The following is a 142,474-nucleotide window of genomic DNA, read 5'->3' on the forward strand; positions in this document are numbered from 1 at the left end:
TCAAATGAGGCCATGGCCCATGGGGGGCCTTGTCAACTACAACCATTTTAGGCTTATGGGAAAAGAAAACAAATACCAACAAAAAAGTAGAAAGAATAATTTCAATAAGTAATATTTAATGAACCACTGAAGATCGAAAATGAAATTCTACCTACCAACTAGGGAACTGTTTGGTTGGATTGGGATGATTGCATATTGCTCCAGCTTAATGTGGCTGTCACTTATCATCAATAGGTGACTATGTGGAGCCTTAAAACTAGTATGAGTTAAGATTAAGGTACAATAATTGTATCAATGATGAACTTTAGTTTAGGGTTTGCACTATTGTAGACAAAGTTATATAGTAAGGAAAATTTTCAAGGTGAAAACATAACATTAGCTCAGATCATCTTTAGTCATTGTTGTCAAATCTCGATTGTTGAATTTAGATAATGTTATATCTAACAATCGAGATTTAACTGCACTGACTACACAGCTATGGAGGATTTAATCCAAAAACATTTTGTTTCTTTGAACTTTTAGAAGTGGTGTGGGGGAAAGATGTTACCACCTATTGGGAGCTGGGAGAAAGAGAAGCATATAAGATAAACTTTCATGATTCCTGTCTAAACACAATGAATCCTCTCTGATTTTCTGAAAAAACAAACAGGTCAACAATCATGCAATTCGTCCGCATTTCCTTTCATTTCATACAGCATCGCCAAATACTTTAAGGAATAAAAGTAGATTGAGGAGTGTACAGGACAAAATTTAAGATGGACATACAATACTTCGAAAAGCATATCTCACCACAGTCTGTTCATATGTACAAGCATGGCGAAAAATATGTGAAGTTATTACTAATGTATTCAAGCATCATCATCTATGAAAATATGATACAAGATTTCATGTATTGAAGTGTCTATGGAAATCTGATACAACAGTTCTTGTATTGAAGTATCTATACTCAGTCACAGATACAACCTTATTTTTCGCACCAGTCTATCCAAGGAAACACACATTCCACTACAATCATTCACATTATAGACAAGACAGAGATAATGAAATTGATGCAAATCATTACAGAACTGTAAAATAGAGCTATATATAATACAATCATAATCCAGTGTTGAAACATAACTCTCTGTACTATTACAATTGCATATCTCTTCTTCTCATACACAACTTCTACATAATGTTTAGGATACATAATTACAGCTCTATTAACTACTATCAAACTTATTACATTACTTACCTGCTTGTGTTTAATCACTTTTATTGTCTTATTGCTCAGACAAAGCGGAATACAACAGATAATTACAGCTTAAATTATTTATGGACAACCAAACACATAAAACAATCAATTGAATGTATGTAGCGCCAAAAAACTAAGAAAACTTGAGGATGAGCATAACTTCTCAATCATAAGATACAAGGAAAGGAATGACCATAGACATAAAGTCATTGTATGAAAGTGTAGCTGAACCCGAGTAACGCTTGTCCTTATCCTTAAATTTGTCGGTCAGACCCTGAAAGTGCAAAAAGTAATTAGCATGGTAAGAAATAAGTAAAACCAAAGGGGCAAGGGCAATACTTAGGTTTTTTTTTTTTTTTTTTGACAATGGGCAACACTTAAGTTGAAAATGTAAATTTCTACAAAGTTAAGTGAATAACTGTCGTTCCAAAATGCTTATGCCTGCCTATTTGCTTTTGCAAATTTATCGGATATAAAATTCCACCGTAATGTTTATTTCCCAGCACATATGCACGTGAAGATGGTTGCTCTTCCCCCCCCCCCCCCCCCGCCTATCTACTTGGAGATATCTCTTGGTAGTGCAAATCTTACCGGGAGATATCTTCCAGTAGTGCGTTTTCTAGTGTGAACAATTCAGGGGGAGGGGGGCGAAGAGCAACCATCGCACATAAATTGATGCATGTCCTTAGCTTCCAAAGCTTTGATATAATCAAAGACAATGCAACAGGATACAAAGCTTATGATGCATGTCCTTAGCGTTTCTTTTTCTGCCAAAATTAGGGTTGTTTGTTTCATTCATTCATTTCATCCGCCGTCGTGCTCCCTTTATGCTAGTATTTATCCTTTTATCTTATATTGTAATGAATTACTTATTAACTTAGTTGATTTTCTATTAGTTTAATTAAGGGTAATTGTAAGTGTTAGTTTAATTAAGGGTAATTGTAAGGAATTACTTATTAACTTAATTAATGTTTCCGTTAGTTTAATTATCCCTATTCTCTGCAGCAATCTTCTCTCAACTCTTAATTATCCCTATTTTCTGTTAGTTTAAAAATAGGAGGTAAGAATTTTAAGGAATTGTGAAGTTATAATTCAACCTGCTTAACTTCACAATCTTCTCTCAATGCAATATGCTAATATTTTTTTTAACATCAACTATGAGGTAAGAATTGTGAAGTTATAATTCAAACTATTAAAAAAAAAAAATAATGGCGGGCCGGCCCGCCAACTCGCCAATAAATGAGCGGACTTGAGTTGTTGAACTTGGACACCTAAGTTGGCCCGCCCCGCTCCGCTTTTGGGCGGGCTTAAACGGGACTGGCCTAAACGGGGCAGGCATGCCCACTTTGCCACCCCTAGGCACAAGTGGTAGATATTTGATCCCTTAACTATTTGGTCATTGGTTCGATTCCCGGTCGGTGTGTATGGAGAAGTATTTGTTGAGAGAAGTCAACCTGGATCTAATTAAGCTATTAAATCTAATTATCTTAATGAATCAACTCCAAATATACAATTCTCGAATCTAAGAAAACCAAATATACATTTTTGGAAACATAAGTCGGGTCTGTTTGGTAAATATAAGCTATCTTATAGCAAATGAGCTTAAAGCGAATAAGTTAGCTAATTGAAATTGTAGTGTTTCATAAAATTAACGGTTGAACTATCTCATAAGTATAAAATTACATAAAAAAATATGTTTAATTAGTGTGTAATTTTTTCAACTAAGACGATAAGGGTAAAATTGGAAGAAAAAACGATAAGCTATAAGCAACTTGAAATAACGGTTGAAAAATAAGCTACAAGCTAGTAAAAGCTATAAGTTTTTTTTAAAAATTGTTATCAAACAGAGCTTTTAGTTTATAAGGTAAAAGCTCTAAGTTAGCTTATTGGCATTCCCAAAGAGAGCTATAGTCAATATTTTAAAGTATAAGTAAATAAGTAATATCTATCTTTTTTTTAGTTTATTAACTAGTATTCCGAAAACGTATGATTGATTTGGAGGTAGATCTTGTAGTTCGGTTGAGAGAGCTTATGGAGTCGATGTTGTTCTCTTTCGCGGTTTGTTAGGCACAAATAGGCCTTGGAAGTGTGTGGGGTGTGTTGGTAGATGAACTTTCGGTAAAATTGTCCTACAATCTCTTAGTAGATGAACTTCGGTCCGATGAAGAGTTGGAGGAAGAGGTGGCGGTGGTTTTTGATCAAATTTGGGATAGTCTTGCGCCTTCTAAAGTAATTGCTTTTTCATGACAATTACTTTATGACTGGATCCCCACTAGAAGTAACCTTGAGGTTTGCGGTTTGTTAGGCATGCCTTGGGAGTGTGTGGGGTGTGTTGGTAGTGTGGTATCATCCATCCACCTCTTTATGCATTGTCTGAGTGCTATGATGGTGTGGTATGAGGTTTTTCGGTGGTTTGGCGTGGTGATTGTGATTCCCCCCATCTCTTTTTATGCTCTTTGAGGTTTTGAGAGGATCCGTGAGAACTACGAAGATTCGTCAAGGCTTCTTGTTGATATGGCATGCAACTCTTTGGTGTCTATGGAAGGCGAGGAATAACTCTATTTTTGCAAATGGTTCTTTTATCCCTACGGTTATTGTTGATGAAATCAAAGTTCTAAGTTGGAAATGGTGTTTAGCAACGACGAAATTGTCTCCTTGTATGTTTTACGAATGGACATGGGACCCCGAGGAATGTATACTTCATTGATTTCGGTGTGGTATTGTTGTTTGGGTGTTGTTGTGCTCTGTCTCGGCCTCCCTTTCTATGGGTTCGTTTTTGCACCTATGGGGAGTGGTTTTGTTTTTGCTTTCAATCTTAGCATTAGGTGGGGCGGTTTGTTTTGTATTGCTGTTAGCGGGGGCTTTTATTTTTAAGGGTGGAGCCTTGTCCTTCTGTTTTAAGGGGCATGGTGCTCTTTGTTGTAATGTGGTTTTCACATTTGTTTCATGTTTCCTACTACTACTCGAATATCTCTTGTATTGGAGGACGCCTTAATAAATTTTGCCGATTCAAAAAAAAAAAATAGTTACTTGTATACGATCCACGTCAACCTTAAATCCTTACATATTCGTAACACCTTTGCGGCCATTAAAGTCCTTAACAGCAACAAATTCTATTATTTATGAGTGTCGCTTGTATTCATCCCCCATCAATGACCAACAACTCATATCTAGGACTTTATAAAAATCTTGTAAAACAATATTAAGGTATATGAAATTCCTATCCAAAAATCTATCGGTTTACATTCTCGCACATTCACATTAACTTAAGCATCAAAGTATTTGTTATTACTTTTGTCAACAAAAAAAAAAATATTTGTGATTACTCCATCAATTTGAATTTTAACAGTTCTCTGCTCGTCTCCGGCCACTAATCCTAATCACTCTAAAATAATAAGATGAATTCTTCGGTACATATACATTTGCTAAGATGGATTATTTTGGTTGATTTACAAATATTATTTATTAAATTTTCTATATTAAATACCACTCCCTCCGTTCAACAAATTAAGAAAGTGTATTTTTGCACTCTGTTTTTCTATTATACCCTTATTTTAATTCACCAACAATATTTTTTTCCCACACACTTTATCTTTTCAATAAATTTAATATACTATTAGTATTATGTACCAAAAAAAATTATGTACCAAATTTTTTTTAAAAAAAAAACTTTATTTTCCAAATATATATTAAATCTTTTATGGTTTCAACAATTATTCCTAAATATTTGGAATTTACATGAGATATAATAGAAAACATATAACCTTAATTTATCAAAACCGACAAGTAAAAAAGAACGAAAGAAGTATCCGTGAACTAATCACAATCATCTACCTAAATTGTGACCGGTACATATATTGAAGTGTTCACCAAATAATAATACTAACAAATTTAGGAAGAAAAAAACAACTTGTCTCTTGCTCATCTCTACGTGGTGTGTAATGTTAATCTAAAAACATGAATGAATCCCCACACGCTACGACAGGGCAGCTTCATGTTTAGTCACGCGGTGGTCAATATTGGCATTCCATCGACATGGCAATCTTTATAATTACAGATTAATTAATTTCGTATAGATCTAATTATGATTTTTATGACTAATAGTAATTTAATGACTAATGATAATAATAATGATGTTTTCTCTCCCGACCCCAGTGATTTTTTTATATCCCCAATATTCCAATTTTGTCCTTGCAAAAAATTTCAGTTCGCAGAAACTGAATTTTTTCTAGTGCAATTTCAAAGTAGATTTCGGTTTTTATAAAGCGAAATTTGTTTTCAAGGCAAAAAAAAAACTTCGGTTTCCACAAACCGAAGTTTTTTGCAAAGGCAAAATTGGAAATTCAGGGGGTATAAAAGAAACACAAGGGGTCGGTAAAGAAAACATCATAATAATGCGCGGCTTGGCCCAATATTGACCCAAACTTTGAGCTTGGGCCGTTAGGCATCTTTTGTAACAAAAACAAAACTCGGACGGCCACGCACAATGAAATTTAACGTTCTACTGGTTTTTTCGCGTCATTCTCATTTCCAATTTTATGTTTCCGCTATTTAAGTAATAGATGTTATAAAAAAAATAAATTAAAAACATCGTTTGAAAGTAGCAGATCAACCGATGGTCAAGTCTCTTGCATCAATCAAATGTATGTCAAGCGGTCAATTTTAATTTTCCACCTGTGAGGCCAATATTACTATAAATAGACTCGTTGAGTTGGTGAGGTCTCACACATCTATTTACGTTCTTATGCTTCTTTCTTTTCTTTTTTAGTAAATTTAGTTTGTTTAGTTTTAGTTATTTTGTGTCTAAGCGATCACATAGTCCATCGTTGGCTACTCATACCGATCCTACATGTATTGTTTAGTCATCATGGTTGGGAATTTTACGGTATCGAAGATGATTTTTTATATCCAAATTGAGAACGGTATACCTAGTCGAAACCGAGGCCGCTCCAATGCAACTCTACCTCTCTAGAGTTAAAACCCAATCCACCAAGCTGAATTGGAGCTTGGCAAGAGGGACTTTCCCGAGCACAAATGAGATTGTTCTAATCTACTAAAACGATAATTTAACATATTTTAAATGAAATAACATACAACTTGACGCTATAAAATGATCTAGGTGGATTAATTATTTACATTTTATGAAATTGAAACCGCATTTTCCTAAGGAGGTTTTCTTGTAATTTCACATGTGTTGGTCATTTCTACATCATGATATTATATGACACATTATCGCACCACCATTTTAAATCCAAAAATATGAGTGAGAAACTAAAACCCAAAAATTTTAAAATAAAAGAATCAATTTCGTGAACAAATAAAAATAAAAAGATTAAAACTCTAATTAAACCTAAAACTTATTGAGTCAGTGCTCGATTTGGAGATGTGGAGTGAAAACTATCATTATTCATCCGAGTCCGTGCATAGTTAAATGTGTTGTCATAAACATCTCCACCTCTTTAGAATCACTCAAAACCATCATTGTTGATACAATCAAAATTGAGGAGAGTCTATGCATACCATGATACCAAATCTTAACTATCTTAATGTTTACTCTTCCTTGTTGGTATCTTAGTGTTTACTCTTATATATGACCCTTTAGTGCTTTCTATGTTTCCAAGACCCCAACAACTAGCAACTATGCCCCTTTGTCAAATGACAACATACCATTGGCAATGGCATGAATTAGGGATGCTGTAACTTTTTATGATTTGGATTTTTTTAGTACTTTTATAACAAAAAAACTTGATTTGTGAAGTTCGAGTTTACTCCACTTATTGTCTATTTATGAATGAAAGAGGAGGATTAACAAGATCTATTAATTAATGGACTCTAATTTATTAAAATGTGTCTTAACAATCAATGACTTTGACATCGTCAACGTTGCAGACTCGGTGACATGAGTATTCTGAGCATTCCAATTTCGTTATATTCGTAGATTTTATCACATTTGTAGGTATTTTGCTGTTGTATGTTACTAACGTGGATGTTGTGAATTTGTCCGCAGATTCATTCTTTATAGCTTTTAACAATTTTAAATTTATATTATTCGATGTATTCAATCAATTTGAATCAATGAATCTCATTTATAGTCAAAAAAAGAAACAGAATATGTTTACCACACCGGTCTTATAAAATATTGATGTATTTACCATTGTTTTTTTTTGTTAAGGTAACAAATACTTATGTTTGCTTTTAAGCATCAAATCATTTCAAATAGATTAAAAAAATTATAATAATTTCTTTTACACTAATAGTCAACTATAATAATCAAATCATTAAAAATGTTGACTTTAATTATAATTATTTTTAAAATTACATGAGTAGATGTGATTATTTTTTTGTCTAATAGTTTAGTGGCTAGAAATTCCATGTTAAAGGTAAATAAATGGAGTGTTCGGGGTTCAAACTTCGGCTCTGCATAATATATGCGATGTTCATACCAACTGAGTCAAGTTCATGGGAACTGAGTAGTTGTGATTTATCGATAATATAAATTTGTTTATATACTTAAAATTAATCTCTTATTATTATATCAACTATATCCTCATCTTAACGTAATTAAGTAGAAAAAATGAATTATCTAACGATAACAATATATAAATCAAAAAATATTTAATTCAAAACAAAAATATTAACTATATTTGTTAGTTTGCATGTCATTACCAAAAACAACATGGGGTGTGTGAATACTATGAACAGCTGTGGTATATAAGTACACAAATTTAATAAATGAATCATACTCCACTAGCATTAGTTTAGTTGAAGATGAGATTTACTTAATAGAGTTTTTTGCTAGTTGCACCCTTGAAAGTTTAGTTGAGGATGAGATTTAGTACTTCATAGATTTTTTTTGCTAGTTGCACCCCTGAATTATCTTGTTACACCCTGAATATATGTAAAATTTAATTATGATATCAAAACAGCCAATGCTGTTACAATTTTTTCTTTTTAAAATTAACACATAGGCAAATTCGTTTGACGTAACACAAATTAATATTATTTATCAAGTTGTTTATTGGTTAGACTTTAACGGTGTATGATCTAAATCAATGTTTGATGTCATTTAAATATAAATTTATTAATTATATAATTTGAATTATTTGTCGATATTTATCATTGTGCGGAACTTATGCTCCATATACACAAGGTATGTTTGATCTACGAAATATAAGTACCGAATAAAATAGTACAAAACAGAACAACACATGATAAAATTTAAGGTATTGGACAAATTTTGTCTTATACGATATTTAGTGGACACAAAATTATTTTTGTATTTTAGACAACTTGTTCAGAGGACAAAAAATTGTCCTACGGTTTAGTAGGGACAATAATTTCAGTTTTTGTCCGGTCTTTTAGCCCCCAATTTGTCCAATCCCAAGAACAATTTTTAAATCAAATATGGTGCAATTGAAATTGTCATGTCCGATACTTTATTTTTTAGCCGATCAAAACGCAGGAATCTCACCTCATACAAGAACAAAGTTAATCATAAATATCAGCCAGAATTTACCATGAAATTTATGTATAACCAACCTACTACTAACAAGAGAATCCACAAAAATAACCAACACCACGTTCATGGTCTTTCTGTCTTTAGTTCTACTCTTTCTTTTGTTTCCCTATCTTATGTTTTGTAGGTGTCATTCTTTGTTTCTTTCTCTCTCTCTCTCTCTCCACTATATCTAACACACAACACAACAATCTTCTTCATTATATTTACTTATTATTCAACTCTCCAAAACACGCAAGCAACCAATCAATACCTTAAAAAACTAACTTAATGATTCTCACGTCCCACACTTTTCTTCATTCCAACTCCACCTCAACACAATCTTCAATCCCAACTCTTACTATATTTCTCATTTCTTAAAATTAAATCACAATATCTTACATCATACCACTTTCTTAATTAAGAAAAAATCTCTTATTAAACTATAGTCTATACTTTCCTTTTATTTTTTATATTACAAGTAACTAACTAAACGCTTCTTTCATTGCCAACCATGACACAAGTTCTCCACTCTCCACCTCATTTTACTTCATCATCACCAACAACATCATCTTCAACTTCTTCAACTTCTTCTCCTCTTTCTTCTTTCTCTTGTCATGCCATTTTTCAACCTCCTTCACAACCTCATTTTCCACTTTTTGAACTTTTAGTTACTCTTTTTAGAAAATCATTATTTCCTTTCAAGAATAGTGGCAACAAGGAACTTTGTAATATGGACATTAGCTCTCCGACTAACGTGCGCCATGTTGCGCACGTTACTTTTGATAGGTTCAATGGTTTCTTGGGTTTGCCTGATGAGTTCGAACCCGATTTTCCCAGAAGGCCACCTAGTGCTAGGTATGTATAATACGAATTCGAGATAGAAAGAAAAAAAATAAAAATGAAATTTGTCTCTAATTTTGTGTCAAATGCGAGAGACGTCAAAATTGGAGACCAGTTTCATTTTTTTTTCATCTCTTATTTCTATTAATTATTCAATTTTTTTATAGTAGTGTATATAATTCATTGCTAAGAATTTATGATCTTCTTTACCATTTATATGTCATAATTTGGATTGAATTATTTGACAATATTACATTACTAAATGAATTATTAGTTTTGATTAATTTCAAGATAAAATTAGTTTTGAAATTTGAACTATGCTAAGATAAATATAAGCTAACTTTATTTGGATGCAACCTTTAATTTAATTTGTGATTGAATCTTTTTCATTGATCTAATATGTGTTTTTTGTTTTACATTTTTTCTCTTTTTTTGTTTGATTTTCACATGTAGTGCAACTGTTTTTGGAGTTTCAACAGAATCCATGCAGTTATCTTATGATTCAAGAGGGAACAGTGTGCCAACAATTCTGTTGTTAATGCAAAGGCATCTGTATGTTCAAGGAGGGTTGCAGGTTAATCACTTATATAATAAGCGCTTATGCTATAAGCACTTTTTCAATTTACAAACGACTAGTTCAAGCGTATCGCTTAGTTTTAAAGTTGAATTTGTACATGTAGGTTGAAGGGATTTTCAGAATTAATGCAGACAATAGTCAAGAGGAACATGTTAGGGACCAATTGAACTTAGGATTGGTTCCTGAAGACATTGATGTACATTGTTTAGCAGGACTAATTAAGGTATAAAATTGCTAAATGATTGCATTTAATTCATCTGTTCATGTTGATGTATTTGTTAATGTTTGTTTATGAATTGATCTGAATGGTGATATTGCAAAAAATAAATCTCTTTTGTGATTTGAATGATGAATAGTTTTGCTTGCAGTTTTTTTTTTTTTTTTTTTTACTTTTTTTAAAAGAATCTAAAACTGTTAAAAAAAATCATTTTATTATAGATCTGACTAAAAGTACAATCATGCATGCAGAGAATTTATTGATTGGATAAAGAAATTACCAATTTCAAACAGTTATATGTCTTCGTCTAATAAATGAGACAGACAAAACATCATTTTCTAGACACATTGGCTAATATATGTTATTGCCATGCAATATTTGGGAAGGTAACTCAGGAATTTGATATATTATGTCGTTACGAAGGGACATTTTTATTGACAAGTGTTAATATATGTTAGTCGTTATGTTAATATTTTCTCCTTCACCAGGGTTTGAACCCTATAGTTACGAATAGAGGGTATTACAATATCATATGTAAAGTCTTGTGATCTTGCTTAAAACAGAAGTCTTATGATCCTAATGTCATGCGTATTCGACAAGAATTGCATTATCACCATGCATTTTCATCGTTAATTTGGCTAAACAATTCTATAATTTTCTTGTTCATATTGATGCTTTTATACTATATATGTTATGATAATTTAGTTTGATATTCTTGTACCTTTCAAGGCTTGGTTTAGGGAACTTCCGACCGCCGTTCTGGATTCATTATCACAAGAGCAGGTAATGCAATGCCAAACTGAGGAAGACAGTATTGTACTAGTGAGGCATCTACCTCATACTGAAGCCGCGCTCTTGGACTGGGCCATCAATCTAATGGCAGATGTAGTCCAATACGAACATCTTAATAAGATGAATGCACGCAACATTGCCATGGTTTTCGCACCAAACATGACTCGGGTCTGTTCCAATTAATTGAGGTTTTTTTATAGTACTTGTTACCTTGAGGTTCAAGTTAATGACAGTATTTGGCTTTTATGATTGCAGATGGCCGATCCATTAACTGCGTTGATGTACGCAGTTCAAGTGATGAACTTTTTGAAGACACTTATATTAAGGACGCTACGAGAAAGAAAGGATTCAGTGGTTGAATTGAATCCTAGATTGAATTTTGAACCTTCTGATGAGAATGGACACCGTAGACTTTTCGAGTCGTGTCAGAAAGAAGATACTGCATCAGCAGCAGCAGCAGAATATGAAGAGGCTCAGGAAAATTTTGTTTCAGAAAAATCTGTCTTAGAATATTCACCTGAATCACTCGAAAAAAATTCCTCAACTGGAGAAGAATCTGCCAGTTTGATAAGCACTTCTGAGAATCAAATTTCGAATGAGGATTTGTATTGTGAGTTTCCACCGAAAAGAAACATGGGGAAGAATAACAAGTCTAGTCAATCAAGTAGTTCAAATGCTAGAAAAGGGTCTAAAAAGACAAGAAGCCAACAACCTGCGATCAATGGAAAAGCATCGGTCGAGAAAAAGGGAATGAGGACTTTGAGTAACACAGATACAAGATCCGACCGAGTCGAAGCTTGGCGCTGAAGAAAGCACAGAATTGTAAAACTTGATTATTTCACTTTGTGCCTTTGTAAGTTTGTCTAATGTCTGAGATTGAAAAATTCTAAGGAAAGTTTGCGAATTGATTCATTCCAGTATGTTTTCTATATTTCCTATGCTTGTTTAACTTATCTGTTTTTCAACAATAGCACTTTTATGATCACACTAACATTGTAATGAAATCTCATTCCCTCCTTCATAATTATTCCTTAATCACATATTCATCTGTCACTAGTAAGTTTGGCATGTTCTTACATAGCTAAGATAAGGTAATATGATATGCTGGGCTTATGAAGCACATACACAAACATGGATACCGGACATGACACGGACACTGACACGTCGATAATTTGAGAAAGTGACATAATTTAGTGTTGTAATCATAAGTGTCGGTGTCCGACACTGGGACACGGCTAATCTGAGGAGTGTCCGTGGTTCATAGATGCTAGGTGTATAATTTTGAGTGGCACCTTTTCTTCATGGACCATGATAGTGAAATTAAGACATTACAAACTTTAATGAAATAAAAAATATTGTATGATTGATTTTGGAGGCATCAAGGTCCACAAAAGTAGACCTACTGATGGAGGTGGTAGATATCAGAAGGATGGAAAACCACACAACTATGAAAATTTGTTGCCAGATAAAATGTTGAAAGATACACTCTCTAATCAAAACACCCCAATATGAGCCATTTGTTTTCTATATTAGGATAAGTGAGGACCAACCATCTTCCTAGAATGGACCGAAAATGTTATCGATCATTCGATTGAATCGAATATTCTTCCTGCTTTTTTCCAAGACATGATGATAAAATCATAAGTGGAAGTGGTAGAACTAAAAGCATTCATGCCTTAGTTCATGGTTTGTGGCAATTCTATTTTGAATCCTTATCTTAATGCATAAAGCAGAATATCTTTTGCTTTTAGTAACATCAAATTGATATTGATTCTAAATTTAATCTCAAAGACAAGTGCTATACTTAGAGCGCGTTAAACACTAATTGAAAAACAACTTATGAACATGTATAAGCTATTTACATAACTTCTAAATATTTACACAAGTGTTTATCATAAAATAAGATCAAATAAACTGTAAGTAAACAAATCCACTAGTCCATTGTCAGTTACCTATAAAACAAAGTGTAGAAAATGTAGACTGAATAATAGAGATTCATCTCAACTCTCAAGGACCCTTATATTATTCTGTGATAGTTGATGGCCTAATATGATCCTAAAAAAATGCATGATCTAACTTTTTTTTTTACCAATATACGAACTTGATACTGTGGTACCATATTTTCACAGACAAAGTATACATGCCATGTTGCATGCAGTATTGAATCTTGTGGAGCCACTTGGACAACTACAAGTGGAAGTGGTTAATTAAACGTGTGATTATGACTAATCATTGGAGAGAAGAGAATGGTGTGGCTATATCTATAGAGTTCGAATTGTCCGCATTCAACACATTGGTAGCAGTTACATCAAAATCGGACGGTCTACATTTCAATGCGAATTTTAGTTTATTTATTTTTTTAAAATACCAAGTTTGAAATCTAGACCGTTCGATTTTAATCTACTGCTACCGATATTCTGCACGCGTTGCAATCCGAATTCATATCTATACATGTACAAAATAGTTTTTTCCTTTCAACATCCGTGTACTCTGGACAGCACCATGACAAGATCACATCATTGCTTAAAATTTGTACATCACATACCAAAAAAGTTGTGGTCCTGTCCCTTAATGTCCTTCCTCAAAGGGAAATTGTAATTGGACAGCCATCTGTACAAGTATGCTCATGATTATTGTACCTTTCTTTTATGTATTTAGGTAGAAGATAGTAAGATTTTTTTGTCTGATGCAATTAGTTATTACACACAAGAACAAATCTTTCTTATAGAAAAATACCATGTCAACAAAGTCATTTACCTTGAACGTGGAATAAGGGCAACAACTTTCAGCTTGCATGCCCTTTTAATATAGGTGAGCTAACCTGCAAAAAGTCTATCTTAGATATTATAGTAAATTAAGATAACTCTCACTAGTAGAGGATTCGGTTACTCAATCGGGATGAGATAAGAGTTAAAGGAGTTAAATTCGGTTACTATGGAAATAGATGGGTGCGGTCACACAATCACGTTGTTGCAGATCAAGACCATCTGATATTGATCGAACAAGCCTTATTTTGAAATTACTTTTGGATTAGTTTTGCAAAGTTGGAATATGAATCGTTTGATTAAGATCAAATAGCAGAGATCGTGTGATCGTGTGAGTGCATGAATGTGAGATTGTCCTGACTTCTAGGAATCTGGTCTAGTTACTAATGACTTTTATGAGTATGGCCCCCAAATCCCAGTCAAGCATAGCATGGCCACTCATTTATAAGCCACAAAAAATCAAGATACAAAAAATCAGACCCTCTTACTACATATATAATAGTATCTTCCTCTTGGTTTTTTTCAACACATCAAATTTTTCATGTGTAGAACACTGTCTTACTAGCAAGCAAAGCCATGACAACCTGTGAAAGCCTGCAACACATCTTTGATAGCCTATTACCAGAAAAACCAACACTGCTTGAGTCCCTTTCATTTAACAAAATTAAACCAGTAAAATCCATAGAGTCTTCTTCCTGTACTGAGATATTTGGTGAACTTCATTTCAATGAATCATCATCACCATCTTCCCATGTTTCTATTTCACCATCGTCAACAGTGATAAACAACACATATCTAAACCAGAACAAAGATTCTGAGTCTTCTGATACAAGTCAAACTCCATCTTCAGCTTCTTTTTCAATCACTCCAACAACAAGCCATACTACCAACAAGCACAAAAGCAGTGACAGCTTTTCATGGTTGAATTCTGAAAGCCTACATCTTTGCACGGAGGGTCTTGGTTTTGAAAGTTCGGATGATGTTGAGGACTCGAAGAGTGGAAGGAACGAATATTGGGAAATTGATCAAAACGAGATACATGACGAACAACATTTATCTTCAAGAAATCATTCTTATGGAGAATGTAGGAGGTCAAGGGTTAATGAGTACCCTCCTCCCATTTCAAGAATAGGGAGGACAGGGAAGCCTTGGGTTTATTTCAGGTCTTATAGGGATGATGGAAGATTTGTTCTCGAAGAGGTAAGGATACCGACACAGGAGTTTTTGCGTGCTTATAGAGAGGATGGAAGGCTCAAGCTGCAGTTTGTTCACCCTCCTGATGATGAGTTCCTAGAAGATGTGGAAGAAGAAGAAGAGGAGGATATAGAAAACATAGATGATGAAGGAGAAGACATGGAAAAAGAAGATGAAGATTGTGTGACACATCATGCAAATGAAGAAAAAGAGATTGCTTGATGACCAAGTCACTAATTACTCAATTAAAGAAAGACAAAAATTAAATAATCAAGATATTTTCTTCCTAATGGAGTTACAAAAATAAGACTAAAATAACTTGATAAGCACTCTTTTTTATATATGTTGCCTTTAATTTTACTCTTCTCTGTTTATAGGTTCATAAGTTTTTGTTTTCTGTCTTCCAATATTTGTCCACTAAAGAGAAGATTACAATGTTTTATATAATGCACAATCTTGTTCAGTGGAACACTTATTATCCCTTGCAAATGAGTATTGTTGAAGGCATATGAACCCATGATTCTGTTTCATTTCATTTTTAAGAGATGAGCATGTGAAAGTTCACATGAGACATATGATAAAGGTAAGAGACAAGAACACACTTTTCTTATGTGTAACAGTTTGAGCTTATAAGTCCTATGTACACATTCTTTAATTTTGTTTTAAAAAGTCTAGCGGCGAAACACTCACATACTAAATACAGAAAAAAAAAAAGGGGTATTGGCATTGCAGGTTCATACCAATCAAGCTATAAGAACTATTAGTTTCAATTTTCAACCAAGTTTCTTGTGATTTATTTGTCATGAAATTTAGATATCTTAATAGTTTTATAAACATCCATTAAGATAATCTCAAAATTCATCATTGGCTAAAATTTTAAAATATAATAAATAATAATCAAACAGTGAGATCATACATGAAAGTGTTTAAATCAAACACACTTTATTCAATAGTGAGAATTGAATTTAAGTCCGCATTGACATCGAGTCATGCAACTCGCAAAGCACTTTATCTTTTCTTCAGAAAACAAGAATATAAAAAACCAATGGAAACTAGGACAAACTAGTCTAGAAATAAACCAGAATCGAGCAATAAGATTGCGAAAAGGATGCTACATGAGAAAAGGAAGCACCAAAATAAGAGCGCAATAAGATTGCGAAAAGGATGCTACATGAGAAAAGGAAGAACCAAAATAAGAGCAAGGAATGTGTATAAATGGTACTACAAAAACATCAAAATAGTTTGATCATTGATCTTTAATGTGCATATTTATTAAATTACACAAAATTTGCAGATGGTGTTTTGTGTTTTCCCATGTTCTTGCCTTCTTGAAAGGTGACAAATGCTCTGGAAGTTTGAAAAGGCTTAAACCATCCCAGGCATAATTATATGACAGTGAGAAAGTAAAATGTTTATATATCAACGAACAGGATTTTTGCCGTCTAATGTTAAAAGCACCTTATATAGATCTGGACGCCGATCACGGAATACCCCCCAACAATGTCTTGTGGATTTGATTTTGTCCAAATCAAATTCAGCAATAAGAACTGCTTCCTCTTTATCATCAGCAATTGAAACAATTTCTCCAGTAGGCCCTGGTTGTTGAAAAAAGGAAAGATAAGTTACGCTGCAGCTGAATCTTTTCAAGGGCATGAGGAAATGAAGGGGAATAATCAATTAAAATGGAAAATAAGTTGATATGAATAAATGTTGAAAAAGTGTCGGTTCAGGAGCATCATTTGTTTCCATTCTGGAAAGGATCGGTTCAGTCAAATTACCTGCTATGAAGGAGTTTCCGTAAAACTTTATCTCACTTTTTCCATGCTCAGTCTCAATTATCTCATTCCCTATCCTATTTGAAGCCACAAGAGGTACCTGCATTTCCGAAAATTAAATTTATCAGATATGTCCGAAAGTTTAAGCATTCATGCTTATGCAAGTGGTTAAGAACTTTTAAGAATCTTTAGATTATATGAGGCTCGGTAGCTAGTATTCAAAACCTACCAGATTGGCCCCAGCATGTCCTTGCATTACTCGTTTCCAATGGTCACGAGAGTCGATGCTGTGATCGTGAGGTTCAGATCCAATAGCAGTTGGATAAAATAAAATCTCAGCACCTTGAAGCACCATTGCTCGGGCTGCCTCCGGAAACCACTGATCCCAGCAAATAGCTGACATGAAAATTGAATAATTAGTTTTTTTTACAAAATGATTGGTAACTTCAATCCTCCCTTCTTTCAGCACAGCTTCCTAACTAGCAGAAACACGTGTTTTGATGCTATAACAAAGCGGAAGTCAAAATTGGGAAACATGGTTTTTAGAGTCATGATTTTTTCTGTCTTAGAAACATCGATATATTCACTCTAAATAATGGTTTGACTTTGACATATACTTTGTAGATATAGTGCTCGTTTGGATTGACTTATTCAAATTTACCGACTGACATAAATGCATGTGAGACTGTTTGGGAGAGCTTATAGAAACAGCTTATGAAATGTCCATAAGTTGTTTTTATCTTTCCACAAATTCTCCATGATGACTTGTGAAAACAGCTTACCGCTTTAATGAAAAAAGATTGACTTTATTTAATCTATTGATACAGAAATAACTTATACTTAAGCACTTATAATAAGTGCTTGTGTTGTCAATGGCATATGGGCGCCGCCATCAAATTTTTCGACTCCTATTTGATAAACTGACCATACTGGCCGACATGTGGCACCGCCATCCTTCGCAAAATTGGCCATGGCGGAAAGCCAAAAACCCGCCACCGATATCCACCATGGTTGATATTTGACAACACTGCTACTTATACTAATAAGCACTTAACTGAATTGTTTATCCAAACAAAGTCATAAGGAAAAATAATAGAATGGCAACAAAAGTTCTTACCGACTCCAATTTTTGCATATTTTGTCTCGAAAACCTGTTTGGAAAAAGTTTCAATGTTATACAATGTTCACCGATCATAAAAAAATTATAAAAAGCAGACGTCATTCAAAGCAGTAACGATCAATTAAGGCTATCTCAATTCTCAACACCCACCTTAAATCCAGTGTCGCCCGGATTAAAATAGAACTTTTCCTCATAACCTGTAGGGGAGATAATATAATTAGTTATGATGTACACATAGTAAATGACACATAAATAACCACAATATATTGCGTACCTGGTCCATCTGGAATATGAGATTTTCTATAAATTCCAAGATCTGTTCCATCAGCATCAACGATGGCTATTGAATTATAATGTGCATTGTTTGCCTCCTCAAAGAAGCTAACTGGTATGACTACACCCAATTCTTTTGCAAGTTTCTGCATCCTACATTATGCACATTGAAACAAGAAGATTCACTACAAAATAATGCACAAAAAAGACAAAAATCAATATCTATTGTTCTTCTGTCCCTAAAACAGCACCACAACAATGTTTCAAGTCCTCTGGTTGGCAAGGAAGCACCGAGTGAGAAGCAAATAACAGAAGCCGCATTTTCACTTCTTTTACCTCGTAATTGTAGGATGGTCCTTATAAGGCTTAGCTCTTTGAATGAAATCCTCTCTTTGTGCCTGACAGAAGTAATAACCTTCAAAGAGTTCCTGAAATTAGTCATGCATCATTACGATGATCCAAAAACACTGAAATAAGTTGGAAAAACACGGCTAGGGGCACCCAGGGTTTTAATATGCACACCTGAATGAGAACAATGTTTGCACCCTGCTTATGAGCAGCTCTAACAAGTCTGCATAAAAGAGCCATAAAGAGCCATAAGCATGATAAAACATTTGTATACATTTTATTTCCTATATTGATTAATCTGTAGATAGTCTCGTATTTCAAGAATTAGGAAATAAAAGATGCTGCTCAAAAAGTTTTAGTTAGAAACACAAACAGAACTTGCAAAACAAAATGTCTACCAAGAAACTCAGAATGAAGCTCTTGCATCAAGAACAAGAGCAGAATACTAGAAGCAAAAATAGTGTTGTGGGCAATGAAGAACATCCAAGATAGAAACATTAACTGATGATCCATAGCGAGTTCAGATAATGAATAGGACAACAAACCAACATACATGAACCAGTAATTTTGATTTGGGAATCAAAACATGGGAGCAGACCAAAGACTAAGAATTTTTTTGGATAAACCGCTCAATTAAGTGCTTATAGCATAAACACTTATCATATAAGTACTTACATATTAACTTAGGGTCTGTTTGGATTGACTTATTTTTGAGCATATGAAAAATAGCTTATGCAAATGAATAAAACTTTTATGTTACTTCATAAATTCTCACTGATAAAAATTGTATCTTCATAAGCTGTTTTTTCATAAACTACATTGACAGACTTATAATAATACATAAAAGCTTATTTATTTGCATAAGTTGTTTTGCATAAGCTCAAATATAAGTCAATCCAAACGGAACCTTAAACTATTATATAAGCTCACCGAAACAATCTCACAAGTGCTTATGTCCATAGATAAACTCAAATAAATCAATCCAAACTAAGAGAAATTTGCACAAACATAAAAGTTATTTCCCAAGCTGCAAACATTGATTTAGGCATTTAGCTACACTCTTGCATAATGGAAGTTAAGTTACCACAACAATTATATTCTAACGTTCATGTTTCTATTGAATATAAGCAATATTCAGATCATGCAAAAGCTAAAAATGAAAACTTTGAACCTGGGCAGGTCAAAAACTCACATAACCCTCATAACCAAGTTCATGATTTTAGAGTATAATTTAGGTTGCAAAGATTCACAATCGAAAATTAATGAAATTGAAAATATGGGTTTTGATTATAACAAAGAAAAGATTGAATTTTCAAGAAAAGTGGTATAAGAAGAAAACCTCTCGGCGGTGGCAACATTGGTTGAAACATCATCGGTGCAAGAAAACTGAAGAGCAGAAACAACAACTTTTCTACCCTTGTTGTCTTCCATGATTCGTTTAGGCTTAGAATTTGTTGTGAAGAGAGAATAGAAGTGTTACTGTTATATTCTTTCTCCCATATTCTTTCTTTGTGGGTAAATTTATTCTGTTCCACAAAAACAACACTTTATGCGTTGTGGGTGTCATAGCGTACAACATCTTACTTTTGCACGCTAATCCAGCAACTGCTACATGAGTTAATTTTTATTTTATTTTTTTTTTGGTAAATATGTTTTTTATATTGTAGTTTCTCATAATTTCGTTTTTAGTCCTTAAATAATTTTTTCGCACCTTTTAGTTGCTGAAGTTTTTTCAGCTAGTATTTTTACTACCTACTTTTAATCAAACTAATTTAAAAACTTGTGCATTCAGACGGATCTGTTGTTTTTTATTCGATATTTAAGTTTGTCAGTATATGTAGAAAATTTATTTAAAATTAAATATTTAAAAAATTGTTATATAATAGTGTTAAAATATAAGAGGAATTATTGTGTTAATTATTTCTTGTAAATTTTTTTATTTAATTTTTATGCTTAAGTAGTAAATAATGGTCCGTGTATATTTTTAATAAAAAATTAGAAATTTTATTAAGAAAATTTATGATAATTTAGTAAACTTTGTAGTAATATTGTTTATGTTTCATTTATAAAATAAACATTGTTTATGTTTCATTTTTTTATGAAAAATATTACTTATGTTTCTGTTTTTTTATAGAGTATTTTTTTTTATTTCTATATTTCTATTTTTATTTTTATGCGGCTTCTTCTTTTTTTTTTCTTTTTTTTTTTTTTACTAAACTTTCTATAATTTTTTTTTTATTTTTTTTCCTATTTTTATGTATAGATTGTTCTGTTTTTGTTCTTATCTATAATATGTTTTGTTCCTATATTTAAGCATATCATCTTTCTATATTTTTTTTATATACTATTTTTGTGGTTAAATTACAATGAAGTATATAAAACTAGCAACGTGGTTAAAAATAATAAGGATATAATAGTAACTTTGGTGGTAATCGATTTTTTAATATTTTAGTAATAGACTATTGTATACTTTCACATTTTTGAATGGTTTTTTGTATTAATGTTTATAATATTATTAGAACATCTTCGATAAAAATTTAGAATTTTTTAACATAAGATGGATTTTTTATGAATTTTTATGTGCAACAAACTAAAAAATTCATATTTAATTCATCTCTTGTTAAAAAAATTTAAATTTTTGTAAGAAAGATTCATATAATGTACTAAACATGACCGCAGAAAAAAACTTTAAATTTCGAATGATATGCACGAGTTCAATGAAAAGTAGGGACTAAAAACACTGACGAGAAAAAATTCAGGGACTAAAAAGTGCGAAAAAAATCTCCAGGGATTAAAAATGAAATTCTGGAAATCTATAGGGACAAAAAACATATTTAACCATATTTTTTTCAAGTAGTCTCGTGGATAAGTTGGATGACCGAGGTTCGAACACAATCTCCTGCTTATATAATGCAATATCTCTGCCAATTGAGTTAAGCTCACGGTACAATTCTTTATTTTATTTATTTGTAATATAATGAAGCATTTGAAACTAAAAAAATAAGTTCTAGCATGTTCTAAATGACATGAAATATTTCCTCCGGCCTTGATTATAAACAAATATTCATTTTTTAAATTCATTGAATTGCTAATGTATCCTGTCTATATTATAGACCTGATACATTATATCCGGTCTATATTATAGACCGGATACATTAGGAATTCAATGAATTTAAAAATAAATATTATAATAAATCTATTACCATATTTTTGTTTTTATAATAATTTTTCTTAAGAATGTTTTTATAATAAGTTATAATTAGTATATCATAATTCATTGAATCTAAAAAAAATAAATATTATAATAAATCTATTGCCACATTTTGTTTTTATAATAAATTATAATTAGTATATCATAATTATTTTCATTTTTATTTAGAAGATAAAAAAAATTAATAAATCTAACTTATTGATTAGTGATAAACATTTGTCCCGTAAATCATTTTCATAATAAACTATAATTTTGACCAACAAATAATTGTCCCTTATTATTTTTAAGTGTCAATTACAATTATTTGTTCTGTATTTTTTTAATATTTTATCAACGTCTAAATGCATTAAATCCTTATTAATTTAATAAATTTTTTATTTTTATTTTATTTTCTCGTTCTATAAAATTCGATGACCTGACCTTGTTCAATCATCACATTTTCAATTTAGCGGTACACAGCTGAAATCCAATCCTTCTGAAAACCAAAGCCAATTACATGCAAAAATGAAAACAATAATCGATTCACTTGATAATCTTCCAAACGATATCATTCAGAAAATTTTCAATATTTTATCGATAAAAAATGCAATTGTTGCATCAACTGTGTCTACAAGGTACAAAAGATCATGGCGTCATAGCCACTACTTGTTGTTTGGTAGGAATTTATATGTCCGATATGGTCAACAAAATTTGGCTTCAAAAGTTGACTATTTATTCAATTTGCACGAAAGTGACCAAATTAAAACGTTTAAATTACATATCAATCCCGTTGGGATCGATGTTTTGCTTAAGAGCTGGTTACAAACATGCACTCAAAAGGATCTAGAAGATCTTGAGTTGCATCTTTACCAATCTGGTTTCACAATTGAATTTTGTCCAAATTACAGTATGTTATATATCCGGCCCATCGGACCGTCTAATCTAATTTCGAGGTCAGTTCTGACATCAAGTGACTTGCCTATATGAATATGTAAAAATTATTAAACCTTGTAATTCTGCAAGGATGCGTGATGGAGTATTTCGAGAAGCCCAGTGAATCTAAGAGAGCTTCAAATATTTATGGATGGATGGAGTTTTTGCAATCCATATGATATAACCATGTTTCTCAAAAGTTGTCCATCTATGGTGAAATTGTTCATTGATGTGGGTACTACTAATTCATTCTCAACTAATTAGCTAATTTAAAATAACTATTAATTTGAGTAATTTATGTTTTTTTTTTTTGTGTTTGTTTTGAAACTGACTTTAAATTAATTGTGCAGCTAAATGATTATATATTCGACCTTGGAATGTATTGGGAAATGCACCAAAAACCCTTGCTTGACAAATGCAATCACAAATTTACTCAACTTAAAGTTGTAGTGGTGAGAAGTTTCAAGTTTTTTCCTTCTAAATTCGAGTTAGTGAAAATAATTTTGCAAAGAGCGATAAGTTTGGAGAGGATGTTTTTTATTCCACCAAAGATTAATGCGCAATGGAAGTTCGAAAGAGATGATGTGCCAAAATATGAAAATCATTTTGGTTCTTGGAGAGCATCAACAAAGGCCATAGTAAAGTTACATGAAAATTATGTCGAGAAGAGTTTCGTCAATCCATCGCATCCAAAATGTTGGTTTACAAATGAAATTTGACTTTGGAATTGAGTGATAAGTTTAAGGATGTGTTTGTTTATTCGTAGTATGTACCTAATTTGTGATGTTATGGTGCCAATTATGTATTGTGTGTCCCTGTTTCTTTCATGTGTTTTTATTGTAAGAGTTTAATTGTGCGGAGATGAGTACAATATAAAGGTTAGAAAGGGTGCTTTGCGGAGATGAGGACATTATATAGGTGATGTTATGTCAGTAGTATTACTTCAATGAATTATGTGAACAACATGCATTACTGTTTGTGTTCTGGTTAATTTGTGTAACAAAATTGATTAAATCGGTCTAATCCAACCAACAAACAAACACCCCTAAATAACTTCATCATCATACAATTCTTTCAAGCACATACATACATACTAATACTAATACTAATAATACTTATTAATATTTTTTTAAAAAAAACTTATTAATACTTTGTCGCATAGTTCATAAATCATAACTTAATTGACAACGCCGATACCGTTAAGTTGAACGCATTCACCCACGTTCAGATCTAGGGATGGCAGAAAAACCCAAACCCGTGAGACCCACCCGAACCCAAACCCAAGTCAACGGGCGAAACCCGAATTGACTGGGTTTGGGTTTGGGTTTGGGTGACACCCGAAAATATGGGTGTGGGTTTGGTATCACTCAAACCCACACCCGAAACCCATACACCCACCCGAAACATGTTAAAATTATCTAAATACCCCCACATATATATAAGTGTAAAAGTAAAATTAGGTTTTTCACAAACCACAAACCAAAATTGTGTTTGAATTTTGCTTGAAAGTTGGAAGAACTTAATTTTGGTTTAGTTGTAATTTAATTTCTTGAAAGACTATTTTGTAATTTTAAATTCCCTTGTAATTTTAAACCTATGTTTTTGCTAAGTGATTGACAATATGTTTAAATTCCAATGTTTTTGCTTAAATTTACCTTGTTTTGCTTAAATTTGCAAAGTAGTACAAAATGTGTTGTGGGTTTGGGTTTGGGTGTAAAAAACCCGAACCCAATGGGTGTGGGCGTGGGTGTGGTTTTGCCACCCGAACAGATTTGGGTTTGGGTTTGGGTTTGGGTGTTGATTTCGGGTGTGGGTTTGGTATCACTCAAACCCGCACCCGTGGGCGCCCATTGCCATCCCTATTCAGATCCAGGACATAACAATGCACGTAAGATTCAATTCAGTAGTATTCGCATCTTCCTCTTATCTTTAAACAAAAAAAACTGTCATACTATTTTATTTTAACACATATTTATGTTTTTTTTTGTTGCTGACAAAAACACATATTTATGTTATTTAAAATATTAAAAATAAAACTTCTCACACTGAATTGATTCAAGTGGTAAAGACTTGCGCCTGTTTGGATTGACTTATTTTTGAACTTATGAAAATTAGCTTATGCAAATAAATAAGTTTTTATATTAATTCACAAATTGTCACTAATGAAAATTCAATTTTCATGAGTTGGTTTTTTTTTTTTTTTTTTTTTTTATAAACTACATTGTCAAGCTTATGTATAATACATAAAAATTTATTTATTTGCATAAGGTAAAAAATTAGTCAATTCAAACTGACCATTGATTATTGAACCTCTTAAGCAAGTGTTCAACGACAGTAGATATGACGATACGACCCTTACTCGCATGCACCTACCCGCCCTACCACAACTTTGATTGGAAAAATCCAAATTGACTGGGTTTGAGTTTTTCTCGATTTTAAAAGACGAGTGTGGGGTAGGTAATAAGGACTTTGATAGTTTGATACACACCCCGAACCTGTCTTCAATCGCGCTTCGCTTATATCGAATTACATTTTACCTCAATTCGATTAGAAACCTTAAAGAAACTCTTAAATTATATTCATATCTTTATTTTTATTTTTAAATTGTGTATTTTTTTTTTTTTGAATAATTTAATTTTAGTGGTAAACACACACCCTATGGAGTAATTTAATTCGAGTTAGTTGGGCTTATCATCACGCTTGTCAAACCCAGGCCCATATTAATCCAAACATAACAAATCTGAAACCCTATATTTCATCACACAGCAATTCAGAACTAACCCTTCTTCTTCATCTTCTTCTTCTCTGACGGCTACAACCTCATCGATTCAAAACCCTAATGGTAACCACCGATCTCAACCGCAAATTCCACCGTCAAATTCATTAGATCTGAGTCGTAATTATTGTATTAAAATTAACTTTCATTTTCCGATTTTCTGTTTAACAGGCACCAAAGAAGGAGAAGGCTCCACCACCGTCGTCAAAGCCGGCGAAATCAGGAGGAGGAAAACAAAAGAAGAAGAAGTGGAGCAAGGGAAAGCAAAAGGAAAAGGTTAACAACATGGTGTTGTTTGATCAAGGTACCTATGATAAGCTTCTCACTGAAGCTCCTAAGTACAAACTCATCACTCCTTCAGTTCTCTCCGATCGTCTCAGGGTACATTCTTATCTCAAATCACATTGGTTTATATGCAGTGCTTGTCGCTTCGATTCGTTTATAAAACAAAACATATTTTACTATATAATGTATATAATGTGATTTTTTGTCGTTATTTTGTGGTATTTTCAGATTAATGGATCTTTGGCACGTCGTGCAATCAAGGACCTAATGGCAAGAGGTTTGATTAGATTGGTATCTGCTCATGCTAGTCAACAGATTTACACTAGAGCTACCAATACATAAGCGTCTTCAAGGTGTTTATTATTTAGATTCTGTTTAGTGGACATCGATTTGAGAATGTTTTTGATTTACTTGTTTTGTTTTTCGGGCATTTTGTTTTTATGATGACTATTGTTGAAATTTTGTTCTCAATTAATGACAAGTTAAATTCCTGCATGGATTTGATATATCTCTTGATGGATGAAGTAACGTGTTTGGGTTGATTTTTCTAGAATTAATTTGATTAAAGTTAGATTTTATAGTATTATACTCTAAAACCCGGTCGTTTATGTCGGTGTAACCAAGTTTTATACTTGTGCTACCTCAAAATTGAATTCTTTCATTTAGCAATTAATAAAGATTATGGATATGATTTTGTAGAACAAGTTGATAATTGTGTCATTGCTGCAAGAGAGAGTATACACACTGATAAGCAAATAGTTTGTGCAAAAGTAAGTTTAGTCACTTCCATTGTTATTCATAGAGCCGAAATTGTTTTCAGAAACACAGTAGTAGAAACATACAGCTTCTATAATTTTGTTTAAATTAAGCTATTATATATCTATGTGATGTATGGTTTATGATAAAAACTATTGTGAGACTTTGTTGCATGAGAATTTACCTAGTTAGACAATGCGTGATTGTCCCTCTGTTTCAGATAACAACCATATGACAACAAACAACTTCAAATCTTCAACCTCCAATATTAACTCAATTCCAATCTTTACCCCTCATACCTCGAACTCATTCTCCTTCAACCGAAACATAGCTGTACCATACTGTGGATCTCTTTCCTTGACATGACACACCCTTGAAACTTCTTCATCACAAAACTAATGTATGCAAAGTAATCTTTGTGTCAACAGTCAAGTTTTATAAACCAACAACCAAAACAGTTGTCTCTTATCCATATGCATTGCACAACCGCTACAAGAGCCATTTGGTAGACTGAATGCAAGATTTCTACTACCTAATACTATATACAATACAGGGGCTTACTTTGTGGAGGATCACGGCTTAATTAATATACAGATCAAACCTGATTGATCTTTTGAACTCTTTATTGGGACCTCCATAGCAAATAAAGGGCTATATCATTGAACTACCAACACTCAACAAACTATTTCAGTACTTTTTGTTTTTGCTATAAATTGAAATTCATTAGTCGTTTTTTCCGGAAATGTTGTCCATCACAGAGGAAATGAAACCCATATATAATTGAGTAATGTTAACATGCCCAGTGGCAAATTTGCAACCATGTTCCCATGTTAGTTTTTGTTCTGGCCAACTTTGCTTTTGTCGCTTAAATATAAAGATGAAAAGTTATTATTTAGTACCAGTAAAAACCAAGAAAATCTAAGCCACTATGATTTGTGTAGTATCTTATAGATCCCGGGTTCGATTCCGAGCTCATTGTAAACAAAAAAAAAACAAGAAAATGTCTTGCAACAAGATCATTTCAGAATTTCACACCAACATATAATCTCTCTTGTCGACGAACCACAATTAGTCGAGTTAGTCTCTTGTCAACGAACCACAGTTTGAGAATGTATTCGGATAACTTGCTGCAAATGAGTTCATGTTCCCACCATTTATTCTCCATTTAGAGAGAGATAGACACATGAAAAAATTAGTGGGATCCACAAATTAGTGGGACCCACTTTTAATGGGTCCCACTAATTCTTAATGTGTCTATCTCTCTTCAAATGGAGAATAAATGGAGAGAACCTGAACTCGCTGCAAATATGTAGCAAACAGCAAAAATGGCTGAGATTGTTAAGCAATTAATGAGATTATTTAAAGTTTATGATGATAAAGTCATTTTATCCGTTGGTAGAGATAGCCATTAGAGACACACAAGTGGAGGAGTTGTGGTCACGATGTTCAATCTAACAATTTTATCAGTTGTGTTAATTTCTATCGGTATCGGTGTGACATAAAGGTACATTAATATCTTAAATGAACTTCAGCTATTTTAGGTGATTTGTTCTTGAATGAACTTCAACTATTTTAGGTGATTTGTCCCTATATGTGAATACATTAGTTTACCAACAATAAAAATTCCTTTCTATCGGTGGTGCCAATTTATGAGTTAATTAATTAATTTTGTGCTTCAGACTTTGAAGTGTGCTTCTCTCAAGGTTTTAGACTCGAATCCTTCCGGTGTCACTTTCTATGTTAGGTCAATTCATTTTCTATGTTAGGTCAATTCATATAGAGTGAAACTCTGACTTCAAATGATCCTCCGTTAGTGGATGGTAGAACTAATGTCCTTGAGATTAGTCGGTTATTGAGCTGGATACTGAGTTTTTAAAAAATTAATTTATTTTGTCTCAATTGAGCTAAAAGCCTAAAACGTTAAACTCATTGTGCCGCTGGATATGATGTTTACAAGGCACATTCTTATCGTTGTTTGGCTGCCTGCAATATTTAATTACTTAAAAAGCTAAAAACAAGTAGACCATTCTCTCAACTCCTCCAAATTCTGTGAACATGACAGAAATCTGTGGTGTGGTGCTCAAAACTTAACAGTTAACACACTTTATTACAAATTTCAGTTTATCAGATTTAACAGTTCCCAAAAGAACAACTTAAATTCTTTTCTCACTTAAACATAAGGTCTCGTATAAGTTGTATCGACATAGCTCATTTCCATGGTTCAATACATACCATATAACATACATAATTATTAAAAACGTAATAAAAAAATTCATTAAATTATATATATCTAAAAAAGTCACTACATAATTCTATGGTGTAAAGCTATCAAGCATGAACACATACACGGACACCGGACACGATATAGACACTACATATCGACACCGATAATAATTTGAGAAAATGACATAATTCAATGTAATTATAAGTGTCGGTGTCGTGTCGTGTCGGTCTCCGACCCGTGTCTGACACCGAAATACGCCTTATCTGAGGAGTGTCCGCACTTCATACTGTATACTAGCTAAATGGGACAAGAAATCAACTGCAGGCAGCAAAAATATCTGCTTTGAAATCTCCAAACATGTTACTACAATACACATTGCCAGCATACAAATAAACCACTATAAATACATCATTCCTCAAATTTCAAAAAACACAAATCTTAATTCCATTCATTGATCCAACTTTCCCTTCCATCTAATCATAAGCTATGTCTTCCACAATTTCAAAAGTCCTCACACTAATCATATTTGCATTTACCATAATGCAAATAACATTAGCTGGCGATCCAGATATCCTGACTGACTTCATAGCCCCAGTTGGAACCACAGTTGATAGCACCTTCTTCACATTCACCGGCTTCCGCGCCCTTCTTCCACCAAACACACTACCCTCAACCTTCAAAGCATTCAAAGCAAGCAAAGCAGAGTTTCCAGCTCTTGATGGACAAAGTGTGTCATATGCTGCTCTAGCATACCCACCTGGGACAATCAATCCACCACACACACATCCTCGTTCGGCCGAGCTACTCTTCCTCGCTACAGGCTCCCTTAAAGTTGGATTTGTTGACACTACCAATAAGCTATTCACTCAAACGCTACAAGCCGGTGACATCTTTGTGTTTCCAAAGGGTCTTGTCCATTTTCAGCTCAATTCTGATACTCAAAAACCTGCTTTTGCTTTTTCTGCCTTTGGTAGTGCTAATGCTGGAACTGTTTCACTTCCTAGCACATTGTTTAACACTTCCATTGATGATAATGTCTTGGCTTTGGCTTTCAAGACTAATGTTTCTACCATTCAAACTTTGAAGAAAGGTTTGGCATAATTGGTAGAACATGCAAACTTTTATTTCAATATTAAATTGCCTTTTTTTTTATTTCTATCTTTTATGCTATTTTATAATTCATTGATTGTTTTTGAAAAGTTTGTGAGATGTGAAATGGTTGATGTAACTATTTCTGTAATTGTAATCACCAGAAATAATATAAAGATGTTTTGTGTTACAGATTTTGCATCAGTATTTGGTGACATTACTTTTAAATTTAAATGCAATTTTTAGTCTCCTTATGCCAAAGTTAGGCATTATCATCACATTTATAATGCATTATCTGCACGAGAACATGTCAAAAGCATGAATGTGATCGTACATGGTGGCAAAATTAGATATTTTCAATAAATCGCTTGTATCCTATAGTGATTTTGACAAGGGCAATTTGAGATTCAATTGAACTACATCAAAATATATCATAGTCAGAAATAGATAAACGTGATCAAATAGGCTGAAAAGTGTTATTCTTCAAGCCAATAGATCTTTCATCTTATTCAAAATTTAAAACATAAACAAATTTTTATGAATCATCACTAAATATCATCCAAGTTTGTACAAGGGCGACTCTAATAAAATATTTATAATTAATTCATTATATTACATATATATCTATAACTAAATTGAATTTTTTTTGTGGCTAAAACTTTAAATACTAAAACTTTAACTTGATCTGCATGGTCTTTGGAGCGCCTTTGCCTAATATTAAATCGAAGTTGTTGTGTATGGTGCTAATCTGAATACATGAAAATCACTTCGGGCATGACGTTTTGTGACTTTCCTAGCTTCACCAACAAGGACACCTTCATTCTTAATCTCTTTTATTTTTGACGCAAAGTCACTCTTCATCTTGTTTCTGTTAACATCATCGCTGGTCTTTTCTCGCTTGGAGCAACAACTTCCCATATTAGTAAAAAGTTAATTAAGAAAGCTATGTATTGCAATATTGATTCTTATACACAAAGCTATGTTGTGTGTATATATACACAAGTGAGATACCAAAGTGATTGTAACAAACTAAAGATAAAAGATAACAGATAAAAGATACAATTCATTTGAGATATTAGAAATACAATTAATTAGGTACAACTTCGTTCATCTTAATCTCAAATTTTTAATTAATTTGAATTTCTTTGATAAAAATTTGGTGAGGCATATATCCCTTGAAGTATTAGAGATAGTTATCTAACAATCAATGAAAACAAAATAAATATATATGCATGCGTTATCTTCAAACTAATTTTTACTTCACATGGGATTTATTTATGGTTAATTTTTATTGCTTGTTGGATAAACTATCCACAAATCTAGAATATATATATATATATATATATTTTATCTCACTAACAATTAAGTTATTTCGCTTAAAAAATACTTGTATTTTTTTTAAAAGAAATAAATTTATCTTATCAACCAATATTATCAATATTAGTTATCTTATATATATATAACACCTCATTAAAAAAAAATTAAAATCTAAAATTAACATGGACACAAGTCAAACAACTAATTTCCTTTATTTTTGCTCAAAAAAAAAAAAAACTATTCTCCTTTCTTTAGCAAAAAAAAGCATAAAAAAATAAACATTAATATCATTTCTTTTCGAATCACTTTAAATGCAATACAAAAAAAAAAATTATTCTCGTTTGTTTTGGCTTCTAAAGTTTGGTGGGTTGCAAATGGTAATGGAGGTTCGATCGGGGGTTGTGACAGTTTGCTTAAGAGGTTGGTGTGATTTTGTGGAAATTGATTTCAAATGGTTGTGTTATGTGTTGTGTGAGTGACAAAGGAGTTTTTTTTTTTTTTTAACCAAACAAACTTACTGCATTTCATTAATTATCAAAAGTTCAATACATGAAGGAATAATCTCAAATCTATGGAAACTAATCCAGGAATTGGCCGCCCTAGCTAAAGTGTGAGCAACCGAATTCACTTGTCTCCTAACTTAACTTCAAAGTTCACACATGATAACATAACAAGAATAATTTCATTGACGATTGAAAGAAACTCTGAATTGCCTCGCCGTTTGGTACGAATAGCATCAACCAACACTTGAGAGTCACTTTCAAACTGGACGCTTTCAAAACCTCTACTCTTAGCTTCATTCATAGCTTGCAATAGTGCCCATGCTTCACCCTCCTCTGTTGATAAAGTCAGTTGCTGCCACTGCGTAATTCCAGCCATAAACTCACCAGAATTATTACGAAAGCAAGCACCCAACGCGGTCCTACCTGCACCGACAAAAAATGCTGCATCTACATTGCACTTTAACCATCCTATACGAGGTTTTTCCCACCGAATGGTGCTGACAAGCGGAACATCATGATCATCGTTACTTCGCAATTTATGGACGGCAATCCACTCGTTCCACTGATCAAGATTATGTTTATTTTTTTTAGCAAAAATAAAGGAGATTAGTTTTTTTTTTGACGCGTAAATAAGAGATTAGTTGTTTTCATATTAATTTTAGATTTTAATGTTTTTAATGAGGTATACAAATATGATGAAATTGAAATGCTCGGAATACTCATGTCTCCAAGTCTGCAGCGTTACGATGCCAAAGTCATTGATCGAAACTCCTAGCTCCACTTTTATGTATAGATTTGTTCAACTTCTTTGATGTTATTTTTTTTATGACACAAACAAACTCAACTCATTTTATTAATCACATGGTTCTCAACAACAAATGAGCAATCGAATTCGCTTGACGCTTTATAGACTTGACCTCAAAGTTGGGATTTAAAACTAACAAATTTTTAATGCTACAAACAATCAAGCTAAATTCAAAATTTCCAATATGTCTTGCATGTATTGCTTCCGGTACGTTTGTGCATCACTTTCAAATATTATGTATTCCATCTGCAAATGTAAAAGCAGATAGCATGCATTGCTTCCAATATAGCCAGCGCTTCAGCTTCCTTGATGGAGTAACTGCCAACGTCCCAAGCTGCCCCTGCACATACAAACAAACCTGCATCGTTCCTAATACACCAGCCGCGGTTTCTTCCTCGCATAGTTGACAAATGGTCGGGAATTGAACATAATGTCGGCGAAGCCGGACTTTTGTTGGGAGACATTCTCTACATATCCGCCAAAGCAAATGCTTTGCTTTAGGTGGCGCTCTAATTTTCCACAAGCTTTTTCAATCACCTTGAGCACCTCCACCTCCCCGCTCACCTTTCTCTTGCATCATAAACTTATAACTGTTCTCAGTGTACAATTAGAATTTCTTTTGCTGCATCATAAGAAAGAAATTGCAATTTTTTTTTACTATCCCATTGTTTACCCTCCAACATAAGATTATTCACATTTATATTATACACACCTTGGAATTGTGGTGCTCTCACCCAGCCGCTTCTATCGCCCCTAATCCACGGATTATTCATCACTTTGATCTTGGTTCCATCACCAATCTTCTAAGCACATGACGCAATTTTCATAAACTTCTCCAAACATAACTTCAGTTATGACCAAAAGTAGCTTCTAAAAATGATGAGTGGGGAAAGTACCTTGTTTTAAACATTCTAGAGCCACCATTGTGTTTGGATTTGTCATCATATTTCACCCTTGTTTTGCCACCATTGCCATATTCCACCCTCTCCCGTGCCAGCCACTTCTTTTCTTTGATGTTATTAGATTGTGCGATTTGTATTTTTATGCTTAGATTTCTTCGACGATTGACGATTATGATTCGAGTAAAATTATATTTTAGGGTAAAAAATCTGAAAAATTATTAAAATTGATGAGGACAAATTATATAAGTTGGTAGCAATACTTTTAATATATTATTATTAGTAGATTTGTTTTGACTAAACTTTCTTTTTTATGCCTAAATTTTCTAGGGTAAATGATCATTTACCCCCTGCAAAATAAACAAAATTTCGTTTACCCCTTGTGCAGAATTTTTTTTTTTTTCTGTTTACCCCCCTGCAAAACATAAATTCCCTCATTTTTCTCCCTGAGTGTACAGCAGGACATGCGACTGTGCACATATGCTGACGTAACTTGTACACGTAGACAAAATCATTTACATTTTTTAAAAAAATTCCACGTCAGATAATATATTATTTTTTTAAAAAAAATTTCCTAAAATAAAAAAAACAATTTTTTTTATTTTGCACCAAAAATAAAGATTTACTCCCAAATAAAATTTATTTTTAAATTAAAAATTTTAAAGATTTATTTTCAAATCTTTTTTAATTAAAAAAAAATAGAATCTTTATTTTTTAAAAACAAAACTTTACTTTTTTCTACATAAATTTTTAAATTTTTTTTTTCCTAAAATAAAAAAAAAACGAAATTTTTTTTATTTTGCATCAAAAATAAAGATTTACTCCCAAATAATTTTTTTTTTAAATTAAAAATTTTAAAGATTTATTTTCAAATCTTTTTTAATTAAAAAAAATAGAATCTTTATTTTTTAAAAACAAAACTTTACTTTTTTCTGCATAAATTTTTAAATTTTTTTTTTCTAAAATAAAAATAAAAAACGAATTTTTTTTATTTTGCACCAAAAATAAAGATTTACTCCCAAATAATTTTTTTTTTAAATTAAAAATTTTAAAGATTTATTTTCAAATCTTTTTTAATTAAAAAAAATAGAATCTTTATTTTTAAAAAACAAAACTTTACTTTTTTCTGCATAAATTTTTAATTTTTTTTCCTAAAATAAAAAAAACTATTTTTTTTATTTTGACCAAAAATAAAGATTTACTCCAAGATTTACTCTCAAATTTAAAATTTATTTTTAAATTAAAAATTTTAAAGATTTATTTTCAAATCTTTTTTAATTAAAAAAAACAGAATCTTTATTTTCTATAATCTTTTTATTATTTCTGTTTTTTTTCTTCTATAATTTTTTTTTACTAAACTTTGTATAATATTTTATTGTTTTTTTATTCCTATTTTTATGGATTGATTCATATTTTTAATATAGTACAATTATAATGAAGGATATAAAATTTGGAATATTATTAAAACTATTTGGAATATTATTAAAACCAATAAGGACAAATTAGTAGATTTGATATTAATCAATTTATTATATTTTTTGACGGAATTAATCAATTTATTATATTAGAATTAGAAAGATTTATCTTTCATCGGAAAAAAAATTGTTGCTGCTACGGGTATCATGGTGTTCTCTACTACTTGGTCAAAACCCTTTTTTGGGTGGATTATAAAGTTGACACTTTTTCTGTTTTTCATAATTGAGACAAAAAAAAAAACTCTTTTCTGGCCAGACCACAATTTTTTATTTTATATTATGCATTCAAGATATATGCAATTGCTTTTTCATTAGTGTATATTTCCCACACCTAAAATCCCAGCAATCGAAGCAAATCCATAAAACTCTAAATTTGTTGGACAAAAAAATTCATAAATTTGTCATCAGCTTTGCATATGTTGCTATTCATATGTTGAAAGAACGTTGAAGAGTGGAGATGTGGTAGAGATTAGCAAAAACGGTGTATTATACGTGAGGATTTCATTCAAATTAAGTTTTTGCAGAAGAAAACAAGTATTGGGTTTTTTTTGTTGAATTGCCACCTTTTTGATTTGGTGTCAAACTTAAGATTGACACCCGGTGTCAGCATATCCTGTCTCAATTCATTAATATATTACATGTTTATAACTAAATTGAAGACTAATTTAAAAAAAAAATTGAAGTTTTCCTTTGTGGCTAATATTTTACATCCTAAATTAACTTGAATTCTTTGGAAAGGTCTTGCCTAATTTTCAATTAACTTTATTTTTTAACGGCAAATATATTATTAATAATAATCGTCTCTGCATAAGATGAACGGAAAAAAAAAAAAAGACATCACCTAGTAGATATTAACTTCTAATCCCATTCTTAGAACGTTGATAAGCTGAATACACGAAAATCATTCCCTGTACTATGACGTCTTGTGAGTTTCGTAGCTTCAGCGACAATGACACCTTCATTCTTAATCTCTTTTATCTTTGACGCAAAGTCACACTTCAACTTGTTTCTGTTATCATCATCGTTTATCTTCTCTCTTGGCTTGATATCATCACCGTTTCTCTTCTTTTTAGGCTTGGAGCAACAACTTCCCATATCTTAGGAAAAAGAAAAAAATTATGTTTTGCGATATTATTGTTTTATGATACACAAAATATCAGCTATTATGTATACATATATACAAGGCAGGATAATAAAGTGATGGTAACAAACCGAGAAGATAAGGGGAAAACATATATGGTAAAAGATTTATAAAAAAAAAAAATAGTAAGAGATAAACTTCAACTATACAATTATGTGTATTTTCACCTCAATTTGATAAAATATTGGTGAGCCATATTTTTATTATAGAGTTGAGATATACTTTATTTATTTATTTTATTTTTTTTACGAAAGATATATTTTATTTATGTAGGTAATTTTTATTAGTCGTTAGATAGACTAACCCAATTTTTTAAAAACAGTCTAAAAAAATCTATATTTTTTTTATCTCACTAACAAGCATAGGTAGATAGGGTCGGATAAACCGTTTTTTTAGAAGAAATATTCAACTCTTTAGTTTTTTTTTTTTTTTTTTTGACAATTTGAACTCTTTAGTCTTATGATTTTTTTGCATTTATTAAAGGTTTAACTATTTCATAAATTTCTAGTTTATTCAAAGAGTTTTTTAACCACTAAAATTATAATTAAATTTAGTTAAGTCACGACGTAGTACTATTGAATATTGATGTTGTATTATGAAAAGTCAACATTTCTCCTTTTAGTTTTTATCGATTTTGAAATTGTATTAAAATAATCAATACTCTTAGATTTTTTTAGCAGCACACATCTTTTATTAACAAACTCATCATAACATAAGCATGTCTTTTCTTTTCTTTTTTTACATAAATTTACATAATAGACGCAGACATGCGTGAAACGCGGTCTGTCAGTCTGTTAGTAGCATGTAACAGAAAAATGCTTACAAATAAGACAAAGCATACAAATATGACGAAATTGAAATACTCGGAATACTCATGTCTCCGAGTCGGCAACGTTACGACGCCATTGATTGAATATGTATTAGTCGAAACTAATCTGTTAATATCTGAACCGAACAAACACCGCACCAAGATGGAAAACAAAATAACGCCACAACAATACAACGACCAACACAACAGGTCTGTTTGGCTCAGTTGTTTTTAGAGCTTATGCAATATAAATTAAGTTTTATGCTATTTTATAAGTTCATACTGATGAAAATTGTAATTTTATAAGCTATTTTATTATAAACTACCTTGAAAAACTTATAATAATATATAAAAATTGCATAAGCTGTTTGCATAAGCTCTAAAAAAAGCTGGGCCAAACGAGCCCAACGTCACACTAAGGGCTCGTTTGACCCAGCTTTTTTAGAGCTTATGCAAACAACTTATATAATATAAATTAGGTTTGATGCTATTTTATAAGTTCACGCTAGTGAAAATTGTAATTTTATAAACTATTTTATCATAAACTACCTTGACAAACTTTTAATAATATATAAAAATTGCATAAACTATTTGCATAAGCTCTAAAAAAAGCCGGGCCAAACGAGACGGTAATAATATTAAGTGTCCGTTTGGATTAGCTTATTTTTTAGCTTATACAAACAACTTATTCAACTTTTATGTATTATTATAAGTTTGTTAAGGTAATTATTTATGATAAAATAGCATATAAAAATATAATTTTCATTAGTGTAAACTTATAATTAAAATAGCATATAAAAATACCATTTTAGCTAGTGTAAACTTATAGTTAAAGTAACATAAAACATAATTTACATTGCATAAACTGTTTGTATAAGCTAAAAAATAAGCTAATCCAAATGGCAGAAATTACTTCTCACTGTCAGACATTACTTCGGAGCTACTTTCTACAATAGCAGACATTAATTTTTTTAATTTCTTTCTTTTTTATTTGTATTTGTGTTACTTGATTTTTTAATTAAACTGGGTCAGTCTAAATTAGATGTAGAGAATAAATACAATTGTTAGAAAATAGATGAGGAAATTCCAAACAACACGGTTCCTCCAAGATTTTTCTTATAGATCTGGCAAAGACAGACAAAGATGAAGTGATTGTGAAGTGATATATGCTACAGTCCTTATACAATATACAAATTGATTCAAAATCTAACGGCGGATGCTAGCGTGAGTTAGTAGAGCATATCTCCCACCAATGAGTCAAGTGTTATGTGGATCAGATTGAATGTGTACGTGATATTATGGTGTACTGTCAGTATTATATTATTTTCTATTTTTGAAAAAAAGTTACCGATTTTTTCGAAAAAAAGTTTTCGATCTTTTTTGTGGAAAAAATTTTCGATTTTTTTTTCGGAAAAAAGTTTCCGATTTTCAGGAGAAAATTTTCGATTTTAGATAAAAACAATTTCGGAGGTTTTGTCTGAACAAAAAAGATTCCGTTCTTTTTTTCGGGAAAAAAGTTCCGATATTTTATTCGGAAAAAAGTTTCGGATATTTTCTGGAAAAAAAGTTTCCGATATTTTTTTGGAAAATTTCTAATATTTTATTCGAAAAAAAAAGTTTTAAATATTTTCTGTTTTTTCACTTTTTTTTGTATCAGCAATACTTTTTCAGATGAACATTTTGAAACTATTTTCCCCAAAAAATCGGGAACTTTTTTCCGGAAAACATCGGAACTTTTTCCAGAAAAAATTGAAATCTTTTTTTCGGAAAAAATCCGAAACTTTTTTCCCGAAAAAAGAACGGAAACTTTTTTTTCCAGAAAAACTCCGGAATTGTTTTTATCTGAAATCGAAACTTTTCCCCTAAAAAATCGGGAACTTTTTTCGGGAAAAAAAATTGATAATTTTTTCCCGAAAAAATATCAAAAACTTTTTTTTTCAAAAAAAAAAAATTTAATACTGACAGTACATCATAATATCATGTACACATTCAATCCAAACCACATAACACATGACTCATCGGTGAGAGACCTATCATGGTCTCCCACCCTAGAATCCGCCAAATCGTAACAAGTATTTTATATATATATACCAATTTCCTAATATATTATGCATCATATACAAATTGATTTTTATCATTAAGTTACAAAAAAACTGATAATCATTAGATCAAAAGATCATATTGTAACTTACGATATGAGTTGTTAATATTTTTTAAAAAGTTTGTTTTAATTTCATTATTATTAGCTGTGATTATTTTTATTTAAATTTGTTATTATCTTTAGTAAATTTTTAGTCTGAGTAGAATTCCTATTGTAAGCCTATTTAAAGACATTCGAATTTGAAATAGAATGGAATATCGTTTATCATAAAATTTGAGAGATTATTTTCTGTTTTCGATGGATTTTAGAGATTTTATCTGACAGGTTTGTGTTTACAAGATATATGATTGACAATAGAGAAGAAAGAAATATCAATGAAGATATGAGTTCATATAATCCAAGAAGATTACTAGATGAAGGCTACATGGACAGAGCACGAAATCAAATAGCTACCGGGTTGATTCAAAATAGAAATCATGATATAAATTTTTGATAATTTATCTTTCTAATCGGGAATGATTTGCCAAAGTTTTTTAATGTTATTTAGTAAACTCTCTTTAGATAATTTCTCTTTGATAAAATATTTTGAGAAATCCTTTTTATATGATAATTTATGAATTTTTATTCATACTTGTTTTTTATTTTTAACATATCCATTTATTTATACTATTGATTGTCTTAAAAATCAAAGGTTTTTTCCGCCAAAAAAAATAATAATCTAATCTTTTAAAAATATATTTTACCAAACAACTTTTAGCTCAAAAGTAACTCTGAAGCTAAAAAAACAGCAACTACCAAACAACTTTAGCTCTTTTCTTGAAAGCTCTTATTTTTACTTTTAGCTTTCAAATAGCTTCTAAGACCTAAAAAAAGCCGGGTCAAATAGACACTAAATATATGTGAAATCACTTATTTGAATGAAAAGGAAAAACAATTTAGAGGGAGAGATTTTGGATAAAAAATTGATTCTAAAACTACCCCTTTAGTGGATGAAAAATACCAAAAAAACTAGGGTTTATGAAAGAGGGGGGAGGCTACTTAGTCTTCGTATTTTTGTTGATACTACAATTGTTTTTGTTGTTCTGTATTCCTTTCTCAAAACCCTTAACTTAATTTTCTTTGTCCCATACAAAATTCAACGCCACTTCAAAAACTCATCACAGATGAAACGGTTCCGTGCAGAAATTAAATCATACGCGAACCAATTCGACCACGACAAATGTGTGGTTCCAATCTAGACCGCAAAAGTAGAGTTTTTTATGTCTTTGCAACTACAACATGATTCTAATTGAGCTTATATTTGACCACAATTCCCAGCAATAACAAAGGTCACAACATGCACGACCAAAATTACCACTATGCAAATTTAAATTAATTTGATTGAGATTGATTACTAGAGGTTATTCAAATATTGTGAAAAATTGCGAATAAACTTTAAAATAAAAACCATAATTTTATCAGTCAATAAGTTAACTTAGTTCAATTGATTTGAGTTAAAGCCTTAAAAAACTTAAAGGACCAAAATTCAAGTCATAACCTCGCTCAATCAATGCATAACTTTTAGCTAAACTTATTTGCTAGGGATTAGCTACGCAATAGCTACTAAATAGTTGAATGTTACTAAAATCCTTTAGTAACATAGGCTTTATGTAACATTTGTTCAAATGTTACGGAAGCTAAATAGTAATATTTTTTTGGATTTAGTAACATATTTGTTGTAGTCAAGCCCGGTTTTGGGCCAAGGCAACCAGGTCTCCAGCCCAAGGCTTCCAAATGATTGGGGCCTCAAATTTTTTTTGAGTCCATCATTACTCTAATTGGTTAAGTATATTTTGTAACACAAAATGACAAACAATGTAATCTTCCACAATGGTAGCGCGCAGGCAGTAATGAATCGTAGATGGAGAAGTCGCTATATATATATATATATATATATATATATATATATATATATATATATATTATTTTTTTTTCTTTTGGTAAGGATTTTTTTTTAATTTTATTTTAAGAGCCTCTTTATTAAAAAAATTAAGGAATTATATTTTGCATCCAAAAAAAAATTATATTTTTTATTAGGGATTATTTTTATTATTTGTCCCGGGCCTCCAAAATTTCGGAACTGGCCCTGATTGTAGTGAAGTACTGTTTTCAACTCCCATCAAATTATTAGCAATGCAATCACCTTAAAAGATTAGTCATCGATGTTGTTCGCAGGGTATATTTTGGTGTAAAAAGAAAACTCATCTTATTGGTGGTGTCATTTTATGAGTAAATTAGTTAATACGTTAAAACATTGTACAACTGGATAAGATGTTTACAGTTACAAGGCACATTCTTATCATTGGTTTTGGGTGGCTGCAATATTTAAGAACTTAAAAAGTTAAAAACAAAGAGAAACATTTTTATTTTTTTTACATATATTTAGACACAGATACAGTATATTTATACAGTTTCCGAGTTTTAAATTGTTTTTTCTTTATCTTTATATATCAATTTTCTCTTCTCAGGACCAATATATAAATTGTTTTAAATTGTTTTTTCTTTTTCTTAATTTATGTATCAATATAACTCATTTAAATGGTTCAATATATACCCGTGTAACATCCTTAATTATCATAAACTTAATAAAAAATTCATTAAATCATATACATCCAAAGTTTCTACGGTGTATTTTACTAGCTAAATGGAACAAGAAACAGCTGCAGACAGCAAAAAAATTTACCTTGAAATCTCCAAACATGTTACAATACAAATAGATAGCATACAACCATAAACCACTATATATACATTCCTCAAATTTCAAAAAACACAAATCTTAATTCTATTCATTAATTGATCTAACTTAGTAACCTAATTTTTTTAAGGAAAATGCTAAACAGTGCCCTCGGGGCACTGTTTAAGGAAACAAATATAGTAATATGACATTGAACTTTGTGCAGTCAACGCCTCGAAAGTCTAAAAAGTATTATTTTCAATTTAAAAATTTCCTTTTTTGGTTTCCTTAACCAGTGCCCTGGGGGCACCGGTTAGCATAACCCTTTTTTTAATCATTCTATCTAATTATAAACCATGTCTTCCACGACTTTAAAAGTCCTAACACTAATCATATCTGCATTTACCATAATCCAAATTACATTAGCTGGCGATCCAGATATCCTGACCGACTTCATAGCCCCAATTGGAACCACAGTTGATAGCACCTTCTTCACATTCACCGGCTTCCGCACACTTCTTCCACCAAACACACTACCCTCAACCTTCAAAGCATTCAAAGCAAGCAAAGCAGAGTTTCCAGCTCTTGATGGACAAAGTGTGTCATATGCCGCTCTAGTATACCCACCTGGGACAATCAATCCACCACATACACATCCTCGCTCGGCCGAGCTACTCTTCCTCGCTACAGGCTCCCTTAAAGTTGGATTTGTTGACACAACCAATAAGCTATTCACTCAAACACTACAAGCCGGTGACATCTTTGTATTTCCAAAGGGTCTAGTCCATTTTCAGCTCAATTCTGATACTCAAAAGCCTGCTTTTGCTTTTTCTGCCTTTGGTAGTGCTAATGCTGGAACTGTTTCACTTCCTAGCACATTGTTCAACACTTCCATTGATGATAATGTATTGGCTTTGGCTTTCAAGACTAATGTTTCTACCATTCAAACTTTAAAGAAAGGTTTGGCATAATTGGTATAGAACATGCAAACTTTTATTTCAATATTAAATAGCCTTTTTTTTTTAATCTTTTATGCTATTTTATAATTGATTGATTTGTTTTTGAAAAGTTTGTGAGATGTGAAATGGTTGATGTAACTATTTCTGCAATTGTAATCACCTGAAATAATATAAAGACGTTTTGTGTTACAGATTTTGCATCTCTATCTCTAGACATGATTCTTGAGATCAAAAATAAAACATAGGCCAATAAAATATTTTTATTGCTACTAAAAAATCAAGGGTGTTCTTGATATTATGAAAATTCTACACCAAAACTCATGTATCCTCTTTATATATAGTATAGTTTAGAAAAAATATGCCTTATGTTACGGTGAGTTTGTTAATAAAAGATTTTTATTGCTACTATAAAAAATCTAAAGTATTGTTGGTATTATGAAAAATTCACACCAAAACTCATGTATCCTCTTTATATATAGTATAGAAGATATTGTTAGTAGATTTATTTTTTTGACTAAACATTTTTTTTATGCCTAAATATTTTCTATAATATTTTTATTGTTTCGGTTTTTTTTTCTATAACTTTATTTTTTTGACTAAACTTTCTATAATATTTTATTGTTTTCTTATTCCTATTTTTATGGATAGGTTCATATTTTTATGCACATATTTTTAATAGAGTACAATTATAATGAATGATATGCTTCAAAAAAAAATTATAATGAATGATATAAAATTTGAAATATTATTAAAGCTAATTGGAATATTATTAAAACTAATAAGGACGAATTAGTAAATTTGATAGTAATCAATTTATTATATTTTTTTACGGAAACACTTTATTATCTTAGAGAAGGCAATGACTAACTGAGAAAACCAGAATCAGATGTTTTATGAATTATTTTGCTTTAATATAGAAACAAACATTGGATGAATTGAAGGGTCAAGATCACGTAGCAGGCACCACAACAGAGGCTGCCGCTGCCGAGGATCCAAATCGCTTGGCGTTTTATATACTACATGCTCAAAACCCTTTTCTAAGTAGGGATGGCAAAAAAACTCAAACCCGAGAGACCCAGTACCCGAACCCAAACCCAAGTCAACGGGCGAAACCCGATTTGACTAGGTTTGGGTTTGGGTTCGGGTGACACCCGATAATATGGGTGTGGGTTTGGTATCAGTCAAACCCACACCCGAAACCCATACACCCACCCGAAATATTTTATAATTACTTAATTACCCCCATAGTCTCCCTCAATTTCCTTGGAAGACCTTAAATTTTAGTTGTAATTTAATTTCTTGAAAGCCTATGTTGTAATTTCTTGAAAGTCTATGTTTGAATTTCCTTGGAAGACCTTAATTTTAGTTGTAATTTAATTCAAAGTCTATGTTGGAATTTAATTTCTTAAATTTGCAAATTATTTTCAAATGTGTCGCGGGTTTGGGTTTGGGTGAAAAAAACCCGAACCCAATGGGTGTGGGTAGAGCTGTAAAAAGGGCCTTAAGGGGCCGGCCCTTTAAGGGGCGGACCCACTTATTCCTGATTATTAATTTTATTTAAATTTTAAACAATTTTTTTAGTGTCGTGAACTTATTCTCTTTTTCTTCAATCAGCACTGTCCACGATCGGCACCCTAAAAAAACTGTGTTTAAAATTTAAATAAAATTAATAATCAGGAATAAGTGGGTCCGCCCCTTAAAGGGCCGGCCCCTTAAGGCCCTTTTTACAGCTCTAGGTGTGGGCGTGGGTGTTGTTTTGCCACCCGAACAGCCTTTGGGTTTGGGTTTGGGTGATGATTTCGGGTGTGGGTTTGGTAAGTGTCAAACCCGCACTCATGGGCGCCCGTTGACATCCCTATTTCTAAGTGGATTATAGAGTGGACACTATTTCTGTTTTTCATAATTGAGACAAGAAAGAAAAAAAACTCTTTTTGGGAGTGGATTATAAAGTAAATACACCGTAATTGTTAACAAAAATATAAATGTGTTCTTGGCAAAATCAAATCTTTTCTGCACAAAAAATAAATCAGATCTTTTCAATAAACTGCTTGAATCTTGGTGACTTCGACAAGAGTAATTTGAGATTCATTTGAACGTACTCCATTAAAATAGATTACAGTCGAATTACGTAAACATGATTAAAGCGGCTATATATATTTGGTCCAAAAATAAAACAAAAATCATGAATCATTACTAAATAATACCAAGATTGTATACCCAAACTCTAATAAAATATTCATAATAATTAATTTATTACTAATATTTTAAATCCTAAAACTTTAACCTGATCTGCATGATCTGCATGGACACCTTCATTCATCTGATGTTGTTAAGCTGAATACACGAAAATCACTTCCGGTACTATGACGTCTCGTGAGTTTCCTAGCTTCAGCGACAAGGACGCCTTCATTCTTAATCTCTTTTATTTTTGACGCAAAGTCACTCTTCAACTTGTTTCTGTTATCATCATCGTTTGTCTTCTCTCTTGACTTGGTATCATCATCGTTTGTCTTCTCTTTAGATTTGGAGCAACAACTTCCCATATCTTAAAATTTGAAGGAAAAAGAAAAAACTATGTTTTGCAATATTATTGCTCTATGATACACAAAAGTATAAGCTAGTATGTATATATATACACAGTCTGGTAACAAACCGAGAAGATAAGAAGAAAACGTATATGGTAAAAGATTTATAAAAAAAAAAAAAAAATAGTAAAAGATAAACTTCAACTACAATTATGTGTATTTTCACCTCAATTTGATAAAATATTGGTGAGCCATATTTTTATTATAGAGTTGAGATATACTTTATTTATTTATTTTTGATGAAAGATATACTTTATTTATGTAGTTAATTTTCATATAAACTAACCACAATCTTTTAAAAACAGTCTAATTTTTTTTTTTTTTTTTTTATCTCACTAACAAACATAGGTAGATAGAGTCGGATAAACCGTTTTTTTTGGAAGAAATATTCAACTCTTTAGTTTTTTTTTTGTTTTTTTTACAATTTGAAGTCTTTAGAGGTTTAACTATTTCATAAATTTCTAGTTTATTTGAAGAGTTTTTTAACCACTAAAATTAGAATGAAATTTAGTCGAGTCACGACGTAGTACTATTGATGTTGTATTATGAAAAGTCAACATTCATCCTTTTAGATTTTAGTGATTTTGAAATTGTATTAAAATATTGGTCAGCCATACTTTATTTATGTGGTTTTTTATTTTTGATAATTATTTATATGGTTAATTTTTATTAGTCATTAGTTAGATAAACTAACCACAATTTTTTAAGAATAGTCTAAAAAAATCTTTTTTTTTTATCTGACTAACAAACTTAGATAGATAGGGTCGGATAAACCGTTTTTTGAGAGGAAATATTCAACTCTTTAGTCTTATGATTTTTTTGCATTTAATTATTTCATAAATTTTTAGTTTATTTGAAGATTTTTTTAACCACTAAGATTATAATTAAATTTAGTCAAGTCACGACGTATAGTACTATTGATGTTGTTCATAGTCTTGTTAAGGCGGCCACATCTTTAACTAATTTTCAAGTATTAGTTGACATATCATATTGTCTTGAACACTATTTATTTTTATTAAAAATGATATTCATTCATTCAAATTGATAGAATCAATCGAATAATACAATTTCAAAATCGCTAAAAACTTAAAGGATTAATGTGGATTTTTCATAATACTAACAATACCCTTAATTTTTTTTAGCAGGAAAAATCATTTATTAACAAACTCACCATACCATAAGACATGTTTTTGTTTTTTTAGCAGCAAAAATATTTCATTAACAAACTCACCATAATATAAGACATGATTTTTTTTACATAAATTTACATAATTGACACAGACAGACGCATAACGCTCTCTGTCTGGCCGCTAGTAGCATGTAACAAATGCCTACAAGTAAGACAAAACATACGTACAAATATGACAAAATTGAAATGCTCGGAATACTATCTCCGAGTTTGCAACGTTACGACGCCAAAGTCATTGATTGAATATGTATTAGTCGAAACTAATCTATCAATATATGAACAGAACAAACGCCGCACCAAGACGGAAAACAAAATAACACCACAACAAGACGGCGACCAACACAACGTCACACTAAGACGACAAAAAAATTAAGTGCCCGTTTGGATTAGCTTATTTTTTTGCTTATGTAAACAGCTTATTCAATTTTTATGTATGATGATAAAATAGCTTATAAAAATACAATTTTCACTAGTGTGAACTTATAAAATAGCGTATAAAACCTAATTTACATTGCATAAGCTCAAAAATAAACTAATCCAAACAGACCCTAAATATATGTGAAATCACTTATTTGAATGAAAAGAAAAGGAAAAACAATTTAGAGGGGGTAATTTTGGATCAAAAATTAATTCTAAAACTACCCCTTTTTGGTGGATGAAGAATAAGAAAAAAACTAGGGTTTATGAAAGAGGGGGCGGCTACTTAGTGTTCCTTGTTGATACTACAATTGTATTTTTGCTGTTCTGTATTACTTTCTCAAAACCCTTAATTTGACTGAGATTTTTTTTTTTGATAATCAAAATTTTATTATAAGGAGTACAAAGGGGTACTGAAACCCTTACAACAAAAAACACTAAATTAAGTGCTCATAATACATGACATAGGATTTAAACACCAAAAAGAAAAAGGAATACAAGTCTTACGCCCATACCGACTAGTGAACCACAACCAAGAATGAAGTTTAATTGTCTCCAATAATGACGAAACATCCGGAATATTGCCCTTAAAAATTACTTTATTGCGAAGATTCCAAATATTCCAAGTGGTTGCCAACCATACCAAGTACCGAACACGACCTTTGTCTTTCATTTTGAACAAATCACCAAATAAAAGAAAATGATCTCTACCTTCGACTCCGGTTTGTAACGATGTCCCTAACCAAGATAAAACTTTGTTCCATACTCCCTTACTAAAAGGACATGAAAAGAAAAGATGATTTTCGTCCTCAGCTTGTTGAAAACAAAAGACGCATGATAATTCATGATGATTAGTCAAAATACCACGATGATGAAGAGCTGTTCTAGTTGGTAATCTATTTAATAATAACCTCCAACCGAAAACATTTACTTTCGAAGGAACATCCGACTTCCAAAAGCACTGAATGGCCTCGAGCACAAGAGCATCTTGAAGTTGTACCTGCCGCAGGTCTAATAAATACGTGTAACAAGATTTAACCGTGAACAATCCATTCGAATCCGGAATCCAGCGCCACTGATCGTGATTATTGTTGCGGAGGGAAAAACCATCGAACAGACCTTGTAATTCAGTAAGCTGCCGAGCTTCGTTCACACTCAATGATTCAGACCAATTCCACCTCCATAATGGCACTAAACCATTTCCTCGCAGACGTTCAGAAACCTTAACATTCTTGATCGCTTCTTTAGCATACAAATCAGGAAAAAGATCACAAAAAGCCTGGTTTCCATACCATTTAAATTGCCAAAATCCAATGTTATTACCGTTACCAACGCAACAACTAATATTGGATTTAAACCAATTATCACTCATCCCATGCCCGAGACTAATAATATCACGCCACCACAAAGAGGGGTGAGCACTAGGCGTAATATCAAGACCACTCAGCAATAGAGAAGGTAGGTGACCATAACGGTAACGAAGCAAGTCAGCCCAAATTGCATTATCGTGATTCAAAAAACGCCACTTCCACTTGCTAAGCAAAGCCAAATTAAAGAGTTCGAGATTTTTTACCCCTAAACCACCTTTCTCCTTAGGTAAACAAATTTGATCCCATTTAACCCAACATACCTTTCTCTCCTCTGCACCACCACCCTACAAAAAGTTCCGCTGAATTTTCTCGATACTTTTTAGCACACAACAAGGAGCCCTGAAAAAAGAGAAAAAATAAAGAGGTATACTAGCCAAAACAGAATTGATCAGAGTGATGCGACCACCGAAGGACAAATTACGGCTATGCCAAGAATTCAAACGTTTAGTCATAACGTCAACAACAGGTTTCCAAGTCTCTCTCCTTCGTGGATTAGCTCCTACCGGTATTCCCAAAAATTTAATTTGACTGAGATTGATTACTAGCGATTGATTCTAAATTAATTTGACTGAGATTGATTACTAGCGGTTGTTCTTAATATTGTGAAAAATTGTGAATAAACTTTAAAATAAAAACCATAATTTTATCGGTCAATAAGTTAAAGTAGTTCAATTGATTTAAATTAAGCATTAAAGAAATTAAAGATCGGAATTCAAGTCATAAACAACTAATGTTTTCGTAAAAAAAAAAAAAACTAATGTTTTCAACTCCCATCAAATTATTGGCAATGTAGTAATTTGACTCTTTAAATAAATCACCTTAAAAGATTAATCATCGTTGTTGTTCGCCGGTATACTTTGGTGTAAAACAAAACTCATCTTATTGGTGGTCTCATTTTATGAGTAAATGAGTTAATACGGTAACACTTATTAACAAACACACTTTAACATACTCTTTTTTATTGGTTAAAATTTATATGGGTCCCATAAAAGTTATATGGGTCCACATTTTTTTATGGGACTCATGTGAATTTCAACCAATAAAAGAGAGTGTGTTGGAATGTGTTTGTTAAAGAGTGTGTTGCTAGCATTATTGATACGTTAAAACATTGTACAACTGGATAAGATGTTTACAAGACACATTCTTATCATTGGTTTTGGGTGGCTGCAAACTGCAATATTTAAGAACTTAAAAAGCTAAAAACAAAGAGAACATGCTTTTAACTCCTCCAAATTTTACAAGAGTCACGAATATTTGCTTATCAAAAATATTTTTTATTTTGTTACACATATATCTAGACACAAACACCATATATTTATACAGTTTTCGAGTTTTAAATTGTTTTTTCTTTCTCTTTATATATCAATTTTCTTTTCTCAGGACCAATATATAAATTGTTTTAAATTGTTTTTTCTTTTTCTTAATTTAAGTATCAATATAACTCATTTAAATAGTTCAATATATACCCGTGTAATATCCTTAATTATCATAAACTTAATAAAAAATTCATTAAATCATATACATCCAAAGTTTCTATGGTGTATTTTACTAGCTAAATGGAACAAGAAACAGCTGCAGACAGCAAAAAAATTTACCTTGAAATCTCCAAACAAGTTACAATACAAATAGCTAGCATACAACCATAAACCACTATATATACATCATTCCTCAAATTTCAAAAAACACAAACAAATCTTAATTCCATTCATTGATCTAACTTTCCCTTAATAACCTCATTTTTTCAATCTTTCTATCTAAAATAAACTATGACTTCCACAACTTCAAAAGTCCTAACACTAATCATATCTGCATTTACTATAATGCAAATTACATTAGCTGGCGATCCAGATATTCTGACTGACTTCATAGCCCCAGTTGGAGCCACAGTTGATGGCACCTTCTTCACATTCACTGGCTTCCGCGCCCTTCTTCCACCAAACACATTCCCCTCAACTTTCAAAGCATTGAAAGCAACCAAAGCCGAGTTTCCAGCTCTTGACGGACAAAGTGTGTCATATGCTGCTCTTGAATTCCCTGCCAAAAGTATCAACCCACCACACACACACCCTCGTTCAGCCGAGCTACTTTTTGTTGCTTCAGGTTCACTTCAAGTTGGATTTGTTGACACGACCAATAAGCTATTCACTCAAACGCTACAAGCTGGTGACATCTTTGTGTTTCCTAAGGGACTTGTGCATTTTCAATTCAATTCTGATGCTCAAAAACCTGCTTTGGCTCTTTCTGCCTTTGGTAGTGCTAATGCTGGAACTGTTTCAATTCCTAGCACATTGTTTAACACTACCATTGATGATAATGTCTTGGCTTTGGCTTTCAAGACTGATGTTGGCACAATTCAAACTTTGAAGAAAGGGTTTACTTCTTAAGGATTATGACAATTGGTAGAACATGCAGACTTTTAATTCCAATATTAAATTGCTTTGTTTTATGTTGTTACTTTATAATTTATAATAATAACAATAATAATTCAGTGATTGGTTTTGAAAAAGGTTGTGAGATGTGAAATGGTTGATGTAACTATTTCTGTTATTGTAATAATCTCAAATAATAAAAAGACATTTTGTGTTACCGATTTTCGTCAAAATTGTTGATATTTTGTTTTTCATTTTTGGTCACTCTATTTTATAATTTACGATTTTTCTTTTCCATATATGTATTTGGTGTTGATGTTTTGATGACGTGACATTTGAAATGAGTTATTAAAAAAAAATTCACTTCGAAAGTGTCTAATTTGATTCTTCTAGTGATATATAGACTATAGAGTAAATTTATTTTGATGAAAAATGAAAATTCATTGCTAAGTAATAAGTAATTTTCTTATACATTGTCATATCATCAAAATTCATGTCAAAATTCAAGCTGTAACAGGTCTGATCTTATAATGCTAACAGCAGCAGAGCTCCTTAATGCAACAGGGCAAGATTGTCATCTCCAAGAACTTTCAAATACATTGCATGCAATTAAGAAAGTGGATTGGTCCACCGATTTCTAAGAGAATGAGTCTCATAATATAGAATTCAAGCACAAGATAAATAATGTCTCACAAAAAATTGTTTTCACGATATTTTTATCCTTCCTGCAAATAAATCAAGACTAATTATAAGATAACAGTTTGATTTGATCAACATTTCAAAAATATTTGTGACTTTTCCATTAAATGCAAATTAATTCTTCTTGCCAATCTTACCTTTACACATCGAATTAAACTATGACCAAATATTGTTAAAATTCTAATTTTTTGTAAGAGAGGTTTAAAATTATGACCAAATATTGTTAAAATTCTAAATTTTCGTAAGATAGGAGTTAAAAATAAAATTTGAAATATTTATAAACTAAAAGTTTATTTAAATTTTTTTTATTGTTTTCTACACTCCTCTCTTTCTTTCTATTTCTTCACACAATAGTTTTTTTTTTTCTTTTTTTTTTTTACAAATTCATCACACAATAGTTGAAATTTCAATTTTTTGACAAATTCGTCACACAATAGTTGAAATTTCAAGATAGTTAACGTCACTCATGGTCATCGGATCTTCCCAGTTTTACTGTTTAATTGCCACGTACAAAAAAAACCAATTTTATAATTATAAAAATAAATAAATAAAATTGAAAATTAACAGAACAAAACGACAAAAAGAAAAATAATCGGCACTAATTACTCATCTCATCTCATCTTTCACAATTCACAACAAAAACTATTCACCTCATCATCATCATTTTTACGCCGCCATTCTACCTTTCTCTTTCACAAAAAGCCGATTTAAAAAACACAAAACTCCAACAACCCGTAACTAACATGGACCTCCACAAACCGACCCGATTCAAAACCCGCAAATTCCCCACCTCCAAGGCGGAGCGTTTCCTCGGCGTCCCATCTCACGCGCCGTCACACGATAATTCCACTTCCACACCCTTCGAACTCACAGAAGACGATGTCATTTTCGGTTTCGACTATTCACACCCCTCTTCTTCTTCTTCTTCTTCTTCTTCTCCTCTTCCTATTCCCACCCCCACCACCATCACCAACCGCCACCGTCACCACCAACACCGTAAGGCTTCCCCCTTAGGTCCACACGATTCCGTCGGAATCCTCGCTTCCTTACCGGAAAACGAAGAATCTTCTTCTTCTTCAAAAGCTCCGACTCCGATCTCAGTTTCAATCTCAAATTCCGTTTCATCAAATTCATCTTCTTCATCCACCTCCCGACCTATTCATGTCGTTCAGAGACCTTCGTCAGATCGGACTCCATCGTTTTCATCTCCGGCGTCGAGTCAATTTTACCATTCCGCGCCAGTAAATGTTCCGATGATGTCACCGGAGATGGCGAAACTCGCGAGACAATACGAAGAAGAAGATGCAAGAGCGTTAGTTGAAGAAGAAGAATTCAGAAACACGATGCCACCACATGAATATCTTTCTAGACAAGTGGAATTTTCGCCGATGATTTCGTGTTCGTTGTTTGAAGGAGTTGGAAGAACCCTAAAAGGAAGAGATATGCGTCAAGTTAGGAATGCTGTTTTGAGCCAAACAGGTTTCTTTGATTGAAAAATTCAAAATTTTTTTTTTTTTTTAATTAGTGTTTATATTTTCTTGGTTAATTTTGTTCTCAACCTATGAATTTTGGTTGGGAAATTGCAAATAAATAAAACCCTAATCAATGATTATGAAATTGATGAAATGCTAAATAATTGTTTATTATTATTTTATTGTAGTTGCAGAGTATTTTTCAATTTTGTTATTTGTTTGTGTTCTGCTGGAAGATATTGCTGTGATTTTTGGAGAGTTTATGTGAATTATTATATAACTCTTAGGTTGATTTTTTAGATGTAAATTCTTTGTAGTCTAATTAGTACTGTTATTACTTACTATATTTAGGAGAAAAAGGAATAATTAGTCCTTATTATGCCAATGGAACAGGGTAAAGTAGTTTGCTTTTTTGGATATTTTGTAGGAACAATTAGTTTTTATAGTGTTTTGTTGATGGTGGATTTGGGAATAATGATGACATAGATGGCGCTTGGAACCACGGTAGATGTGCGGTAAGGTAAGGATGAAGTTATGCATTGTAGGTTCTATATGGACGTGTATTGGAAGAATTTTGGACGCCGAAACAAACATGCTGATAGTGTGTTTGGAGAAATAGAAATTAATGTCCAAAATGCGCATGTCCTTATGACTCTTAGATTTGTAGCTTCTAGGAATTTCGGTGAAATTGGCCTAGGGGCATGGGAAAGTTTACCTCAACGTAGAAAAATAGGAACAAATTACGTACCTCGGATTTGAAGCTAGGGAGTTTTGTACCTTCCAGACTCATTTAGTTCATATACTGATATACCTAATATCTAGAACCTTCCAAAGCTAACCGATCAAATTGGATAACGAATAACTCAGTCCGGTGAACCTAGATTCAATTCAGCTCGCTAAATGGCTCAAACCCAAAAGTGAGAGAACATATATCCTGCAAAAATACTAAGGTTCCTGCATGAACCTTGTTAAACAGCCATACTAATATTGAGGCCTTCCCTTCATTTAAACCGCAAAGGGTTGCTGCAAACAAAATCTTTACTCTCATATTACTATTAATAATAAGCACAATTTTGAATCCTCCAACCCAAGCTCAATCTGTGGGAGACCTGTTAAACAGTTTCTTTGTCCCCTCAAAAGTCAAAACCACAGTCTTTTTTATTTATTTTTCTTTTGTGAATTGTGTTATTAAGCTCGAGATGAATTATACACGTGTGAGAGTGAGAACAGAAAAATGGAGAAAGAAAACTGAAAAAGTGAAAGAAAGCAAATAATTCCTTTGCAACCAAAAATCTACACAAAAGGTTACGAAATTACGAATTGATTTCTACACCAATTAGTATTGACCCTTCATTTATCTAAATAAGTTTGAAAAACATGTTATGTTAGAATTATCGACGTCACGTATACTCAATCATTTAAATTATCTGTTGTGTCTTCTTCCAATCCACATATTTAGCTTTTTTTTACTGCTCATTTCTATATGTATTCAACTCAATCTTTTTCCATTCTCATCAATTTGCATCGCTAAAAAGAATGAAGACAGCCATTAATTACAATGTTCAGATTATTGTCTAGTCTTTCTTGGTGTACAATAATTGTTACACATGTTGGGGATCAATGTTTTTTAGGTAACTCTTCAAGAGTATACACAAATGATGTTTTACTCCTGTCATAGGTTTTGTGTGGTAAAAGTTATTTGATTAACATCCCAGCTTTCTTGTATTTGGAGTCCTTTTTTCCTCCAATTTCTTTCTTATCATCTGTTCGATTTTGTTTTAAACTTGGAAGGCTTCTCTCCCACTCTTCCTTATCTTTGTTTTCAAATGAAGTAACATGCACAGTCGATATTGCAGAAGAAAGTGTAATAGCTTAAGGTGTGTCTAATTACGACCTCTCGGAAATGGTCGAAGGGTAAATATAATATTTTTTATTAAAATTTAGTAAAAATAGTAAGGTCCACCTTTGAACCAGGTCCATATTAGGCACCTTTTTTTTATAGACTGTAACAGGAAATAAGTGTTAGGAATTAAGTAGTTTATTTTAAATAATTTATTTTATGTTATTTTATATTTTTATTCTTTAGGGTTGTATTTAAAGGCATTGTGCCTCACTTTGACAATCGATCAAGAAATGAACAAATTATCTTCTTCTCTAAAAACCTTTCTCATTCAATATTATGCTTTGCATAATCTCTCTTTGGTACCGGATTCTATTCTAGATAATCGGAATCCCTATTCTTGAGACTTGATTCTACCGGCTTGTCCCTAGAATCTAATTTATCCGTTACAATTGGTATCGTGAGCCTTCGATTCAGCGCGCATTATGGGTCCAAAATACAAATTGGTGAAAATTTTGAATGCGCTTGATGTGGAAGACAAGATGGAAATGGGTTTATGTTTCATATGTGATAAACCATTTAATTTTGAACATCAATTGTGGCATCATAAAAATATTCAGATAGTAATGAAGGATGAAGAAGAAGAATCTGAATCGGAACATGAAGCTCTTCAGAAGCAGGTGGGTGGCCTTGTAGCAAACAACAACGAAGAACCACACAAAGAACAACACGAGGAAGTGAAACCAGAAAGTGAAGTTGTCACGCAGGATTTAAGTAGAATTGATGGGTCAAGGGTTTACACAGGGCTACATGAAGAGGAAGCTATGCAAAAATCTCAACCCCTTGCCGATTCTGCTCCTTTTCTCTCATATTCTCCATTCCATGACAATGCAGAGAAATCGCAGGGTCAAGCAAAAATGGTCGCAGATGCTGTATTGGAAACCAACACAAAGATGGAGCATCTTGACACCAACTCTTCTATCCTAGGCAATCGTCATGACACCCACTGTGTTCTCCCCATTTCGATTCCGGCAATAATTCCGCCACCGGAACCACCCGATAGGGTAGTCATTCCAATGCTATCACTCAATTTGTTTTTGCCAGTTACCACCACAAAGCATTTTGTATCAATCGCACCTGCATGTGTGTATTCATTTTCATTGTTTCAAAATTCATGCCAACTGTTTGATGAAAAGCCACAGTGGCACAACTCTGAATACTCACAATGGCTATCTAGTCTTCCACCGCCGGAACTACCAAAGACAAATCACCGAGATTCGACGACGTGTGAAAGTCCATTGCAGTCTTCGGCAAGTCTCGCACCAACATGTACGATGAAACTGCCATGGTTTTGGGTAAAGGAGTTGAGAATTGCAGACCCAATATTGGACTGGGAAAAGCTTAAACGTGCCATATTTGAAAGGTTGCTGTTTCACACACCACCGAACGACAATTCTAATGCCACGGAGACTCTGACATTACCGCCGCCAATGACACCAGATCAAGATTTTCAGAGGACAAAAGCCATAGTCAAGGTTTTTCACTACTATTTCCTTATTGAAGGTTATGCTTCTAATTTTGTTTGGGGGTATTATGATGAAATCGTAAAGAGGCTTTTCAGGACAATGTGGATTAATCTACTTAATTGTTGGGGAACAAATTTGTTTTTAAATTGTGTTTATCATAATTCAGTTGATGAAATTGATGGTTCCTTCCAAATGTTTGATGAAATGATAGAGTGTCACATATGTGTTGGGAATGCCGTCTTTAGCATGTGCACAAATTATCAGTCTGAAGGTGTTTCTCTTGATTTTTCCAAAGGCCTACATTTGATATGTATGGCGCCTGATCGTTACACCTTATGCAACATGTTGCTTTTGTGTTCTTTGGAGTTTTTAAATTTTGGAAGGCATACATACTCCTTTTGTGGTAAAATTTCCGATGACTATATCCTTATTGATAAATGGTAGGTGGGCTGACAGAGAATTACAAAACAATTTATTGGAGGAGGATTGGTTGTTCATCAATATCACTTCATTCTCTTGTTTTTGGCCTAAACTGTTCTTTGTTTGGGGAATGAGAAAATCCTTTAGAGAAATTTGCTCATATTTTTCATGTGATGGAAACATCACCTTAACAGAGCTAGTAGAGGAACCCCATGCAATTGTCTTACTCTTTCTATTATTATTGCAAAAAATTGGAACACTCAATGGCAGTTTCTTTATTCCCCCAATAAGGAATGTTTGGTTCCTAAGCAGCACACTAGTAAGACTTTGTTGCATCACACAATACCCTGTTGGGGATATTCTTAGTACTCAAATATATAGCAGGATGAAGGACTATGCTATAACAATTGATGGTTGGTCAAAAGCCTATGAAGATGTCACTTTGTCATACCATTTTTTGTTGAATAATCACTTTGAGTTACACAATTTGAAGGGTACTGTACTTGAAAATATGTTGAAAGAAGCTTGGGTAAAAGCACTTGGAGAATATAAGTCCTTTAGGGGTTTTGGAGAAATTGTTTCTGTGCCACATCTAGCCTTTTTAAACACTGTGAGATGGCCAAAATTTGGTGCACTAGTCCAAGCTGTCTATATTGCAACCATTTCAGATTACAGGCATGCAAATTTAGTTGAAGATGTTGCTCTGATTGTTAATATGATGGTGCAAAGTTATGCAGCAGCAAACTTTTGGAAAGAGGATAAATTGGATAATGAGAAAAACATGTTGACTCATGTCTACAATTCTCTTGCTTGGAAATTATGTGTAGCACCACTTTATGCTTCTTTCTACAATTTAACTAAGGATTTTTTGCTAATATTTCAACACACAATGTTGGTAATTGTTTTACATAGGAAGATGATCTACAAGGGTAGTTTTCGTACTCCTAAAGTTTTAACCAAGTTGAAGGATTGGCTTCCAAAGCATGGATGTCAGAAGTTTATTGCTAATTTTGATCTTGTTGTGGCTATTCTACTTAGGAAAATGATTCAAAGGGGAAGTGTTCATGTTTCTTTAGTTCTACTCAAATGGATGTTTTTACCTCCAAAGCATGGTACTTGGAAATTTTCATCCTTGAGGACAAGGATGTTTGAAGGGGAGGGAATTGTAACAGGAAATAAGTGTTAGGAATTAAGTAGTTTATTTTAAATAATTTATTTTATGTTATTTTATATTTTTATTCTTTAGGGTTGTATTTAAAGGCATTGTGCCTCACTTTGACAATCGATCAAGAAATGAACAAATTATCTTCTTCTCTAAAAACCTTTCTCATTCAATATTATGCTTTGCATAATCTCTCTTTGGTACCGGATTCTATTCTAGATAATCGGAATCCCTATTCTTGAGACTTGATTCTACCGGCTTGTCCCTAGAATCTAATTTATCCGTTACATAGACAGATGTTACTAAATTAGTGGTTATGTTTGTTTTTAAGGGACTTAGGACCTACTGCTTAAAACTCCTTCAATGTCCCTTGTTTCCTCTGATCTGTTTTACTTCTTGGCAGCAAGCAAAACAAGTGGTTGCATGCTGTAATTCTATTGCTTACATGTTGATTTGTGTGCCTTTAATTGTTGCTCTTTTTACGCAACTCAAATAACAGATTGTTGAGAATTCAACCTTAAAAGACAAAACCACTATGACCCCAATCAATGACACAAACAAACAGAACCCTAATAGTGAAAATTATTGTTCTTCCACTTTTGAACAGAACAGAACCCTTTCAACCCAAGACAGGTTGCTAAAAAATTTATTCCCTTCCGAGGGAATAGAGTAAGGGCGGGGTCCGGCATACTTGAAAAGCCTATATAGACTGTAGCTAACCTGAAGCCTTAGATTTTGACCTTACATGGTACCACCCTTCTGATCATACTCGTTTCAACGTGCTCATAATCGGTGTTGACCCTGCAGTAGAGGTGGGAATATGCTAGGCCAAGCTAGACTTTCAAAAATTTGAAGGCCTGAGTCTGGCCTGTGCCCTATCACAGGCTTATCTTTTAGGCCTGAGTCTGTCCTTTTGAAAGCCTAATGTGGCATGTTAGTCTGTTTAAAAGCCTATTTCACATGAACATATTTAAATAAATAATTATATTTATTTTTAAATATACTTATGAACTAATAAATCAATGTCATTTTGATATTTAACATGATATTTTATAGACTTTTTGACTATATATGTCATCATATATCAATTCTATAGTTTATAATAATACATTTAAATACATGAAAAACTAATGTCGATTATTAAACTTAAACTACTGAAAAAGTTAATGAATTTATAATTTAATCAAAATACAAATTTTAATATATAAATAATAATAGTAGTAAAAATTTTATTCATATTAATTTAAATAGGCCGGCCTAATAGGCTAAAAGGCTTTTTTAATGGCCTGTAGCCTGGTCTATTTAACTAAATAGGCTTATAAAAAAGTCTTTTGGCCTGCTCTATTTAATGAAATAGGTTGGCCTGGCTTGGCCTGACCCTATGTAGTCTAGGCCTTAAGGTCCGGTAGGCCGGCCTGACCTATTTCCACCTCTACCCTTCATGTATCAACCTTGCGGAACAAGTTTCCCTTTATGGAATCAAGGTTTGTTGTGTTGATCACAACACTCCATCTGTTTGGCCTAATAACTATGACTTTTGGTTGTATGTGTTTGATGGTCTTAGTCTAGAAGATTGTTTAGATAAAACATGGCTTCTATTTTTATATTGATGATAGCAACACTAAGTATTTAGATTGTTGCTATGGAAGGGTTAATAGGAATAAACTTAAGGAGAAATTGGTTAAAGGGTGTGTTTCCAAGGTTCCTACTTTTATGTATGCTATGCCATTGCCCATTGCCATTTACTTCCAATCTGATTTTTCACAAGAAAGTGAAAAGGAAAATGATTGCAAGGTTAAGGCATTTGAAAATTAGAGTGAAAATGTGATTTCATTTGGTTGAAATTCTGATGTAGTTATTCCTTCCACCGGATACATGATGGCTAGAACAATGACTCTAGCACTGATTATTTTCCTTTCAATCTTAGCTTTAAGAAATTATAGAGTGCATTGCCTTCACCTAGAAGGTGAAGAGTTTGAGTGTTGGTGCATAGAGTATGTGGGTATTATAAATTTTAAGGTGTTGAACAATAGAAAATAAATATGGAACTTATATTTATCTGACCTCAATCATGTTACTGTTTTAGCCCTAAAAAGAATATGATAAAGGAAAGGAAACTGTTAAACAGTGATACCCATTAATAAGCATATTAAAATAGAAATTCTATCTCGAAATACGTGCATTCAATGCCTCAATAGTATCAAATGTTGTCTTTTCAATATAGATTTTAATTTTTATTTCCTTTTTTTGTATGCTTAACAAGTGCCCCGGAGGTACTGTTTAGCATGACCCTAAAAAAATTATCAAAATAAAAGACGTAAATATATTACCTATTTTATAAGAGCTCGGGGTTTTATGAAGTTTTGTGAATGGCAAGGAACCTTGGAGATTCAATTGGTTTCAAAAGTTATTGATAGATATTTGGAGATTCAATTAGTTTGTTGTATTCAAATTGTAATATTATGAGAACTTATCATATATATTTAGGCTCTGTTTGAATTAACTTATTTTTGAGTTTATGCAAACAACTTATACAATTTTTATGTATTATTATAAGTTTGTCAAGATAGTTTATGATAAAATAGCTGATAAAAATACAATTTTCACTTGTGTAAACTTATAAAATAGCATAAACCGAACTTTATAAGATGAATTTTTCAATTCAAACAACAAACACCCTAGCTAGTTTCTTTTTTACTATGACATCATCTGTTCGGTTTCATTCAATACTGTAGCGGTGGAATACTAGCTAAGTACTGGTTGAGGTGATAATGTATTTATTCTGATGCACGTGGAGGTTATGCTTTCTTAAAATACCTAACACTAGCTGGAAAATAAAAGCTTATTTCTCTTGCACTATACTATAACAGGAAAAAGTGTGTGTCAAGTGCTTCTAATTTATTCATCTTTATGACTTTATATCTTTATGTTTTATGTTTTATTCTTACCCTTATAGTAGTACCTTGCATTGCAGGGTACTCTCCCAAATTCAAAATGTTAGCTTATAGTTATTATACTGTTAAATTATATTTTTGTACTCTGAGTTTATTTTATACACTACAAGAAAAACTTGATTTATTGGCAGAAAATATCCCTCACTAAGTGCCTTTTTCCACCACTATGTGACAATTTACTGACAGAACAGTTCTGCCAATAAATCGTGTGCCACTAAATTTAGTGGCGGAAAATTCCGTCAATAAATTCGTCTTAAAGTTTGTAGGAAGAATCTTTAAAGTTAGTGGCAGATAATTCCGCTAGTAACTGTGTGTCAGAACTTAATGTTAGTGGCAGAAAATTCCGCCAATAACTTTTCAATTTTTTTTTTTTAATATTCAACTTTTCAGTTTAAAAAAAAAGACCAGAATATTAATTAATTAATTCCGCCACATTCTTTTGTTCTTAAAACAGTAGCAGAAAATTATTTTGTTCATGCGTATTTTTTTTATGGTTACAAAGTGTGGTTAATGTTTTAGTAGCTCCTAATGTTGATTCCTCTGTGAAATCAAATCAACAACAATTACAATAACAACCCTTCAGATTCATTGGTTACTTTACTTTCACAACCACAACCAACACTACAAACAATATCAAGAAATTCTTCCCTTGCTGTTAGTGTTAAGTCTATAAGGTTATATTTGGAATTTCAATTCTTTCCATGGATCCAGCGCCAATAATCAACGCTGCTCCAACACGCCGTCGTATCACCTACCGGAGATCTGGAACTTCCTGCCGTCCAAAACACCCCACTTCAGCCATGACTTCTTAACAATCATCAAGAAGATCTTGCAACTACAAGAACAACATAAACTACTTCTGAGTTGGCAGACAAGAAAGATGAGATTAAAGAACAGAAGACGAAAAATGAACGAACGAATTCTGAGTTGATGAGTGATGAAGATCAAGAAGCCATGATTGGAAAAGGGGAAGAGTGAAATCGGAAGTTGCGGCGAGAGATAACGAGATTTGAGATTGGAGAGAACGAGATTGGAGATTTGATTTGGAATGTAATGGTTGAAATTCAAAGTTAATAACGAATACTATGAGAGAGAGAGAGAGAGAGAGAGATAGATATTTTGATGGATTGAATGAATGAATTAATGTGGCAAAGAAGAAGAGACAAAATCACTCTAAAAAGAAAACAAAGCTGCTCTTCCTTTTCTAGCTGTCATCCACTCACATGCTTTTTCTATAAATATTGGCGGAGTAATCCCGCCACAAAGTGGTATCTGTCAGGTTCAAATTTACTAGCGGATAAATCTGCCAATAACTCTTCCAATTTTATTTTTTTAATTCTGTTTTATATTTTTTGGCAGATAAATCCGCCAATATATATATTATTTATTTTATTTTTTTCGGATAAAGTTATTGGCGGTTTTTTATTACTTTGTGGCTGAATTTTCTGCTAATAACTTTGTGGCGGATTTTTCCGCCAATAAGTGAATTTAAATTCCGTTTGTAAATGAAGGTTTTCTTGTAGTGATATTTCAGTTTACTCTCTTGAGATTTTATTTTATTTTATTTTGTCCTTTAAATTATAAATATTAGATAATGTGTCCCTTAAATTATTTTGATTTCATTTTGGTCCTTAAAGTTATGAATGTTGCTTTGCTCCTTTAAGAAGCTAAGATATTTTAGTTTTTAATAGGAGGACTAATTGTCTAAAGTTCGTAACTTGATCAAAATGTTCAATAAGCATAACTTCAGAGACCAAAATGAAGCGAGAAAAATTTATGGGATCAAGTGGTATAATGTTCATAATTTAAGGGACTAAAATAAAACAAAAAAATAAATAAATTAAAAGACTAAAGTGAAATCTAAAATTAACTTAGGACGAAAAATGTAGTTTAGACTTTATATGTTTGTATGATCAAAGTAAAATTGTTTGATATGCCGGTTTGGTTCTTTGGAAAGGTGATAATAATCTGTTTTTTTTAGAGAGATTGGATTTAGGAATCACATTACTTCCATGATCACTTTGTGAAAGTATTTTTTACATATTCGGTTCTTTTGAACAGGAAATGTCTTACTTTGTCGAGTTATGTAATATTTTATTTGGTTGTCAAATGGCTATGGAAAACACAATTGATTCATGTCATCTTAGAAACTAATTCAACTTATGTCGTCAATACGATCAACAATATGTTCACATCCACCATTCATCGTCAACCTCTCATCCATGAGATTCTCTCTTTTATCCACGTACCTTCCAAGTTGGACCATCCATGTTCATACCATTCACCATGAAACAAACTCTTGTCTACCTATCCTAGCATGTAGAGATCATGATGTTGGTATCTCGCTGGTTATGCTAGCTAGATTTAATGCTTGCTTATATTAATATTTTTTTAATAAAGATTTAAGGGGAGTTTATTCCTCTATATATAGTCATGCCTTAGTTTTTCTCTATTTTCTTTTTTATATTCTAAATTATAAATATATTTTATGTATACGTAAGATACTTGCACTTGAATGAAAGACAAAAGACAAGTTGCGCCGCTAGCTACTCATTTTTGAATGGTAAAACCAATCATCTACATCTTGAGACTTACGAGACACAATACATTTTTTAATAAAAAAAAAAGGGTTGTTAGATAAAAGTAATTTTTTTCATAAACTTATAAAGTTTTTTCATTTGTTTTGAATAGTGTTGAAACATATAGCTGTAGTTTTATTTTTAAATTTCTTCCATTATTATCTTAATTAAAAATATAAAATTATTTTAACAATATTTTATGTTATTTATTAATTAGTTCAATTATTAAATTTATCAAATACTTTAAAATAAATTATTAATTATAACTTTTTATCTTATCTTTTAATTAATGAGAAAGATTGGTAGTCATTATTAATTCTTCAAACCAAAGAGGCAGAAATTAGATGACATGTGATTTTTTTTCTTTCTAATAATTCGATGTACAAGGACTTGATGTTATGATTTTGTATCAGGAAAGTAACAAATGACTAAGCTTGGTACAATTGTGTGGATGTTATGCTATGCTTGGCCTTGGTGGTAAAGTGTCCAAAAGGGAGCCTAAATTATAAAGGCACCCCCGTTGTTGGTAATGAAAATCTTTCATGTGAAAGTATTCAATTAAATTAAAAAAAAAATTGTAATAAAAGATCGGGTTTGCATGAGAGAGATATATTAATTATATCTTCATTCGAAGCCGATTTTTTATTATAATTTTTTTAAGTTTAAATTTTGAATAGAGATATATAAGTTGACAGAGATATTATTTGTTAGATAAGATACATTTTAATAATTTTTTTCATAATTAATAAAGTCTAACAACATACATTTTAAATATAGAGATATTTACATATTCTAATTCAATTCTAATATTATTATCAAATAACAAAACAAAAAATTTTGGTCAAAACGAAATTTATTTGGATTATATTAAAAATATGTTTGATATATGAATAAATTTTAACAATTTTGCCCATTTTATTTTAGGTGTTTAATTATTGACTCAATGAAGGATTAAGTTATAACTTTTTTTTTTTTTTTTGACTAAAAGTTATAACTAATGTTGATTCACCAAGTACCAAACACTTGATTTGGTCCACTGAGGTCCAATATATTTATTTTAACAGAAAGTTAGGAAACTAAAAATTCGTGACCTACAACTTACGGTTCATTAATATTCAGAGCAAGTAACCCTTGTTGTCCTAGCCTCTAATACTATTATACCAACATTGGAATATTGTAGTATAGTACTTCTTTATTACTTCGATCCACATAAAAGAATTTCATAATAGTAACACGTAAATTCTTGGCTAAATAGGACAATCGATCATTAACTTATTTATTAGTTTCATATTGATATGTTAACTAATTAACGTTATAAATTAGTTCAAGCCTCTTATTGATATGTTAACTAATTAACGTTATAAATTGGTCCGAAGAAACAACAAATCAATGCGCTTTTTTATTATAAGAGAAAAAAACGTCATATCTTTACCCACCAAGACTATACAAGAAAGTGTGGTCCATAAATTCTAATTCAACTGGAAAATATGTCGAAATTACTCCCAATCACTCTAATTTGTGTGTGAGTTTTCAGTAACCTTGTCATTTTGTCTATCAACCAAAAAAGAATTTAAAAAAGTGTGAACTTATCGAACATAATCACATGTATTACTATTGATAGTTAAACATGTGTGAAGATATATAGAAACATGAAAAATTTCATATTCTACAAATCAATGTCTCTAATAAAAGCTTTAATTTTTTGATTAATTAGTTTTATTTGGGTTATATATGTTGAGCTATTGCAGATTAGGGACCTCTCTTTCACGTGCAAATAAACTTAACTACAGTGGTGGTCGCCAACTACAAATAGCAGCTTTAGGAATTAGCACCCCCTACATTTAATATGATTATGTCTCAAGCTCTCAATATATATGTAACTTCAAACTCATCTAAATTTCACATCTATCAAACTATAGCTATTAAAATTGTTTTCACATATATAGGTTAATATGGCGTTTGTTCATTTTATCATAGCTCTTCTCTTTGCATTAGCTCTTGCTACAATTGATCCTTCTTCAAGCCATATGGTAAAAGGAAGAGTCTCTTGTAATGATTGTACTCAGGACTATGATTTCTCTGGTTTGTCTCAAATCTCATCTCATTATTTAGTTTACTTTGTTTGGGATTGAGTTAAATATATATTTTTTTTATCTATAAATATCTCTGATTTTATTTTTAGTTCGTATAAAAATTTCAACAAGTTTTGATCTCTTAAATATTTTCTGTTACGAGTTTTGGTCCCTGAATTTTCAGTCAACTTATGTATATTACTAAAAAATTTAAATTTTTTTTTCCGTGGTTATGCTCAGCACATTATAAAAATCTGTTATGAAAAAGTTTTATTTTAAATTTTTAACAAGGGCTGACTTAAATATGAATTTTTAAGTTTTATGCAATAAAAAATTCATTAAAAGAATTTCTTATGTTAAAACATTCTAAATTTTTGTGAAAAAAATTCTTATAATATTATAAACATGAATAAAAAATCATAAAAAATTAAACAATAGTTAATTAAAAGTAGGATAGAAAATTGTGATTCTCTTAACCTAATTAATACTATATCCAGAGACTCTCTTAGAGAAAGTAAAGGGATATGTTAGAAAGCAACACACAATATTATTATAAATTCTACAATAGAAATCACATATTTTAATTCACTTACTAATATCTTAAACTACTTAGTGAATATTTGATTATGTGGTGGGCAAAACTAATTTTAAGTGAATCAATGAAGATAAAAATATTTTATATATGAATAAATTTATGTTAAGAGTAATTCGAACAATAATTTTAAAAGTGTAAAAATCATTTTTAAAATTAGAAGCTAAAATTTCTAACTTCAAGCAGAATTAATTTTAAAGACAAAATTAATTCTCTACTCTAGAAAAACCAAACATGTTAAAATCAATTCTATACCTTTAAAATTAATTCTAACTTTACCAAAAATGGAACAAAGATACAATTTAAAAAATAGGACAGAGTTGAAATTTATACAACTTGACTAGAAAGATACTCAACTATTAATCTCAACCATTGAAATTAAATGCACATAAGTGGATTGGTCTAAAATGGACAAATCTTTTTGTTGGTCCAAATTAAAGCAAACTTATCTAGAATAGAACATACTTCCACACTATGATTCTACAATTTTTCCATGGTTTCAGGAATTAAGGTCTCAATGAAGTGTGAAGGTGTGAAAAACTTGGCTATGGCAACTACACAACATGATGGTTCCTTCATGGTTGATCTTTCTACATACCATCCAAAACCATTATCTTATGATAATTGCCATGTAAAAATTCTTGGTGGGCCATATAAAATTTATGCCACAAGGAAAAACCAATTCTCACAAATTGTGAAGGACAAAGAAGGAAATAGCTACACAATTTCCACTCCTCTTAGTTTTTTCACTTCTTGCCCCAAAAATAAAGAATGCAAAGTTGAGAAGAATAATGAATTTGGTTCATCAAAAACCATTAATTTTCCATTGCCTCCAGCATGGGGTTTGGCACCATCTAGTTATTATCTTCCTTTTTTCCCTATCATTGGAATACCATGATCATATTTATTATGTTCCATTAATCCTGGAAGAATAAGACACCTACATAGTTGTGGTGGTAAAAATAATGTATGTTTAAGATGTTTGTAAAATGTTTGTGAAGGCAGTTTAATTATTTTTTTTATTTATTTGTTGTTAAGCAAGTTCATTAATGTCTTAGGTTTTTTTTTTTGACGCAATTTAATGTCTTAGGTTGAAAAAGCAGATAAACATATCTTCCTATTTTGAACAATATTTATGTTGCACTATTATGATATGTAAAAGCATAATATTATTCTGATCAATATGTAGTGACTTGATCCATGTTCCAATTAACTAAATTTGTAGTATAATTAAATTTTTACACTTAAACCACACATTGGCTCACATTGGCTCAAGTGGTTAATAAGTTCCCTTTAAGATAATCAATTGGAAGAACCTGAGTTCGGTTCTTGATAGAAACAATTTTTGACTAGATTTTACTTACCTCATGGCCAAACTTTATATTACTGACCCTCTTTTTCTAGGAATCAGAAAGTTAAATATATATAAAAAAAGTTATACTTAAAAAAATCTCAGAAGTAATTCTTTTATTTCTATTTCTTTTTTAAGAAATAGATATGTGGTCCATTTGTCCACAAATTCTAGCTCAATCGATAGAAATTTCGAAATTATTAGGTTAAATGTCATGATTGTGATTCGAACCTCAATCCCTCCACTTATGCGGTCCATTTGTTCTTTTAATTTTAACTAATTAACATTATAAATTGGTTCTAACCTCTTATCATTTCTTTTATGATTGGTAATATATTGGACGGTTTTAAACCCAAATTGACAAACTTATATTGCCACGGCCTCATGAAACATATTAGAATTTGAGAGGCCTATACTCAATCACAAAAGCTAGCTTGAGAGTTGAGGTTTGCATCACGCCTATAAAAGCTATCTATGTCATATCTCTAGCCAACGCGGGACTTCTAACAAAACATGTAAAGCTTCAGCTTAGACTTATAAGCTCATATTTGTCATTTTATGTGACAGCTTCTTTTCTCACTTTGATGTGATTCTTGGAAATTGTTTCTTTTATCATTTCGATTGTTCTGGAATATACGGTGAATTTGAAAGAAATCATAGAAAACATTGAGTTTGGAAGAAATCGATTGGAAAATCGATAATTGTGTTCAAATAACTAGAGCTGTTAAAATGGGCTAGCCCGAATGAGCCGGCCCGCTAAGCCCGATTTTTTCCCGTTGTCGGAAACAATAGACACCACCAAAAGACTAGAAACAATAGACACCACCAAAACCGTTGTCAGAACATCTCCATCTCCATCACCATCACCATCCCCAAAACCAAAATCCATTGCGCTGCCAAAAACCACCGGTGTCACGCCATCTCCATCACCTGTTCACCACTACCAAGAAGAAAACGTGCTTTATTGGATTGGATATGCATTTTCAGTTTTTGGGGTATATATTATGACTAATTCAAAATGATGTCATAAATCCATCATAGATAATAATACCCAAAAAATGAGTGAACACCTCTTGGGGGGCAACCAAAACATAAAGACAAGACATATTCTTTCCCCACAACCGCGTTGAATCAGTTCCCACTTCAAACTCAAACTATCTTTTTCTCATTTCACTCGGAGAGAAATCTCATTATCAATCTCTTCAATTAATATATAACAATAATTAAGATCCTCTACATTATGCATAAAAATACTATATATGTTTACGTATATATATTACTAGCTTATAGTTCATTATTATTTGAAATGTACTAACAGTAACTACAAAATTAAATCAACAACAAAAAATTAATATGGAGGATCCACCAACTGGTTTTCGTTTCTACCCAACAGAAGAAGAACTAGTTGGATTCTATCTACACAACCAGCTTGAAGGACAAATGCATCATCACATAAACAGAGTTATCCCTGTCATTGATATCAATGCCAAAGAGCCATGGGATCTTCCAAGTAATTAATTAACACACTATTCTCACGTGTAACTTATTCATCATTTCTTCATGCATGATATGATATCAATATTAATGACTTTTAGAATTTATATTCATTTTCTGTTAAGAAGTTTCACATCAATTGCAAGATGACTTGCATATAAAGTAGAGACAATCCTCGCCTTACAAGTCAATTTTGTAGGGTTTAGTTAGATTAAACTCTCGAAGATATTTTAATGTATGCTATGCACTTCTAGAAAAATGCAACTAGCTACCAAATTTGTAGATTCCATTTTTGTATATGAATCAGATATCCTATGTGCGCACCTACATAAACTAATATTTCAAACTGAATAGGACGACAATATAGGCGACAAAGTTCTTTATCAAAAAATTTAATGTATACACCAAAGATTTATGTAGATTATTTGTAAGATATATATATATTATAATATATAGTTTTATCATGCTCAAAAATATGATTGATGACATTATGACAATGTAAAATGAACTCTAAAAATTATAATCAAAATTATCATCCAAAATTGAGTATGTTTTCTTGTAATTATCAGCATTTGCAGGGGAGAAATGTCGTGGAGAGACAGAGCAATGGTTTTTCTTTTCACCAAGACAAGAGAGAGAGTTGAGAGGAGGAAGACCTAATAGAACAACATCTTGTGGATATTGGAAGGCCACAGGTTCACCAAGCTATGTTTACTCTTCTAAAAACAAAGTGATTGGGATAAAGAAAACCATGGTGTTTTACAAAGGGAAAGCTCCTTCTGGAAGGAAAACCAAATGGAAAATGCATGAATACAAAGCCATTGAACAACACTCTCCTTCCAACACAAACCCTCCTAAGGTATATTCAATTTGATGTTTTCACATTCGTCATATTAATTTTTGTCAAGTAATCTAGTGTTCAGAATTTCATCTCTTAAAGTGAATATATGTGAAATCTCAAATTCGAATCTCAACTTCTGCATATTGCGATATCTTTACCAACTAAACTTTACCTACTGCATCCGTCATATTTATTAGATATAAAAGTTAATTACAGTTACACTAGTAATGTCCCAAATGTAAATGTTTGTGACATCATAGTTTTATTGTTTTTGCGTCTACGTTGCTTCTAAATGTGGTTAAGACCATATTGGTCATATATTTGATTGCGATTTTCTACAATATCACAAATATTGTGTGACATGATCATTAAGGTGACACGATATAAAACCGTAGGTCATAAAATCACATGTTATTTATTTGTTTTTTTTAACCGATAATAATAACTTACTTTTGGTTTTTTGTGTATCTATGTATATAGTTGCGACACGAATTCAGCTTGTGTCGCATTTATGTGATATCGGGAAGCTTTTGTTCATTTGATCGAAGACCATTAGAAATGCCAAAAGTGGAGTTACAACTTGATCATAATGCTTCAACGTCTCAACAAGTGGTAGCAGAGCTCGATGAATCAAGTTTGTGCGCAACTACCCACTCGGGAGGGGCAGGAAGAAACCATGATGTTGCTCTTGTTGGAGGGTCAAGTGGAACAAATTGGAATAATGTAGCAAATAATGGAGTTGATGAACCTGAAGTACCTCTTTGGGAATGGGACCATCTAAATTGGATGTAACCTTATAAGTCAAACCATGCATAGACCTTGCAAGACGTCTTAATTCGTTGTGGTTGGTAAACTAGCCCAAGAAAATTATTTAAATGTAACATATAACATAATCATTATATTTATTGTTTACAATTGTAAAAAAATCAATTTTTTATTGAACAATAGTATTTCTAACTATTGTTTCGGATTTATTGAAATTAGAAAGATTTCATGAAGTACATCAATAATATAATTGTTGCTTTGTCAATGTAATAGTACATTTTCTATACAAAAGTGATTTCTTAATTTTTATTTCATAATTCGGAGCATTTCCAATAATAAATTGATCCAAATAATAAGAGATTTAGACTCTGAAAAGAGAGGATGAACCGTTGCCATCATATATTTAGTTTCGAATTTGGCGGAATTCAACATGTAGCTAGCTAGTGGTGTGAGTATAACTAATTATACTATGTGGTGATGCTTTCGTGATAACAAATCATTTTCTAGAAAGCATTAGGTCCGGTTTTGGGTCTGGGCAACCAGGCCTCCAGTCCAAGACTTCCAAAAAATTGGAGCCTCAATTTTTTTTTTTCAAACCCATTATTTAAAATATTGCTTTAAGTATTTTTTTTTTTCGGACATCACAGAACATGAATTGGCAAGTGGTCAACAACTTTATCCAAATGTTTCAGAGTTGTGAGGTTGTCTTACTTGTGGCATTTTTTTATTTTATTTTAAGAGATCAATTCATAATTAATATAATTATTATTATTTCTTTTAATGAAAATTGTTAGTGTTTTTTTTGACAAAAATGGAAAATTGTTAGTATATATTACAATCATTTGAACCCTGAACTCTACTAGATTAATTAGTTGAGCTACTCATCTCATCCTATAATGATTATTTTTTTAGTTATTTACAATTAAAATATATGATGTTCCTTTTATAATTTTTTTTTTGTTCCATTTTTATTATTAGCCTGGAGCCTCCAAATTGTCGGATACGCCCCTGGAAAGCATGCATTATATATCCTAAACTAATAATTTTGTGAGATTGAAACTTGAACGTACAAACAATTTGGTATTGAACTTCTTATATTTACTTTTGAGAATTGAAGTTCATGAATATGGTAGTTGGAATAAATTAATATTTTTCAATATTATATTATATTATAGTAATTTAATCGATGAATCCAAAACCTATAGTATTAATATTTTGTTTTCAGGGCAGTCTAACACATCCTCTTGTTATGGAATATTATTAATTTATTACTATTATAATATAACTAAAAAATTCAGTAAATCCAAATTTTAAACTTGCACCAAAATTAGTTGAGAAAGAGAAAGCATCATTTTGATGTTTTGAGTTTATGATTCCTATTTGTCTTCATGCACATTTTCTCCCTTAACAAACTCTCTTTACTCTTCATGATTATTACCAAAAACAAAACACAAAAATTTGATTCCTTTTTTACAACACAAACATGGGAACTAGTCTTATGTTAATTTCTCCACTGCCTCCAACCAAAACTCACAAATTCACATCTTCATTATTCCCTCTCAAAACCCAAACAATATCACTTCCATCTTCAAGAAAAACTAGTACTAAGATCCACAGCACAAGAAAGTTCGGAAATTTCCTCAACTTAAAACCCGAGTATCAACCCGAAGACTTAGATTTCGACCTTCCATGGCATCATCCTTCTGATCGTTCTCAATTCGACGTGATCATAATTGGTGCTGGCCCTGCAGGCATTCGCCTTGCGGAACAAGTTTCCCTTTATGGAATCAAGGTTTGTTGTATAGATCCTAACCCTCTATCTAGTTGGCCTAATAACTATGGTGTGTGGTTAGATGAGTTTGAGGGTCTTGGTCTAGAAGATTGTTTAGATAAAACATGGCCTATGGCTTCTATTTATATCGATGATAACAATACCAAGTATTTGGATCGTTCCTATGGAAGGGTTAGTAGGAAGAAACTAAAGGAGAAATTGGTTAAAGGTTGTGTTCTTAATGGTGTTAGATTTCATAAGGCTAAAGTATGGGAAATTAAGCATCATGAGTTTGGGTCTAATGTTGTTTGTGATGATGGGACAAATTTGAAAGGGAGTTTAGTTGTTGATGCTAGTGGTTTTGGTAGTAATTTTATCGATCGCGATGATCATAAGTTGAGAAAGAGAAACTATGGTTGTCAAATTGCTCATGGTGTATTGGTTGAAGTTGATTCTCATCCTTATGATTTGGACAAAATGGTTTTGATGGATTGGAGAGATTCCCATTTAGGGAATGAACCTTATTTGAGAGATGGTAATTCTAAAGTTCCTACTTTTATGTATGCTATGCCATTTAGTTCAAATTTCATTTTTCTCGAAGAAACTTCGCTTGTTAGTCGTCCGGCTTTATCTTACATGGAATTGAAAAGAAGAATGGTTGCAAGGTTAAGACATTTAGGAATTAATGTGAAAAGAGTATTGGAAGATGAAAAGTGTTTGATTCCAATGGGAGGACCTTTACCAAGGGTACCTCAAAATGTGATGCCATTTGGTGGAAATTCGGGTTTAGTTCATCCTTCAACTGGTTACATGGTAGCTAGAACAATGGCACTAGCACCTATTATAGCTTTTTCTATTAATGAGTGTCTTGGTTCCACAAGAATGATAAGAGGGAAAAATCTATATGCTAATGTTTGGAATAGTATGTGGCCTATTGAGAAAAGATTTGCTAGGGAATGTTACACTTTTGGAATGGAGACTTTGTTGAAACTTGATTTGAATGGGACTAGAAGTTTTTTTGATGCATTCTTTGATTTGAAACCTTATTATTGGCAAGGATTTTTGTCTTCAAGGTTGAGTTTAAAGGATCTTGTTTGGTTAAGCTTGTCAATGTTTGGACATGCCTCAAATTCTTCTAGGTTTGATATTGTTACAAAGTGTCCTGTTCCATTGGCTAAAATGATGGGTAATATTGCTTTAGAATCTATATAATGATGATGATGATGATGGAAGGTTGTGAAATACAATTTTATGGTTTTTTACTTCATAGTTGAACTAGAAGATTGATCTGTTGAGTTATCAATAATTTCATAATTTAGTAGCTGAAAATTATTACAATTGAATTAAATTTGCTATTGCCTTCCTTTATTTCTGTTTTATTTTTTGTTTCCACTTTTAATTATAAAACCATCATTTTATTTTAACTTTATATTAAATACCTATTTTGGTCCTTAAACTTGCGAGTCACTGTCAGTGTAGTCCTTAAATACATTAAAATGACAAAAGAAACTCAAGTATGTTTCTTGTTAGTCAATTTAGTCTTTGTATGTGTCTTTTGTTGGTTAATCTGATCATAGATGTTTCTTTCATTAGTTGTTTAGACTCGGAAACTAGTACTAACAAAAGTCTCACAACGAGAGACAAGCAAATACTAGTAGAAAACAAATTATAGAAAATTTGACTTTCTATCGAAATTTATCGATATAACAGTATAGCAAATTATACCTACCCAAAATTGGTTTTCACTCACGAGGTAAGTAAAGTCTGACAAAGGATTATTCCAACTGGATAGTGCTATATGAAATTAAGTTGCAAGGCCAAGTTAGCTTTATTTCAGGTTCCACTACTCTTCCAAAGTATCATTAACTATTCAAACTGGTATAGCTCTTGTAAGGCTGCATAGATAAAGATTTATGTAAACTAACTTAACTGGTATTGCATGATTTATGGAAAGATTAATACAGAAAACAGTCAATACGGTATCGAGTTTGCATAACAATTATCAGTCTCTTTGCTTAGTAGTACAACACTTATCATATTGGTGAACTATAGAATTAGCCTGAAATTAATGATAATTGAACAGATCAGTAATTTGCAAGTTTATGAGGAAAAAATCTTCAAATTGTATTTCACAGTCTTTAATCATCTTATGAGTTCTCTACAAATATTGGCCACCATTTCTGCAAATAGAATAGTACATTTTGTGACAATAGCCAACCTAGATGAATTTGAAGAATGTGCAAAGAGTGACATACTCAACCAAATAATATCATTTAAAGTCAAGGTTGAAGATAAAAACCCTTTCATGTAATAAGGTTTTAATTCAAAGAATGCCTCAAAAAATTGCCTGGTTTCATTCAAATCAAGCTTCAATAGAGTCTCCATTCCAAAAGTGTAGTATTCCCTAGCAACTCTACTCTCAATAGGCCACATACTATTCCAAATTTCTTTAGCATAAAGATCTTTCCCCCTTATCATTTTGGTTGAGCCAAGACACTCATTAATAGAAGAAGCTACAATAGGTGCTAGAGTCATTGTTCTAGCCATTAGGTATCCAGTGGAAGGATGAACTAAACCCGAATTTCCACCGAATGCAATCACATTTTGAGGTATTTTTGGTAGAGATCCTCCCATTGGAATCAAGCCCTTTTCATCTTCCAATACACTTTTCACTCTAATTCCCAAATGTCTTAATCTTGCAACCATTCTCCTTTTCACTTCCTTGTGAGACAAGGCAGGACGACTAACGAGTGAAGTTTCTTCGAGAAAAATCAGATTGGAAGTAAATGGCATAGCATACATAAAAGTAGGAACCTCGGACGAATTACCATCTCTCAAATGGGAATCTCTCCAATCCATCAAAACTACTTTATCCAAATCAAAAGGATGAGCATCAACTTCAGCCAAAACACCATAAGCTATTTGATAACCGTAATTTCTCTTTGTCAATGTAAGATCATCATAATCTATAAAATTACTACCATAACCACTAGCATCAACAACTAAACTCCCTTTCAAGTTTGTTCCATCATCACAAACAACAATAGACTCAAACTCATGATGCTTAATCTCACATACTTTTGCTTTGTAAAATCTAACACCATTAAAAACACAGCCTTTGACCAATTTCTCCTTAAGTTTCTTCTTATTAACCCTTCCATAACATCGATCCAAATACTTGGTGTTGTTATCGTCGATATAAATAGAAGCCATAGGCCATGTTTTATCCAAACAATCTTCTAGCCCAAGACCTTCAAACTCATCAAACCAAACACCATAGTTATTAGGCCAAATCGATAGAGGGTTAGGATCAACACAACAAACCTTGATTCCGTACAGGGAAACTTGTTCCGCAAGGCAAATGCCTGCCGGACCAGCACCAATTATGATCACGTCGAATTGAGAACGATCAGAAGGATGGTGCCACGGAAGGTCGAAATCTAAGGCTTCGGATTTGTATTTAGACTTTAAGTCAAGGAAATTTCCAAACTTGCTGGTGCTATGGATCCAGCCTTGGTGTTGTTTTCTTGAAGATTGAAGTGATGTTGTGTTGTGATGGGTTTTTGGGAAAGGGAATGTTGAAATTGTTGTTGTGATGACTGGAGAAAATAACATTAGAGAAGTGTTCATGTTTTGTAGAATATAATTAAGGGTCTCTTTTGTGATTCAGGATTGTTGACTTCAACAAATGGATGTGTGATGTGTTAGTTACTTGTAGATATGTCAAAAATTAATTAAATGCGTGTAGAATACTGTTGTATCTTTATTTATTTCATAAGTTAATTAAATGGGTTATTAATTATGTAATAAACCACTACCACTTGCTGCCATTGCTTACGCATCAGAAGATAACCTCTTCCATTTTGCATACAATATAAGCCTACATTTCAGTAATAAATAAATCAAATAATTCTCTTTCTCCATAAAATTGAGTCTTTCTGATTATTGAATCTTAGAGGATTTGCATTATGAGGTAGATAAATGTTTAAGATGGTGACTATGTGACGCAGTCGGAAGCGGGAAAGATTAACAAGCGTTAATTTTATTATGGAAACATAAATTTGCAAGCGACAAACTTATTAGATAAAAGCTATGGAATCCACCAGAAAGAGAATCCACCAAAAAGATAACTTGTTTTATTTCAAATTATCGAGAATTCACTAGACTTCGAAATCTGAAACTAACTCCTGAAATTTTATGATAAACGATAACTTGCAAATAAAATAAACTTAATAAAAAATAATAATAACAACTAATCAGGATTCAAGAGTTGGATACGCAAAACTGACAATAAGATGGGCTGCTATAGAGCTCAATAGGTCTTGGTTTGATTTTGTACCCTCCAAATAGAGGGTCATATCCAAAAAGATATGATGCCTGTGTAATTTTCCTCTCTCTTATTGGTTTATATATGTTTTGTTTAAAAAAAAAAAAAAAAAAACTAATTGGGTTTCAAACTCATCTTTTGACGATGCACAACTTCCTCAATAAGTTCATGGTTGTGATTCCACGGCTGTTGCATAAAATTATGATACTATGTTATGGTCATCAAGAAAAGATAAATTTCTCTAATTTTAATTATATTTATTTTGTTTATTATCATTGGAAAAATTTTATGTCTAATTATACAACAAATACTACATATTCTTTTTCTAAGTCTTAACCTCTCCATAGAAGGGGCACTGTGGTCACACCATACTGGTTACATTTTATAATCCGGAGTTGGAACAAGAAGTAAATATGTTCAAGGATTTTTAGGTGGAATTTGAACTTAGATTTTTTAAACGGTTCGTTCATTTTTATTTTTTTTTGTAAACTAGATATTGTTAGTATGTAACTGTTCTGGATTGGGCCTAGAAGCCCAAAAGCTGGGGAAACTGCTAACTAGATCGTCGAGCAGTGCCCAATAAGGAGCAGCTCGCGAAGACTTCCTACGAGTCAACGGTCACAAATACTCATGTGTATGGTAACGGCCAACCACCGGAATGATGAGCATTAACTGCTCATCGTTAGGCATGACAATGTACCCATTACCCAATAAGGAGCAGCTCGCGAAGACTTCTTATGAATCATCGTGGCTCTCCAGCCGTTTTCCGGCAGCTACTTGATGGTCGTTACTATCATAAAGGGTCTTGACCCATCAGTGGAGGTTATATATACTCTACACTAGCAGTAGAGGTATGCATACTTACTGAAAACCTTGCTTCACCCAAATCACTGACTTGAGCGTCGGAGCACCTGTAGGTACACAACCTCCTCCACTTCACCGAGGGTCGGATCGAAGCAACACTGGACGCGGTCACTCTTCTAATCAGATAAGATCAATAACGGTAAAGATTAATTTCTGGAGTTTTATAAAACTTCATTAAGAGTAACAAATTTTCTCTAAAAATATTATCAATATTACTGCATACCTAAGTCAAATAACAACGGTTATTTCATTGTTAACAAATTGAATACAATCACTTAGTTAAATGCGTGTAGAACGTTATAATGACGTTGGTGTATTATTTATTGAAATTTAGATCATTAAAAAACTAAAACGTGTATTGTATTATTACTCTTCAAAAATTAGTGATAATGCATACCCACTTGTTCTGGCGCAAGATTAGACTTTTTTAGCAAAAATCTACGAAGCACACGATACCGCAAACAAGAGGATGCGTTGACAAACCTTGCTGCTACAATCTACCGTGAAGATCAACAATTACTGAGGCTTACTCTACTCTTTAAATTTGGATATCTACGCATCAAGTAATGAGAATAAGTTACATGAATAAATTTAAATGTGGTATATAAAATTAACTTGTAACCAATTTCTATTTTAGATGTATATGACTTGTTTTCATTGGTTGATATCTCCAAATTATGAAGGGATAGTTTAGAAAAACTAAAATTATTTAACACATGCAATTTTTTTTTAAACAAATTAATAAATATAGATGCATTTAACTGTCAAATAATTTAATGAATGTGCCACATTATTTCTTTTAAACACAATACATGATGTGTCAATATATTATTGAATGCATGTGGTAGTTTATATAAATTAAATTTTTATCGTAAATATAAATATTTGGACACACACTCATATAAATAAAAAAAGAAAAATAGTCATGTCATTTACGAGAAGTTCTTGCATAGGTACGGTACCGGTATCCGGTACTGATATTGGTACGCGGTACGATATTTTTAGATAATTTAAGGTACGGGTACGTTAATATAAAATATTAGAAGAATTATTTTTAAGTGAATTATTATCATCATACTTTGAAGATTTAATTTTCTTGGTCCACCATCTCAACTATTTTCATAAAAAATGAGAGATAATTGAAATATAATAAAAAATTATAATATTTTAAGAGATTTTTCAACAACCAATATGTTTTTTCTGTATTCATCATCATAAATCAACCAAATAAAAATGGGTACGGAATCGGTGCTTACCATACGAGTACCATGGAGTATTCGGTACTGGTACTTCACCATTTATTTATTCCTTGGTTTTACAATCATTCATTAATTTAGTTAGTGGTTTAGTCATATTGGTGGTAGGAACCTAACATAATCAAGCAAGAATGTTTTTGGTACGAGGTGGAGCAAGTGAATTCTTAACAACTCCTTAATCATAAACCTTATCACAATCAAAATCTTCAAAGACCCTATTAATTAAATTTCTAAACCAGCTTTCTTTACACATCTATATATACATATGTAACAATTTCAACATTACATAATCCTTAGCATTTTACATAATCTGATTCAAATGGACTCAAGTAAAGAAGTTGAGGAATCATCAACAGTTCCAATCCTAGAATCAAAGAGGACAAGAAGCAATGGCAAAGGGAAATCCATTGATGGAGATTATCATGCTCCTCCACCTGTTGCAATTGTTTCCACAAAAGCTATTCCACATCCCAAAAGTGGAATGAAAAAGGGAATTGCAATCTTAGACTTCATTCTTAGACTTGGTGCCATTGGCTCTACTCTTGGTGCTGCTGCTGTTATGGGGAATAATGAACAGATACTTCCATTCTTCACTCAGTTTCTTCAGTTTCATGCTCAATGGACTGATTTTCCAATGTTTCAGTAAGTTCATGTTTCATAAATGTTATGTCCAATTTAGGATTCATTTCACAATACATTTTGTCCTTCTACTTTTTTTCCCTTCAATTTTTTTTGGTTAAGTAGCCTAGTAGCAAGAAATTTCACCCTTAAGGTAGATAAGTGCGATGACTGGGGTTCGAACCCCGGCCCCCAGCATATATAATGCAATGTCCTACCAATCGGCGCATTGCATTACTTCAAATTAATTATCTTCTTAGGTGTGAATCTTATGTCTCCATCATACTTCTATTATCAGTGAAGAGTGAAGACTAAAGAAGGCTTTCGGGTCTACTATTGTTCAAAAAATATATGACGCACAAACGCATGTTGAATTAGGCTTATCCCTTTGATTAAAAAAAAAAAAGAATTAGGCTTATCCCTATGTCCGACACGCATTAGAGTCTGTCTGATATCCGTACTCACGTCCGATAAAAGTGTTTCAAAAAAACCATATAAACTCGTAAGGTTTCTCTTGATACACTCTTTCATGCCCAATACCAGGGTGGACTCAGACATAAATTACTAGTGGGGCTAAAAAAATTAGACACTAGAAAGGAAAAAAAAATTCAATCTGATAATTCAGTTAAACAATAAACAATAAATCAGATTACTACTAATACAACATGTATATCAAAAAAACAAATCAACATGTATCTTCTTTTTATGGATCTCATCATGCAGGTTTTTTGTGGGGGCAAATGCAATAGCAGGTGGACTTATGGTCCTCTTCTTACCATTCTCAATTGTCTGCATTGTTATACCTCTTGCACTTAAGCCACGGTTTATACTTGTCATCATGGACTTAGTAAGCTTCAATTCAATGAGTTAAAATAATGCATTAATCATCGTTGAGTACTTAACTAGAAAAAATATATATATTGACTTGAATTGCAGCTGTTGATGGCCTTAGTTGTTGTAGCTGCTTCATCTGCTTCAGCTGTTGTGTACTTAACACACAATGGGAGTCAAGATGCTAATTGGAATGCCGTGTGTCAGCAGTACACTGATTTCTGTCAGGTTTCCAGTATGGCTGTGGTTGTTTCTTTTGTTGCTGCGCTTTTCTTGGCTTGTTTGGTTGTGGTTTCTTCTGTAGCTCTCAAAAGGACATAAAAAGTTATGATATTGAACTTTGATGGTTGATGAAAAGTTAATTAATTACTCTTTTTAATTATGAGTGTTGTAAACTTGTTTCAGTTTGTGGTTTGTAATTGATGTTTATAATATTGAGAAATTGAAAAATCATGTTCAAGGTTTGTTTTGTTGTTGTGTAATGTGTATCATTGGAATTTAGTCCTTAAATTAGTGTCTATCATTGGACCGTTTCTGAAGCTATGATGTGCATGATTAACTTACTTGTATGTAGAGCCGGCTCAGGCTCATTTTTTTTTTCGCGTATCGGATATTCTCTGTGGGCAACTGTAGAGACTAGTCTTTCGAGTATTGTGGAACTCAAATGGATAACAAATTCTCCCTAAGAGTTGCCCAAGTCAGAGATCGAACTTAGGACCTTAGTTAAGTTAGAAAAGATCACTCACGCCATCTCATCTAAATGCTCTTGGGTCATCTACAGGACCTTCTATAAATTTTATTGTTTGCTTCGAATAGAAGCAAAAGTTTTTAGGGGGGGCAACTTTTAAACTTAGAGCGGGCCTCTAAATTGCTTAAGTGTAACTGTGAAATTAAGCGTGTATTTGGTCTGTCGTTGCACCCCTTCAACACGCGTTTTTCTCCTTCAACGTTGTTTCTTCATCCTAGCATCTTGTTTGCAATTATGTGAAATTAGGTTCAATGTATAAGAAACAAAAACATCAAGTGATTCAATGGACTCATTAATTAGCATTGCATAATCCTTTTTCTTTTTTGATAATCAAATAATTGAATCATAAGGAGTATAAGGTATACTCAACTCTTACAATTCTAACAGATACCATTATATGCTTTGAATACACGATAATGGATCTTTACACCAATCTGAAAAATACAAAAGAAGACATATTTGCTATTCTCCCTATAAACTAAAACCAGGAAATATAAATTATTTGATCCATCAAGGAATGAAGATTAGCTACATCTCCTCTGAACATGATGTTATTACGAGCGCGTCATAAACTTAACGTAATTGCCAACCAAATTACTTGTCGGGCTTTTACATATTTCTTATTTTTTACCAAAGCACCAAAAATAATAAAATGTTTCCAACCGTAGTCATAGGATATGAAGTCAACTTTCATCCAACTAAATATTGTCTTCCATTATTGTAGTGAGAAAGAGCATTTGATTTGCAACTACGATACCAATATCGGTGCCTAGTATAACTCATGCCAAGATCGGTGTCTACTGTCTAGTATAACTCATGTAAGCTGATTGTGCTATCTTGTGGTCACAATCACAATTGTTGTTTTTGATTTGTCTATAAACCAATGAAATGAAATTTTTCACTTGTTTTGCAACTACTAAAATAAAAAATAAATAAATGAATAAAAGTTTAATTATAGTTTTGGTCCCTTATTCTCACCATTTTGCTATTTTGGTCCTCCTATTTTTACCATTTTGCTGTTTTGGTCTCCCTATTTTAAAATTTGTTCTTAATTTTATTTATAATAAGGCCAATTCTAACATGAAATAGTGATTTAAATGATGCATGATACACAAGTTTCAAATAATACTATAACGAATACAAATTTTATAAAATTCACTGTTGGATTGAAAAATTATATCATATAGATCATCCATAATTTTTTTAGATAAATTTAAAATAATTGTAGAAATTTACTTTTTTAAGTTAAAGTTGATGTCTAGATACATCAATTTTACAAGTAATTTTTTTTAATTTTAATTATAATAATTATTATAAACTGAAGGAGTACTTGCTTATGCGAGCCAATTCTCTTCCACCATGTCCAATCCAAACAGTTCACAAACTCAAAAACAAAGTGTAAGTAAGTTGCCATGTGAATTTATGAGAACATCTGCTAATGTGGTTCTTATTTTTTTTTTAAGTACTAGTACCTAATAGGGACTTTTATTGGAGCAAAATCAAAATAGTACATAATATGTACTAGTTCTAAAATAAGACTTGATATCTATATCATTTTTTGGGACCCATTTATAATCATGTAGAGTTATTGGTTAGATATGTTTTTGGTAGGACCTATTTAAAACTTTTTAAGAATTGTTGGGTTGGAGGGATTGAGTACTTATTAGGTACTACTATTAAAAAATTATAAATGAGTGATCTGTACACGTGAGACCCGATTAAGTACCAAAAAATGGGGAGCTCCATTGTGGATGCTAGCTGTCAAAACGGGCGGCCCGACCCATTTCGGACTAGTCCGGTCGGGCTTCATCGGGTCGGGCTAAAAAACCCGGATAAAAAACAGGCCACCAAAATTAGTGCCCTGACCCGGTTTATTTTTTATTTTACTTTTAGTGCTCAAACTCAACATTATAAATAAGATCATTAATTCTCGCGCGTCTTGTTTTTAGTCATCCATTACTTATATTATACATATATGTTATATATTACACATTTATGTTATATATAATAATTCTCGCGCGTCGTATTTTTACTCATATGATATCTACAAGTTTCTTACGCGCCCTATTTTTACTCATCCGCTGCCTACGAGTTTCTCGCGCTCTATTTTTATTCCTCCGCTATTTACGAGTTTCTTGCGCGTCGTATTTTTACTCATCCGCTACCTACGACTTTCTTGCGTGCCCTATTTTTACTCATCCTTTACATATGAGTTTCTCGCGCGTCCTATTTTTACTCATCCGTTACTTACAAGTTTCTCGCGCGCCCTATTTTTTAATCATCCGCTACGTACGAGTTTCTCTCGTGCCCTATTGTTACTCATCCGCTACCTACGAGTTTCTCGGACATCCTATTTTTACTCATCCACTACTTAAATAGTAAACATGAAATATTTGAGGAAAAAACACCGTCCGCTACTTAAGTAGCGGATATAATTTGAGAAACTCGTAAGGCGCAAAAGAAACTCTTATAATACAAATTAAGTTCAAATCATCCAAAATAAATTATTTATATTTAATTTTAATCTTTTTATTATAATTTATTCGGGCTTGCGGGCCGCCCGTGGCCCATTCAGGCTAGCCCATATTTTAATCGTGCTTTATCGGGTCGGGCTAAAAAGCCCGGAAACAATTCGAGCTAGCATTTTCAAGGCCCAAGTCTGAGAAAAAATCGTGCTTGGCGGGCCGGCTCATTCGTGCTAACCTATTTTGATAACTCTAATCATCATGATGAACCATTTGACTAAGATAGCACGTGCCATTAACTGTATAAAGTAACCACGTGTCATAACCTAAACTCTATCCCACGTGCCACTTTCTTTTCCTTCCACCGTTAAAATCGCTAGCAACTTCTTCTTTCCCTTTCTCTCTTTCGTTCATTCCTTTTCCTTACAAAAACAAAACCCTAATTTCTAAATTTCCACATTTTTGAATTTCATTTCTTAATCTCGCATCAATCTTTTCTATTCTCACAGGTTTAATTCTTCACGATTACATTTTTCTTCGTGTGATTGTAATTTGTTGTTATAAATAAATTGAAATTGATCGATGATTTTTTCTTGTGTTAATTTTCTACGATTCTTGTGCTATGTTTTGAATATTGAAGAAATGATGGTGGTGGTGGTGTTGGATGCAGGTTGCGGTCGTAGCGGAGGAGGAAGCTAATTCAGCGGTGGTGAAAAATCTCGGTAAATTCGACATCTCAAAGAAGGTTTTGTTGTTTAAAGTAGTTGAAGGTTTGGGTCTGATGAGAATTATTAGGGGAATGCAGAGATCGTTTTGTTGCGAGGATCTGAAGAAATCGTTCGAGAAAGGAATTGGCATCACTGCGCCCAAGGCAAGAGCACGCGATAAACCGGTGGGAATTAGGGTTTTGGGTCACTAAGAAGGTGCTGTTTAAAAAACGCCATCGTTTTTGGTGGTGTCTTGTTCGGGAAGATAAGTAGTTTACCATGACTCGTATCTATGTTCAGCGTGGTTCATCGGGTGGTGGTACTTCACAGAACCCTAACAATCCTAACACTAATCCTAACCCTAATCGTGCTGGGTCTTCTTCGGCTCGACCAGAGCAGGTGACGCAGGTTCAATTGGCTGCTAAGGATGAGGAAAGTGGAGAGGAGGAACCTGGACTGGCTGTTGGTGATGAGCTTTTGGAGTATGCTGGGAGTGGGACTAGTAACAGGGTGAAGAGTGATGGCTCTTTTATGGAAAGTCTTCATTTTGAGGAAAGTGATACTCCATTAGGCAATGAAGTATTGACTGATCTTCCTGGGAAAGATGTTAAAGAAGAGGTTGAGGGTTCTCAAGAATCGATAAGACTCGAAAGATTGGTGATAGAGAATGAGGGCTTGTGTGAGGATAATCCTGTTAGTGTTGTTGGTGGTGGTGGTGGGAGTTCACATCCTCCACCTCCACCTGTTCCACCTCCAAAGCCTTTGGCAACTAGCTTAAATTCAAGAAGAAGTGCATCAGGGTCTCCTAATGCTGTTAATGTAGGATCACCAAGGAGAACATCTGTGTGGCCTGTTGTTTCGGCTAGGACATCACCTGCTGGGTCTCGACCTTCGTCTCCCAGGGCTCATAATGAAAGTGAGGGGTATAATAGTGCTGATGAACAGAATCCATGCTATGTGTCCTCTTATGATGATGTAGTAAGTTGATTATTACCTTAGTCTCATAATTAATTGTTGTATGTTCTCCTGAGCTTCATTTCATAATTAATTGTTACAGAAGACCTGTTTCATGGTTCGTTTAGGACATAATATTTGTGGTTTATTCTATGAAAAGAGTTGGTTGGAATAAGGTGGGTGATTTGGTTCTTCTCTACAATGCTATAAGAGAAGAACCTTCATAATGAAGTAAGGTTTAATTTAGATAAACTATTCTACAATTTTTAACTGGGCTACTTGTATTAGACTTTAGAGAGATGACTTTATCATTTCTTTCTAGTTATTCTTAAACTTACATGCATCATTACGGCCTAGTTTTGAGAGAGCTGTTTGTCAGGTTTCCTATATTGGAATGTATGATTGTATCATAACTCTTGAAGATGTTGTATTGCACTATTGCATGTTTATATATTAGTTAATTAGAAGGTTGATTCATGGTCTTCACTGAGATAATATCATATACTGAATTGGTATTGGCATCCATGTCAGGAAAGAGAGCGACAGTTTGAAATTGATATTAGGAGGGTAAAAGGCTATGAAGTAAAAAGAATGACAGAGGATGGGAATTGCCTTTTCCGTGCTGTTGCAGACCAAGTGTATGGGGACTCAGAATTGTATGATTTGGTCAGGCAGATGAGCGTAGATTATATGGTATGTTATTGTTGTGCTAATTGCTAAATATATTTTCCCCTCAATATCCAGACTTCTGCTCTGTTGTATCATAATAAGTTGTACTTGTTATTAGGTTAGCTTCTAATCAATTTGATGACTTATTTGATCTCCCAAAAAGAGGTCTCGTTGTTTATGAAGGTCTGTGGGTTTTGTGGTTCTATCATAAGTAAATTTTTAATCAATTAGTGACATTCTGCAAAATTAGGAACAGTGCCAGCCTGCCTGGTTGTGGTTTAAAAATTATTTTTGCAATCACTGTAAGGGATTTAAGATGATTTGCTTTAAGTTATGGATTCATATTGAAGGTGTTAATTGCATCTATGTTTCACTATGGCTATATTTGGATGGAGAGGGTTTTGGAGGGGAGAGGGAACCACTTACTTTTCTTTTTTAAATTACGGACACTATCAAATGTTTTTTAAAATGAATCAAGTGTGATTGAATTATTATATGATCATCTATCATGTTATTTCAAGTTTTTAAAATATCAAATATATTTCAAAATATCAAATATATTTCAAAATATAGACTTAGCTCTCCAAAACCCCCTCCCAAACAGACCCTAAGTGTTTATTTGCATGCCAGAATTCCTGGCATCATGAACTATTTGACTATAGCTGGCCAGACTTGTGACCTTTTGTTACAAAAACAACGGAAGGGTTTTGAGAATGAGTTAGTTAAAATGGGTGGTTTTGTCTTCTAAGATGCAAGTAAGAAAGGAATAAGTTTGAAGGACTAATATATTGTTATCAGAAGTAATTGAAACGTGAACAGTGGTGGAGAAGAGGAAGTCCTAAACTTTAAGTCTAATAGTATTCTGCTCTAGTAGACAGTAGACACATATTTTAAAGCCAGCAAATGGACTGAAGGAAATAACTTTCTTACAAAAATAATGATATCATCCCAACATTATATTTGCTCATTCTGGTTTAACTCTCTCGATTTATCGCACTACATCATATTTTCTCATTTTTCCTTAGCTGGACCATTTTTCTTCTGGTCTTGCTTTTGATTCATTCTTTCTAATTCTATTAAAATATTACTTGTGAACCAAACTATCCTCCTGCCACAGTATGATTCTATTACCATCATTATTTCAGTGTAATTTTAGCAGTATATATGCAACTTCCCAGATGTTTCTTGCTCACATATTGTTATGAAGGAATTAATGTTCTTACAAAAAAATGATTTTATATAGCCTGACTCATTAGATTTGCTCAGTCTGGTTAAACTCCCGTGGTTTATTGAACTACATTTTATTTTCTCACTTATGGTTAGATGGACCATTTTTCTTGCGGTCTTGCTTTACATTCTTTCTAATTCTATTAATATTGCCTGGTAAGTGAACTGATTCCATGTCTTCAGGAGCGGGAGAGAGATCACTTTTCTCAATTTATAACAGAAGGTTTCACCTCATACTGCAAGAGGAAGAGAAGAGATAAGGTATGTCACAACATAATTTGGGCTTCTTTGTGATTTCATGATATAAACCAACTCAAGCAATTGCTGGGATTTTAGGCTTCTAAAACAAACATGCCAAAATTTCCCTTGCATGTATTTTTCAATCAAATTCCTAAATATTTAGATTTGAATCTCCAGAAGCGTTTTGAAAGCTGTACTTTTGTACTGACGGTAGTAATTAATGCAATTAGTAGTCGAAAAAGCATATGCACTCATTTCAACATGCCAAATAATTCAGACTGCAATTAGTAGTAAAAAGAAAAGCATATGCACACACTTCAACATGCCAATTAATCCAGATGTGGGTTGGGATTGTCCTTTTTCCCCTTCTCGCAACCCTTATTTTGTTTATACCATCTCCACAAATGTTTTGAGAGCTGTACTTCTGGACTTACAGGAGTGATTAATGCAATCGGTATTCGGTAGTTACAAATGCACACCAAATAATCCAGATGTGGGTTGTAATTGTTCCCTTCTCGTGGCCCTTTTTTTTCGTTTATACCACATTGTTTTTGTCAAGCTATCTAGATTGTGTTTGGTGATTATATCATCATTTTCCCTTCACTTTTCAATCTTCATTCATATATATTTATTTTTTTCCCCTGCTAGTTACATTGAGGCATTGTTACTTTACCCTCTAAGATGTTTTGACAAGCTTAGTTTTTTCCTACAAGGAATTAGGCAATTATATCATCATTCTCAGGATTAGGGGATTTGTTTGCATTATTGCTATATGATCAAATAGTCAATAGAGTTGGTGGGGGATATAGTCATGAGTATTTGGTGTTCAATTTAGGCGCAATAGCTGTTAACTTTACTCCCTTATAGCTGGTACAAGTTTCCCTTAGATGTTTGACTGTGTGTGCTTGGTAAAATTTTAAATGCATTAATAGTTTAGCTGTGTATCTGTAGCATAAATTTTATCTGTGCGTCTTGACATTCAATTTCCCATTTTTGTTGACTAGTTATGTATACTTAATCGTTACTTATACCTAAAATCACATACACATATTAGTTAAAGTGAAGCTGTCTTGTAAAATTGTTTAAGTTATAATGTGTAGATATTAGCATTCACTGGTTTTTTGTTGGATGAATGCAATGAAAGATATGGCAATAGGCCAATAGCCAATTTCATACAATATATTCATCAGTTGAATTTTGTTCATGATTTTATTCCACTTTAACAACACATGCAGTTTTAGTTTGTTAAATTTCTTGATATATAATACTTTTTAACTTTCTGAATAGCTGTAAACAAGTTAACCCTTGTTGGCAGGTTTATGGCAACAATGTTGAGATCCAAGCCATGTCTGAAATGTACAATCGACCTATTCATATATACTCTTATTCCACAGGTTGAGCTTATCTAACATTTTTTATAGTTTGTTAGTAATCCTCTACCATTTTATTTAATAACACAACTTATTGATGCAGAGCCCATCAATACATTTCATGGAAGCTATGACACTGATACACCACCCGTACGCCTGAGTTATCACCATGGTAACCATTACAACTCCCTTGTTGACCCACGGCGTCCAACAATTGGTGCAGGACTTGGGTTCAGCTCACTTCGTGGGGTGAGTACTTTGCTATTATTGTAGGAAATGTTAATAAATTATAGTAGGAAATGTTAATAATACATGTTATCTTCCAAATGAAAAAACATAAATAGTTGATTTATGTGTTGAATATTTGTCGAAAACCTCGATAATGGCTCCTTTAACTTGGGGATTGTCTCATCATTACATTGAACATAAATTGATTGGAAAATGGTTGATGGTACATTTTCATTTACAATGCAGACAAATGTTGACAAAGATCAAGTCAAGGCTGCTATTAAAGCTCAGCAAGACCAGCAACTCGATAATGCAAGTATCTCAACTTGATTTTTTTAACAGCATGAACACTTTTTTTTAATTTAAATTGAAGCTGATGACGCTAGGTTTTACAATTTCCTTCTGACAGGCACTTTTAGCTGAGGGGCGGTTTTACTCTGATCTTGAACTCACAGAGAAGGAAATTGAACGAGCTGTGATGGAAGCTTCTCGGGCTGAATATCTTGTTGGTGGTACATTTAAGAAAAAACTTGGCAATCGAGAATCGTCTACGTCAACTGCTGAGCCATCTTCTTCTGGAGCAAGTTAGTATCTTTGCTCGTACTATTTGGTTTATTTGCTTTAAAAACCAGTATTGCAGTTCTATTGGTTGTTGCGACTGCATTAATACCTTATGAAATCACCGTTTAACAAGAGCAATTTAAAACGTTTTCCTACATTTTCCCCCAAGTTCACCCCCACCTTGAATCTATAAGGAGAGCAGAATTGCGTCAGTACTTGTCTCTGTATTGTATTTGAAATTTGGACCAAATAAGCTAACTTAGTATATTGATGCGAGTTTCAGGATCGTCAGGTAGTGATCCCAAAACGGAACAGGGGAAAGAGAATGATTCTATTCTTAGCAGTAGCATACATATGTTACTATCAATGGGATTTAGTTACCTACAAGCTATTGAGGCATACAGCATATTTGGGGATGATGTCGATTCTATGATTTGTTACCTGTTGGAGACTGGCAGCAGTAGCAGACGGAAAGGCAAGGCTACTGAATAACATGAGATCAAGTTAGTTAAAAGAATTATGGAACTTTTAGTTTTCAATTGTCATCCAAATCAAATAAATCAATATCTTGTATTTACTCTAGTATATTTTCGTATCCCACGACTTTACTAAGTTGGTAGAAAAATTGAGCAAATAATAAAGTTTAGTTTGCTAGTGTAATTCAAAGTTTGTGGTATATAGTGAGATTATTGCGACATTTTGCAATGGCCAAATCTATTACACATTTTGATGTAGACGACACGCCTTTTATTAGTAACCAACATACTTTACCAAATTCGGGTAAATCTTTAACCATTTTGGCGGATCCTCAACTATAAATAGTAGCTTCACGCAAGAAAACTTACTCTAAATCGCACATCCGAACAAGATATCTCAGCTCTGATTAGATGTGCGGTGGATGGAGAGGTGATTGTGGTTCCAAACACACACTAGTGTATTTTTTTTTAGCATGGCAGCATATTTGGAAATGATGTTGTAGTCCTTTTCACTTCAAAATTGTATTGTATAAACAGTAATGATACTTTTTATACCAAATGTGGTTAATTTAGTTAAGTAGACTAGATGATGATAATTTAATTCACAATTAAAAAAAATGGTTAATATATTTTGGTTGAAAACATGATGTTAGTGGTGAGAGAAAAAAAAAAACCCTTGTTTTCACAAATGATTATAAGGTACTAGATTCAAAGGACAACAATGATTTTTTTTTTTAAAACTTGGTATCTGATCCTATGACCGACTAATTTAAATGGATCAATCTCACCGTTCACTTGCGGGGGTCTCATTTAATGCCAAAGTTTTTTCTCTATATGGACTTAGCCCACCGAAATTGGCACCAGGGAAATCGAACCTGAGACCTTGAGAGGAATATACTCCAAGAATCCAAGCCTTCACTAAACCAACCCCAAATGGGTCAGGACAACAATGATCTTAGTTTTTAATTTAGAGGTCGTTTGTTATAGCTTATTTTAGAAAAAAAAATTTTTTTTTATAAAAATAACCACTTTTAATTGTTTCACATATGTTTGTTACAAATTTTTAAAATAATCATAAGCTGAAAATAATCAGAAAACAGCTAAAAATGAGAAGCTACTAAGAGTAACTTATAAATAATGGATTTTTTTTAGAGGAGAGAGAAAATAAATGTTAAAAGAAGAAAGTAATTTGTAATTAAAAAAATCACTTTTATAAGTTGTATCCAAACAAACTAAAAATTATTTTATTTAAAAAAAGTGATTTTTATTATAATAAACAAACACACCGTAATTCAATTTTTCTAAAAATCTCTAAAAACTAATCTCTAAATTATTTTACATTAAAATCACTATTTTTTTAATCTATAATAAAGGGATCCTTGTTTTCAGAGGTGAATATGATCTGTTTGGCAAAGGTACTAGATTCTGAAAGGACAACAATGGCATGGACCAAAAGAAAAAAAAGGACAAAACAGAAACAGTTTTTTCACGTGTCCACTGTCATTCCCTCCAAATTCATGTCTATTCTCTTTTTGGATAGAATTTCTGTTGCCAATCCCTTTTGCGGTTGGATGATTTATTATTTATGCAAAATACATATAAGCTCAAATTAAGTGAGAATCAGTGTACTTACTTATCAACAAAAAATTTCTTCCCTGATTTTCATATACATTCTTCACGTGAAATTTATGTGCTAATAATTAATTTAGCTGGCTGACTTTCATAAAAAAGTTATAACTTTTAAAATATTTTTATTACTTAAATAAATTTTTACAATTATTTTTAAATAAAGCTCTTAAATTTTATAGCTTTTTTTAAAAAATTATTAATAATTAGAACAAGAGTACCGATATGTGGCTAGTCTACTTGGTTTGAGTAGTAATGAAGACAATTCCTGTTCAACGAATTCTACCATGAAAATTTAGAAAAGTAAAAAAAGTATCATGCGTTTTTTATTTTATTTACCGACTCAAGAAATTACAACAGTAGTTGCTGTTTTTATCCTTTCCACTAAATTAGTGCATGGTGAATAAGCGTAAACTTTCACACATAAATATGCTTATATGTTAATCATCATATATATTTTTAGTCACAATCTAACAGTTAGAAAGTTTATTTAACTGGTACAAAGTTTTTACTATCATTTAGTAGAGATTAACTTGTGAAGAATTAAAATGAAATATTTTTCGGCCAAATATTTTTTGTGCTCAAAAGTTGGAGATCAAATCCCTAACTATTTTGTCTAAAAAAAAGAATGCTAATTATCTACTTAAGGATCTGAAATCTTATTATCAGAATCAACTAATTGTTGGGCTTTAAGCACTCATGAATACCGAAAAGAAAAAAAAAAAAACTAATTGTTTAGGGGGTAACATAATAATTACTGCAAAATGATTTTCTTAACAATAAAAGAGATTTAGTTGTTAATTAAAAAGATTATTTTTTTGTAGTAAAAAAACATAAATCTTCTTGACAAAAACAAAACATAAATCTTCAATTAAATTATTTTTTGACCAAAAAACTTTTCTTAACAATAAAAAAACATTTTATTTTTTTAGTTTCAAATGACAAAAACAACATTAAAAAGTTGTCTGTGTCATTCATTAAAAAAAAAAAAAACATATAGATAGGTAGTAATAATACAGTAAATAAATTAATTGGAAGGTTATTTTCGTCATTGCAACAAAGATTTTCCTTGTAGAAGAAGCTGAGTCTAATAGACTCAAACAAACTTCACCTGCATTTCATTTTGCGTTTGCACTCTCTCTACGTTTCACTCTTCTTCTTCTTCTTCTTCTCTTCTTCTCACAGGGGACTTAACCCTAATCCCCAAAATTCAATTCTAGGGTTTTTTCTTCATCCCAATTACAATGTCTCAAAACGGTAAATTGATGCCAAATCTCGACCAACAAAGCACTAAGCTTCTCAATCTCACCGTTCTGCAACGAATTGACCCTTTCGTTGAAGAAATTCTCATCACCGCTGCTCATGTTACGTTCTATGAGTTTAACATCGATCTTAGCCAATGGGTTCGTATTTTTCCCCTTTTTCAATATTTTTTTTTTTCTCCACTTGATTTTTCTCTCATTGTTCTCTTTGATTGTTCTCAGAGCCGTAAGGATGTTGAAGGATCTCTCTTTGTTGTTAAGAGGTTTGAAATTTTGTTTTTTTAATAGGGTTGATGAGTTTAATTGATCTAAGGTTTTTGATTGGGAATTTTTGTTTTCAGCTGAGGTTAATTTTGGGATTTTTATTTTTATTTTTATTTTTCAGAAATACTCAACCTCGATTTCAGTTTATTGTGATGAACCGTCGCAATACTGGTTAGTGAGTCTATCTGTTTTTGTTGATTGTAATCAATTCAAAATTTTGGAAAAAAAAAATTGGATTTTGTTATGTATTGAAAACTTAACACTTTGCTTCCAAACATGTGTGTGTTCATCTTGAATCCATTGGATTATTTGTTTAATCCGTAATGCTTGAATTCAACGCTATTTCATTTTCTGTTAATATGGTGGCTGCCGAAATTTTAGTCTGTAGCACTGGTTGTTGGAAAGTTAGTATTAAAGTATAGCTTTTTGAGTCAGATTCTGGTCTTGGAGTAGTATTTAAGTATGTAGTTATGCCTGTATATTTGTTTTTGTTCGGTAATAATATTTTTTTTTTAATTAGCAGGTATTTTTAATATTTATACTTAAATTTATAGGATTGGTTTTAGGCTTAGCTAAAGGCATTCCTCTTTCTGCATCTTGCACTCAATATTTTGAAGTGTTGTCAAATAGCGGCACTATAGCATATAGGATTAGGATGGATGAGCTATATAAACCACAATGTTAGACTAGTTTTGCTCAGTGTTGTTAAATAGAGGCTATCGCGGCACTATAGCGTTATTACATAGCGGAATTTGAACAAAAGACTATTGTTCTGTGATATGGTATTTGGTGCAAAATATTGTGAAATAGGGGCTATAGCGGCGGTATTGCACTGGTGCATAGCGGAATTTGAACCAACTGCCATTTTTTATTTTCCGTGATCTGCTATTAACCAATTGACAACACTGGTAATGTGAAGAGTTTGCATGTGCACCAAATATGGCCTAATTTTAAAATTGAAAAACTGAAGAGTTGGTGACAATTACTCTATATTTACCGTAATGTGTAAACCTTTCAATATGTTAGCTATGCTTAGCCTCCATTCCCTTTTTTATTTTCATGCAACATGCCTTTTTTATTTATAATAATTGAATTATCTCAACCGCTATGCGGCTTCTGCTGTTTGCCCAGAACACTATCTGAGTACCTGCAATTATTTCACATAGTGGTTTTTTTGGCATTTTTCTATTTTCTGCAATCCACTATTGGTAACACTGATATTTAGAGTATTGCGAATTATTAATCACAGAAATTGCAAATATGTATTATAGATATTGTTTTAAGGATAAATAGATGCTTTGATGTTGCTGGTGATGGAGAATTTATAATCTCCAGTGTCCATGTATGTATTTAATCCTTGTCCATGTTGGCATAAGCAGAAAATTTGGTGGAGAACCTCCTGGGGGATTTCGAGTATGAAGTTCAGGTTCCATATCTATTATATAGAAATGCTGCTCAAGAAGTGAATGGTATTTGGTTCTATAATGCTCGCGAATGTGAAGAGGTTGCAAATCTTTTTAGCAGGTATTGCTTTCTCGTTTTGGCAAAATTGTTTGTCGTTAGGGCATTTAATGATGTGCATTATAGTTGTCATTAAATTTGGCTAATTTTCAGGATCCTTAATGCATATGCAAAGGTGCCTCCAAAGTCAAAGGTGTCTTCTACAAAGAGGTAATAATATGCTTCTATCAGCACCTTATTTCTCCCTCTTGAATAGTGGGGCTGGTTTAATCCATAGTATTCTATTTCTTAGCCCTATCCCATCCAACTCTTCTATTACATCATATTCATTTCTATGCACCTGACAAATGCATGGGGTTTGAAGTGATATTGGTGGATGGCTTATCTCTCTCTGTTGCATGTGTATCATTTGCACATTCTGTCTGATCTCCATCTCGTGTAATTCTACTTCAAATTGATTATACATATCTTCACAACGTACTATCATGAACTAATTATGTCTTCTCTCAAAAAGTAGAACACCCCTTACATGTGGGTATATAATGAGTTTGCAACTCACAAGTTGGGCATTTATTATACAATAATATTATTTTGGTCAGGAAATGGGTTAAGTTCCTCAATTTGTCTATCTTTGTGTTATTCGTATATAATTGTTGAAATTGCTTGTTTTTCCTTCTCATTAGTTTTCTACCATTCCTTTTTTCAATATGGTTCCCATCTTTTATATTCAGAAATATTGGCACCATGTTGCATTCTTAGATTTCCTTTTTTTACTTTATGTCTTTCTATGCTTTAGATAATCTTTTACCCTCCCCCTCAATAAACTATCCTCCTTTTCTCTCTTGAATTTTTTTATTATTCCCATCAAAAGATTTCTACATCGGCAACAAGTGATTATTCTCTAGTAGACATATACATTAGGCAAACATACATCGTCATATTTTTCTGCCCACTGTATACTTTGTATTCAGGTAATGAAGCCTGCTTACTTTTATTGCAGCGAGTTTGAGGAACTGGAAGCAGTACCAACTATGGCAGTCATGGATGGTCCTCTTGAACCATCATCCTCCACTACTACCAATGCAGCTGATGTTCCTGATGATCCATCCTTTATAAATTTCTTCAGTGTACGTACCATCGTGAACAATTTTATTTTCTACTAATAATTTGTTGACAACAACCTTTTTATCCTTTCATCTTTGTATCTTGAAATGGTTTTATATCTTGTATGCTTATCTTGGCTGTGTCTTTTGTTTCTGTGGTACTTAGTGCTCCTCATTTTAAAATCCTTAACCATATTCATGTAAAACATTTTCAGCTATGTGCCATTACTCTTCTCTTCTTTTTTGTTGATAAAATACTATTACTCTAATCTTTTGAATTGAATTCACAAAGGCATACTGGATAAGTTGACTGATTGGAAACAAGACTAGGATTAATTCCAAATGCAATGCAATTATTGCACACTTTTTCTATGCTAGACTTGTTTTGACTTTTGACGAATTTGAGAACTATAAGACCCACTGATGAGCACACGGTGCTCCACCTATGATCATTTTCATTTGTATGTAATAAATATGTAATATTCTGCACATCGGTTTTACAAAACAATTTATTGATAAGTGAAACATTTGAAACCTGGTCCTGATCAGTTCGTTTTATTCCTGATACTTTACTATTGCAGGCAGCTATGGCTTCCGGGAATACTTCAAATGCTCCAATCACTGGACAACCTTATCAGCCTTCTGCCACCGTTTCTTCTTCTGGGCCAACTCATGCTGCTACACCCATCATGCCAACCTTGCAGATACCATCTCTTTCATTATCTACTCCTCTTATACCCAACCATGATGCTCCTGAGCCCATCAGCAGCAACAGCCGAGCCACTAATCTTGTGAAACCTTCTTTTTTTGTCCCTCCCCCTTCTACCGCAGCAATGATGTTACCCCCCGTGTCTTCATCTGTACCTACTGCCCCTCCACTTCATCCTACTGGTAGTGTACAACGTCCTTATGGTACTCCAATGCTACAGCCATTCCCACCTCCAACTCCACCACCTTCACTTACTCCCGTTCCTTCTCCCCTTCCAAACTATGTTCCAGTTATTTCTAGAGAAAAGGTCCGAGATGCTCTTCTGGTGCTCGTTCAGGTTAGTTTACTTTCTTGGCACTTGTTTATGATATTCTGACCACAATGATATTAAATGACTGTTAGGGAGTTGATAATTTTGTATACTCTTGTCACATTCTATTCCTTGATAATTTTGTATCCATGACAGGACAATCAATTCATTGATATGGTTTATAAAGCGCTGCTGAATGCTCATCAATCATGACTTTCAAGAGGTGTTTAATTATCAACTCACTGGAAGAATTGTTTTTTGGACTGAATTACATTTTCTATAAGTTTTAGGCCAGGCTTTAATCATGTCATAAACTTAAGGTTATAGGGGTGGTAAGGTTGTTATTAAGTCTTGTTTATTGTGTATTTTATTAAATTGTTATATGGTAAGACGACTTTGCATAGCACATCATTTGTCAGTGTTTCAATGAACAATTGAACATGGACTCTGCTGCATAATGCAAGTATATAGGCAGACTATTTTTTTCTTTTTTTGGGATTATACAGCAGCTGAGAAGCATTTTTCTGATTGACAAATTCGTTTCCTTTTCCCTAGTGAATAGTAATATAGCAATATCTCTATGTCCATCATCAACCTGAAAACTGCGCTTTACTCTTAAAAATTGGATTTTTTTTTTTGTTGTATCAATCCTATGGTTCACAGAGAAAGAAGGCTCTGGTAATTTAGTATTTGGCTACGAGGTAAGTAAAATTTGGTCAAAAATTGTTCCATTAGGAATTGAACTCAGGTTCTCCCGATTGTTAATTGGAATTCACCTCTGTTGGTTAGGATAGAGAAATTTAAAATTTACCAATAATTAATCTATACACAATTGCAAACTTGAGCGGATTCTCAATCTCTCCTTGTCAGCTGTTTTTCTCTCTTCGCTCTTTGTTCTTCTCTCCTCGTTCTTTCCCATCGAAACCTAGCGTTGTGCTCTATTCGTTCTCTTTGACATTTGCATTCTCTTCGCCCTCAACGCTTTGCAACACATGTATTTTGATTGATGTGCCCCTTGTATTTTTAGTTGATTTATATTGATCTTCCATTTGTTTTTGCATTTCCTTCTTTTTATCAGCATCACATATCAGTAACTCGAATTTATCTCCCTCTTTAAGGCCTGCAAGGGAAGTGTGTTGGCAACATGGTAATAATGATACCTTAATACTACCAAATAAAAAATAAAAAAAATAATGATACCTTAATCTTAAATGTTGTTGTAAGTGTATTAACAAATAAAGGACGAAAAGATTATGGTGACTTGCTGCGCAACTCAGATGTTTAATTCCAATTTGGTTATCATGATAGTGTGAGCATGTCAAACACTTTACATCCATAAATTCAAACTCTATTAACATGAATTACTCTGTTGTGAAGCATGAATCAAGAAAATCACGACTCATGAGTTTTGTCGACTCCATCCTTATGTTGTTCAGTTAGTGGCCACGAAAACACTGAGATTTCATCATTATGCAAACCTCTTAGAGCTAATCCAAAATTGAGACATCTCTTTTCTTTTCTTTTTTTTTTTGGTACATAAATTGAGACATCTCTATTCACCCCATTCTCATAAGAATGCAACTGTATGCGGATATTCTTGTCAAGTTAGGAGTTAATCATATGAGATGAGATCTCTTGTCATGGTGCATTGTCTCTCTTGAGCGCAATTAGTGGATGTTTTACGGGTGTCATTTTTTATGACATACTAGTTCTTTTTGCTCTCTCTCTCTCTTGTTATAAAAAAAATGGAATTTAAATTTTTTTATCGATGTTGATATTTTTTCATAATTAAATTATGTCATTTAAAAAATCACCATTTTTTTAATTCAATAATAACGAAGGCTATGAAGCACGGACACCTCTATGATTAGGTGTGTCATGGTGTCTGACACGTGTCGGTATCCGACACTCGTATGACACTCATACGACATGTGTCAAATAGCTTTGACCGGTGTCCAAAAAAGTCAATTTTTCCTTTACTTTGACACATTTTCGATTGGTGTCCGACACCTGTAAGACACTCATATGACGCGTATCGGACAAGTGTCCCAACAAAAAATAAATAAGGAAATGAAAGTTATAGGGGTTTTCTTTCTTTCATGAAGCTTTTGAAACAATTATTAATTATTACTCTATCCGTCTCAAAATATAAGGGAAAATTGGTCAAACAAAGTTGATGTATTTAGTCTAAATTTTTAACCAAATACAAACTTTTTTTTGACCAATTTTCCGTTATATGTTCGGACCGAGCGAGCAGTTAATAATTCTTTAGGTTAAAGGTTTAGAAGCTTATTACACTCACTACGTGTTGTTGAATGAGTGAAGTGAGAGGAAGCAATGACTCGTTTGAGCTCAGAGCAGGTATTGAACGACAACAATGCCGCCGATCCAAATTCAATTTCCAGTCTTCACCTCACTCACAAAGCTCTTTCCGATGTAATAACTTTCCAATTTCCATCCACCCCCTTTTCTTTTCTCTAACCCTTTCATCTTAAAACCCTAAAAAATATTAACTTTTTTAATTTTTGTTAATTACCCAGGTTTCATGCTTATCCAGCTTCAATAAATTGGAAAAGCTTGACCTAAAGTTCAATAATCTCACTTCACTTGAGGTAATTTATTTCTTAGGTCTTTTAATTTTTTTTGAAAATTAAGAAAATTTTATAAGCATATTTGATTTGAATGCTGCAATAGGGATTGAGGGCATGCATTAATTTGAAATGGCTATCAGTTGTGGAAAACAAATTAGAAAGCTTAGAAGGAATTCAAGGTCTTACTAAACTCACTGTAAGTAGCTGCTTTGTTAATAGCTTTATTTATTATTTGGGTTAAATATGTTTTTGGTCCCTATAGTTTTCCAGAATTTCGTCTTTAGTCCTTGAAGATTTTTTTCGCACTTTTTCGTCCCTAAAGATTTAAAATTTCGAATGATATGCCCGAGTTGAGATTGTTGTGATTGTGATTGTAGCTCGGTAGCTTCACTAATGAAACTTATTTCAAATGGTTTATAGCATTTATCTTGGCGACGGGATTGAATTGTTTAGTTTCTGATGAATAAACTGTCTCATTTTGCCAGTGGTGGTATATTTGGGTGTACTTAATGTATATCGTGTTATATACATGTTGTGAGTATCTTTATTGTAAATATAGAGGTATTTCCATGTGCTCAACTTTATAGGTTTTGAGATTATATATTTGTTAGAAAGTAGAATCCTTTCATCTCACATTTCATGCTGAATGTGTAATAAAGTGTGTTACACTTAGAGTCTGAATACTGCTGTTAACTGTTACCGTTGTACAAAGAGTTGCATTCTATCGAGTTCTTTTCCGAATTGGTGGTTCTTCACTTCACTCTTTTTCTTGTGCTTGTTGTTTCCACGTCAAATGTTCAGATAATGAACTGAACTTATTTTGTGTCAAACGATCGATCTCTGCTTAGTATTTGTTTTGTAATAAAAATCAACAACTTACTTCTGAATGTAAGAGTCACTTTCATATGAATATGTGAACCAGGTACTCAATGCAGGAAAAAATAAACTTAAATCTATGGATGAGATTGGGTCACTTACTACCCTCCGTGCACTGATTTTGAATGGTAAGATTTCTGACTATGTTGAACTTAGAGCAGTGTGAAAAATATTAGTAGTGAATATCATTCTATTTTTTACTCTTACTCACGTTTGATTTTGTTTTCTGCAGATAATGAGATTACCTCCATTTGCAAACTTGATCAGATGAAAGAGTTGAATACTATTGGTATGACTAATTCTGTTTTGCATTTTTTTAAAGTCATTTTCTGCCCTAGTAGGATAACATTCTGTTATCCACTATTTTTTAGACTTTAGCGACTGATATGCCTTTGATACCGTGCTTTCATCACCACAGGCTACGTATTTGTTTTGATTGCTGCTTAGTTTTTATCCATTTATGAAATGGTGCACTTGAATTTGAAAATAATACTTGAAAACAAGAGTTTGAAAGCTGGAAGTATATGTATACCAAAATTACCTGATAGATCCTAATTCCCAAGGGGTTTATTAGAAGAGGAGGTTTATCAAGATACAGTTGTTAATTTTTTTTCATACATACAACACACTACACAGACACACTTGTTCGCTCTGCGTCTTTTGTATCTTAGTATTGCAAACTATTTTTGGCCATATAATATCTAACTAGTGGTTTCATGTTCCAAATTGAATAATATTTAAATATCTCCAATTTCTGTAGTTCTGTCCAAAAATCCCATCGGTAAAATTGGTGAGGCTCTGAAGAAGGTGAAATCCATCACAAAGGTAAAGGGTGCCCCAAGCTTTTGACCTCTTCTAGTGATCATTAGTTATCTCTATTGTATTTTGATTACTCATAATACCTCTTCTGGTTCCAGCTTTCCCTTTCTCATTGTGAGCTTCAGGGTATTGACACTTCCCTCAGTTCTTGCGTTGAATTGACAGAGCTTCGTCTTGCTCATAATGATATTAAGGTGTGCTTTAAATCCGTGACTTTGCTTTTTGATTCTACATATTTTTGGAATGTTCAATGCAGTGCATTCATTATCATACTTACCTTGTGGCTTTGTTTCTTTAGAATATTTTGCTTTATATTGTTTACATTATTGTTCGAACTTTTGGATTTCAGTGTCTCCCAGAAGAATTAAAGCACAATTCGAAGCTTCGGAACTTAGATTTGGGGAATAATGTGATCACAAATTGGTCAGAAGTTAAGGTTTGTCAACTGTGCATATTTGGAATCTTTCAACAACATTTCATTGTTGTCTAGTACTCTTAACCACCAACCTTTGCCTTGTATTGCAACTGTAGGTACTCAAATTACTCACCAATCTGAGAAATCTCAATTTACAAGGAAATCCTGTTGCTGCAAAGGAGAAAGTTACAAGAAAGGTGATCTCCTGTTTTTTTTTTGGTTCATAATGCTAGTTTATGCGATTTTAAATTTCATCCTTAAACTAATATGGTATAATGTTACAGATTAAGAATGCACTGCCAAAGCTACAAGTATTCAATGCCAAACCTTTAGATAAAGATACCAAGAACGAGAAAGGTCACATGGTCGATGATGCTCATGATTTTTCATTAGATAATGAAGGTCAAAATGAGGATGATCATCTTGAAGCTGCTGACGAGAGAAAGTCTGGTAAAAAGAGAAAGAAAACTGTTGATGTATCTGAGAAGGAAGGCGGGGTCCAAGATAAGGAAAATACAGGTCATAACAAGGATAATGGAGATAGAAAGAAAGACAAACTTGAAAGTTCTGTTGATCCTGACACGGAGAATAAGTCAACTAAGAAAAAGGTAAGAAAGGATGCCAAGCCCACAGACAAAGCTTTGGCTCTTGAGGAAAATTTTGATAGGACTGAGAAGAAAAAGAAGAATAAAAAGGATGAGAAACAAAGTGAATGTGATATTATTGATGATGCAGAAACTTCATTTATGGACCTTTTTAACATTGATGATGTAGACAATCTAAATCGTGGTGGTGAAAAGAAATTACAGGACCAAGTGCCTAAGGATTTGAAACCGATCAGCAGCATAGAGACCTTACCTGTCAAGGTTAAGAGTGCGAAAATGCATAATACGGAGTCTCTATCATCTCCAGTAACAGAAATCGGAATAGGAGGGCCATCAACATGGGATTAGTGATATCATGTCGAAATATGCCGATATAAACCTACAAATTTTGATTCTGACTCACCTGTTAGTTTTCTCCTTGTATTTGTTTTTGTTCAGTGTGAGCTCATTTATTTTCTGCTTCAGTTTTTGACTTTTTTGATTAGTAGGAATTAAACTTGCTACATTGAGATTTACAACACTCACGCACACTGTGCACCAAACATTTGCGCTAGACGCCTGGTTGCTAATATGTGAATTGCACATCAGATTCAGGTCCTACTTGTGAGTTGTGTGTTGTGATGGTGGTGTTCTCATTAGATTCAATCAACACCTTTCTTTCCCTTTCCATTATTTAATAAGTTGTTTGCAACTAAGATACTTCAAGTGAATTTCTTCACCTGCCATTATGTTTCATGGCCCCTCTCCATTTTGCATGGCTACTGTGAAATGCAGTTAGACATTGTTGTAACTTTGGAAGGGAGTTTAAATTTTCATGCAACTCTTCCAAACTTGCCTTGTTGTAGCTGTTGTTCTCAATCGTTCTACCCCCATATCTTATCTCAAACCTCTCCTAGAAGAGGTTTTTAATCTACAAAATCTTCCGAATTGAAGTGTCACTATTCAACATTGTTTCAGAGAGGTTAACTCATGTGCGGATTTACTAGCCAAAAAGAGATTTGATGCTCATTTCTCTCCAGTTTTAATTAATCCTGATTGTAATTTTTTGTATACTCTTCTAATTTTTTTATTGTGAGGAGTGCTACTATCCCTCATTTAGTTCGTTAATTTAACTCTTATTAAAAAAAAATGGATAGCTTTAAATGTTGTGCATAATAATAATACATACAAAACATAGCTATCGATCCGTTTAACTTTTAATTATTATGATTATTATTTGGTCAATTTATATTAATATAATCTTTTAATTAAATATAAATATTAAAGAGACATAAAATAGAAAAATAGATGTGGTTTGGATTCATTCTCTCAGACAAAATAATTTCAGACCGTGTCAACTTCTGATACCTGCTTAGCACAAAGAGGAAAAGGGTTACAACAGTGCTGATAATAAAGTGAGATTAGGATTGTTAACCTAAACCAAACATTTAAATGTGATTAGATCATAAGATTAGACAAGACAATGTATGAAAGCAAGTGCAAAGTAGGAAAGCCGTCTTGTCTCTTTTTTTATCCTCTATATGCAATGTAGTGATTAATACCTTAAATGGAATAGAAATGCAAAAAGTGACAAAGCAGGTATCAAAATATTCTTAAATACATTTTAATCTTAAGTTTGTAAGGGTTTGAGTACCCCTTTGTACTCCCTTATAATAAATTTTGATTATAAAAAAAAATCTTAATCTTAATTTAGTGAATTTTAATATGCACCATTAATTAAAATTTTAAAAGATTTCAATAAACAATAATAAATTTTAAAAGTGACTGGTATAATATTGCATGCCAGAAATAAAGTCAATATATGAACACTTTGCCTATGGCTATGATTGTTTATCCTCCGGAGCCATTATTAAGAGTTTAATAATGGATTTTATACATAAAAAAAATAAAATAATGGACTTGATTTATATGTAACGACAAGTGACAACATGCCTCCCTAAATATTTTTTTATTACTATATTATCAGTATGATGTAGGCTCAAGGTCGTATTCTTCTTTCCATTTGTCAAGGAAGCCAACCTTCCATAACAACCAACATCAGAATGATTGACATTTAAAGTCAATCATGGCTTCTCAGTCGTTATTTCGACAATCATCAATGACGAAGACGTTGTATTCGTCCTCAGGTTAATGGTTTTGGCTCTGCACTGGAGACTATATAAACTCTTCTCATGTAGAAGGATCAGACATAAAACATTCTATATCTAAAACCTTCACTTCACGTCACGAAGTGTATGCAAGAAAACAAGAAGGCACAACAACAACAAACAAAATTAGCACCTTAACGTCACCTCTGAAAATTAGCACCTCAACGTCACCGCCGAAAGATGAAGACCCTCAGAGAGAAGGGTAAGGATCAACTACGAGGTAGGATAAAGCAACAAGATGACCTCCAATCCACCAGATCCATCGACCCAAATCCACACCCCACAAAACTCTATCGGTTCCAGCAGAAAGTAGGGTGAATACCCTACTCATAGAATGAACCATTCAACCTATCAACCAGACACTCGACAAAAAATGTCTCTTCCAAAAAGAATACATCATTTCGGGAGTTTCAGATAGTCGACACAATAGTATGCCAAATTATCAACCACCTTAACCTATCTTTCTTACCTATGTCCAAGAAACCCTCAACAACCCAAAATAACGAGGCACCAACTCAACATCCAACCACCAAAAAATACCATACCAAATAGGTGAAATTTGACTGCAAGATTTTTTTTATAAATTTAATTTATAATACCATCAACTTTACATAGTATTTACTTTATAATAGAATTTACACTTAACTTACAACCAACAAATTTCAAACAAACTAAAGTTAGAACCGTGTGACCATGACGGGCTCATTTGTTACAAATTATTTGAAAGAAAAATTAATCTTTAAGTAAAAATTCATTTTTAGTGCTTTACTTTTAAAAATTAAAATATATAATTTTTTTATCCCACAATCACTTTGATTTTAATCTCAAATAGTCGAGCATATAATTGATTGCGGTATAAAAATAAATATATTTTATATTTTGTGACTACATTAATTAAAATCATAATGTTGATATATAATATGTACATGCATGCAATTACATAAGATGATACTGTAGTATACCACTACTAGTGTGTATCTATATCTATATATGTAGGTGGACGATGGGGCACGTTGTTTTCTTAGATAATAAATAAATCAAATTGGGTGCAAATTGCACAGTTGATGGACTACGGGTATTTGGAAGAAGAAGAAAAAAGTGTCCAAAACGTACTCAATTAACCCCCCAACTATCAACTACAACAATGAAAATTACGTCCCTATATATCCAAAGTCTCTTGTTAGTGGATGTGAATACCAAATTAATTAATATAAACTGTACTACAATAATTCAATTCGTATGACTAATTTCAACTTTCAATTAAGTAACTTATGTAATAAAAAAAATTAATGACAAATTGTTTAAGAAAAATTTAAATTTTATTTTTTAATGAAATAACTTTTTTGTTGACTAAATCAATACTCTAACCATTATCTATATGTCTTATCGATTATTATTATTAAGGGTCTCGTTAACATGTGCCCTTAAGATATACCAAAATAGAAATTTAACATTTAATGATACAAGAAATTTAATGCTTCAAAAGTCAAAATGCACAAATTAGCATTTAATAATTTCTATTTTTGCTTCCTTAACATGTGCCTTAAGAGCACAAGTTAACATTCTTCTATTATTAATTAATTGGAGATGGTAATGTTCCACTTTCCACATGGCTAAAGTCCAACATTTCATTTTCCCTTTCTTTTATTTCAATTTCAATAGAAAGGTCACCACTTTATGTGATAAAAGATTATTTGTATACATGGATTTATTTTTTTTTTTGAAAGAGTACTTATTGTTGAATTGTTTTTAGTTTATTTAGAGTTTCGCATTGCTCAAATTTTCCGGATGCTAAGTGTATATTTGTGCATTCGTAAAAAAAAAGAAGTGTATATTTGTTCTTGTAAAAAAACAGTGTATATTTGTGATTAAATTCTTTTACCCTTTAAACTAATTTTTAGAATGAGATTAAAGTTCATTTAACATTTATAAATGTACCGAGAGAGCAATGTAATTAAAGATTAAAGTTCATTTAACATTTATAAATGCACCGAGAGAACAATATAATTAAAGATTTAATTCGTTCACCCTTTAAACTAATTTTTAAGATAAGTCAAAAAAAAAAAACTACAGTAATTTTTAAGATGAGATTAAAATTCATTTAACATTCATTGCTCAAATTTTCTGATGCAAATTAGTGTATATTTCCAAATTTCCAATGCTGTTAACAATAACTAATCTCCTTCGATGAGCTGTGGGGCACACAAAGTGAATTCTCCTCTCCCAACCGAATTTTTTTCGTACGCATGAGTCAAAAATCGAACTCTTGACCGTATGCTTAAGGGGACTAAGACAATTACTACTTGGACCAATTTATTGTCGGTAAATATTTAAATCTTTAAAGCAATTATTGTATATATAAATAATAATATATTACTGTATTTCAAAAAGCAGGCATAAAACGTTTTTATAAAAAATATACTATAGTAGTAAGTGGTAATAATAGATGTGCGAGTATTATAAAAAAAAAAAAAAATGCACAAATAGTGTAAAATTACGTACAGACGTGTAAAATAATTTTACACTGTCAACCAATCACAATCATGCTTTCCGTCACGTCAGTTCACTTAACTCCACTTTCTTGATATGACATGAAAGATTGAAGCATTCTTATTGATTGAGTGTGTAAAATTTTTTTTTCACTCTATCTGAACTTATGTCCATTAAACTAAAAAAAATAAAATTAGATGGTGTGTATCGTTGAATCAATTTTATGAAAGTGTGAGTCAAAAAAAGAAACAACAAATAAACGCTTTTATGAAAGCTCCTCCGTCCAAAAATGAAAACGTTTTTCTGAAAGTAAGATTTTGGTGGACCTAAGAATAATGACAACTTTAATTGACCTGGCTATTAACTCAAGTTGAGAGATGATGCAAATCTAATGCACTTTTTCTCATTGTTCAATCAACAATTAGCTAGTTGTCAACATGTCACAATTTGTGTTTAGCAAACTAATAGCTAATTGTTTAAGTTGATTAATACTAGTTGGATAAGGGTTAGTTCTTAATAGTTGTAATTTGGTTAGTGATTAAGAGTTTCATGACCCGCTACTAGTTTGGTAAAATCGGCTAATTGGTTGACAATGGAGATGCCTCGTTAATTACTATATTACTACTACTACTAATGAAATTAATTAGGATAGGATGAGCCAGCTTAGTTTTACGTATGAAATGGGGGGCTTTCATTGGTCCACATCAACCTGCCTCAGTCGACCACATTCACCTCACCGGGAGAGAGTTGTCTCTGGTGTGTTTTTCACTAGATATCCTCAATTGTACTTATTCATCCATTGATTCAATTTCTTAATAATTATAATTATAAGTGGTGAAAAAATAAAGGGTGGAGATTTCACTGAATTCTCTCCCCCACCTCACCACTTGCCTCACAAATTACCGTACATTTTTTATTTTATAAAATATTGATATATAACTTAAATTGTGAGATTTAATGAGTTATTTAGAGAGAAACTTATATACTCATAGATATTGAGTTACTTCATTTGATCACTGTATCTGGACTGGGCCTTCGGCCCAAACAGCTGAGGAAATCTTCCTCCTCAACTGTTGAGCACGGCCCAAAACATAGTAGGCCAAGATCATATTGTAATGTTCGACATCAGAATGATGAGTATTTACTGCCCATCAAAGCTCCTCGACCGTTTTCTGACAGTCATTGATGACGTTAATACCCTCATTAATGGTCTTGGCCCAACGTCGGAGGCTATCTATACTCCTCTCATGTAGAGGAGCCAAGTAGATTATTCTTACTCTTAAAAAATTTGCTTTACACTCTTACTAACATGAGCGTCGGGGCACCTGCAAGTACAAAACCCTCTTCCTATTCACCGAAATGGGAGAAAAGCACCACCTGACAAAGGTCGACTCTGATCAAGGTAAGATCAGTGGCATCGTCTGTGAAAAATTAAAATTTCCCCATCTTTTCTTAGAAACAAGACCAAAAATACCGATAAGCACCCAAATTCATGACCAATGGCCGGTGAAAACAACTATTAAGAACTTGATGGAAGTCGGGGTGACAATTGGACTATAATCAAGGTAATATCAATCACATTCACATTAAAATATGTATCACTTAATTATTTCAAAATTTCACATTAATTGTATTTTCTCTTTCTACCTTGTATCAATTAAGTACGTGTGATCAAATAAAATGAGTAAATCATTGTGACCACTCAAAATTTTCTGTCTTTAGAGTTACACTATTAGAGTAAAAACAAATGAGTTGTTTTGGATCTAATGAAACTCATAAAATATGATATAAGTGAAGTTCACCATTGAATTAATGTGCTCTAAGTACTCTAATTTCTCCCGTTTAAGGGCGGAGATGCTCATGGCCGACCCACCCCAATTTTTTTCTCTCATAGGTACAGTATTTAGTGACACTTATTAACTCGGGCTAAGTAGTCTGATTTGCTGGGGTTATCAACCTCCCTTAATTGTTCTCTCAAAAGAAAAAATTCTCTATTATTAATAATTCAAATGTCCCTTCTAAATTTTTTTTTTTTTTAAGCATCTTTTCTAATATTTTATTGATGTTTTACAATGAGTACTAGGTATATGAAGTTCGAACTCGAACCCCTAAATATAAAATGCGATATCTATTACCAACTAATCTGAGTTCATGGGACTATTCTTCCAATCTTTATTTCCTTACTTAAAAAGAAAGAAAAGTTAGTGCATGCATATCCAACAAATTCTAAAAAAGATCAGAAATCATTAATTAAGTAAGATAAGATGTTGAGTCGAAAAAAGCAAGATAAGATGTTAATGTTTATCTATAATAATAAAATCTTGACTTGAACATTTCATTAAAGAAGCTTCTAACAAAAGGAAATACTCCATATCTTTTACATAATTCCAAATTTCCATTAAACGAAGAGGGATTTGAATATTATTATTGTGGTAACGAGATTACGTCAACTATAAATTATTCCTAATATACTATTACTAGTTAAAAAACAAGCCAGAATTGACTTTCACTAAAAACAAAAAAGAAAAGCCAGTTTTGAATCTTGACTACTGCACTTCACAGTTAACACGCAAATCACGAGTCCCTCTCCTAACCCCTCCTCCTCCTCCTCCTACCTCTCACCATAACACTTTTAATTTTATATAATCGTAATCCTACCTTTCACCGTAACAGTAATTTTAGTCTCTTATGTTTATTCCGTTTCCAACATTAATCTACTATCAAATTTTAGTTGATTGAACAGACGAAAAATGTCACATAGATACTACACAGACTTATTTAATGACATGAATGCGTAAGAGTAAGCATTAAATGAGTTGCGTGACATTTATATGACATTTTTCATGTGTCTAGTCAATCGTAATTTCACATTAAGGACCAATGTTAAAAATCACAAAAACGCGAGGATTAAAAATATAATATAAAAAATGCATGGACTATTTTTAGAAGTCCGCCAAAATGTAGGAACTTAAAACATATTTAACTCATTTTTTAAATTTTATACTAACCATCAGCTTGGTGTTGTCTGTCTGTCTTTTGTTCGTGTGTAATTTATCTCTTATATATATATATATAATTTTTTTAGTAGCATAGTGACTAAAAATTTCACCTTAAAAGTAAATAAAAGTCCGAGGTTCCAATCATAGCTCCTACATATTATATATGTGATGTCTCTATCAACTGAACTAAACTCACGAGAATAACCGTCATATTTTTATATTAATTTATATTAAAATAAATTTAAACTATAAATAAATTTTACTAAAGTATTATACCCAATCATGTAAACTAGATACCGTATAAATAATTTATATTTTTCTCAACTTGGAAAAATGAATCAATTATTTCTCCTATATAAAACCCACCACTCTTTCGTCTTTCCCCTCCTCACACTCACACTTTCATTTCTCATACATTACTATTACTAAAACCCTTCCAAATATTCAACACAATACAAATTTCATTATATGGATTCATCAAATTCAACAAACTCACCAATCACCACAATCCACCCAGACATAATCCAATCACACATCCTCACGCGTCTCGACGGCACAACTCTCACCTCCGCCGCCTCCACCACCTCCCACCTCCACAATCTCTGCACTCAAAACCACCTCTGGCAAAAAATCACCACCACCACGTGGCCTTCTCTCAACGATACTCTAACCAAATCTCTCATCTCCACTTTCCCAAACTCTCACCGTTCCATTTTCTCCGACTCTTTCCCCTCCATCCATTACTCCTCCGCTTCAACACCACCGGATGATTCTTCATCGCCATCACCGTTGAAAGAATTGATCTCCGCCGTTGATTTATACTATAAGGGTAAACCCGTCTTTTCAAAAGTTCTCAAAACAGAAACACATAAGGGATGGTTTTTATGTTCACCTTTATGGATTGAAATTCTCGAACCAAACGAGATTATTCAAACGCAAATAAAATTCGACCAAAACGACGTCGTTGAATGGCTTGAAAATAATTTAAGTTTAAGCTGGATTATTATTTCACCGACACGTAAGCGTTCGGTGAATTTGTCTAGCCGGTTACCGGTAACAGTTACACGTCATTGGTTAACGGATGAGTTAGAGGTTTTATACGCTGTGGTTATGGGATTAGTGCAGTGCACGGTAAAGGTCACGTGTTGTGGTAAATCTGGGGGTGAAATGCACGTGAGGGAAGTGAGTTTAAGTATGGAGGATATGTACGGAAGACATTTGATTGGGAGGGATAGTTTGGGGATTTTACAAGAAGTGATGGAAAATGGTGAGAGGAAGAAAGTGGATGTTGAGAAAATGAAGAGTGGATTTGAGGAATTTTGTTTGATGAAGAGAGAGAAAATAGAGAGAAAGTTGAAGAGAGAGAAAGTAATTGATATGGTTATTATGGTAATTGCAATTTTTATTTTTGCATTTATGTTTAGGTTTGTGAGGTTATGGGTTTCATCCAAATGAGTTTATTTGGGCTTTTGTTTTCTTGAGTTTCATCCAAATGAGGTTATGGGTTTACTTGTACAATGTAGGGGTTGGAATATGAAGTATAGAATTTAAAAGAGTTTAGGACAAACACATAAAAGAAAAAAGAGGAAGGGGATATATACAATTCAACGATATATATGTTTGGTTAAAAAAATGTATTTGTGAGTGAGAAATTAATGTTTGTTTGATTCATTTTTTCTTTTGATTGATATATCATGTTTAAGCAAATCAAGAGTAATGCTATATTTAGGCATTGTATCATTGTAAGAGTTAAATAAGTTTTTGATGTTTGTACATGTACCAATTTTCGATAGGAGTAGAAAATATAACCCCAATTCCAGCGTTTTAATGTGAAGGATCGAACTATGGGAGCAAATCGCCTTTCGTGCGGGTCGTAACTTACCCGACAAGAAATTTCACTACATTACGACCGTTATGGTTACGGCCGCCGTTCATCGGGACTTCAGTTGCCAGCTTCCCTAGTCACCAACTTCCTTAACCCTCCGACACTGGTCAGGCACCTTCTCCTTGGCCTTTTCTCATGTGCGCTGCTGATGGTGCCTTATCTGATTGGGTTCGGTTATCTCCACCCATCTTCCATTTATGAAAATACGGAAAAATTGAACCAAACCAAACTCATAGATTTCATCGGTTAGGACATTTTTTTGACTGAATTGGTCCATACCGAACTGATTAGACCCCTACATGCAAGCCTCAAATTTGTATTCTTGGACATTAGGGGTGGGCAAAAAAATCCAAAAACCAAACCGAACCGCCAAACAAAAAAAAACTAAACCATAACTAACAGTTTTAAAACTGAACTGAAACAGTTCAGTTCGGTTCATGATTATCAGTTTGGTTCGGTTCGGTTTGGCTTAATGGTTCAGTTATTTTTAGTGAAAAATTAGTTATGGTTTGATTTAAAACTATAAAACCGAACCATTTTAACATTTCGGTTCGGTTCAGTTCGAAAGACAATCAGTTCAGTTCGGTTATTATGAATTTTAAAAACAGTTTAGTTCAGTTCGGTTCGGTTTTCTTCCAAAACCGAACCATGCCCACCCCTATTCTTGGTAGCATCCAATTTTTTAAATCATTCCTAGTGCTCATTCATATCAAGTGATAGCGAGTGTTCATATTAGCTTCTTTTTCATTATTTTCACTCTTCTTGCCTCTTCCATGGAACACTCAATATCATATTGTCCACATTTCTTACAAATGAAGCACTAGATTTGACGCACAATAATTTCGATATGTCTATTATGGATGTGTCTTTCCTTTGCAATTAGACCAATTTCCACTTTTGGATTTTTCTTTTACCTTTCTTCAACTTCTTCTTGTCATTACCATCTTTATTGGTGATTTAAGTTTGCGGTGCTTGTTGAAATAATCTTTCCGTTCCTCTTTCAATTACCCCAAGTTCGTGAGTTTCTAAGAAAACTTACAATTCGTTTATCTTCGTGGTACTCACATTCTTTTATTCCTCAATTGCGATGACAATGAAATCAAATTGAGGAGCCGAGGTTCTCAATAATTTTCTCAATGATATGTTCACCAATTATGAACCCTTTTAAACACATGTTGAGCTCCAAATAGCGCCTTCATCATTGCACCCCACCTTTCCCAATTGACACCATAAAAAATTGTTGTTCCCATTCATGATTGCTTGGATGAACCTTACGAATTCACTTATTTGTTCCTTACAATCTCTCGTGTTTCCCATATTTCAACCCTAAGCTCTCGATGCTAGCGCAACAAATCATTCTTGCGACATAAGAAAAGTAAATGGAATGGAAGAATAACAAGGTGAGCATGATTGTAATCATCATTCTCTTTAAGGAAATGAAAACAAAGTGATTACAACTATTTATAGTGGTTAACTTATTAGTCAAGCAATTAACAAACTTAACTAATTAACAAAATGAATTAACTAGCTGACTAATGAAACAATGATGGTATTAATTGTCAAAACTTTGATGAAGTTTCAATAGAAAATTTTTGCTCATATATATGTATGTGTATGTATATATAAAAAATCAATGTTGGATTGATTTGCCCGTCATGTTTGATTTGATGCTCTTGACGTTTTTCTTTTAGGATTCTTAAAAAATTAAGGTTTAATGACATATTTAGTCCCCTATGTTTATTTTAGGTTATAATTTGGTCTCTTATTTTTAAAAGTTTTAAGTTGGTCCCTTATATTATTGATTTCAACAGTAAGTTCGTCTTTTTTATTAAATTTTGAGTTAATTTCTCCTAAGTTGTTCGTGTGCGCAAATCCATTAGCTACGTAGATGATTTAAACAAAAATTTGATCAAAATGACCAACTTGAAACTTTTTAAACATAAGAGACCAAATTGAAACCTAAAATAAACATAAGGACCAAATATGCAATTAAGTCAAAAATTAATAGGCAAATAAGAATAAATTCTATAGATTTATTATCATTATTGAAATTGTTAGAATTGTAGCCATCACAATGAAAGCATCATGATATTATTTTGTCCAAGACGAAGAAGTATGTGGGTGCAGTAACCGTAACTTGTAGTTTAGATATAGAATATATAAAGGGTAGTTATTTCATTTAATTTTTTTTTAAAATAAGTCGTAAAATGAAAATAATAATGTTAAAAATAGAAGAAATATAAAAAGGAGAAAACTTATATACATTGCTTTGGGTGAAGTTTTTTCTGTTCCTCTCAAAAAAATGTAGTTTTTTATATTTTTTAATTAAAAAAATAAAGAAAACTGTTTTTAAATAATAATAACCACCTTCATGTATCTAACACAGTAAAAACTATGTATAATCCATTATACATAAGTTTGGTCCATATAAAAATTATAAATTATAAGTTCAAATGCTACTTGAAAAAGTATATAAAAAAATCCTTAGACTAATTTTATCCAATAAACTTGCTAGTTAAATCAATAAGCTATAAGCTAGATTATTAACATTAAAAAAAATCTTAATTGTGCTTTTTGGCGCAAGAATAACAATATAACACAAATTTGTTTTGAATAACTTATATATATATATATAGCCCTTTTTAATGATTATTTAAATGCATACTAATATATATATATATATATATATATATATATATATATATATATATATATATAATATAACAATACACATTTGAGTTTTTCAAAGAAATTGAAAGGTTAGGAAAACAAAAATATGAGAAAAAGTATTAATTAACATTACGACGTAAAAATGAAATCATACAATTACACATAACAAAATTATATTTGTTTGTTGTTCACTTTTTTGTACCTAAAAACAATAGAATTATTTTTCAAATTAATTGTTACACTTACATACACTCACAATAAAAATCAACGCACCATGGAACTCGAGGAGCACCGTCGCACATATTTGATGGACAATCAGCAGTTTTGGAGCAGGGAATAGAACCTACAATATCAAATAAGAACAAAATAAATATTATGGAAATGTGATAAAATATTTTATATAAGATATATTAGATATTTGAAAATGGTGTGAAAATTGGCTTACCAATTTTGGTTGCAATAAGAAATAGAGAAAGAAAGATGATCAAAGCATGCAAAAAACATGGAATTAGAGTCATGTTTCCCTCCTTTGCATGTACTAAATAAAGTTGTTTGATCTCTTTATAAAAAAGTTTCTATGTTTTGTCAATTTAATTAAATACTTTTTAGCACTTAATTAAGAGTTGCAAGAAACCATATATTCAATAAATAGGAATTATTGTTAAATGTCTTTTAGGTACACCGATGTGTCATGTTTATCTCTAGCGATCACTCAATTCATCACTTTACTTTCAATATATATTTTTTATATCTCTTTTAACCTTTCATGATTGACAACTAAAACATATCAAAAGAGAAATATTAGGGAAGAATAATGAAAAACTATTTGTAAAAATAATGCATCGAAGAAGAGACTAGTGACTACACTTTTTTTAAAAAAAATAAATAAATTAAAGCTATCATCCATAGGGTAATGTTTTTTTATTGGCCTCCTAGTGTGGTTATTGTTAATACCCTCACAAGTGTACGATTCTATTATATTGACGTAATAAAAAGTGTATCGATCCAAATAGACTAATGAAAAAACAATGAAAAGGTTTATAATATACAAGTTTCAAAATATTATTTTTATTTTGTTTCCTTTAACATGCCCCTAGAGAAGGGCACATGTTAACATTTTATTCTTTCAAACCTTTGGGAAGCATCATTCTTAAAATCAATTTGAAACAATTCTCTACCAATATAAAAAAAAAATGAAAAGATTTTCTTAAACTTGAAGAATATAAAATTTTCTTGGAAGATAGGTACATGCTGAAATTTAAAGTTTATATATGTGTGAGTGAGACACCAAATGACCAAATATCAATTATATTGGAATTCACATTTGCTGATTCATTTATTCTTCTGATCGATATACCTTATTACGGAGTAATGAAGAATAATTTTATAAGATAACTTTTTTTATTTTTTTATTAATCATTCATTCAAATCGATAAGAGTACATCGATGTAATACAAATTCAAAATCGCTAAAAACAAAAAGGATGAATCTGCGAATAAACTCGCATCATCTGTGTTAATAGCATAAAACGACATATTGCATAAGCCTACATATTTGACTATATTGAAGTTTCCGGAATATCTATGCCTCCGAATCTGTAGCGTTGATGGCACAAAAGTCATTGATTGGATCTGCACTGAATCAACTTTAACCCTTCAACCTGAAACAAATGAACACCATACCAAGACGGGATAACAATACTCCGTATTCAGACGGGATAACAATAACAATACTCCGCACTAAGACGGGATAATCAAAACAAAGGATGATGAAATCACAAAAACAAACAAAAGAAATATTGAATATATGTGGAAATCACACTTATTTAATTAAAATAGAAAGAAAAACGATTTGGAGGGGTGAATTTAGGCCTAAATTGAGCCTAAATTACACCTCTCTAGTCAATCAAGAAGAAGAGAAAAAATAGTGACGGCTAGAATTAGAGGAGGAGAGGAGCAAATTGTGCAAATAGATGTTATTTTATATAAGATAACCATAATTTTTTTTGGAAAATTCGGCACCCAATTTGAAAACCGACTAATCCAAAGATCAATCTAATTATTTATTAAAGTCCGAAAAGTTCAAACTTAAGATTTAAAAAAATCACACTCTCAAATCACAAACCTACATGCTACATCGTAACTTCTCTTTTTCATATAAAATTTACTATATTTATTAATTTGTATGGAATTGACAAAGTGATTTACAATTTTGGTTGAAGAGAATAAATAACATAGTTTTTAACATATTGTGAAGGAAACATAAAACAAAATCTGGAGCATCTTTGTTTTGCCTTGTTGGCAATGTTTGAAATAAAGACGTCTCACAACCACCTATAGGAAAAAAGTTTGATCTTGTCCAATAACTGATGAATGGTATTAGTTGAGCCCCTGAACAACCTGTGATTTCTTTCCGTCCACACAACCCATACGCTAGCAAGCCAAATGAGTTGCAAAAGGAATTGGAGGAATTGGAGTTTAAACTCCAAATTCTCTACTTTTCAACATTTAAAAGTGTATGAGGGTTTCATAAAATGAACGAAAGTGTAGGAATGGATCTAAGAATCTATAAAACGGGGGGCCGAAATAATTAAATAATAAATATTAAATAAATCATAATAATTATAATAGTACTTAAATATGCTTAATAAAAAATAAAAAATAAAAAATAAAAAATACATTACATTGTTTATCTAAATTGTACACGACATTGCTCTATATCATAAAATTCATCAACAACTGAATCGTATTAATTAGTTTGAAATTCATTTTATATCTTATTTTTTAACCTATTTTTCCCAATCTTCATAGCAAGAAAATAATTTTTCATTTGTAGCAAACAATCACAACTAACGTAATTGAATTTTGACTTTAATTATTATCAAAATATTTTAAAGTAAATTGTTATAACTATTATGTTATGGGTGCACACCAAACTATTGTTACTAATCTTTTAATACATCTCTCAAATATTAATTTATGTAGTAGGTAAGAAAAATATATATATATATATGAGTCAGGATCCGTTGACACCAACTAGTTTGACACCAAATGTTACACCTCTCAATAACGTTTTAACCGATATAAATTTTATAAAATCCACCGTTGGATTGAAAGTTTACATCATATAGATCATTTGTGTAAAATTTCAGACAAATCCAAAATCATTTGATATGCTATTGAGACACATAAAGATTAACGGCATTTAAAAAAATACAAAAACCGTTAATTTTGATGTATCTCAATAACATATCAAATGATTTTGGATTTATTTGAAATTTTACACAAATGATCTATATGATGTAAACTTTCAATCCAACGGTGGATTTTATAAAATTTATATCGGTTAAAACGTTATTGAGAGGTGTAACATTTGGTGTCAAACTAGTTGGTGTCAACGGATCCTGACTCATATATATATATATATATGACAAAAGGGGGGGGGGGGGGGGGGGGGGCAGCCCCTAGTTGCCTTATGTCCGTCCCTGCCAAAGTGGAAGTTTTTTTTTTTTTTTTAACAAAGTCGGCGAGTACGAATCATTCGTTCTAATGTTACTAAAAAAAAAAGAAAGAAAGGGGAACATGTTCTAGACCTAATATATATGCATGGACCTAATGAGAGAATGACATCAAGAGTGGAAGAATATAACTATATGTGACAATAATAAAGCGCAATTGGTATGCAAATTATTCACACTCTTCTATATTCATACAAGAGACAATGGATAACTAAAATGAAGTGATATACGATGTGTTTCACTTGGAGAAGAAAACATTGAAACATACTCCCTCTGTCCCTTAATATAAGAGTTTTTTACGCATATTAAAAAAAGTTGATAGTGTAATAAATTTGTACCTTTTGGGTATTACAATTACTAAATTGTCCTTGGTGAAAAGATATATTTGTAGTTGACTTTTCGGATTTCAATGTAAAGTAGGGTTATGCTTGGAAAAGTAATAATAAATGTATCTAGGAATTAAAAATGAACTTACATTTAGGGACAAATTTTATCTTTAAAAAAGTACTTATAATTAAGGTCGGAGGAAGTAATAGTTTACGTAATGATCAAATCGGGAAATGAACAAAAATGAGTTAGATTTGTTAAACATCAGAATCCATCCAGTTATGACTTCCTCAACATTGCAACTTGCTTGTAAGGCCCACACCTCGTGCGCCCTTATAGCTATGTGAGTCAGTTCTTGTTCTTGTATGAGCCTATGAGGACGTGAGTTGCTTTTGGTCATGATTGATTGTATTTTTGGAGTTTTCTAGCACATGTAGTTAATACACATTGGAGCACCAGATATATACTCTCTCCGCTCAAAATATAAACAAAAATGAGTTAAAGAAACTTAATGCATTTGGTTAAAGATTTGGATCAAATACATTTTTTTTATTGGCCAACTTTTACTTATATTTTGAGATGGATAAAGTATTTTTTGGGGTCAAATAGCATGATTAAAAATTTCACCTTTAAGATAAATGAGTAAAGTATTTAAAATTTGAATTTCGATCTCTACTTACAATAATATGATGTCGTTGTCAACTAAATTAAACTCACGAAACAAAGATTAGAGAAATCTTAGAATTAAGTTAAACTATTTGGTGTTTATTACACGAATACGTATTTTGTACTTTACCACATGGTAAACACCAAATAGTTCTTTCTTAGTCTAACTTATTCGTGTTAGTTTAGTACAGATAGTAAACAACAGAGAGTTTAATCTTAGAATTTAATTAACTAGACATGTAATTTGCGCACTTAAACAAATTGTCAGCTGACAATCTGTGTTCTCGTATTTTAGGCAAAATTTGAGGTTAAGGTGATAACCAATACTGAGGATGTACCTATAAACACTCTAACACTTAAGGGTGGGCGTGACTGTGAGTGTTAGAATAATACATTGAATGATGGAGTTTACTTTTGTCACCCTACCAGTTACTCGTTCGATCTACGTCTTTTCTAATTTACCCGTCCGTCCGCTACTTATGTAGCGGACGTTATAAAGGTAGATTTTTTTTGGGGTGTCCGTTACCTAAATAGCAGACATAAGTATTTTGATAATTTCATAAAACGCGCAAGAAAATGGATAGAGTAACAAAAGTAAATCTCTTGAATGATAGATGCATGTGACTTATAGCTTAAATAAGGTGGTATTGGGCTTGAGTTAGCTCAAGACCGGTCGAACGTGTTTAGAGGTGTAAAGCAAATTTTAGAGTGAGATTTATATAAAAAAAAACTATTAAAATTTGACAAAGTCTAAGATATGATCATAGGCTAAGAAGATATGAAGTATTCTTCTGAACCAAGTGAACTAGAAAAACATCTATAACTAATTTGTCATATTTTATAGACAAAATTACATGAGAGCAGCTTTGCTCCTTTTTTATTAGCTCCATTTATTCCTTTTATTGATCAGATGGATGACATGTGGGAAAAAAGAAAGGAATGGTTGAGATTAGAGTAGATGGTCATTTTAGTCCCTGAAAGTGTCACTCGCTGTCAATTAAGTCCTTGAAAGAACGAAAATTAAAAAAAACTCCCTGGATGTTGATTCTGTTAGTCAGTTTAGTCCAAACCGTTAAACATCTGTTAAATATGATGATGTGTCTTATAATATGCTGACGTGGCACTCCGACTAGGATGTTCTAATGATATGTTGGATTTTTTTAAAAAATTCCACTAGTTTTTATTTTAATTGACATTAATTTAAAAAGAAAAAGATAATAAAATACAAAAAAATTAAAACAAATTCATACTAAAATCATCTCACCTTCAAATTCATAATAAACAAATTTGCTAACTTAAAAATCAAATGTACACACAAAACCCCTAAAATAACTTAACAAAACCAATAACAATAGGGAAGCAAATGCAAGAATTAAAATGACATAAAGCATAAAGTAAAAAAAAAAAAATGACATAAAGCAGTAGCAGCAAGACAATGTAAGAATGAAAGGAACTAACTCTAAGCAACCCCTGGGAAACAAAGCAAAAATCATCCAAATCTAACAAAAATTTACAAAATCTAACACATCCCGTACGGGAAATGAAAATCATGCCTATTTTGTAAACTTCATCCAAACTTGGGAAACAAAAATCATCCCCAACTCATCTCACCTTAAAACCCAATATTCAAACACGGATCTGCTGGTGGTTGTTGGACATCAGTGCCAGAAGTAACGATGCAGCTGGTGGTTGAGGAAGGAGATGATGATGATGTCAAAGCCCGGAATTTTATAGCGAGATCGAGTAAGTAATCAGAATACACAAATCTTGTTGTGAAGGAAAAAAACCCGAAAATCCATTTTCTTATTTGAATGCTCTTCCAACCTTCAAATCCAGAAATTGAAAGTGTGAAATGGAGAATAAATTGTTGTCCATCGAAGAGTAACAAATAACAAGTCCCTTTTGCGATGAATTTATGTGATAAATTCTGGGTTTGAATGTTTGATTGTTGTTGGGTATGATTTTCTTTACTGTTTTTTATTTTGTCAGGTTAATTTATTGTCTTTTTATTATGTTTTTTGTTTTTTAAATTAATATTTATTAAAATAAAATCCAAATAGACATTGAAAAAGGACTAACTATGCAATCTATTTTTACAAAAGGACTAATCACAATGCCACATCAACACATTTAACCGATGTTTAACGTTTTGACTAAAATGACTGTTTACTCGTTGAGATTATAAGGCTATACTATATTATTTGTGTATTATTGTTCAGTAGAAAAAAAAAGATTTGAAATGTTTTTCACCTTCTCCTAGCATCGCGCTGCCTCTTCTTCTCCTAACTTCTATAGCTCTCGCCGCTGCTTTGCTCCATCTGTCCCAACAGCGACGCTCACCATTCTAGCCCCGTTCGGAACATACTGCTACATCTCCATCGCCTCGCCGCCGGAGAAAATCTCATGTCAACGTCACTGGAAGAATAATTTAAGAATCTTATAGAAGAATTATTGTTACTAACATTGAAAGAAGAAATCAAATTCCCCTTTGTTTCAATATTCTAAATCACAGAAAATCAAATTCCCCTTGGAGTGCGTTGCCACTGTGACAAACGTTGAGAGGCGGCGACGGTGCAACATTGACGGCGATGAGAAAAACCGAGGGAGGTAGATGGAAACGCCGTTTCAATTTTGTTTCTTCTATTTAATTTTAAGTTTTTAATACCAGCCTTTAGATTGAAGTTTGCCACATGTCACACATCCATAAGAAGAAAAGGACTAAAAGGAGCTAATAGAAAAGGAGCAAAGCCGCTCTCAAATTACATCGGGGTCCTTCATCTTATATATTTGTAACACTTTAATTCTTTATCTTTTATTTGTAACATATAGGTCCTTTATCTTTAAAAACATGCACAATCATGTCATTTTTTTTTATTTAAAAATGCTGATGTGTCGATGACTTGGCAGTAACGTCACTATTTTTTATCATTATTTTTTTACATAAACAATTTAAATAAAAATTTTAATTTTTAAAAATTAAAAATAAAAACCTAAGAATGTTCATATTCTATCTTCTTCATCTTCAATAAAAAAACCTCATACCCAAAACCCAAAAAGTTTAACCAAATATGAGAAATTAAAGTCATAAATCACATAACAAAATCAAGCAAACATTAAGAAAAACATAAATCAAGCAAGTTCCAAAAATCTAAAACACAACCTCATGAATTTGGTCAAAAAAAAAAGCCTCATGAATTTGTTCTCAATCTCTTTTCCCAACAGGTAACACCACACTAAAGGCAACAAGATTACCGGCGGGCGGCGGCTGAGGCTCAAACAATTGGCAGCAGATCTTCTTGAGGTGGTGTAGCTTTGGAGATACAACTTCAATATGTGGGTTTGACAACAAGAAAAATGGATGCTTGGTGGTGTAGCTTTGGAGTTTTAATTTTTTTTAGTTTAGATGGAGATTGAGGAGAACATAACATAGAGACTGATACTAGTTGTAGGTGTATTTGAGAAGAAATTAATTTTGGGTTAAGGATGAAGATGATGAACATATAAATTTTTTGGGTTTTTTTTTTTTTTTATAATTTTAATAAAAGAAAAACATTTTAAAATATAATATAATCTCATTTCAAAAATAAATTATTTATAATCCTACATGGCCATGCCATCTCAGCATTTTAAATAAAAAAAATAGAAAAAGGACATGATTGTGCATGTTTTAAAAGATAAATGATTTATATGTTACAGATACAAAATAAAAAACTAGAGTGTTACAAATAAATAAGATAAAAAAATGTAATTTTGCCTATTTTATAACTAAGTTATCTTTTCTCCCAAAGTTTTAAGGCATAAACCTTAACTTGGAGTACTTGACCCTTAAACCGGTATTGATTCAACCTAAAAGTTCACATCGAAATACTAACTATGCAATCTATTTTTAGTGTCCACCCTTAAAAGTGATACTCCTTTCGTCCCATTTTAAATGACCTATTTGACCATTTCACATATTTTAAGAAAAATGCATAAATAAAGGAGAGAGAGTTGTACAATTACTAAACTGCACTTACATTTTTCATTACTAGTAGTAATAATTAAATTGGTTGAGTATGCCACACATAAACAGGGGACCACATAAAAGGTAAAATTGGAAAAAAAATCGCTTTGAAAATTGTATAGGTCATTTATTTTGGGACAAATCAAAGTCAAAAAAGGTAATTCAAAATGAAACAGAGGGAGTATTGTTTTGAATTCCCTAGAACTGTAATATGATGGTGCAATTGTTCATCTCTCCAAATCTAGCGGTCGCCACAACTTCAACACCATATTGTAGTACATGATCCAAATCCAATAAATATTAACATGCATGTTTTTCTCCAAAATTAGTATTACTTGAATCTGCCTTATAATTATCAAATCAGAGGACTATCTTCACAAAATACTTTTATAAAGTCAATTATCATTGAAATAACCCTCATTAAATCACTATTATTGAGCATTCAATGTATCAATTAGTATTCTCTCCACCAGGCTCCATTGAGAAATTATTTGAAGGGTAATGTTAAACGGTGTCTCGGACACTACTTAAGCATGTTAAAAAGAAAACAAATAAAAAAATTAATAATGAGAGAGAATAACTTTTTACATCATTGAACCATTGAATACACAATTTATGACATAAAATTTTCTTATTTATACGCTTAACCAGTGTCCCGAAACACTATTTAGCATTTTCCTTATTTGAATTACAATTAACTTTCTTTTATGACATTATTTGAATACATTGTTTTTTACTTCATGACACCTATTGACTCAATCATTGCCTCTTAATAAGATTTAAATTTTCCATAATGAGACATGGTACTAGTATTCACTTTTTCTAACCTCTAATTCCAAGTCCAACTAACCAAATGTCTATTGAATAGTGACTACTACTTTTCTTCATCTTCTTATTCTTCTTTCACTTTCAATCTTTCATAATAATTCTCTTGATCCCTTTTTCTTTCTCTCTCAATCAAAGATTTGTGAATGGCCAACTCAACTTAAAGCTTCCATTTATTTCCAACACTCAAACGTATCTTCCAATATATCTTGAAGATTCCCACTTTTTTTGGTCCTCAATCAAATCCCTTTATACATTCAAATACACCATTCTAATTTCTATGACCAAAAGATACAACTATACCAAATCTTTCACAACCCACTTTTGCACTAAATTCAATGCTAATAGTTCCAGTTTACCAAAACATTGGAAAAAGGCCATGATGCTGACCACAACATGGCAAACACATTCTTAACCTCGTCCAATATTTTTAAATTGCAGTTGCGATCACATAGCAACTTGTGATCAAACACATTAGATAAATTTCAACCGCAACCATAGAAACAAAAGAAGAAAAAAATCATCAGCCCAGATCGCAATCGCGGACTTTTTAAAAAAACCTTGATTAGATATTAGATATTAGAATCACCACCATATATCATCATTATTATGCAATAAACCTTGCAAATTTGAGATATATGCTCCCTGATTTTCTGCTTTACAATTTCTTCCATTATGTCCTCATGTCAAACAAAAAATCTTAAACATAAACAAAACAAGATCAGAAAACGAGGTTGTTCCTCCATAACTTCCTCATCTACCTTTTCAAGAAGATACAGATTCAAGAAAGCCATTTTGATTGGGAAGAAAAGTGGAAACACTACACCACCACCCATTTGGAAAATAAGTACTACAAGATCACCTATGGAAACTCATCATCATCATCATCACCATCATTCTACAAAAACCACACCTTTACATTCTTCTGGTTCTGGATTACATTCCAAAGAGAAGAAGGAACTTTCTGTATCTGCTAGAAAACTTGCTGCTACACTATGGGAATTCAATGATTTAACTCCTTCAAGTCTCAAGAAGGAACCAATGAAAAGCAATAAGGACAATGTTGAGAGGTTATGTAGATCAGTTTTATTGGCACCACAGAAGTTAGATCCATTGTTTAGTCCTTTCTCAGAGGTAAATTATTACTAATTCATATCAAAGTGTCACTTTTTTTTCTTCATTTGTCAATAAACTTAATTAGTTCAGTAATGAAAATGAAATCTATGTTTTTTTTTACTAATACTGTAGTATGGTTAAGGTAAAGTAAAGCATTGAAGTTGATGGTTGCAAAAGAAATGTGTCAGATTTATCTCATCAACTTCATCTTGTTGATCATTACTTGAGAGGCCTTTATGCTCATTGCAATGTTAATTTAATAAAGATATTTTTTTTTTTGTAAATTATATAGTTAGCTAGAATTGTAATACCAAGGTCTAGGGTTCGATCCCTGGCTTGGACATGCAATAGCGTTAAAACTCTTAATTTAGGTCCCACAAGGCTCAAATATTAGTCTTTGCAGTTATTTGCAGAGTATACCTATTTTATGCCAAAAAATAAAAAATAATTGCGATACACATATTTTATTGTGGATAGATCAAATTGCACTATGCCGCCTAATGTTTTGCCGTATACATATTTTACAAAAGTGACAGTTGGATTGAAAATTTATATTATATATACATTTCTAAATTTTTTTGTCTAAATCTAAAATGATTTGATATGTTATTGAGGTGAGTCATGATTAACGTCTTAAACACTTTTATTATACAATGTTAAAATATGTATTGAGTAAAAAGTTATTTAGGTTTTGTTAATGTTGGAAAGGATGAAACTGAACTATGTTGAAATGCAGAAGGGAAAAAATGAACTAAAAGACAAGAAGAATTGTGGTAAATGCGAGGTTGGAGTCAAGAACCGTCTTAAGGATGCTAAAAGTGCCATATCTACATCGAAGAAGCTTCTAAAGTTGTTAAGTCAAATGGTTGTCGAAAATAATGATTCATCGAGAAGTATGCCTCTAATCTTTTCTATGAGTAATGAGCTTGATCGTGCCCGCTCCCAAATTGATCAATTCATCCAAGAACAAAGCTCAAACCAGAATGATATTGAGAATCTCTTGAATCATTTTGTAGAAGAAAAGATTGCTTGGAAAAGAAGAGAAAAAGAGAAGATTCGCGAGGCTACAACGAGCATAGCACAAGAGCTCGAGGTAGAGAAGAAGCTAAGAAGACAAACTGAGAGGCTAAACATGAAGATTGCCAAAGAAATGGAGAATGTAAAAGCTTCCTATTCAAAATTGTTGAAAGAGCACGAAAGGGAGAAAAGGGCTAAAGAAATTTTGGAGCAAGTTTGTGATGAACTAGCCAAAGGGATTGGAGAAGATAGAGAACAAATAGAGGAAATGAAAAGGGAGTCGGGGAAAATTCGAGAAGAAGTTGAAAAGGAGAGGGAAATGCTTCAAATAGCCGATGTTTTGCGCGAGGAACGAGTCCATATGAAGCTCTCAGAAGCTAAACATCATTTTGAAGAGAAAAATGCAATGCTTGAAAATATTAGAAATGAACTTGAGAACTTTATAAGAAATAAAGTACAAGAGAAAGGCGACGATCTTGATGCTAATCAAGGGCTTGAAAAACTCAAGAATCTTGAATTCTATTTAAACAAGAAATTTTTAGAATTTCAAAATGTGGAAGAGAATGATTTGATTATTAAAGATTCAATAGACAATGAAGATGAATCTGTTGAAAGTGATCTTCAATCTATTGAATTAAGCATGGATAATGAGAATACAAGCTATAAGTGGAGTTATGCATGTGAGAATATTCCACATTTTGAAGCAAAAAGAGTTTCAATTGATAAAGATATAGGGAGAACATCTTTTTCTGATTGGGGAAGTATATGTTTCAATAAAGGTACTAAAAAGAAGGACTTTGTTGATATTCAAGAAAGTTGTGATCAACTTGAAATTGGAAAATCACTTGAATTTATTTTTGGAGATGAAATACAAAAAGGTAAGATAGAAAATGAGAGTTTAAGGTGCATTGATGGTGAAGCAGGGGAAAATGCTCTGTTTTTGGAGGGGTGTGATATGAAGAAAGAGTGTGCAAAACGAAACTGAAAGGATTTATTTTTAATTTTATAGGTTAGTAGTACCATATAATTTTTTCCTTTCCATTTTTGGTTTTTTGTTACTATTTATTTTTCATAGAGAGTTTATATTCGGAACAAACAAAGTTTACACCAACTGTTTTTTGAGCATAGTTCAATTGGTAAAAATACCACATTTTATATGTAGGGTTTGGAGTTTAAATCTGGAATTTCCACTTATTCATCTCATAAGGTGAATTTTAGCCATTAAATTATTGAAAAAAAAAGTTTACACCAACATATTGTCAAAATTTACCTAAACTTTTAATAGCAATATATACTTTCTTCTGATTGAATTTTGACCAGTAATTGAAGAAAAAATTGACCTTTTATGTTTAAGTTCAAATCTTGCACTGTTTCTTACAAATTTATTCGTTTTAAATAACTTATGATGCAAGTAAAGACTAATCTTTAGGCACTACTTTTTCTTTTGTTGGTTTGTGGGCTTTAAAAAAGTTGCTTTTCTTGCCAGTTGCCACCAACAAAGTTTGTATCAACAGTAAACGATGTACAGATATGGAACTTTGAGATAGTCACAACTTTTCTTGGAAATTTGATATCCAAGGACCAATCTCACCCTTCTTTAGGGTGCCCAATTGAAGCCATTTCAAAATTTTATATGGATTGTCTCAACACAAAATTGCTAGTACATGAAACCTCTTCGATTTTTTTACTGCTAGCCATGTTATAATAGTCTTAGTCAATATTTTTTTTAGTATTTTGAAGAGAAGTAAATATCTTCGTAAGTGCTCATTGAAACTAAGGTCTTTTCTATCTTGAATTGGGACACCATCCTCTCATCATATATTTCTCTTATAAAAAAATTATTTCGTATTTGACTTTTGTTGGCTTTCACCATCAGTTTAATCTGGTCCGGGAATCAGTTCTGGCATCAAGTGGTTCCAAGTTCCAACTCCCTTCCGATCACAGTTGTTGGAGATCGAATCGTTGTTCTCCCTATTAAATTCAGCGTCAATTACCACTGAACCAACTAACGGTTGATCTGTATCGATATATGTATTGAATGAATAAATAAATAAATATAAGTGAAGTCAATGTCTGACATAGTATGAGATAAGAAAAGAAAAACCTGAAGAAAGAAAGAAACGGTGGAAGTTGATAAAGCAGTGAAGCACGTGGGAGGTGACACATTGACAACACGGAAATAGAACCGAACCTTAACCTTACCATTCCACTTCTTTGTCTTTACTCATTCTTTGCCGACCCTCCCCATCCCATTTCCACACCCCTTCCTTGTCCTTTGTCCTTGTCCTTGCCACCCCACACACAACCAAGCAAAGCACAAGAATAACCTTCTCAACAGGTTTTTCTATTATTATTATATTATTATTTGTGTATCTGTCTCTGTGGTGGGATGACAATGGAAATGGTTTCTAAGGAAGCTCAGATGTCTATTGCTGCTTCTTCTATGTTTCCTGGTTTCAGATTTTGTCCCACTGATGAAGAGTTGATTTCTTATTATCTTAGAAAAAAATTAGATGGTCATGAAGAAAGTGTTCAGGTTATTTCTGAGGTTGAACTTTGTAAATATGAACCTTGGGATTTACCAGGTTAGTTTGTTTCTTTTTTATTCTTTCCATAATCTCTGTTTTACTAGTTTTTTTTATTTATTTGGCATTAATTGGAAGGTTACATCTATGAAGCACAGATACCGGACACAAACATTGATATGTGACACCAACATTGATATGTGACACCAATAATAATTTAAAAAATAACACAATTCAATGTAATCATAAGTATTAGTAGGACACTCCTGATCCGAGCATCGTGTTTTATAGGGTGGGATTGTCAAGGGATTGTCAATTTCATGTGTTGTTGTGTTGTGCCTTTCAAGTGTTTGTTTTTATTATTAGCTGATGATGTGACATGATAGTTTATTCAATTTCATTCACCATGAGTTTACACATCATTTTAATTGTGCTTTTGGAACCATTTTTCAATTCAACTCTCCAAATCACTTAATAAAACCACTTTTTCAGCATTCAAAATTCCACCCCCTATATGTATATGTAAAGTGGGACCTGGGGAGATTCTTATTTGTGTGTTGTGTGTAAATGGGTCATAATCAATATACTCATAGAATAGAAGTATACAAACATAGAACTTTCTTGGATGCTTCCATCTACTTAATTAATGCATTGCATGAATTTCTTGTAGGGTCTATTTATTCCTCTCATTATGTTGATCCCTCCATGTAGATAGTATCCACACACATGTGACTCATTAGTTTCCTTAAAAAAACAACGGCTAATATTAGTGTTAAGAGGAGTCCTACATTGAATGAGTGATGACCTGAAGATATGTTTACAAATGTGAACAATCATCACCTTACAAATCGGATTTGTAGAGTTGAGTTAGACTCACATTGAATGAGAGATGACCTGTAATAATTCCTTGTTACGAGGTGTCCTACATTGAATGAGAGATGACCTGTAATAAACACCGTCTGTGATTACTTATTTAAGAAACATGCATCTCCTCAATTCTTGACTTATATGTTAAAAAAAAAGGGAACATGCTGAACTAGCTCTGTATCATGTGTTGACATTGAAACACTAATGAATGTAGTAGTTTTGTAATGCTATTCATTCACTTTAATATCCTTGAAGATAAAAGCAATATAAAATTGTTATGTATGTTATTTGTTTTTGGTTTGAAACACTGACTGATTAATACTTGTTTGAAACCAGCCAAATCATTCATTCAATCAGATAACGAGTGGTTCTTCTTCTCACCCCGTGGAAGAAAGTATCCAAACGGTTCACAAAGTAAAAGAGCTACTGATTGTGGCTATTGGAAAGCCACTGGAAAAGAGCGCAATGTGAAATCAGGTTCTAATGTCATAGGTACGAAACGAACTTTGGTGTTTCACTTAGGTCGTGCACCTAAAGGCGAAAGGACAGAATGGATTATGCATGAGTACTGCGTCAGTGACAGGTCTCCGGTGGGTAGTAATCATCACCTGAATGTGTCCTTACACCCTATATGAATGATAACTAACAAGAGTGATTTGTGTATCTTTCAGGATTCTTTGGTAGTTTGTCGCCTCAAGAGAAACACAGAGTTTCGTGTGAACGATGCTTCCAATAGAGCCTCTTCAAGTCAAGTTAACCCGGTGCATTCACATGAAAGTGATTGTGCTGTCTCAGAAGGTGGTATTGATGATAAAAGGCGCATTTGTGATCATGAACAAGAAAAGGAGGTTGATGGTAGTTCCAGGCGTGACAGCAGCAGTTACGGTTCACCTTCAATGGAACAAATTGATTCCGTGTCTGAATCAAATCAAAGACCGGCTAATGACGCTACTTTGACAGACTTTTCGGGCCAGCTAAAGGTAATAGGTTCATGTTTAAGTTCAGTGAAATGAAAAAGTGATTCTATAAACACTGCATTGGATTAAATTGAGCATTAATTCTTACTTACCCTTTTATGATGGTAGATGGATGAAGAGGATTGTTATGCTGAGATACTAAAGAATGATATCATAAAATTAGATGAATCATCAATGGCTCAAGGGGCTCAAACAAGACAACATGACCTTGCATATTCTCATCCCTGCCAAGGCACTGCACAGAGGAGAATACGATTAAGGGTTGCGAAATCAACACATTCTCAAACAGGAGTTCGTTTCTCAAGAACAATGCACCAATCAAAGAGTAGCTTCTTTGCTAAAATGACCAACCGTTTGATGATATTTGCTTTCTTTGTTTTCACTCTTATGGCTATATTTTTTTGGTATTTATTGGGTGGTCACAAACAATTGAGAAATATTGTGGGAAAGTTTCGGGCGTAAATTGTTATTAGTGCTATCCAAGTTCCTACAGCCACTGCACGATGCAGTGTCTGTAGGAATCTTAATCTACTATACACCGTAGGAAATCTTAATCTAATACTTAAGTGTTAGCAATGGCAATGTTAAACCGGTTTCACTCGAATATGTTGCATTAGCCTCAGATTTTGTATACAAATACTAAATGATCATATACATGAAACTGGGGTTTAAGAGGACTGGTAATTTTTTAGAGCAATTTTTTCTACTCCACAGTATTAGAAATCATATAAATGGCTACTATACTTCCAAACAATACAAAAATTATGCTTTTTTTAGAAGCATGTCAACCATATAGGACATAGCAGGTCTCCTAACCTCAAAAGGCCTTAAACATTACTGAAAATCGTCATAAGAAATAACCTCAAATATTGTTGATAAATTAAATTTTCTGGGACATACTCTGCCAACTCTAAAAACATTTAAACTTGTCTCTAATGATAAGTAATAACAAGAACCTAATTTTTTTTTTTAATGAAAGGTCAAAATTGGTAAAATTGATTGGATAAATGAGGATTATTTAAAAATAAAACAAGTTACAAAGTATTATGCGATTTTTTAAAAAAATAATTGAATACTTGATTGGATTAATGAGGATAAAATTGTTTAAATGAAAGGTAAAATTGAAAGGAAAAAAAATGATATCAAAATTTGATATTGCTTTTGAATACTACAACTCTTTAGTTAAAGGTAAAGTTGATTGACCTTTCTTTGAAATACTACAACTCTTTCAATTTCTTAAATATATCCGACAACGAGGAACTTTTAGATGGGCACAAACCCAAATAAAATACATTTAGGCACACATACAAAATCTATATAATAATGGGCAAGTTTTACCATGAACAAGCGCATGATATGATGCATAGTGCACAAGTCGTCGATTTCATTATAACGAATACGAATTTTAAAAAATCCACCGTTGGATTGAAAGTTTATATCATATAGATCATCTATAATTTTTTTTGAAAAAATTGAAAATAATTTGATATGTTATTGAGACCAGTTAAAATTAACGGTTTATGAATTTTTATTAAATACCGTTAATCTTTATGAGACTCAATAACATATCAAATGATTTTAAATTTTTTTACATTTTTTTATGGATGATCTATATAATATAAACTTTCAATCCAACAGTGGATTTTGTAAAATTGATTTTCGTTATGATAAAATCGGCGATTCGTGCACCATATCATGCACTTGTGCATGATAGCCAAAACCTATAATAATGTACTATTTTCATCCACACTAAGTCATACATTTATTTAGGAAATAGATTCTCTTCATTCAAATTCTTTCAATTTATACGAGATTTGAGCTTTTGTAAGAAGAATTGTTCGAGAGATTATGAGTTTAATTTTTGATCAAATTTTACTTACCTGCAACAACAACTTTGTAAAATATATATTCAAATCAGTGTTGAAATCTATCAAATGTGAGTTTAAATCTCATATTGTAATAGTTGAGCTAAGGGTTAAGGAGTAGGAGGTCTAGGGTTCAAGTCTTGGCAAATGAGAAAAAAAACTAACATAACATTGTAATAGTAGCGACTAACATTGCTTATAAAAAAAAAAGTGTGAGTTTAAATCTCACATTGGTTGAAAGAGTTGAGTTTGAACATTTTATAACTGAGAAGACCCATAAACCTAATATCTTAAGATTTTGGGTAAGAGTGTGGTGTCAAAGTCACTTGTGTGATTGCTCATTGTCCAATGGATCGATCCAATCTAGTGAAGCTCCACATTACAGCCCAACAATGGTATCAGAGCTGGATTCGGTGGAGATATAAGTGAGTGGTGATGGGTCGTGTTGAGAGGTTGATGTTGAGGTCTATCAAGTGTGAGTTTAAATCGCACATTGATTGGAATAGTTGAAGTTGAACATTTTATAAGTAAGAGGACCCATAAACCTAATGCCTTAAGGTTTTGGGTGAAAGTGTGGTGTCAAAATCACTTGTGTGGTTGCTCAATGTCCAACACACCGATCTAATACAGTGAACCTCCCCTTACGGCCCAACAATTCATCCATGAATTTTACAATTAAAAGCAAAATAAACCGCTGAAATTTTCAAATTATAGACAAATTATCTCCTCAACTAAAGTGAATTTATAAAATGAATTAGCAAGATTCCACATTGAGTGGATAATGATCCTCCATGTAGTGGTGCTGAAGAAATATCATTTGGACATCATAGTTGTTAAGAATTAAGGTTGTTATTGTTGTTACAAATGTTCCTAAAAAAAAAAAAACATTGTTGTTTTTACTCTTCTTAAGATAAGATCTTAGACCATCATTGTTGTTTTTACTCTTCTTAAGAATTAAGGCTTGTCTCCGAACATAATTGACCTTACAGTTTTGATTAAATTCTAGTAACTTACGACATTCAACAATAATACTACCAAATTCAGAATTATTTTTAGATCATGAGTTAATTGCTTGCACCACTTGTAAGCAATCAGTCTCTATTCTATGGACTTCTATATGAGAGTTGTTGATCCAACGCAACACATCTAACACTCCAATAGCCTCCGCTTCCGCGATCTCAGGCCTCCCATCTCTTCGCCTTGCATAAGCTTTGATGAACCTACCATGCGAGTCCCTAACACATGCACCGACGCAATATATATTCTCTTCCGTATAGCAAGTTGAATCGACGTTGCACTTGATTTTCCCGATCGCCAGTTATTCCCAAGTCTAGATTGCTGCGGTTCTGCCATCATGACCTGCCGTGTTGACCGACAATATTTAACCTTTCAAAAATTTAAAGAGGATATTAATATTTTTACAATTTTAGAGGATAGGTGATTTAAAAAACTTACCTGACTTTTCACCAACTTTTCTATCTCTTTTTATTACTCCTTCTTCACGTAGTCTTTGTTAAGTCGTATGAAACACTGTAACATATCACAACTTCATCTTCCTCCAAATTGCGAAAATCCCAAACATTGCGTTGCTTTGTACTCATCACCGCCGTCGGTGGCGCGTCACTCTCCGTTTCCATAACTCACAACTCCCGACCCAAATCCACTTTCTCATTTCCCCCTAACCTCTCACTCGGAGGAAAGAGGGGGAAACTCAAACTCATCACAGATCGATAATGAATTTAGGGTTTCCTCATCGGTAACTCTTCTCCTTCCAATTTCATACTCAATTCTTCCAATTATCACTTTGATTCCTTAATTTATTATATATACATATATATGTTCAGTTAACTAACCCTAATTTCCCAGTTTAATTGCTTTAGCTATGCTAATCAAATTAATCAATTATGTATTTTTAGCTTATGTTTATGGTTATTTATTTGATTTTGAATGTTGAACAGGTGTTGATACTGTAATTATTAGGAGTTATGTCGAGGCCTATGTTGCTTGTTTTCTTGCTTATTATACTTATAATCACTTCACAGTTTGAGTGGAAGCAACCGCTTGTGTCCGATGTTGAGTCCAATTCCAGTTTAACTCAAAAGCAGCATCGTATTTCTAATGCTGAAGAAACCGTTAAGGAGAAGGTTTTTTAAGTTTTTCTTATCCTTTATTTATGTTTAGTTTAAGCATTTATAACAAACCTCTCTGTTTAGGATTGTTTAGTTGAAATAATTGGTAGGTTTGGTATGTGTTGTAGTTATGTAGTATCTCTTTCACTTTATTTTTCCCCAAGAAATTTCATTTCTGCAACTGAAACCCTAATAGTTTAGTTTAGATAGTCTCTTTCCTATTGTTCATTGATTAGGATTATGTATTCTATAACTAAGCAAGCCCACAGTAGCAGCAGTGGTCGAGGTTTACGGCCTCATTTAAAAAATACAATACATTGTACATGACATGGTTGGGAACATCAACGTCCAAAACAAGCCCTAAAATTTACAATAGAAATGTCATAAAGATTATAACCACAAAAGAGAGAAACGTTGTATGAACTATATTTAACTAGGTAAAATCAGACGGTTCATGTGAGTATCTAATTGCACTTTTGTGCCGAATCTGAATTTTCCGCCGTGAAGATCGATAATGTTGACGAATCCTGATGATCCAGGAGCGGAGCCAGTGGCTTGGTACATTGTGGCAGCGAGAGTGGTTCTGTTTGTGATTTGGTGAAGCTTTTTGGTTCCAAAGTAGTCAAGGAAGACGTGGAGGGAGATGATGTTTTTGATGGTGTAGATCGATGGGTGTTTTGAAGTGAGGTCGGACATGACGGCGTTTTTCAACGACTAAGACAGTGATTGTTATTCGGCGGTTGATTTTTGGTGCGAGGTATGTTAGGGTTAGGTAGTGGTTGAAGGTGGAGAATTCAGGGTGTTTGGATAGAATGCTTGTGATGTCGTGTGCGTTGGAGGTTGTGATAATGGCGGAGATGAAGAGTAGCGCCGCTGTGAAAGCTACCATAGTGGATGGTCGAATGAAGGTGCATTGTGGAAGAGAGGAAGAAGAATGAGATCTGTAGAAGAAGTGGAGTGGAGTGTGAAGAATGGAGAAAGTGAGACAACAGAGGTACTGATATAAGTGTTACATACAATGGGGTTTGGGGTTTGAGATTATTTCAGATTTTGCCATTGGTGACGACACATTTTTATTTATTTCTGATACATTCATAAATTAGACAGGGAATTCAATTTTAGTATGAGATTTTAATTCTCTCTTTTTGATAGGGCATTGGCATATAGTTCATGTGCACTCGAGCGTAATTTCTACCATGTCATTTCCTCTAAATATTATTTCTTGAAAAAAAAATCACTTCACAAAACTCTTCACATAAGATGCTGACAAAAACACCATCACAAGTAAATAAATAATTCACTGCCCAAGATACTGTGTAACACCCTAAATCTCTTACGCACATTTATTAACTTAAATAAATCAACAAGTAAGCATTTAGAGCATTACATTAAATAAAACATACAGACATGCATGATATAGTCATTTATAAAGCAGCAGAAAATGAAACTTGTCCTATTATCTAATTATGCACACGATATCATTATTCATAAAATAGCACTCAGTCATATAACTTCATAATAATCTAATATCATAAATCTAAAATCATAATAAATCCTATCACGATATAAATAAATCTTGGTAAAAGCTCCAATGCAACATAAAAAGAGGCAAACTCAGGCCACACCACATAAATCCAACAACAAAGTATCAAAAGATAGCGACAACCTAGACTCGGTGTTACACTATCAGAGCACTAATGTCTAGACATAAACCAAAACTACATAAATAGATAACCGGAGAGGCCATGAGCCAAACTTCTCACCAAAGAAAAGAGCAGGACTATCAGCTACTACTCCTCTGGTCATTTATCATATTGTAGTGGCTAGACTTTGCCTTTCCGTCTTCATCACAAATTTTGCTTTTGTTGACCAAAGTAGCAAAGTTCCTAATCGCAGATAAACTAATGAGTTGTTTGATGTCAAGACGCAACCCACTGTCAAACTTGACACACTTGTCAACCTCAGCTTCAACCGTGTTGTAATGAGGAGTGAAGCTACATAATTCCTTGAATTTTGCTGCATACTCGGCCACAGACAAACTTCCTTGCTTTAGCTCCATGAATAGTTTTGTGAATAGTTTTGTGATGGTGTTTTTTTCCGCTGCTTTATATCATGCATGTCTGCATGTTTTATTTAATGTAATGCTCAATGTTTACTTGTTTATTTATTTAAGTTAATAAATGCGCGTAAGAGATTTAGGGTGTTACATAGTTGGTATCAGAGCCTGGTGACAGGTTTCATTTTCAGGGATGTTAATTTATATTCTTTTTGAGTCCTTCCTCTAGAATAGAGCACTGAAAACTTTTAAGTCCTGAGATTGTCAGTGAATCTGTAAGTTTATGAATTTGTTAAAATCAAGATAAGTAATTTGGGCTTAATAGTGTTGGTGGAAGCTATATATGGCTTGGTTGGTCAGATAGCATAGAGACATACTTTCTATGTTTGGTGGTTTTTTTGTGTCAACCCTCCAGTTGCTAGGGGGAGGGGGGACTAGTAATCCAGAGTTCGATTCCTATTAAAGAGTGTGAGGTAGTTTATTTCATATACGAGACGGGCGGGAATGTCTAGCTTGGGTTTTACTCTGATTGGTTGCTTCGTTAAAAAATGATTAAAAATGGCAACTGGGTGGCAATTTGTTATGAATTCCCTTTTAACATGTTACCAATTCTTAGCCATTTAGATATGATGAATTGATTTATATGGTAACCTGTAGCTTTTGCTTGGGGAGTTGCATTTTTGAAGCCTTTTTGTTATCCATTTGCATATTGTTGAGGAATTGTGTGCATATACGTTTTTAAAAAATTCATCAGTAATGCTCAAGTTCTGTTCAATAATGAAGCACAAATATCTGTGTTTCAATCATATTTCAGCGAAATTTAAAATGTTCTCTTAACCTGGCCCCCTTTTATATTCAGCCTTTCTCTCTCTCATTTCCTAATTCTAGATTCTTTTCACCCACTCACTCTCTGCACTTGTCTCATTCTAGCAATTGCAGCTAATTTTGAGTAGGTATTTTCAATATCTCCTATCCTATCCTCCTAACTACTGAGGATCTAACAATACTCCCTCCAAATGATTCCTGATTTTATCTTGCCAATTTGTGCAAGGAAAACACGTGTTAACCATGAAATCTCACAAAAAAATGTGTGTTTCCTTCACATATCGGTAAGGATTATAACTCTCCAATCCATTGTCCATTTTCAGTATTAATACTATCTTTCTATTCTCTGTTTCTAGAGTAACTCTTGTTATACTCCATTCTATTTGGCTTGGTTCAGACAAGGATTGTCTCCCGTTAAAGTGTTGTCCAGTGAGATCTGGACCGTTGGTTGTTTGTTTGTGCGTGCAGGCTGACCAAGTATTAAAAATGAATTGTACAGTATTGATTTGCACTGGATTTCATCCGTTGAAATCATCATGGGAGAGTTTCCCCACCCGCTTGGTTCCTATCAACTTATCTTATATTTTTCAAGCATCGTTATATTATTATCATGTTGGATGCATATTATATCAGATACCCCGTAGCTATATTGGGAACAATGATGCATTTGTGGGTTTAGATTTGAATGACTCATTTTAAAAAGTCTTGCACTTGTAAAATATATAGAATGATCAATGGACCATCACATTCATCGGAAAGAAGCAACCCATCTGTTGTATGTTTTAATGTTGGTCAATCATTATGTGAAAGTATTATTGTAAATTTGGGAGCCTGAGCCATAAACTATGCCTGGTTAGTGCTAATGACATTTTGTGTCTCACCAAAAATGAGATAAGAGTTAGTTCGGATAAAAATTTCTTCAAACACTTGTTAAAAAAGTTGAAATAGTCTGACAATGACTATTGAGTTTTCTAAACAATAATTTTCTGCATAAATTAGGATCAGCTTCTACACATTCTCCATAAAGTAAACACTTCAGAAGGTTTTATCCCAAATTAGAAATCAAATACTTATATCAGGCTTGAAGCTCTTGTATGTTAAAATCTAATTCAAAATTGGTCAATGTTTTATGATGGCTTATCTTCATTGTATAAAACTTAGTGCTATCGATTTTATGTTTGGGTGAAACATAGTGCTATATATTTGTATAACTTTTACATGTTTTTTTAATAAGCAAAGGATGTTTTTACATGTGTGCTCTCTAACCAAATTTTGTAACCGATAAACAGCTGTTACGACCATGCTTTTTTAATTTGATTTTAGGCATTTTATTGAAGTTCTCTTTAAATGATGTTGCTGTCTGCAGATTATTTTAGTGCAAGAGAAAAATATTCGAAGACTGAATGAGCTTGTCCGACATCTTCAAGAACAACTACAGCAGTGTAAAGGAAACAATGGAACTATAAATAGCACTGTAGTCCCTCTAACTGAACGGATTCTTGAGCTTGAGCGACAACAAATTTTAGAGGATTAAGCCTTTGCAGCATGTTAATGAAGCTAATCGATGCTCGAGTTGTAAAGTTGTTTCTTAATTCCTTCAAATGAAATTCTTGTAAGTTGTAACATATTTGCTATCTGTATGAATTACTACTAATTTGAGCTCTATCTCACTGTGAGTCACACATCATTCAATGAAAAATGTAGTACTTAAATATTCTGTTCACCGACAAATTAAAAAATATCGCTGTGCCATTTTGTTCAGATTAGTGTTAACATCAAGATCACTAGAATGTAGCAATGTGTATGCTATGTTGTAATATTTGCTATTACTTATTAATTTCTTCATATATGTTTCATTTGATTTACTATATAACCTTTAGATATATATTTTAGTTGATTCTTTCCCTTGATCCAAACACAATTTACCTTTTCCATTATGTCAAATGCCAATTTAAATGTATGAAAACTTTAGCACGAATTCAATTTCCATTATGTCTTTTATTGACTGGAACAGGGAAAATTCAACACGTATATGAATGAAGTAAGATTTGTATGAAGCTGATCATTTGTTTGTATACACGTCCATCAATGCGTGCAAAAATGTCAACTACAATATAAAGAATACTATTTGAATATGAACACAATTGCTAAAAATGGAAAATAATTAGTTGACCTTTGAGTGAAAACAGGGTAGATGGATATATATATAAAAACAAATCAAACAAATTTCTTCTTTGTGTGTTGGGTATAGACATTTTTCATAATGCTGATCAACTTCCTAATATAAAATTAAGGGGTGTTGAAGACTTTTTAGTTTGCATATGTTAAGTTAACCACAACTCTTCAACTATAAATGAAGATAGGTATACAAATTTATATATTGAAATTAAATTAAATGTGAGGACAATTTGTAACATGTCCAATTGTCCTACTAGGGAATAGTCAAATTGGAAATTTATAGTTCTCGTTAATTTTACACAATAATAATGATGTATATGGTCTGGATTCAGCACTGCATCTAAAATTCCGGGTCAATGTGATTAATTTCTTGTGTCATTAAAGCAAAACGTGCATGGTATAAACTTCTCTCTTATTGAAAGCTTCTCCATTACTAACCACAATTAAATTTAATATTTCATATTTAATTAAAGTCAATTAAACACCTTCCTCCTCTGTTCCCTTTCTCTTCAATTGAACTATATATATTATGAACCTATTTTCTCAACATAACATAAACCACCAACATAATCCTAGATATTTATCTCCTTCATTTGCATCCATTTCAGCAAGCTCTAGCTCCGACCGCCGCAGAGGATCCATACACTTCAACCACCGGGCTAATAACTCATCACCAAGAGCTATGTCTTCCGAGTATTCGTCTACATCATCGGTTTGTAGTACGGCGAGATCATGTGTGTCTTCTGAGGCCGAGGAAGAGACGACATCTATGATTCTCCTAGGTTGTCTTCGGTGTCTCATGTATGTTATGTTATCCGAAGCTGATCCCGATCCAAAATGCCCCAAGTGTAAGAGTACTGTGTTGCTTGATTTCCTTAATAACAAGGAAAATACCTCAAAGACAAGCAGCTAGCAAGATGCACACCATGCATAAATAATCAGGAAGATAAAAATTGACATGTATTTGTGTTATCCTATTTCTATGTTACTATATTCATTATATATAGATGGTTACATTTTCCTCCTTAATTTGTTTTTCTTGAGATTTTATTTTTTGCAATGCAAAGGTAAAGAGAACATTCTAAATTTCATTTTACTCAATTACACGCTATGAATATCGATATTGCCCTAAAATGAAGGCAAATGCGAGCAATGCAGTCCTAGTTGCGATTGTGATATTGTTCCCGAGGCTTTTAAAAAAATTATATTGCGACTGCAATTGCAATTGTGAACTATGAAAAACACAAATGATTATTATGAATTAGAAAAATAAGAACGTAGAAGGCAAATAAAAATTCAAGAGCAATATATGAATGTGGCCATAAGAGATAGGTAGAAATTAATTATTTTATTTTTCCTGCCCATTATTGAATGAATTGATAACTACAAGAGCTTGAACTAGTAATAGTCACCAACAGAATTTGTTACCAAGACCCTCAAGGCCTCAAGTTGGAATTTAATCACCAACAGAATTTCCCGTACTCGATGTGCAATGCAGAAATCAAAATTAATGACACGACACATATATAAATTACATTGAACTGTGTCATTTTTTATAATTATTATTGGTATCAACATGTCTGGGTTGTGTCTGGTATCCGTATTTGTGTCCATGCTTCATAGGTTAAAATTAATGTGACGGAACAACGGTTGATCATGGAGCAAGGGCTGCGTGTAATGGCATGGTTCGTGACAACCTTGAGAGGTTTCTTTTTCATGCAAGTATGCTAGATGCATGCGTAATGCGTTTGATACTTGGCTGAACTTTGCTATTATGAAAAGGCTGGAGAATAATATAGCTAGGTTTTATAAATGTGTTCATGTTGAGTAGGATTCAAAAACATCCTTAGCTCTTCTTAATGTTTGTTGTTCCAAAATGCATCCTTGCTACATTGTAATTGTAGTAGTCTAATGGTTAGAATTATATCATTAACGTGAATAAGTGGAGTATCCAAGGTTCCTTAGACCTCAACTCCTGCCTATAACAATATCTCTACTGACTGAGTTATATTCACGGCATCATATTATATTATGATTGTTGTTATTTGTGATTTATCTACTAAAATGCAAAATATCAAGTATAACCATGTGCTTGATGCAACCAATAGTGTGATAAATATAAGTGTATGTAGTTAATTTTTTTAATTTTATTCCACCATTGGCTTCTCAAGGCATGTTGGCTGATTTATATGGGGGAGGCTTTTCTGTTTCTTAGTTTTTTTCCCCCTTTGTTGTGGGCTTTAAGCCCTTTTTCCCGAGAATTTCTTTTGCCCCTCCCTCGCGGTGCTTCTCGCACGTTCTGCTACTTTTAAATTTTGTTTTTCCGCTATTTAAGTAGTAGATATTATAAAAACAAAAAATTTGAGGAAAAAATAGCGTCAGCTACTTAAGTAGCGAACTAAATTCGTTACTTAACTAGATGACACCCCCTATACATAAAATTTCCAAGACTTTACACATTTGCAATACTTAACTAGTTGATACCCCATATACATGAAATTTTCATGATTTTACAGTGTTTTCTACTTAAATAGAGAACTGTATTATCTAATTTACTAGGTAACACTCCATATATACATGAATTTTTAAAGTTTTTACGCATTCGATATTGATGTTTCTTCATATATTGCTGCAATGTCCACTTTCAATTCTTTACTTATGTAGCGTACATGTAGAATCTTGAAAATTTCATCTGTAGTGAGCATCGGCTAATTAAGTATTAATGGAAGAGTATTTTAGTAATTAGTAATTTCAGCGGCACACGAGAAAATTCGGGGATGCGAAAAGAAGCTATATTTTTTCCTTATAAAAATAAAATAAGACTAAATTTTGACTTTGACAAATTTTTGCATAGAAAATGATGCGCTAACTTTGATAAGTGTATTTATACTCCTATTTTCTAAGACAAAATTTTTGTTTCTTCATCAATTCTTAAGACATCCATTATCATGACCTTTACGTACGAGACTGAAGAGAATAAATGTTTTTAATGACACCGTAAAATTCAAGTAATTTAATCAAGAGTTTGATATAGCTTAGGTAAATATATGCAAGTACATATATTAATTACTTGGTGGTGAGATAGTAAATATGGATGAGATCATTTAATAAAGAGTACTACTAGGTTACTGTAAAAAAAATAGAGTACTAGCTAGGGCCTAGTAATTCCAAAAACTAACATAATCCACCAATTAAAGAAAACAACAAGAGATTACACGAGCATCTCCCTCACTCTCAACATGGGGAATCATTGGAAATATTAGAGATCATAAAATTAGAGTAATTCGTACAATTGCATTTTCGATCAAACTAATTAACACAAAATAGTTCCATATTTATTCTTCTTAAAGGAGTGCTAGAAACATTTACTTTAACATCTTCAACTTTTTTGTTTGGTAAAATTCTTGTAGATCCTACCATTTTAAAAATAAGTAATACATTAAGTGGTGTGATCTACGTGATTTTATCCGATAAAAAAGTGAATGAGAGTATTAAAGTAAGTTTTTCTAGCATTACCTCACTACTTTATTCTTAACTCAATCGACAATCTTAATCTTCCTGTCCGAAAAGATCAAGAAATACAGTAGTAGTCTCGCACTTGGGACACTTTGGCTCAACCTCCGATGACATAACATACATGAAACATCTAGGACAACCAACAAGAACCATCTCCTTTGTAACTACTGAATTAAATTTTGCATACTGCTCCTCACTATCTTGTTTAGTTGGCTTC

General features: G+C 32.4%; 19 protein-coding genes and 2 long non-coding RNA genes across 25 annotated transcripts in view; 17 read left to right on the top strand and 4 right to left on the bottom strand.

The window, feature by feature from the left end:
- The first annotated feature begins 8,794 nt into the window (after positions 1–8,794).
- Positions 8,795–12,075, top strand: LOC123897344 (rho GTPase-activating protein 5-like). Its single transcript, XM_045947945.1, has 5 exons — positions 8,795–9,587; positions 10,026–10,146; positions 10,253–10,372; positions 11,096–11,326; positions 11,414–12,075. The coding sequence occupies exons 1-5, from the start codon at positions 9,244–9,246 to the stop codon at positions 11,963–11,965; spliced, it is 1,368 nt and encodes a 455-aa protein (XP_045803901.1). The 5' UTR covers positions 8,795–9,243; the 3' UTR covers positions 11,966–12,075.
- Positions 12,076–14,211: 2,136 nt separating this feature from the next.
- On the top strand, positions 14,212–15,606 carry LOC123897346 (protein FANTASTIC FOUR 3-like). The gene has a single exon (XM_045947947.1). It carries the CDS (start codon positions 14,500–14,502, stop codon positions 15,337–15,339), a length of 840 nt encoding a protein of 279 aa, XP_045803903.1. The 5' UTR covers positions 14,212–14,499; the 3' UTR covers positions 15,340–15,606.
- A 727-nt stretch (positions 15,607–16,333) lies between these two features.
- LOC123897345 (N-carbamoylputrescine amidase) lies at positions 16,334–20,200 on the bottom strand. The gene is made up of 9 exons (XM_045947946.1): positions 19,973–20,200; positions 18,808–18,856; positions 18,622–18,713; positions 18,287–18,438; positions 18,163–18,209; positions 18,010–18,043; positions 17,122–17,288; positions 16,896–16,992; positions 16,334–16,712 (listed from the first exon to the last, which is right to left on the bottom strand). The coding sequence occupies exons 1-9, from the start codon at positions 20,062–20,064 to the stop codon at positions 16,537–16,539; spliced, it is 906 nt and encodes a 301-aa protein (XP_045803902.1). The 5' UTR covers positions 20,065–20,200; the 3' UTR covers positions 16,334–16,536.
- A 5,255-nt stretch (positions 20,201–25,455) lies between these two features.
- LOC123897695 (40S ribosomal protein S25-2-like) lies at positions 25,456–26,325 on the top strand. The gene is made up of 3 exons (XM_045948431.1): positions 25,456–25,598; positions 25,704–25,913; positions 26,046–26,325. The coding sequence occupies exons 1-3, from the start codon at positions 25,596–25,598 to the stop codon at positions 26,157–26,159; spliced, it is 327 nt and encodes a 108-aa protein (XP_045804387.1). The 5' UTR covers positions 25,456–25,595; the 3' UTR covers positions 26,160–26,325.
- Positions 26,326–29,257: 2,932 nt separating this feature from the next.
- On the top strand, positions 29,258–29,933 carry LOC123899425 (germin-like protein 9-3). The gene has a single exon (XM_045950543.1). It carries the CDS (start codon positions 29,284–29,286, stop codon positions 29,896–29,898), a length of 615 nt encoding a protein of 204 aa, XP_045806499.1. The 5' UTR covers positions 29,258–29,283; the 3' UTR covers positions 29,899–29,933.
- A 12,071-nt stretch (positions 29,934–42,004) lies between these two features.
- Positions 42,005–42,619, top strand: LOC123896536 (germin-like protein 9-3). The gene has a single exon (XM_045946912.1). It carries the CDS (start codon positions 42,005–42,007, stop codon positions 42,617–42,619), a length of 615 nt encoding a protein of 204 aa, XP_045802868.1.
- A 7,315-nt stretch (positions 42,620–49,934) lies between these two features.
- Positions 49,935–50,552, top strand: LOC123900100 (germin-like protein 9-3). Its single transcript, XM_045951417.1, has one exon. The coding sequence runs from the start codon at positions 49,935–49,937 to the stop codon at positions 50,550–50,552; it is 618 nt and encodes a 205-aa protein (XP_045807373.1).
- A 1,304-nt stretch (positions 50,553–51,856) lies between these two features.
- Positions 51,857–52,740, top strand: LOC123898062 (putative protein TPRXL). Its single transcript, XM_045948912.1, has one exon. The coding sequence runs from the start codon at positions 51,980–51,982 to the stop codon at positions 52,727–52,729; it is 750 nt and encodes a 249-aa protein (XP_045804868.1). The 5' UTR covers positions 51,857–51,979; the 3' UTR covers positions 52,730–52,740.
- Positions 52,741–65,043: 12,303 nt separating this feature from the next.
- Positions 65,044–67,031, top strand: LOC123898119. 2 transcript variants are annotated; one of them, XR_006805261.1, is made up of 3 exons: positions 65,057–65,271; positions 66,357–66,911; positions 66,944–67,031. XR_006805261.1 is itself a non-coding variant. In XM_045949007.1 (2 exons), exons 1-2 carry the CDS (start codon positions 65,142–65,144, stop codon positions 66,749–66,751), a joined length of 525 nt encoding a protein of 174 aa, XP_045804963.1. In that variant the 5' UTR covers positions 65,044–65,141; the 3' UTR covers positions 66,752–66,914. The 2 variants fall into 2 exon arrangements, 1 of the variants encoding a protein (XP_045804963.1); XM_045949007.1 differs by lacking the exon at positions 66,944–67,031 and having other exon boundaries at positions 65,044–65,271; positions 66,357–66,914.
- A 1,501-nt stretch (positions 67,032–68,532) lies between these two features.
- Positions 68,533–70,417, top strand: LOC123899402 (NAC domain-containing protein 90-like). Its single transcript, XM_045950513.1, has 3 exons — positions 68,533–68,714; positions 69,268–69,557; positions 70,020–70,417. The coding sequence occupies exons 1-3, from the start codon at positions 68,558–68,560 to the stop codon at positions 70,329–70,331; spliced, it is 759 nt and encodes a 252-aa protein (XP_045806469.1). The 5' UTR covers positions 68,533–68,557; the 3' UTR covers positions 70,332–70,417.
- Positions 70,418–71,655: 1,238 nt separating this feature from the next.
- Positions 71,656–73,360, top strand: LOC123898487 (capsanthin/capsorubin synthase, chromoplastic-like). The gene has a single exon (XM_045949458.1). The coding sequence runs from the start codon at positions 71,788–71,790 to the stop codon at positions 73,285–73,287; it is 1,500 nt and encodes a 499-aa protein (XP_045805414.1). The 5' UTR covers positions 71,656–71,787; the 3' UTR covers positions 73,288–73,360.
- Positions 73,361–74,140: 780 nt separating this feature from the next.
- On the bottom strand, positions 74,141–75,759 carry LOC123898423 (capsanthin/capsorubin synthase, chromoplastic-like). Its single transcript, XM_045949367.1, has one exon. It carries the CDS (start codon positions 75,703–75,705, stop codon positions 74,218–74,220), a length of 1,488 nt encoding a protein of 495 aa, XP_045805323.1. The 5' UTR covers positions 75,706–75,759; the 3' UTR covers positions 74,141–74,217.
- Positions 75,760–78,720: 2,961 nt separating this feature from the next.
- LOC123898502 (casparian strip membrane protein 4-like) lies at positions 78,721–80,442 on the top strand. Its single transcript, XM_045949479.1, has 3 exons — positions 78,721–79,164; positions 79,864–79,987; positions 80,077–80,442. Exons 1-3 carry the CDS (start codon positions 78,842–78,844, stop codon positions 80,290–80,292), a joined length of 663 nt encoding a protein of 220 aa, XP_045805435.1. The 5' UTR covers positions 78,721–78,841; the 3' UTR covers positions 80,293–80,442.
- Positions 80,443–83,519: 3,077 nt separating this feature from the next.
- Positions 83,520–89,837, top strand: LOC123897289 (OVARIAN TUMOR DOMAIN-containing deubiquitinating enzyme 6). 3 transcript variants are annotated; one of them, XM_045947875.1, is made up of 10 exons: positions 83,520–83,693; positions 83,855–83,906; positions 83,990–84,869; positions 85,377–85,538; positions 86,925–87,002; positions 88,297–88,375; positions 88,455–88,600; positions 88,826–88,891; positions 88,989–89,163; positions 89,424–89,837. In XM_045947875.1, the coding sequence occupies exons 3-10, from the start codon at positions 84,171–84,173 to the stop codon at positions 89,630–89,632; spliced, it is 1,614 nt and encodes a 537-aa protein (XP_045803831.1). In that variant the 5' UTR covers positions 83,520–83,693; positions 83,855–83,906; positions 83,990–84,170; the 3' UTR covers positions 89,633–89,837. The 3 variants fall into 3 exon arrangements, with proteins under 3 accessions (XP_045803831.1, XP_045803830.1, XP_045803829.1); XM_045947873.1 differs by having other exon boundaries at positions 83,534–83,693; positions 83,980–84,869; XM_045947874.1 differs by having other exon boundaries at positions 83,855–84,869.
- Positions 89,838–92,334: 2,497 nt separating this feature from the next.
- LOC123898754 (mRNA-decapping enzyme-like protein) lies at positions 92,335–96,910 on the top strand. 2 transcript variants are annotated; one of them, XM_045949770.1, is made up of 8 exons: positions 92,335–92,645; positions 92,727–92,767; positions 92,890–92,939; positions 94,148–94,292; positions 94,383–94,439; positions 95,230–95,356; positions 95,914–96,378; positions 96,508–96,910. In XM_045949770.1, exons 1-8 carry the CDS (start codon positions 92,487–92,489, stop codon positions 96,562–96,564), a joined length of 1,101 nt encoding a protein of 366 aa, XP_045805726.1. In that variant the 5' UTR covers positions 92,335–92,486; the 3' UTR covers positions 96,565–96,910. The 2 variants fall into 2 exon arrangements, with proteins under 2 accessions (XP_045805726.1, XP_045805727.1); XM_045949771.1 differs by lacking the exon at positions 92,890–92,939 and having other exon boundaries at positions 92,345–92,645.
- Positions 96,911–98,621: 1,711 nt separating this feature from the next.
- LOC123898348 (dynein axonemal assembly factor 1 homolog) lies at positions 98,622–102,358 on the top strand. The gene is made up of 10 exons (XM_045949278.1): positions 98,622–98,787; positions 98,892–98,963; positions 99,046–99,138; positions 99,865–99,946; positions 100,051–100,107; positions 100,579–100,643; positions 100,736–100,831; positions 100,987–101,073; positions 101,169–101,249; positions 101,337–102,358. Exons 1-10 carry the CDS (start codon positions 98,689–98,691, stop codon positions 102,003–102,005), a joined length of 1,401 nt encoding a protein of 466 aa, XP_045805234.1. The 5' UTR covers positions 98,622–98,688; the 3' UTR covers positions 102,006–102,358.
- Positions 102,359–109,633: 7,275 nt separating this feature from the next.
- LOC123899501 (probable F-box protein At2g36090) lies at positions 109,634–110,964 on the top strand. The gene has a single exon (XM_045950648.1). It carries the CDS (start codon positions 109,762–109,764, stop codon positions 110,746–110,748), a length of 987 nt encoding a protein of 328 aa, XP_045806604.1. The 5' UTR covers positions 109,634–109,761; the 3' UTR covers positions 110,749–110,964.
- Positions 110,965–113,955: 2,991 nt separating this feature from the next.
- LOC123899394 lies at positions 113,956–114,514 on the bottom strand. Its single transcript, XR_006805577.1, has 2 exons — positions 114,294–114,514; positions 113,956–114,191 (listed from the first exon to the last, which is right to left on the bottom strand). It is a non-coding gene; the product is annotated as an uncharacterized LOC123899394 (long non-coding RNA).
- An 8,652-nt stretch (positions 114,515–123,166) lies between these two features.
- Positions 123,167–126,562, top strand: LOC123897594 (intracellular protein transport protein USO1-like). Its single transcript, XM_045948298.1, has 2 exons — positions 123,167–124,320; positions 125,039–126,562. The coding sequence occupies exons 1-2, from the start codon at positions 123,862–123,864 to the stop codon at positions 126,302–126,304; spliced, it is 1,725 nt and encodes a 574-aa protein (XP_045804254.1). The 5' UTR covers positions 123,167–123,861; the 3' UTR covers positions 126,305–126,562.
- An 862-nt stretch (positions 126,563–127,424) lies between these two features.
- On the top strand, positions 127,425–138,324 carry LOC123896537. The gene is made up of 6 exons (XM_045946913.1): positions 127,425–127,904; positions 129,048–129,301; positions 129,383–129,691; positions 129,797–130,147; positions 133,530–133,697; positions 137,930–138,324. The coding sequence occupies exons 1-6, from the start codon at positions 127,709–127,711 to the stop codon at positions 138,095–138,097; spliced, it is 1,446 nt and encodes a 481-aa protein (XP_045802869.1). The 5' UTR covers positions 127,425–127,708; the 3' UTR covers positions 138,098–138,324.
- Positions 138,325–141,906: 3,582 nt separating this feature from the next.
- The window catches only part of LOC123898644, a 2,230-nt gene continuing 1,662 nt past the window's right edge, over positions 141,907–142,474 (bottom strand). Inside the window, exon 2 of the long non-coding RNA XR_006805381.1 lies at positions 141,907–142,474. This exon is cut by the window's right edge and continues 109 nt beyond it. This is a non-coding gene — a long non-coding RNA (uncharacterized LOC123898644).

Source organism: Trifolium pratense, linkage group LG7 (assembly GCF_020283565.1).
Source record: "Trifolium pratense cultivar HEN17-A07 linkage group LG7, ARS_RC_1.1, whole genome shotgun sequence".
Classification (NCBI taxonomy): Eukaryota; Viridiplantae; Streptophyta; class Magnoliopsida; order Fabales; family Fabaceae; genus Trifolium; species Trifolium pratense.

Bases quoted from the DNA above. Each gene is read 5' to 3' on its own strand.
- LOC123897344 (XM_045947945.1), top strand. From the start codon at position 9,244: ATGACACAAGTTCTCCACTCTCCACCTCATTTTACTTCATCATCACCA. The intron at 9,588-10,025 runs GTATGTATAATA...TTTCACATGTAG, and splicing joins AGAAGGCCACCTAGTGCTAG to TGCAACTGTTTTTGGAGTTT. The intron at 10,373-11,095 runs GTATAAAATTGC...GTACCTTTCAAG, and splicing joins GTTTAGCAGGACTAATTAAG to GCTTGGTTTAGGGAACTTCC.
- LOC123897346 (XM_045947947.1), top strand. From the start codon at position 14,500: ATGACAACCTGTGAAAGCCTGCAACACATCTTTGATAGCCTATTACCA.
- LOC123897345 (XM_045947946.1), bottom strand. From the start codon at position 20,064: ATGGAAGACAACAAGGGTAGAAAAGTTGTTGTTTCTGCTCTTCAGTTT. The intron at 18,210-18,286 runs GTACGCAATATA...TCTCCCCTACAG, and splicing joins TCATATTCCAGATGGACCAG to GTTATGAGGAAAAGTTCTAT. The intron at 16,993-17,121 runs GTAGGTTTTGAA...TCGGAAATGCAG, and splicing joins GACATGCTGGGGCCAATCTG to GTACCTCTTGTGGCTTCAAA.
- LOC123897695 (XM_045948431.1), top strand. The intron at 25,914-26,045 runs GTACATTCTTAT...TGGTATTTTCAG, and splicing joins TTCTCTCCGATCGTCTCAGG to ATTAATGGATCTTTGGCACG.
- LOC123899425 (XM_045950543.1), top strand. From the start codon at position 29,284: ATGTCTTCCACAATTTCAAAAGTCCTCACACTAATCATATTTGCATTT.
- LOC123896536 (XM_045946912.1), top strand. From the start codon at position 42,005: ATGTCTTCCACGACTTTAAAAGTCCTAACACTAATCATATCTGCATTT.
- LOC123900100 (XM_045951417.1), top strand. From the start codon at position 49,935: ATGACTTCCACAACTTCAAAAGTCCTAACACTAATCATATCTGCATTT.
- LOC123898062 (XM_045948912.1), top strand. From the start codon at position 51,980: ATGGACCTCCACAAACCGACCCGATTCAAAACCCGCAAATTCCCCACC.
- LOC123898119 (XM_045949007.1), top strand. From the start codon at position 65,142: ATGGCGTTTGTTCATTTTATCATAGCTCTTCTCTTTGCATTAGCTCTT. The intron at 65,272-66,356 runs GTTTGTCTCAAA...CCATGGTTTCAG, and splicing joins TCAGGACTATGATTTCTCTG to GAATTAAGGTCTCAATGAAG.
- LOC123899402 (XM_045950513.1), top strand. From the start codon at position 68,558: ATGGAGGATCCACCAACTGGTTTTCGTTTCTACCCAACAGAAGAAGAA. The intron at 68,715-69,267 runs GTAATTAATTAA...TGTAATTATCAG, and splicing joins AGAGCCATGGGATCTTCCAA to CATTTGCAGGGGAGAAATGT. The intron at 69,558-70,019 runs GTATATTCAATT...CTATGTATATAG, and splicing joins CCAACACAAACCCTCCTAAG to TTGCGACACGAATTCAGCTT.
- LOC123898487 (XM_045949458.1), top strand. From the start codon at position 71,788: ATGGGAACTAGTCTTATGTTAATTTCTCCACTGCCTCCAACCAAAACT.
- LOC123898423 (XM_045949367.1), bottom strand. From the start codon at position 75,705: ATGAACACTTCTCTAATGTTATTTTCTCCAGTCATCACAACAACAATT.
- LOC123898502 (XM_045949479.1), top strand. From the start codon at position 78,842: ATGGACTCAAGTAAAGAAGTTGAGGAATCATCAACAGTTCCAATCCTA. The intron at 79,165-79,863 runs GTAAGTTCATGT...CTCATCATGCAG, and splicing joins ACTGATTTTCCAATGTTTCA to GTTTTTTGTGGGGGCAAATG. The intron at 79,988-80,076 runs GTAAGCTTCAAT...CTTGAATTGCAG, and splicing joins TACTTGTCATCATGGACTTA to CTGTTGATGGCCTTAGTTGT.
- LOC123897289 (XM_045947874.1), top strand. From the start codon at position 84,171: ATGACTCGTATCTATGTTCAGCGTGGTTCATCGGGTGGTGGTACTTCA. The intron at 87,003-88,296 runs GTATGTCACAAC...CCTTGTTGGCAG, and splicing joins AGAGGAAGAGAAGAGATAAG to GTTTATGGCAACAATGTTGA. The intron at 88,892-88,988 runs GCAAGTATCTCA...TCCTTCTGACAG, and splicing joins AAGACCAGCAACTCGATAAT to GCACTTTTAGCTGAGGGGCG.
- LOC123898754 (XM_045949770.1), top strand. From the start codon at position 92,487: ATGTCTCAAAACGGTAAATTGATGCCAAATCTCGACCAACAAAGCACT. The intron at 92,646-92,726 runs GTTCGTATTTTT...GATTGTTCTCAG, and splicing joins ACATCGATCTTAGCCAATGG to AGCCGTAAGGATGTTGAAGG. The intron at 92,940-94,147 runs GTTAGTGAGTCT...TGGCATAAGCAG, and splicing joins GATGAACCGTCGCAATACTG to AAAATTTGGTGGAGAACCTC.
- LOC123898348 (XM_045949278.1), top strand. From the start codon at position 98,689: ATGACTCGTTTGAGCTCAGAGCAGGTATTGAACGACAACAATGCCGCC. The intron at 98,964-99,045 runs GTAATTTATTTC...ATGCTGCAATAG, and splicing joins ATAATCTCACTTCACTTGAG to GGATTGAGGGCATGCATTAA. The intron at 101,250-101,336 runs GTGATCTCCTGT...ATAATGTTACAG, and splicing joins AGGAGAAAGTTACAAGAAAG to ATTAAGAATGCACTGCCAAA.
- LOC123899501 (XM_045950648.1), top strand. From the start codon at position 109,762: ATGGATTCATCAAATTCAACAAACTCACCAATCACCACAATCCACCCA.
- LOC123897594 (XM_045948298.1), top strand. From the start codon at position 123,862: ATGTCCTCATGTCAAACAAAAAATCTTAAACATAAACAAAACAAGATC. The intron at 124,321-125,038 runs GTAAATTATTAC...GTTGAAATGCAG, and splicing joins TGTTTAGTCCTTTCTCAGAG to AAGGGAAAAAATGAACTAAA.
- LOC123896537 (XM_045946913.1), top strand. From the start codon at position 127,709: ATGACAATGGAAATGGTTTCTAAGGAAGCTCAGATGTCTATTGCTGCT. The intron at 127,905-129,047 runs GTTAGTTTGTTT...GTTTGAAACCAG, and splicing joins TGAACCTTGGGATTTACCAG to CCAAATCATTCATTCAATCA. The intron at 130,148-133,529 runs TAAATTGTTATT...ATACTGTAATTA, and splicing joins TTGTGGGAAAGTTTCGGGCG to TTAGGAGTTATGTCGAGGCC.